Source organism: Phyllobates terribilis, unplaced genomic scaffold (genome assembly GCF_046119375.1).
Source record: "Phyllobates terribilis strain yellow unplaced genomic scaffold, ASM4611937v1 Scaffold_9__5_contigs__length_417890890, whole genome shotgun sequence".
NCBI lineage: Eukaryota > Metazoa > Chordata > Amphibia > Anura > Dendrobatidae > Phyllobates > Phyllobates terribilis.
The window spans coordinates 202,676,728-202,820,906 of record NW_027362769.1 but is presented as its reverse complement, the minus strand read 5'-3'; the positions used below and the strand labels follow the sequence as shown (position 1 = coordinate 202,820,906).

General features: G+C 49.3%; 1 protein-coding gene across 1 annotated transcript; it reads right to left on the bottom strand.

Annotated features, from left to right (window-relative positions):
• Nucleotides 1-23,314: 23,314 nt before the first annotated feature.
• On the bottom strand, nucleotides 23,315-109,334 carry LOC141161982 (uncharacterized). The gene is made up of 3 exons (XM_073647575.1): nucleotides 109,105-109,334; nucleotides 36,495-36,603; nucleotides 23,315-25,613 (listed from the first exon to the last, which is right to left on the bottom strand). Exons 2-3 carry the CDS (start codon nucleotides 36,553-36,555, stop codon nucleotides 24,721-24,723), a joined length of 954 nt encoding a protein of 317 aa, XP_073503676.1. The 5' UTR covers nucleotides 36,556-36,603; nucleotides 109,105-109,334; the 3' UTR covers nucleotides 23,315-24,720.
• Nucleotides 109,335-144,179: the final 34,845 nt, after the last annotated feature.

Here is a 144,179-nt window from a genome sequence, read left to right as displayed (position 1 = left end):
AAGGGATTGAACGTCACGGAGCGCCTGTCCTTCACACGGTGGGAATACAGGGTAATCCCATGACAGTGGAACGCAGGGAGCTCAACTTCTTCCAGATCTTCTGGATCTTCCCCTACGTCCGGTAAGTTCGGCATTCTAGACAGGGCATCCGCGTTGGCATTTGAGCGTCCTGCCCGGTATTTGATGGTGAATTCAAAGTTGGACAGGCGGGCCATCCATCTCTGTTCCAGGGAACCGAGCCTTGCAGTGTCCAGGTGTGTCAACGGGTTGTTATCCGTGTACACGGTGAATTTGGAGGAGGCAAGGTAATGCTTGAAACGTTCGGTCACTGCCCACACTACTGCCAGGAACTCCAGCTTGAATGAGCTATAATTCTCAAGGTTCCTCTCCGTGGGCCGTAGCTTTCGGCTGGCGTAAGCGATTACCCGTTCTTTCCCTTGCTGGATCTGGGACAGTACGGCTCCTAGCCCGATGTTGCTTGCGTCCGTGTGGAGGATAAAGGGCTGGCTGTAGTCTGGATATGCCCAGGATTTCATCCCCCGTGAGGGCCATCTTCAGCTGGCAGAAGGACTCCTCTTCCAGCTTTTCCCACCTAAAGGGCGGCTTCTGGTTTTTGGCTTTCCGAGATTGACCTATCAGGAGGTCCTGCATAGGGGCTGCCATTTTGGTGAAACCGGGAATGAATCTTCGGTAGTAGCCTACCAACCCGAGGAACTGCCGCACTTCCTTGATGCTGGAGGGTCTTGGCCAGTCCTTAATCACTGTGATCTTATCAGGGTCAGGAGCCACTCCGTCAGCACTCACCACGTGTCCCAGGTATTGCACCTTTGGTTTCAGGAGGTGACACTTGGAGGGTTTCACCTTTAGGCCGTAGTTTGCCAAAGCTTCGAACACTTCTGCCAGGTGTTTCAGGTGGTCCTCGTAGGTCTTGGAATAGACAATGACATCGTCCAGGTATAACAGGACCGTCTCGAAGTTCCGGTGTCCCAGACAGCATTCCATCAACCGTTGGAAGGTTCCTGGTGCGTTGCAGAGCCCGAACGGCATACAGTTAAATTCGCTGAGACCCATCGGGGTGGTGAATGCGGTCGTCTCCCGGTCCGCCTCTGCTGCAGGAACCTGCCAGTACCCGCTAGTGAGATCCAAAGTAGAGAAGAAGTTAGCAGATTTTAATGCAGCTAAGGACTCTTCTATCCTTGGTAACGGGTACGCATCTTTGTGTGTGATACGGTTGACCTTCCTGTAGTCTACACACATTCTCATGGTGTTGTCTTTCTTTTTCACTAAGACTAGTGGAGCTGCCCAGGGGCTACAGCTGTCCCTGATTACCCCAGCCTCCTTCATGTCTCTAAGCATCCCCTTGGCGTGTTGGTAGTGTGCCGGGGGTACGGGTCGGTATCTCTCCTTTATGGGAGGATGGTCTCCCGTGGGGATGTGGTGTTCTACCCCCTTTACTCGCCCGAAGTCTAGCGGGTGTTTACTAAACACTCTCTCGTACTCTCGAACCACCCGATAGACTCCCTGTTTCTGGTGTGAGGGAGTGGAGTCAGCACCCAAATGCAGTTGCTGACACCAGTCCTCCATTGGTTTCTTAGAGCCGTTACCTTCCTCTGGTTGAGATGGAGGCAAGGGTTCCACGGCCTGTACAGAATTCTGGTTTATGGTGAAAATTTGGCTAGCGTGGCATACTGGGGCAGGTATACTTCTCTCTCCCCGATATTTATGATGCGAACGGGCACCCTCCCATGGCGTACATCGACCACCCCCCGTGCTGTCAAAATGGTGGGCCTACTGTCTGAGTAGACGGGTTCTACCATTGCTTGGTAGTCTCTACCTCTTAGACCAATAGCTGCCCGGCACCAAATCATCATCTCACTTTTTGGGGGCATGGCAATAGGGAACGGGTCACACATTCTCACGCTACCTATCTCACCACCAGATAGTTCCACCTGTTGCCGCTTCACCAGTGCCCGGATCTCTTTTTGGAGCACACGCTGCTGGCCGGAACTGGCGTTCTTGGCAACCTGCTGTAAAATGAGAGTCACCTCTGCAAGACAATTTTCAATCACATTAGTTCCCAAGGTTATTCTAGGGTGACTCTCATGACGGTCTATGTCCACTATAATCAGTCCTTGTGCCGCCAGTTCGACTTTACCGATCTTAATGGTCACCTCTTTGAATCCCACCTGCGGCACGGTCTGACCATTGCTGGCGATGATACTCAGGTCGTCATCTTGGTAGCGGGTTATGTCCGAGTCATTCCAGTACTGTTTAAAGAGCACGTACGGGATGGTGGTCACCTGTGACCCAGTGTCTAGTAGGGCACTCATAGGAATGCCATCCAGTACCACAGGCAAGATTGGACGTCCCCCTACGTATTTATCACGCCAGTTTGATGGGCCTGATGGTCTTATGCCTGGGGGTTGGCCCTCTACCCCAGGTTGTGCCCGTTTAAATGACAGTACCTTGCCACATGTCCGGGTTGATTGCAGCGGCGGCAGATGGGTCGTCCGTTCTCGTTGTATCTGTCGCTGGGTCTTCCTCTGGCCGGTGGGGTCCTCCTCAGTCGGCACCACGGGACGTCCTCCGGTCCGGATGCCAGCTGGATCTTTCCTGGAGAAGAGACCTGTAAAGACTGCACAGTTCTGGTTAGCGCGGCAACGCTCTTAGTCAGCTCTTGGACCTGATGGTGCAGGTCTGTAGCCGGGTCACTGTTTAAAGCCTGCGCATCAGCTCCCACAGGCCCTGCAGACAAGGGCGCCGTCTCCTGGTGGTAAGTGATAGCAGGGGGCCTGTGGGTCACAGCGCCACCTGGTGCCGGTTCTCGGAGCACCCGGATGGCTCTGTCCTTGAACTGTGCAAAGTCCAGGTCAGGGTCCTGTAAGGCCATTGCCCGCAACTGGGTTCGGTGGGCATTGCACAGTAGACCCTCAATAAATTGTTCAGTCAACAGCTTATCTTCATTTCCCACACTGTCAGGGTCTGCCTGCTTAATGGCTCTCAGGGCCTCTTGTAGGTTTAGAGCATAGTCTCTTATACTCTCATGTGCCCTCTGTTTACACCCGTAAAATCTGAGCTTTATTTCGGCTGAGGTGCGGGTATCAAATGTGTCTTTCAGCCGGGCTAGTATTTCTCTGACAGTCCTCTTCCTCCCAGGTGGCCAGGACTTCACCTCCCTTTGGGCTGCCCCGATTAATTGGGCCACCAGGATGCTCACTTTTTGCTCTTCTGTGAGGGGGTACACCTGGAAGAGGCTATCCAGTCTTTCTCTAAAGTCATTTAGAGTATGTGACTCCCCTGAGTACTGGGGTAGCCAGGTTGCCCCCGGGATATAGGGCATGGTGAATGGCATGACTGCTGCAGCGGTTGCGCTGGCGGTGGCTGTGGCAGTGGAGCTCCCCTCGGTATCCGGCATCCTCCTCCCCCCTAGTGGACTGTGGCCTACCTTGCGATGCTCTTCTTCCGTAGGCCGCGGCTCCGCAGTCGATCGTCGGGGTTGATGACCTGGCGTCGCGCTCCGATGACGTCAGCGTCGCTCTTCCTCCCTTCCAGGACCTTGCGCAGCGTCAGAGCGTGGGGCGGAGCGTGGGGCAGAGCTTCGGATCTCGCGCGCTTTCGGCGTCCACGCCCCTCTTCTTCCCGTGCGGCGTCCCGAAGATGGCGACCGAAGGCGGGAAGCAGCTGCGGATGGCGGGAAGAAGGCAGAAGACGGCGGGAAACGGTCCAAGATGGCGTCTGATGGCGGGAATTGGCTCTGGATGGCGGGAAACGACTCTGGACGGCGGGAAACTTCACCACAGGTTAAGTATAAAAGTTTCTTTTTCAGGCACGCAGTACCCGGTGGTTACGGGCACGAAATCCTGCCGACTACGCCAAAGTTGACGCGCCCCCTGGGCCTGTGTTGTGCAGGGGAACCCGGAACCGGGCCTGTTGTAGAATGCTGGGGGTTGTAGTCTCCGTGTGGCGGTGACCCGGTCCGTGCCCAGGGTGGTCAAACCAGTGGCAGTCTTAATGTATAGCAAATGTCCGACTACGCCACCCGTGGATTGCGGTCAGTGGGGACCGCCGCTGCGCTGCCGACCGCTGAGGCTGATGTTGTTTGCGCAGCCGAGTATGGGATAACTCCCCACGGGAGAAGTATTGCCTCAGGGCAGCTAATGTGAGAGATGATGGGAGTGATGGTGTGAGGGTCCCAGTGCTAATGGTGCTGGTGCAGCAAGGAATCAGAGACGTAAGGTGCAGTTCAGGGTCTTTACTGATGGTACAAGGCAGACCCTCCCGGGAGTACTGGCTAGTATAAGGGGCCTGGTCAGTCTGCGAGCAAGCAGGAGTTCCCCTGGCCAGGTGGAGTTGTAGGCCTCCCCGTTTATCTGCACTCTTCCTGGCTACCTTGCTGTCAGCGGTTACAAGTAGCCCACGTCCCTGAGTATACCGTGTGGTGCTCACCCGTATGGCTGGTGACTTGGGGCCTTCTGTTAGCCTCCACTCCTGGATGGCGGCGCTGGTCCCTTCTTTGTGACTGAGCCTCCGGGCTTCTATGGCCAGAGGACCTGGAATCCCCTGCCGGCTGGTTTCTGCTGCTGGGTATATATCAGTCCCCACAGCCTCGGACTCCTGTGTCCGGTTTTAGTAACTTCAGCCAGGGCGAGCTATATCTCTGCTCACATCCCCTGGCCTTCTGCCTCTGCTCCTACAGAGCTCCTGATGTATCTTTTCCTGTGTCTGGAACTTTACTCCAGGCTCTGACTGCTCTGCTTGTTCTGCAGGCTCTGTCTGACTTAATCCCGCCCCAGACCCAGTTTATAAGGGCAGATTCCTCCCCTCCCAGGTCTGGGCGGGCAGTGTTGCATGCTTAGGGCTCCTGACCAGAGAAACCTCCCACTTGCTCTCAGACATAATATCTCTATTACTGTGGCAACCAGACCCCTGGGGTGTCACACATGGGCCTGGCAAGTTCGTGCGCTGCAATACGCTTCAGCTAGATGTGCGTCTGAGAACGCATATCTAGCTGAAGTAGGGGCTGGCATCGGCACTCGGTGGGCTCAGAGTCCTCACCTGCCGGGCCCGATTCAGTAGCGCTAGTGTTGAGGCTATGGTGCGCGTGCCCACCGGGAGGCTCTGCGTGCCCCCTCTGGCACGTGTGCCATAAGTTCGCCAGCACTGGCCTATACAGAAGCATCAACGATACTGATGGTTTGAATGCGGTCTGCCTCTTCTTGGTGGCCTCCAACCTTGGCGGCCCTATGTGTGAGCTTATTCTCAAGTTACTGGAGTTCATCCTCAGCCACAATTTTTTTGTGTTTACAGATTTTTTTTATTTTCAAAAGCATGTCACGGCCATGAGGGCGGCCTGTGTGCCCTCATATGCCAACCTCTTCCTTGGCGATGGGGGCATGCAGGCCGTCTGCTGTGCTGACTAAGATACATTGATGATATTTTGTTTTTGTGACGAGGACCGACCCAGCAGCTTGGGATGTTCATGGACGAGCTTAATGTGAATCGATTTAATATCAAATTAACGTATATATTTGATGCAAAAAAGGTAGATTTCCTTGACATTATCCTCAATGTAGACGAACATCTGAGTATTCAGACTGATGTTTATAGGAAGCCCACCTCGGTGAAATCCTTGATTCACGCTGAATCTGCCCACATTCCAGCCACCATTAGGGCTGTCCCGGTTGGACAGTTCCTAAGAATGAGGCGGATATGCTCTTCTGAGCATAGCTTTGAATGTCAAGCGCAGGATCTGAAATGCAGATTTGAGCAACGAGGCTATAGCCGGAGATGCATAAAACGTGACGATGGTGTCACGCAAATGTAGCACCCCGATGGTTCGGTTGCTACAGAGGTATTGCATCTCACCCAGATGTGCGATATCTCACTTCCAGGTAAGGATGGAGTGTGGCTCAGGATCCTAACACCCACATGCACTACACCACATTTCCGGGGGACAGCTCGACGGTGCTCCCATTAGTTATGCAGGCACGAGTGAGCATGTCCCTGGTTGGAGTGGGGGGAGGGAACACCTAGAGAAGGGAACCCGGTAGTGTGTGCGTGGGGGAAGTAGATCCTGGGTGCACTCTGTACAGGAGTATAAAGGGAGGCACCATCTTGGAAAGAGAGTGAGTTGAGAGAGGAGAAGACAGGGAGCAGAGCTGCTTTATGGGCTCTGCTCCACAGGCAGGCCCTGTCAGGAGGCCTGAGCCTGGAGGAGGAAGAGGAGCAGACTGGGCTCCAGGAAGGACAGAGGGGACCCCAGGGGTGTGGACTGGCTGGTAGCCACCACACGCCCGCCGCTACCTGAGTAGGGGGGTCAGCTCAAGAAGATGGGAACCGGATCCCAAATTAGTGGAGGAGAGAAACTACCCTCAACTAAGAACCGGAGGCTGCGACATTACATGTGGAGCAGCCCCTCACCACACCCGCTAGGAAGGCTCCACATAGGACCTGGGAAACGCAGGCCAACGTTTGCCCACCAAGAAGGTCCGAGGCAGCTGGACATAAGCGTGGTCACTAGTGGGGTTGAAGACCAGAGACAGGGGACATAAAGGGGGTCCTGCAAAGCACTCCAGAAAGACCTGGGAGTTAACCGAGCCCCTCACCTGGTGAGCACAGCGCGACACAGGCGGCCACCTCTGCAGCGGTGGCCTGGAGCAGTAACCGAGTAACCGTGAGTAAAGACCCTGAACTGCACCACCAAGACTCCGAGTTGTCTTTGTTGCGCTCGTGTACCACCATCACCCCCATCATCTATCCCTGCTGCCCTGAGGCCATACCCCTCCCGTTGGGGGTTATAACATCATCGCTGCACCCATACCACCGGCCTCAGCGGACTGTTCTGCAGCGGCGGCTGCAAAGCCGCACTCAACGGGTGGCGTAGTCGTACAACATCTACCGCTAATACAGCGCCACTTAGTCTGACTCCCTGGGCACGGACCGGGTCACCGCCACGAGACTACAACCCTCAACAGATCCGGCTCCGGGTAAGCTCCCGTGCGCGCGATGCCGCGCGACGAAGGCCCAGGGGTGCGTCAACTTTTGGCGTAGTCGGCAGGATCTCGTGCCCGCAACCACCGGGTACTGCGTGCCTGAAAAAGAGACTTTTAAAACTTACCATCCGTGAAGTTTTCCCGCCATCCGGCACCATCTTCAGCCTTCTTCCCGCCATCCGTGAAGATTCCCGCCATCCGGCGCCATCTTCAGCCTTCTTCCCGCCATCTGTGGAGTTTTCCCGCCATTGGGCGCCATCTTGAGGACGCCGCGCGGGAAGAAGAGGGGCGTGGACTCCGAAAGCGCGCGAGAACTGAAGCCCCGCCTCACATCCGGACGTTGCGTAAGGTCCTGGAAGGAGCCCAGCAGACGCCGACGTCACTGGAGCGCGACGGAAGGTCCTCGACCCTGATGATCAACTGCGGAGCCGCGGCCTACGGAAGAGGATCATCGCCAGGTAGGCCACGGTCCACCAGGGGGGAGGAGGACACCAGGAACGGACAGCAAGATGGCGGACCGGCAGCAGACTAAGCTGCCCAGCATCGGCAGCGCCCCAGCCGTCGCGGGCCCCGACCAGCACCAGGAGAAGACGCGTGACGCAGGAGCGGTCGCGGGAGCAGGTAAGAGGAGTCTCCCTGTCCCGGACGCTGCCAGCGTCAGCCTGCTCCCGGGCCGCCCGGTGGAGCCGCCGATCCCGGGCGCTGCAGACGCAGACCTGCTCCAGACCCCGCAACAAGCCCTGCAGCCGAGCCCTCCAGACCTGGGCACTGCCACCACTAGCCCGCGCCCAGGCCCAAAGTCGCACCCCCTGACCCCGGGCGTCATTAACAGTACCACTCAGACCCCGAGTACCAAGAGGGCCCGGACGGGTCTGAACCTGAGAAAGAGAAAGGAGCGTGTGGAGCACACCGTTAATCGTAAACGGTAAAAGAGGAGATGTAAATAGTTACCCGACCGGGTATAAGGACTGTTGTGGGACTGTTTCCACTAAGAGTGTGATCCCCGTTGGGACAGAAAGAGAACTGTTTCCCTTACCCCCTACCTGGCTGGGGACTGAGAACAGCCACCCCTTTTTCCCTCTAACTGGCTGGGGACTGAGAACAGCCACCCCTACCTGGCCGAGGACTGAGAGCGGCCATATCCTGTAAATAATTATGTGTTTCTAGTAATGTATAGGAGTCCTTGGTGGATTTACCGGGAATCCTTTGTACAGTTAGTGGAGCGTAACCCAGGATGGACTAAAAGACTGTTAAGGACTCGGGGCAGGACAGACCCCTACCTGGTTACGTCTCCCTGTTTTAGGAAAATGGACACCTGGTTGCAGAATAAACTGTGACCTGTTATAAAGAGACTTCTTCGTGGATCTGCTGCTAGAAATGTTTTATATGAAAAATTTATATGCTAGAATGTGTTACTATGAAAAAGAGTTCCAGAACAGTACATATGCACTTATACCGTTTAAGAGAGAGCCGTTCCCATAAAGGGAAACTGAATGTTGATACCTGTTATACTTGTTGTTTATGAAAAATTTGCATGTTCTAATGTATACCCTGTCTTTTGCTCAGTTCCAGCCCGCGGACGTGCTGGGTTTTGCCAGGGGGGAATGTAGCACCCCGAGGGTTCGGTTGCTACAGAGGTATTGCATCTCACCCAGATGTGCGATATCTCACTTCCAGGTAAGGATGGAGTGTGGCTCAGGACCCTAACACCCACATGCACTACACCACATTTCCGGGGGACAGCTCGACGGTGCTCCCATTAGTTATGCAGGCACGAGTGAGCATGTCCCTGGCTGGAGTGGGGGGAGGGAACACCTAGAGAAGGGAACCCGGTAGTGTGTGCGTGGGGGAAGTAGATCCTGGGTGCACTCTGTACAGGAGTATAAAGGGAGGCACCATCTTGGAAAGAGAGTGAGTTGAGAGAGGAGAAGACAGGGAGCAGAGCTGCTTTATGGGCTCTGCTCCACAGGCAGGCCCTGTCAGGAGGCCTGAGCCTGGAGGAGGAAGAGTAGCAGACTGGGCTCCAGGAAGGACAGAGGGGACCCCAAGGGTGTGGACTGGCTGGTAGCCACCACACGCCCGCCGCTACCTGAGTAGGGGGGTCAGGTCAAGAAGATGGGAACCGGATCCCAAATTAGTGGAGGAGAGAAACTACCCTCAACTAAGAACCGGAGGCTGCGACATTACATGTGGAGCAGCCCCTCACCACACCCGCTAGGAAGGCTCCACATAGGACCTGGGAAACGCAGGCCAACGTTTGCCCACCAAGAAGGTCCGAGGCAGCTGGACATAAGCGTGGTCACTAGTGGGGTTGAAGACCAGAGACAGGGGACATAAAGGGGGTCCTGCAAAGCACTCCAGAAAGACCTGGGAGTTAACCGAGCCCCTCACCTGGTGAGCACAGCGCGACACAGACGGCCACCTCTGCAGCGGTGGCCTGGAGCAGTAACCGAGTAACCGTGAGTAAAGACCCTGAACTGCACCACCAAGACTCCGAGTTGTCTTTGTTGCGCTCGTGTACCACCATCACCCCCATCATCTATCCCTGCTGCCCTGAGGCCATACCCCTCCCGTTGGGGGTTATAACATCATCGCTGCACCCATACCACCGGCCTCAGCGGACTGTTCTGCAGCGGCGGCTGCAAAGCCGCACTCAACGGGTGGCGTAGTCGTACAACATCTACCGCTAATACAGCGCCACTTAGTCTGACTCCCTGGGCACGGACCGGGTCACCGCCACGAGACTACAACCCTCAACAGATCCGGCTCCGGGTAAGCTCCCGTGCGCGCGATGCTGCGCGACGAAGGCCCAGGGGTGCGTCACAAGGTATGGGAAAGACTTAGTGCAACACAAAGGGAAGAGGGTATAGAAGCCCAGACTCTAGGGAAAGGGGGGAGTGGAGACCTCCTGGCTTATAGAGTATCACCCTGTCTCCCCTAACGTCCCTATATTGGCTCTTCATCAATCACCGCACGCGTTCCTCGCCCTGTCTTTCCCTGGCGTTTGGCCCTTGCTAGGGAAGGAAGGCGATGAGCACTAGTCGATCCCCACTGAACACTAAAGACAACAAGGAAGAACAAACAAGGGAAAATTGCTTAGTTTTAGATGACTCCAGACAAATGCGCACATGTCCTCAAGCACCAGAGAATAAGAAGTGCTGCTCTCGCTCAAGCCTTCTCAAGGAGTAATGAATATCGCCGGCACCTCCTTCTGACACACAGCGGGTATTTATACACCCAGGCCAGAGGAAGGTAGCCACTGGGTCCTAGAGACAGCCTCTTAGAAGGTGTCTTTAATGCCAAACATAGAGATCTCCTGCAACCAACTACAGGGTGACAGTCTGTTACTTCTGACACACACGTGACAGATGGGGGTGTGACGGCTGTCTGCCATGTGCTCTGCTGGCTAAAATATATTGATGATATTTTGTTTTTGTGACGAGGATCGACCCAGCAGCTCAGGATGTTCATGGACGAACTTAATGTGAATCGATTTAATATCAAATTAGCGTATATATTTGACGCAAAAAAGGTGGACTTCCTTGACATTATCCTCAATTTAGACAAACATCTGGGTATTCAGACTGATGTTTATAGGATGCCCACCTCGGTCAAATCCTTGATTCACGCTGAATCTGCCCACATTCCAGCCACTATTAGGGCTGTCCCGGTTGGACAGTTCCTAAGAATGAGGCGGATATGCTCTTCTGAGCATAGCTTTGAACATCAAGCACAGGATCTGAAATGCAGATTTGAGCAACGAGGCTATAGCCGGAGATGCATAAAACGTGGTTTTGACAGAACTAGAAAAACCTCTCGTAATACTCTGCTCCACGCCACAAAACCTAAGGATGGTGGTGTAAAGAGAATTAGATTCATCTCCACTTATAATTACGAGTGGTCGAGCATAGAGCAAATTTTGGTCAAGCACTGGGATATATTAATGACGGAGCCCTCCTTGAGAATGTCCCTTGGGGATTACCCTTCCATTACACCTAAGAGATCCAGAAATCTGAGTGACGTTCTGGTCAAGAGCCATTATATACCAGACAGACCTAATCCATTTGGCTCCAGAGGCCCCACCATGGGATGCTACAAGTACGGTCACTGCTTGGCCTGCCCCAATGTCCTTCGGTGCACAACGTTTGACTCCTTGGACGGCCTCAAAACCTTTCATATTAGACATCATATTTCATGTAGCATTTCAGATGTCATTCATTATGCCACCTACGGTTGCTCCTTAATATACATCGGAGAAACTTCAAGGGAGCTTCGGGTTTGAATACGTGAGCATGTGAGGCACACTTCCGGTCGCGTGTTCAAACGGCCACGTGATTTCATGGCGTATACATATATAATGGGTCCTGCCTTACTCCTCAACACATTTGGCCCTTGAAAAAGCAATCTATACTAACGCAAAATGCATGTTGGGCTTTTGCTACACACCTGCCTCCCTACGTCTCATCACCAGTGTATACAATTGGTAGGTATCTGCCTCTTTTCTCCTGTCCCCTTTCCCCTCTGGTCCAGTTTCCAGCACTTATTTGGTACGCCACTGGGCAAATGTTCTATGTTTACATTTTAGATAATACCGCTGGCAACTGGGACCATGAGGCTTTAGGGTATATTGCAATAATTATGACCACTGGACATATTGCAATACTTATTTTTGACAAATATACAGCTCTGGCAAAAATTAAGAGACCACTGAACAGTTTTCTATTGGAAAGCGTGGAAAAACTGGTGGAAAGCATGCCAAGACGAATGAAAGCTGTCATGGTTAGTCCACCAAATATTGCCAAATATTGAGTAATTTGAGGTCTGAAAGCACTGTTTCTTTTTTAGTATTTTGACTCTTTATCATTTGGGGCAAATACATACAAAACTTTTAGCTTTGAATTTCGGAGACATGTTGTCAGTAGTTTATAGACTAAAACAACAATGTACATTTTACTCAAAAATATACCTATAAAGAGACAAATCAGAGAAACTGAAAATTTTGCAGTGGTCTCTTAATTTTTGCCAGAGCTGTATGTCTGGAGCAGTTACCTATGAATTGTATCTTGATATGCTACTTTGTTACCTTATCATAAACTTTGTATACCTATACACCTTTTGGTGAATTTCCTCTTACCTGTACATATATTACTATGTGTTGTGATATCTCTTAATAAAAAGTTCTTATTTGTTATCACCAATTTTCTGCTTTTTCTCCGTTTATTCAGCTGTGATTTCAGCAGTTGGTGTCTCACTGTTACACTTTATATGGTGCTTCACCCCTATGGCTTACTATGTTATTGGCAACTCTTTTCTATTTACAGAAGTGCGTATACGCGAGAAGAGGGGGACTAAACTGAAGATTGGCCTGGACAACATTGTGTGTTTGGTCAAGACTCCCAAACTCATCTCTTACTTCATCAGGGTGCACTGATGCTTTTTTAACCCCCAAGCTCACTACACTCATTATATGGAACTGACCCATTATAATAATATGGGGCAGTAACACTAAGGTCTGGAACCAATAACAGAGCAAGAGCGTTATATGATGTGATGTCTATGGACGTTATATGCACAAAAAAGACAGCAGAACCAAGCTAGATGAGCCAATGTATCTAATCATACCATGTGTGATGCTGTCTGCTCAGCTGTGTATCTAATCATATCATGTGTGATGCGGTCTCCTCAGCCATGAATCTAATCGTATCGTGTGATACTGTCTCCTCAGCTGCAGAGGTGTAGCTAGGGGTTCAGCTCATGGGGAACATGCTGTTACTGAAAATGAATTTCTACACAAAGACCAACACTGATATTACCACAATATGGTGACCATATAGTGGTAGATACCAGACCTGCAGACCATACAAGTAATAACTGTATAGGTATATATAGTAACTTATAGGTGACGTTCTTTCTGGTGAAATAGTTCATTTTCCAGTCTTTTCCATCTGGCCCAGACAGACATTACTTCTTCCAGCAAGGACTCATCTGCATAGATTACAACGAAAACACATTTGACTTCTCACATTTCCAGCCCCGGCCCCATCTAATTCCCAACCTGCACAAACTCTGTAGTACAAAAACAGAGCTCCTCTTAATACCCACCACTGTGCTCCTTGCAAAGTAATAACGCATCCTTTGTGACCTCTAGATGGTAAAATTTTCTCCCTTTAAAAGATTAATGAACTGTGCAAATGCCCTAGAAAAGTGTCTACATTTTGCCCTTTTGATGATTACAATGCTCTGAGTGCCCCTATAATAATATTGCTTCTTAAGTGCCCACTTGACATTTAATAATGTCCACTGGATCCCCCTATATACAGCTCCTCTATATACAGTATAGTGGACACATAGCTTCCTTATTCAGAGTATGATGTCCCCACAGCTCCCGTATATAAAGTATGATGGGCCAACAGCTCCCATATACACGCAACCACCATCAGTAGATGACTACAGAACTAGAACCACACTTTTCCTCCTTTGCATACTGCCCTGAAGATACTGTGCTTTCACATTAACATCCCTCATATACAATAAAAGTCCATATAACCTTGGGCTCTATAAGGCGCTTACCTTTCCCACTTCGGCAACATGGTGATGTTGACAGCCACAGTAGGGAACCAGTGACAGAAAGGTGACTGCCTCAACTGGGTGACGACCTCTGATCAATTTTGGATTGGTACATTTTTACATGAAGAGGACCACGGTCAGCACATGAATCCATTACCAGATCCACTGAAAGTACATGAATCCAACTTCTTCATACTGTGCCCCCACTTCTCCATATTGTCCCCACAGCTCTCACCTCTCCATACTGTCTCCTATCGCTCCCATCTCTACATACTGTGCCCCCACTTCTCTAAATTGTCCCCAAAGCTCTCTCCTCTCCATACTGTCCTGCCACGTGCCCATCTCTACATACTGTGCCCCCACTTCTCCATATTGTCCCCCTCTCTCAGCTCTCCATACTGTCCCCCTATGCTCTCATCTCTACATACCGTTCCTCTTCTTCTCCATACAATCGCCTCACACTCCCATTTCTTCATATGGTCACCACATGCTCCCAATTCTCCATCCTGTACCCCTGTTTCTCCATATTTTCCCCTATGCTTCCACCTCTTTGTACTGTCCCCCCACTTCTTCATATTGTACACCCACTTCTCCATATGGTCCCCCCACACTCCCACTTCTCCATATGGTCCCCCCACTCCTCCATATTGTCTCCTACTTCTCCATACTGTGCCCCCATTTCTCCATACAATCCCACCACACTCCCACTTATCCATATGGTCCTCAGACGCTCCCAATTCTCCATCCTCTTCTCCCATATTGTCCCATATGCTCCCTCCTCTCCATACTTCCCCCCACTTCTTCATATTAAACACCCATTTCTCCATATAGTCCCCCAACGCTCCCATTCCTCTATACGGTCCCCCACCTCTCCATAATGTCCCCCACTCCTCCATATTATCCCCCATCCTCCCTCCTTACCATACTGTCCCAACACTCCTCCATCTGGTTCACCCACCTCCATGCTGCTCCCTCTCACAATTTTCCACACTGCCCCATAATGTCAGCAAGCACAGTGATTTGACAGCAGCAGAGTTATGAGGTCAGCAGTGTGCGACCTCTTCACTCCACTGCACGTAGAGTGATGTGATACCATGTGATCCGAGCATGTGTGATACCATCTGATCTACTGATATATTTCAACCCCTTCCCAACATACCAGCTCTCTGGCCAAGATGCAGGCTCATCTTTGCCGCCATATGATGACTGTGTTATTCAGCCGTCCTCTGCCTCTAACAGCCGCGGGTGGAGTGTAGCTCAGCCTAAGACTGTTAACCTTCTGAATGCCACTGTCATGATACTACAAAACCCTTTTTTTTTTATAAAAATCACAACAACACAGGTATGGATAAATAATGGCAGTGAAGTTTATTTTTGGTAACTTTTTTAAATAATTAGAATATTAATAACCAAACAATTAATTAAATAATTTTCCATATAAATAAATCCAATCCACCCAGCATTCACTGGGCGATTTTCCCACAAATCAACTATCACGACAAATTTAAAAAACTAAGAAAAAGGGGGAGGGAGGGCGGGATCTTCTTTTCTTCTGACAGCTGGAATGCCGCACAGCTGGCGAACAGCTGTCTTTTATATCATACATTCCTTCCCGCATTTTTCTTGACAGCCAATCAAAATCAAGGAAATTTGACCACCAAAAAATCCAGTTCAAACCAGATTAATCTGCTCGTGGCTACCCCAGCTGACCTGTATAACATAGTTAACCCTTTTGTAACCAAAAGAAAACAGAGTAATTGTACCATAAAAAATTGAATATAAGGGTCTGTATTATCATGAGACCCCCCTGATAATGGCCTACTGAGGGGGGAGGGCCTTCATGATACTACAAAACTCCTTTTTTTTTTAAATAAAAGATCACAACAACACAGGTATGGATAAATAATGGCCGTGAAGTTTATTTTGGGTAACTTTTTTAAATAATTAGTACATTAATAACCAAGCAATCAATTAAATTATTTTCCATATAAATAAATGCAATCCACCCAGCATTCACTGGACGATTTTCCCACTAGCCAGACCTTGAAAAGGAATGGCCCCCCAAAAAACAACACAGCCATTTTTCAATAATCGATTGTAAGTCTAAATTAAAGATGTCCAATCCAATATCCGATAAATGAACCAAATCTCTACGATATAAGCCTGGAATAAGGCCTTCCATGTCTATATGTCTGAAGGAAAAACCATTTAACAAAAACATAAATTTCTCCATGCTCTTGTTAACCCTCTTTCTGATCTTTTCAGTAAAACGACGGTTTTTTGAAGACCAAATTAATCTAGGAATAATCTCGGAAAAAACGAAATAAGAATGATACAATTCAGTTTTTAGAAATGACAGATATTTCCTCATAAATGATAATAAATCCAGAGTATTGATTTTTCCGAGATCATTACCACCAAGGTGAAAAATTATTAAGACAGGGTACGGCCATATTAATACTAACTTCCTCATTTCCTCCAACAACCTTTCCCATTTCTTCCCCTGATGCTATGCCACCATATTTCAAGTGATGAAGGGTTAAAAGATAAGTTCTTTGCATAAGACCTGAGTGCTGCTCTTTTTTCGGCCCAAAAAACGAACGAATGTCCCACAATCCAAACAACGATAGGACCTAAAAAATGAATTCAAACATTAATGACTATATAGATTCGAGCGAATATATAATTTAAACCTGTTCGAATCCCATCTGCTTAGTTTCATAATCTTTTCATCACAAATACCTCATCTTGATGCTTCTGTCGTGGCTCCTATACGAAATGAGTGAGAGGAGATCTTTAAATTATCCTTTCCAATTTTTATCAAGCACTTTTTTAGCACTGCATTGAATAGGAAAACTGTAGCAGGAGAACCATCCTCGTGAATGAACAAGGCACCAGAACCTTGTTTCCTTAATGCCAGCCATTTTTTGATATTTTTTGATATTCTGTACTGGACAGATAGAAGAATCTGATATACCGCTGAGTCTAATTGTCGAGCCCTTGCCTAATTGGTCCGTTTTTGATTGTCTAATAAAGACCATGATGTTGTCATCAAATGCTTTAACATCCTCAAAAAACAGACCAGAAGGCACAGATTTCTTACATGAAACTAATTCTCCAACTCGTAATGCTGCAAAAAATGCTATGGAAAATGCTGTATTAAACAAACTTGCTTCCAAAGCATTTGTACACACTAAATAAAGAGCAGAGCACAACTCTTTCAGTAATGAAAAGGAAATAGGACGCCTATCATCTGGAATCAAACTATGCTTTTTAAAACCCTTTAAAAATTGCCTGACTGGGAATAAGCCAGTCAAAGGAACTCTTCCGGCTAGTTTAAGAAAGAATGATACTCCTGCTAATGTTTTTGAGATTGCCGAATACGATAGGCCTCTTTCAAACAAATGTTCAGCGAATATCAAGGCCGAATCGGAGCGAGATTCACTGTAATTAAAATTATTAGGCTTACAAAAAATTATCCATTTTTTCCATGCTACCGAATAATTGGTCCATGTTCTAGCAGCTAAAGGCTTTTCAATGAAATGCGGTATTAAGCCCAAATCAAATCCCATAGGTGTGGAGGGCAACTCGTTCCTTGCAAGTCTGCATCCGGGACCTTTTGGATAAATTCCGACCACTGGCGACGACAAATAAATTGAGAGATTAATGGATCCTCAAAGCTGGAAAAAAATGCTTTTAGCCATACATTAAGTTCCAAGCATTTCAAAACCAAAGCTCTTAAAATCCTAGAAACCCATCTATTTTTTGAAGATAATGTATTTAAAGGAAAAACTAAACCTTGATTGTTAGAGGAAATTATGATCCTTGAATTCTGTATCAATGAACCCCAAAGATAAATGGTCACAAAGATTGAAAATAAATCTAATAAAGTTTGGTTTAAATTAACTCTATTAGAAATCCAAGTCTGAGGCCAAAATTCCGCTGACCAATGGGAGAAAAATAATATTCCAAAACCTTTATCTTTGTCTGCAAAAATTGAAAAGGGGATGCTATCAGCAGACAAAAAGGCACTCTGCCAACAGGATCGGCCGTTAAAATTAGAAAGGAAATTCAGCCAAATCTTTAGGTCTTCCTTTGCATCAGAAGAGAGCCTGATATGAGAGCCAGGGGAAGTAAGTCCCGCTGTGGCTTCATAAAGGCGCCTTGAAAAAACCCTCCTCATTGGGATAATTCTAAGAGCAAAGTTCAGCATTCCTACTAGGGACTGCAAATCCTTCAGAGTAACTTTATCTTTACTGATGTAGGACATTATTGCACCGCAAATCCTAGAAATTTTTTCCATAGGTAAGCAGCATTGCATGTTATCTGAATCTATAAGAATGTCTAAAAATTCAATAGACGTACAAGGATATACCGTCATCTCCATGGCTAACGGAATGCCAAAATCGCTGCATATAGAAAAAAATCTTTCAAGTAAGTTTAAACAACTTTTTGAATTATAAGGACCTAAAAATAAAAAATCGTCCAAATAATGTAAAATCCCAGCCCCTGAAATATCATATTGAACTACCCAATGCAAGAATGATGAAAAACTTTCAAAATAAAAACAAGAAAGCGAAAAACCCATAGGAAGACATTTATCAAAAAAATATTGGTTATCTAAACAAAAAACCTAAAGAATTAAAACCGTTAGGATCGACCGGAAGTAACCTAAATGCTGATTTGATGTCGGATTTTGCCATAAGGGCCCCTTTACCAAAATACCTAAGCATGTCAATAGCCTCATCAAAGGAGGCATATGTTACTGAACACAATTTTTTATCTATTGCATCATTTAGTGAAAAACCAACAGGATAGGAAAGATGGTGAATTTGTCTGTATGAATCCGGCTCTTTTTTGGGCACGACACCAAGAGGAGAATTCCTAAAATTAGCAAAAGGGGGAAAATTAAAATGATCCGCTACTCTACCAGCTTCAATTTCTTTAAATATTTTCTCTTTAGCAACATCATATAATTTTACTACCGAAGGTAAATTATTAACTATTTCACAACCTAAGCCTTGAAAATGAGGAACAAAAAAAACCTTTAGAAAAACCTGAAAAAATTTAATTACTGGTACATCAGTCTGGGTAAATTTCTAACCATGGTAGCATGTTTTGTAACCTCACTGGAGTCACCGCTTTTTGCATTATTTTCTCTGGAATTATTCTGTTGGCTCTGATATTGCTTTTTGAAGCATTTTGACATTGGATGGGAGCCTCCACAGAATGAACATTCATGGCAAAATCGGCAGTTATTGAGCCATTTACAAGATGTTTCATTAAAGGCAAAACACACACCTTTTTTTACGGAACTGTTGCTACCAGTCCTAACTAGTGTTGAGCGAGTATGTTCTGTTAACCCTATTTCCTACACATTCCTCACATGTAATAAAACTGTCAAACAGTTGCAAATCATGCACACGGGAGCGATTCAAATATAACACCGAGCAGCTGTAAATACTCGGAGCTCGGCCCGAGCATACTCGGAGCAGAACATACTCGCTCAACACTAGTCCTAACTGATGAAGTCCTCTTGGGGAGCATGAGATTAATCCATAGACCAATGTCTTTGTTCCCCCAGCATAAATTTGGATATACTGCCAGTTTCTGTCTAAAAGCTTCATCATAAGATAGCCAGGCCATGCCGCCAAAATTACGATATGCTTCTAAGATTATATCGATATGCTGAAATAAACCTGAACAAAAATTCGGGTATTTTTCTCCTAGTACGGCTGAATAAATAGCAAATGCCTGGAGCCAATTGTTAAAGGATCTATGCGCATTACGCCTTTTTTCATCCGCTTCAGGCTTATAATCTTTTTTATCGTATTTGTTCAGCTGTTCTTTTGTGTATGGTAGTAAAGAGAAAATGTCAATGTAGTCCCTATTCCAAATTTTATCTTTCAAAGAGGCACTTAAATGAAAACCTAATGGTGAAAGTTTACATGTAAGTGCCTCTTTCAAATGGATTTCTGCTAAGCCTGGCTTTAAATTAAAATTTAAACCATTATTAATACTACTATGGGAAGATTTATGGGGAACATCATAACCTGATGTGCCTAATACTTCGCTCAACATATTTAACAAAAGGCTCTTAATATCATTATGAGGGACATTCTGGGGGACAGACAGCGGGACATGGATTATCTCACCCCTTCCTTTGTCAGCTGGCACTTGGATGTTGTCCTGTTGCATACCAGCACTCAAGCCCTGTGATTGGGGCAAGTGCGGCATGTTAACTGCAGTGATGGCATCTTCTTCATCATCCTCTTCTGCCTCTTCTGCTGGGGCCCTCCAGGATCTAGCTGCAGCTCTATCAGCCTGCAGCCCTGATGCAGTCAGCAAGGGGGGTTCTGGCTGTTGGTATCCCTTGGCCGCCGCAGTGCTTTTTTGACTGCGGCAGCTAGATGTGCCCCTTGCCATTCCAGCTGATGCTGACAGTATCGGACTTATCAGCTGATTCGGTCTGGGAAGCGCCGGCAGCTCCGCTCCTCCCCGCTGGCTCAGCTCTCGCGACGGGCTGCGAGACTTCCTGTTTCCTCTCCGCTTCTTCGTACCGCTCGTTTCCTGCACTCGGCTGTTCTGAGGAGATGGCGGTGAGTAAATCAATCTGGGTCTGCGGCTCCTCTTTGCGCTCCTGCTTCTCCTGGGCAGCGGCGGTGATCTTGGTGCAGAAGGGAGGGAAGGCGGCGGTCCCGGCATCGAAGCTGCCAGATCTCCAGAGACCGGGGCAGGTTCCATAGCAGGTTTTATAGAGAGGCAGTTCTTCAGCCAGTCCACGCCACCCTCCTGTTCCGCTCTGTTAATCAGCAGTTGTAAAAGCGATTCCATCTTCTATCTTCTTTTCTTCTGACAGCTGTCTTTTATATCATACATTCCTTCCCGCATTTTTCTTGACAGTCAATCAAAATCAAGGAAATTTGACTGCCAAAAAATCCAGTTCAAACCAGATTAATCTGCTCGTGGCTACCACTGCTGACCAGCATAAAACAGTTAACCCTTTCGTAACCAAAAGAAAACAGAGTGATTGTACCACAAAAAATGTAATTTAAGGGTCTGTACTATCATGAGACCCCCCTCATAATGGCCTACTGGGGGGGGGGGGGGCTTCATTCTCTAACAGTGACATCTACAGTGAGTAGCCCAGGGATGTGCTGTTATAACCAGCCATCTCCCTCCCCTCCTGCTATACAATCACGGGGTGACGATAGTTTACCATAACAGCCAGTGGTTTGCTGAAGACCCCCGTGCCTGTCATGATGGTACTCCTAAGAAAGCCAGTCCATGGCTGGCATTTATAGAAGACTTTGATTTTTGCTATACACAATAATACTGTACAGTGTTTCCCAACTCCAGGACCCCCCAACAGATCAGGTTTTCAGGATCTCCTTAGTATTGCACAGGTGATGGAATTATTATCAAGGCATCAAAAAATGTCACAGGTTCTCTAACCTGTTCAATACTAAGGAAATCCTTCAAAAACCTGATCTGTTGGGGGTCCTGAGGATTGGAGTTGAGAAACATTGCTGTATTACAACTAATTGTCTGATGGTGGGTTCATTCCCCTGAGGGTACTAGAAAAAATAGTAAAAATGTTTTCAAAAATATATAGCAATTTGAAATACCTTTCTTTTCCAGCATTAGAAAGAGAAATAAAACAAATACACTTATATGGTAACTCCACATCCGTAATAGTCCGATCTAAGAAAATATAAAATCTCTGTAAATGGCATACAGAAAAAAACAACAAAATGCCAGAATTTTGCTTTTTCAGCTGCCACAACAAAGATTCAGTAAGCAAGCTCGGGTACAGAAACGCCTCAGTAACATTAAAATAAACAAATCACCAGGACCTGATGGCATACACCCACGGGTACTAAGGGAACTAAGTAATGTGATAGACAGACCGTTATATCTTATATTTAAGGACTCTGTTGAGACTGGGTCTGTGCCACTTGATTGGCGACAGGCGAATGTAGTGCCAATATTCAAAAAGGGAGCGAAAAGTGACGCCGGAAACTATCGGCCGGTGAGTCTGACGTCCGTTGTGGGCAAAATTTTTGAAAGCTTCATTAAAGAGGCAATTATGGAGCATCTTGATGCTAATAATCTTTTAATCCCGAACCAACATGGATTCATGAGGAATCGCTCCTGCCAAACAAACCTGATTGACTTCTACGAGGAGGTTAGCTCTCGAGTAGATCAGGGGGAACCAGTGGATGTCGTGTATCTCGACTTCTCAAAAGCGTTCGATAGCGTGCCACATAATACGTTGGTATACAAAATGAGAATGATGGGGCTGGGGGAAAATGTCTGCAAGTGGGTAGCTAACTGGCTAAAGGATAGAAGGCAGAGGGTGGTTATAAATGGAATATACTCAGATTGGGTAAGCGTCACTAGTGGGGTACCACAGGGGTCTGTACTAGGCCCAATGTTATTTAATATCTTTATTAACGACATAGTCAACGGGATAAATAGTAAAATATCAATATTTGCAGATGACACAAAGTTATGTAAACAATTAATACAAAAGAGGACAGTGCAGACCTACAGAGGGATTTGGATAAGCTGGGTATGTGGAGCATTAAATGGCAAATGAGGTTTAACGAGGAGAAATGTAAGGTCATACATATGGGAAGGAAAAATGGAAGTCACCAGTACTCACTGAATGGGAAATCATTGGGGAATTCAGAGATGGAGAAGGACTTGGGCATCTTGATTGATAGCAAACTAAATTGGAGTGCCCAAAGTCAGGCCGCTGCTGTAAGGGCAAACAGGGTAATGGGATGTATCAGAAGAGGTATAGCTGCAAAGGATGAGAACATTGTTCTTCCACTGTACAAAGCACTGGTCAGACCACACTTGGAATACTGTGCTCAGTTATGGGCCCCGATATATAGAAAGGATATAAATGAGCTTGAAAAGGTACAAAGAAGGGCAACAAAATTAATAAAGGGAATGGAGGGACTGCAATACCCAGAGAGGTTGACAAAACTAGAACTATTCAGCCTGGAAAAGAGAAGGTTGAGGGGGGACATAATAAATGTGTACAAATATGTTAGGGGACAGTATAGAGACCTTGCCAGGGATTTGTTCAAAAGGAGGAATATTACGGTAACAAGAGGGCATTCACTAAGACTGGAAGAGAAAAGGTTTCAGCACCAGCATAGGAAGGGGTTCTTTACGGTAAGAGCAGTGAGAATATGGAATTCACTGAGTGAGGAGACGGTAATGTCGGATTCACTACACCAGTTCAAGCGGGGACTGGATGCATTTCTAGATACCAGGCAGATTTCAGCGTATACTTAAAAATAAAATAAAATAGTAGGTTGATACAGGGATTTATTCTGACTGCTGGTTTCAGAGTCGGGAGGGAATTTTTCCTCAGGTGAAGATTGGCCAAATCATTTGGGGTTTTTGCCCTCCTCTGGATCAACTTTAGCAATTACAGAACTAACAGGTCGAACTTGATGGACGCAAGTCTTTATTCGGCTTTACAAACTATGTTACTATGTTACTATGTTACAATAAAAAGATAATATCTACCTCAACATGATATTAATACAAAAAATCCAGGTCAGGATATGAAGAACAAGTCCTCACACAGGTTCATGTCTTGGAAAATATAGATACCCCCTACACACAGTATGATGCCCTCACACAGGATAATAGTGGCAGTAGCCCCTACACAGTTGATAGGGGTCCTCACAGTCAATCCACATAATATAACTAAAGCCCCTACAGCTCCACCCCAAATAATGACTATAGCCACTACAGCCACACCCCACACAATATGACTATAGCCTGTCATGGGTGTGTCATAAGTGACAGACATCCTCCCTGCAGTTGGTTGCAGGGCATCTCTATGTTTGGCATTACAGACAACGTCTTAGAGGTTGTCTCTAGGACCCAGTGGTTACCTTCCTCTGGCTAATTAGCACCCTGGCCTGGGTGTATAAATACTTGCTGTGTTTAGAGGGAGGTGCCGGCGATATTCATTTACTCCTTTACAAGGCTTAGCAAAAGCAGTACTTCTTTCTCTCTGGAGCTTGAGGATGTGTGCGCATTTGTTTGGAGTCGTCTAAAGCTAAGCAATTTCCCCGTTTGTACTCTCTTGTTGTCTTTAGTGTTCAGTGGGGATCGACTAGTGTTCATCTCCTCCCTTCCCTAGCCTTAGCCATATGCCATGGAAATGCAGGGCTAGGCACGCGTGTGGCGATTGGTGAAGAACCAATATAGGGTCATTAGGGAAGACAGGGTGACACTAGACCAGCCTAGGAGGTCTCCACTCCCCCCTTTCCCTAGAGTTTGGGCTCCCTTTCCCTCTTCCCTTTGTGTTGCACTAAGTCTTTCCCACACCTTGCATGACATAGCCCCTATAGCTCCGTCCCACGCAATATGACTATAGACCCTACAGCTCCACCCCACACAATATGACTATAGCCCCTACAGCTCCGCCGCTCACAGTATGACTATTGCCCCTACAGCTCCACCCCACGCAATATGCTTGCCATTCCCACAGCATGATGGTTGCCCTGCACATAATGATGGTGTTCCCCACAGCCCCACATCATAGTATGATGGACCCCATAGTCCCTTCACATGATGATGGCACCACACAGCTGCTCCCCCACACAAACGGTATGAGATGCCCACAATTTTTCTTTCCATTAATTCCGTGTTGCATTATTTCTCATGAAGCTCCTGAAAGGTTAAACTACCTGACAGCAGTGTTGTATACTTCTGATGGTATACCTTTAGTGTAATCTCCAACATATAGACCCATAAATTCAATTCAAAACTGAATAGGTCCCAAAAAAAATAAGTTTTGTACATTGCACAAAAATAATGAAAAATTGCTGCTAAACGTTTAACCCTTCTAATACCATAAAAGAACATTTGAAAAATTATGCTGACATAGTAGACATAAGGTAATTGTTATTTATTAACTTCATTATGTAGTATAACTATATGGTTTGTAGGTTTAAACATTCAAAGTTTGAATATTGCACATTTTTAGTTATCACGTTCATTACTAACAAAGTACAGCATGTCAGAAAAAAAACATTCTCAGAATAACTGGAATATATGACATTCCATCATTATTACCACAAAATGAAACGTCAGATTTGAAAAATTGGGCTTGGTCACTAAAGGATTAAAATGGCTGCTTCCCAATGTGAGTTCTCTGATGTCTAACAAGTTGTGTTCTAGTTGAAAAATATTTCTCACATTCTGAACATGAAAATGGCTTCTCTCCTGTGTGAATTCTCTCATGTCTAACAAGATGAGATTTATTAGTAAAACATTTCCCACATTCTGAACAAGAAAATGGCTCCTCTCCTGTGTGAATTCTCTCATGTCTAACAAGGTGAGATTTCTGAGTAAAACATTTCTCACATTCTGAACATGAAAATGGCTTCTCTCCTGTGTGAATTTTCGCATGTCTAACAAGATGAGATTTTGTAGTAAAACATTTCTCACATTCTGAACATGAAAACGGCTTCTCTCCTGTGTGAGTTCTTTGATGATTAACAAGATTTGATTTAATAGGAAAAGATTTCTCACATTCTGAACATGAAAATGGATTCTCTCCTGTGTGACTTTTCTCATGAATAACAAGATTTGATTTATTAGTAAAACATTTGTGGCATGCTGAACATGAAAATGTCTTATCTCCTGTGTGAATTCTTTTATGATTAACCAGAACTGATTTATCTGTAAAACATTTCCCACATTCTGAACATGGAAATGGCTTCTCTCCTGTGTGATGTCTCTCATGTGTAAGAAGAGTTGACTTAGCTGCAAAACATTTTCCACATTCTGAGCATGAAAATGGCTTCTTCGTTGTGCGAGCTCTTTTATTTTCCACACTTCTCCTGTGAATTGTATTTTGTTTAACAGTCTGTGATGAATCAGGGCATTGTACTTTGAAAGGATCCATGTCTGTGATGTTGGCATGCTCTTCATATGGATCTTGTGCAAAGCTACAAGCAACTGCTTTAAAATGTGAAGATATGAGATGTCTTTCGGAGCTCCTGATACAGCCATCTGCCAAGAATAAAATTGATTTAATTTGTGAACAAAATAACCAAACTTTTTTATATTTAGATAAATATAAGGAAAAAAAGTGAAAATTAAAAAATTACATACAAATTACAAGGTGTGTAGCAAAGTTCTATTATTAACTGACTAAAGTGTCATTAACATTATTTGATGATTGCACAAATAATCAATTGTACTAATGTTTCTTACCGATCATTGGCCAGTGCAAACATCAAATGACAAAGAATAAAACATTTGTCATTGGTTGTATATATTTTAAATGAGCATAAAAATGATCATTGTCGATAGAGCATCATCCCCTTTGTGTAAATAGAGGATATTCTGTGTGGCGCCCTGCTGTGCATTGGTGCCACAGATCCTAGAGGGGTGCATGGACGGATTCCTCCACAAGAGGCCCTCGTAACATTCACACACCTCCACCTTCCACCTCAGACCACCAGAGGGAGCCCGGATAGGGATATAAAAAGGGAAGGTGGAGCTAGGCAGTTCAGTCTAGTCTGTGAGGAGGTCAGTCTGCTGCAGCCAGAGAAGTTGCCAGTCCAGCCTAGACTCAGGGAGCTCAGGTTAGTGAGCCTAAGGCGTGCCCACGCCATAAGAGCGGTGAAGAGTAGCGAGGCATACTGCCAGTGTGTAGCCTAGTGAGGGCCCCGAGAGGCCGAAGGCAAGTGGAGTAAGCGAGCTACATAGGGGCAGACGAGCTTAGCCAGCTCACCCCAAGATCATTTACCGGACACCGGGTCCGCGTCTGCAGGGACCTCTACGACCAGCAGAAACTACCGGAACCCCTGGCGAACTATATGTCCCAGGAACACCAAAAGCTGACTGATATACCTGGGTCAGGAGTCACTGAGGCCCAAGAGACCAGGGAGTGTGAACTCCATCAGAAGGCCCTACCACCAGGTCAGCCGATGCAAGACAGAGACCAAGTTAGGCCTAGCTCCAGGCAGGTCATAAACTTATCAGGAAAAGGCAAGAAACAGGAGGCCCCACACCCGCTCACTGGGGAGAGTCCTGAAATGCACCCTTCACCCTATAGTGCCCTGGATCGTGCCTGAAACACCACCAGTAAAGGTACTGAAGTGAACTGTCGTGTGTGTGCCTATTCTTCCTCCGACCCAGCTGGGTCCCCTCTGTCCTGCATCCCCTCTCCTACGCTGCCCTGCGGCCCTGCTCCACCTGTGGGGAGCTGCACCACCTAAGCTGCCTGATCACCAGCCTCAGAGGACTGTAGCAATGCTGGTGATCCTCACCAGACACCACGGGTGGCGTAACAAACCTTTTCCTATCCCATATACCTTTTCCCCATTCCTCCTTTGCTTTTAAGAGTGACCCCAGGGTACGGCCCCGGGAGCCGGCCACCACGGCATCCCCCAGCACCGTCAACTAGGCTCGGGCGCCGAGTCGCCCCCATCCCCTGGGCGCGTCATCTCTTCATGGTGTCACGAACAGGATTCCGTGCCCGCTGCAACGACGTAGTGTTGTGCCCGTTGCCACCGGGTACTGTGCGCCTTTACTTTATTCTGAACTATGTATTTAACTGTGGTGAAGATCGCCGCCATTGTTGTGCCGACGAGCGGGAAGAAGGGCGTAACCGCGGGAAACTGAGAGGCGTACCTGCTGAAGCGCGCGAAGCCCCGGACACGCCCCACGCCTCAACGTCAAAACCAGGAAGCGGCAGGTCCTGGAAGGAGCCTCGGTGAGCGCTCTGACGTAGGACGCAAGTGACGCAAGGTCCTGAAGAAGACCGTCACCTGCGGAGCTCCGGCCTACCGGAAGAAAAGAAAAGAAGGTAGGCCACGGTTCGCTAGGGGGGCGCCAGAATGTCCGAGGTTAACCACCCTGATGTTCAACCCGAGCTCGGCGCCGAGCAGGCCGAAGCAGCAGCTCCACCAGCAGGGCCTGTAACCCCTGTCATACCCATGGCCCTACCGTACATCCCTGGAGTGAAGTGGCTCCCCCAGTACAGCGGCAAACCAGATACCCTGTCTGGATTCAAAAGGAAAATATGCTGTATACTGGACATGTACTTTATGACAGGCAAGCTAAGAGCAGCTGTGGTATTAGGACAATTGACCGGTGCTGCGGAGCGAGAAGTGGAAACCTGGTTGGCAGCAGACCAGGAGTCAGTGTCCGCAATTTTTAAAAAGTTACAGACTGTCTTTGAGAATCGTACTGAGACAGACCTCCGGATGAGGTTCTACAACTGCTCTCAGCAACCGGAGGACAGTGTTCGGGACTATACCTGGCGTTTACAAGGGGCCCTGCAAGCTCTGAAACAGGTTAGTCCAACCAGCATCAGTGATGAAAATAAAATGCTGACGGAACAGTTTATCCGGGGACTGAGGTCCCAAGAGGAGAGCAGGACTGTACGTTGGTGGTCCCTGGATCATCCAGATGCCACCTTTGACACCCTTAAGGACATTGCTATAAAAGGACTGCAGCCCCTGGAAACAACTGCTATCCAATATTACCAGGGTGGGGCCACCCCAGTGCCTGCAGTGTCCACCTTTTCCCCGGTGGCTGCTGAAGCCAAGGTTCCAGCAACGTCCCCTAGTGAGCTGGACAGCCTGCGCTCTGAAGTGCGTCAGTTGAGCAAAACCCTGACCACTGTACTGAGTGCCCTGCAGCTGAGGACGGAGCCCAAGGCAGAAGGAAGGATCCTGCTAGCCGACAGCCCTGAGGATGTCCCCTGGATGAGAGGGAGGAGGAGGACAACGCCGCCCGCCGAGGGACCCTGTCTGCCACCGCTGCCACAAGACAGGTCACACCGTCCAGAGCTGTCCTTTAAATGAGAAAACCCTGGGGCCGAGGGCCGACACCCAGGAGTAGACCCCCCCAGGCCCATCAAACTGGTACCGCAGGTTCGTGGGAGGAAGACCTTTCCTGTCCATTGTGCGTGACGGCATCGCAACACCCGCTCTGCTGGACACAGGATCTCAGGTAACCATCATGCCTGATGTCCTCTACAAAAGGTTCTGGTCTATAGACGAACTTCACCCACCAGATCCAAACCTTTCCGTCTATGCCTCAAACGGCCTCCCCCTTAACCTAGTCGGGGTTAAGGATGTGGCAGTAAAGATCGGAAGGGTGGAACTGAAGGACCAGGGACTGATTGTAGTAGAGACTAATCCTGATGATACCAACTTGTATATGGTACTTTCCACTAATATTGTTAGTAACTGTTTGGGAGAAGTGTTGTTCTTGCTCCAACAGATAGCTGACACTGCCAGACCAGGGCAGAGAAGGGCGCTGCAGAAAGAAATCCGAGCCCTTATGTATCAGCAACAGGTAAAGCTAACAGGCGGTGAAATTGGTAATGTACGGGTGACAGACCCGGTATCCATTGTGATTACCCTGATGAGTGAAATGCTGATTTGGTGTAGAGCAGCAATAGGTCTCAAAGTACAGAGCTACCAGGCGGTAGTAGAGCCCCTTAGCTCGGAACATAGGCCTACACTCTTAACTGCCAGAGGGGTAGTGGATGTACGCAATGGGAGGGTGCCCGTACGCCTCCTAAACTATGGGGAGGACGAGGTTAGATTACCACGCTACGCCACTGTTGCCAAACTGTACACAGTAAATAACAACTCCATACACACGGCGGAGTCCTTTACCTCACCAGAAGAAGTGGAGGATAATGACCCGGCAACCCAGGTGGAGGATTGGTGTTAACAGCTCCATGTTGGGACAGACACCACTCCTGCCCATCAGAAGCAGGGTGTACACTGGGTGGTTCAGGAATACGAGCAGATATTCAGTAAGCACCCACTCAACTTTGGGAGGATTAAGGAGGTTCAACACCATATCCCCACAGGTGACCATCCACCCATCAAAGAAGATTACAGGCCTATACCACCAGCACACTACCAGAAGGCGAAGGAAATGTTGCACGACATGAAGAAGGCAGGGGTAGTAAGGGATAGTTGTAGTCCCTGGGCAGCTCCCCTAGTTCTAGTCAGGAAAAAGGATGGAAGCATGAGAATGTGTGTAGATTACAGACAAGTAAATCGCATTACACATAAAGATGCATACCCTTTACCACGTATAGAGGAATCCCTGGCTGCCTTGAAGTCTGCAAATTACTTCTCCACCCTTGACCTCACTAGTGGGTACTGGCAAGTAGCTGTTGCTGAGGAGGATCGGGAGAAGACGGCCTTCACCACCCCGATGGGACTCTGCGAGTTCAATAGTATGCCGTTTGGACTCTGCAACGCCCCCGGAACGTTCCAAAGATTGATGGAGTGCTGCCTGGGACACCGCAACTTCGAGACTGTACTACTATACCTGGACGATGTGATAGTGTACTCCAAAACGTACGAGGACCACTTGAAGCACCTGGCGGAGGTATTTGAGTCGCTGTCCCGGTATGGGATGAAGCTGAAGCCCTCAAAGTGCCACCTGCTCAAGCGAAAGGTACAGTACCTGGGGCACATTGTTAGTCCAGAGGGAGTAGCACCAGACCCGGAGAAGGTCACTGCCATCCTGAAATGGCCGGAGCCGAAGAGCCTCAAGGAGGTACGTTAGTTCCTGGGACTAGTGGGGTATTACCGGAGGTTTGTGAAGGACTATACTAAGAAAACGGCGCCTCTGCAAGACCTCCTGGTATGACAGTCCCCCAGAGGCAGAAATCCCCCGTTCCAGTGGGGTAAGGAGCAGGCTGAATCCTTTAATGTGATGAAGGAGATCCTGACCGGCGAAGAGATCCTAGCCTACCCTGACTACAGCCAACTGTTCCTGCTGTACACTGATGCTAGCAACGAAGGATTAGGAGCTGTACTGAGTCAGAAGCAGAATGGCCAAGAGAAGGTGATCGTCTATGCAAGCAGGAAGCTCTGCCCGACCAAGAGGAACCCGGAGAACTATAGCAGCTTCAAGTTAGAGTTCCTGGCCCTGGTCTGGGCCATCACCGAGCGGTTCAAGCACTACCTAGCCTCCAGTAAATTCACTGTCTTCACTGATAAGAATCCCTTGACTCATCTAGAAACAGCCAAGTTAGGATCCATGGAGCAACGGTCGATGGCTCGGCTGTCAAACTACCAATTCACTATTAAGTACCGGGCGGGCCGCAAGAACGCCAATGCCGATGCCCTGTCCAGGATGCCTCACCAGTCGGACACTGAAGAAGAAGTGGATGACCTGGAGGAGATTGAATTACCTGCCTTTCATCGGAATGGAATGGTCCACGAGCAACGAGCCTCCAGGAGGCCTCGCGGTAAGACGTTAAACCCCCTGCCTCACCACAGCTGGAAGGAGACCCAGGGCAGCGACTCGGTTGTCAGCCGTATCAAAGAGCTGATAACCCAGGAAGGTTCCTCCCTGGAGAAGGAAGCGTCTCTACAAGCCAAGCAGCTGTGGAATGAGAAGAGCCGGTAGTTCATCTATAGAGAGAAACTGTGCTGGAGGTACGTCAACCCCAAAACCCATGAGATGGTATGGCAGATAGTGGTGCCAAAGACAGACATCCAGATGGTGTTGGAGGCCTACCACGATCAGGCGGGCACTTTGACTGGAGGAAGCTAGAAACCCTGCTGAAGTGTCGGTTTTATTGGGTAGGAATGCGCAGTTCCATCGAGAGGTGGAGCCGGAATTGTGGACCCTGTAGCCTCAGAAGAAAAGACTACAGCAGCTTGAAGGCACCCCTGCAACCCATCAAGACGACTCGTCCCTTGGAGATCGTGGCCCTGGATCATGTCAAGCTGTCACCCAGCAGGTCAGGATATTCCTATGCCCTGACCATGGTGGATCACTATTCCCGGTTCCTGGGGGTCGCCCCCGTCAAGGATCTGAAGGTAGAAACTGCGGCGAAGACGTTTTAGGTGTATTTCTGCAGGCCCCACGGATACCCGGAGCAGGTGCTGGCAGATCAAGGCTGAGCCTTTGAAGCCAAATTGTTCAAGGAGTTCTGCCATCTGTACGGGTGTAAAAAGATCAGGACTTCACCGTACCACCCCCAAACCAACGGTCTCTGTGAAAAGATGAATAACATCGTCATCGACCTGCTGAAGACCTTACCACTAGAGGAGAGAAATTAGTGGCCAGACCTACTACCTGACCTGGTAGATCTGTACAACCACATACCTGTGAGTTCCACCAATTGTACTCCAGCATATCTCATGCGAGCCATACCCGGGAAGTTGCCCATGGCCCTGGAGCTTGGTGTAGTAGAACCAGAAGCAGATATGTCCACTGAGGACTGGGACACGACCAGACAGGAGCAGTACAGAAGAGTACAGGCCTGTGTCGAAGACAGTCTCACTCGGGTGAGGGACAAGCAGGAAGCCCACTAAAATAAAAGTGCGCCCGCAGAACCCTTCACACCAGGAGAAGTGGTGTTAAAAAGGAAAAGGAGAAACCACAAACTTGATGACCAGTGGGAGAGAGAACCCTACACTGTGTTAAATTCAAGATTTGATAACAAGAAGACCTGTTTGATTAGCAAAGACGGAGGAATAACGACTGCAACGGTATCTAGAGACCATCTGAAGTTGTGTCCAGACCTGCTAATGCCCCAAGAAAAAGTGCCTCTCACCGTACTGGAGGAGCCTAAAGAAGCAGTACTCCATGCTGACTTAGGAGATTTCCCGGCAGATTGGCCTCAACTAGGAGGAGCAGTAATAATACCTGTGATCCACTTCTTTCAACAGCCAGAAGACCCTCCACAGCAAGTATAGCCTGTAAGTGCTTCAGAAGAGCCTGCTCAAGAAGAATCCCCGGAAGAAGGATCCCTGGTTGGAGCAGAGCAAGAAGGCCAAGCCAATGGTACACTTCACTTGCCAGTCCCATAGAGCGGTTAAGGCAGTTTTACAATCTACCCACACGTAGAACTGACAGGGTAGCATACGGTGCAGACACAGATACCATCCACACTCCCGTACTACGCAGATCGACACGTAGCACACAAGGTCAGATCCCTGTCAGATACAGAGAGTAAAGAAGGAAACTCTGACAGTGTAAATAGTTGCCCCTGGGGTATCATATTGTGTATTTTTATGTATATGTATTTATGAACTTGTGTTTTGCCTTATAATGGACAATCTAAGTGAAATGGACACTTTCTCTTGTTTGCCTCTAACTACCCGTAAGGGTACATAAAGAACTTTGTGGCTGAGGACTATGTGCAGCCCAAAAACTATTTGCTGTAAATAATTGCACTCCCTGGAGTGCCCCTTTAGGTGACCTCAGAAGAAAAACCTGTCTGGTGTGGCACTAACGGAGGTCCAACTCAGGATCACCATGCCCCGCAGCCACCCCAGGGCCTACGTGGAGGGTTTGCTTTGGACAGGTCCCTCAAGCTACCAAGTACTCTAACCCATGAGATGGACATCCTGTCGGGGAACCTCACCGCAAGAGACTTGGATTCTGAGGCTGCTTATTGAACTGTATATATCTATTTATTATTTATAATGTTTCATATGTAATGTTCAAGTCAAGTGCCTCCCATAAAGGGAAGAGTTATTGTTTTGCTGTTATAAAAAGTACTTCAGTCCGGGAGTACTGAGCTTTGCTAGGGGGGAATGTGGCGCCCTGCTGTGCATTGGTGCCACAGATCCTAGAGGGGTGTATGGACGGATTCTTCCACAAGAGGCCCTCGTAACATTCACACACCTCCACCTTCCACCTCAGACCACCAGAGGGAGCCCGGATAGGGATATAAAAAGGGAAGGTGGAGCTAGGCAGTTCAGTCTAGTCTGTGAGGAGGTCAGTCTGCTGCAGCCAGAGAAGTTGCCAGTCCAGCCTAGACTCAGGGAGCTCAGGTTAGTGAGCCTAAGGCGTGCCGACGCCATAAGAGTGGTGAAGAGTAGCGAGGCCTACAGCCAGTGTGAAGCCTAGCAAGGGCCCCGAGAGGCCAAAGGCAAGTGGAGTAAGCGAGCTACATAGGGGGCAGAGGAGCTTAGCTAGCTCACCCCAAGATCACTTACCGGACACCGGGTCCGCGTCTGTAGGGATCTCTACAACCAGCAGAAACTACCGGAACCCCTGGCGAACTATATGTCCCAAGAACACCAAAAGCTGACTGATATACCTGGGTCAGGAGTCACTGAGGCCCAAGAGACCAGGGAGTGTGAACTCCATCAGAAGGCCCTACCACTAGGTCAGCCGGTGCAAGACAGAGACCAAGTTAGGCCTAGCTCCAGGCAGGTCATAAACTTTTCAGGAAAAGGCAAGAAACAGGAGGCCCCACACCCGCTCACTGGGGAGAGTCCTGAAATGCACCCTTCACCCTACAGTGCCCTGGATCGTGCCTGAAACACCACCAGTAAAGGTACTGAAGTGAACTGTCGTGTGTGTGCCTATTCTTCCTCCGACCCGGCTGGGTCCCCTCTGTCCTGCATCCCCTCTCCTACGTAGCCCTGAGGCTCTGCTCCACCTGTGGGGAGCCAAACCACCTAAGCTGCCTGATCACTGGCCTCAGAGGACTGTAGCAGCGCTGGTGATCCTCACCAGACACCACGGGTGGCGTCACAAACTTTTTCCTATCCCATATACATTTTCCCCATTCCTCCTTTGCTTTTAAGAGTGACCCCAGGGTACGGCCCCGGGAGCCGGCCACCGTGGCATCCCCCAGCACCGTCAACTAGGCCCGGGCGCCGAGTCGCCCCCATCCCCTGGGGGCGTCATCTGCAATAATAAAACAGGCATGAGATAAGGAAACAAATCATCATTGCTACATCAGAATGAAAGCTAATAATCCCCAATCACCTTCCTATATCATCAATCAGTACTCATTGATGAAGTTATATTGTCCTTGCAGCAGGGGCGGCCACTGACTGCTTGGGGCCCCTGTGCAAGAAATGTGTCTGGGCCCCCCACCTTTTATGGCAACAAAGCTGCAGATGTACATATAGCCACACACATATATACCTCTTAAATAGCCTCCTTTATTATGTATATTGCCGTCCCTTATTACACAGTGCCCTCTCTTGTTATATACAGCACCTTCCCTTACATATTGGATTATTTATAGCCCCTTGTCTATATTACATACTGTCCTCTCCTTTTAGATATATAATGCAATGACGGCTGATGGAGCATGGGAAAGCTTTTTTAATGGAGGAGCTGATGGACTGGCCTTCTGGGCACCGGCTGCTCCATCAGCAGTCATTTTATATCTAACAAGAGATGACTATGTAATAAAAGATTGCACTGTGACTGACAAAAATAACAAGAATACTCTATGTAAGGGACAGCCCTGTACATAACAGCAGAAGAAGCTATATGAGACGGCATCATATATAGCTAGAGAGGATGGTATGTAATAAAGGAGAGTGTTATACATAATAAAAGATGAAATTATATAACTAAGGATAGCGCTATACAGTTGTGCTCAAAAGTTTACATACCCCGGCAGAATTTTTGCTTTCTTGGCCTTGTTTCAGAGAATATGAATGATAACAAAAAAAACGTATTCTCCATTCATGGTTATTGGTTGGATGAAGCCATTTATTGTCAAACTACTGTGTTTTCTCTTTTTAAATCTTAATGACAACAAAAATCATCCAAATGACCCTGATCAAAAGTTCACAAATCCCCATTCTTAATACCGTGTATTGCCCCCTCTAACATTAATGACAGCTTGAAGTCTGTGTGGTAGTTGTGGATGAGATTTTTATTTTCTCAGATGGTAAAGCTGCCCATTCTTCTTGGCAAAAAGACTCCTGTTTCTGACCGTGTAGTAACCGTGTAGTAAATTGGTCGGCGCTTTTTAAATAAAGACACGGCCAGAATAAAGTATTTTAATGAAATAAACACATGGTTTTCATTTTTTTTTCATTATACTCTCAATCCTCGTATCCCTCATCTCCTGAAAAAAAACGTAAAATAAAAAACAACAATATCCCTCACCTGTCCAACGTCACGACGTAGTCCATTGGATTGTCCCTCGGCGATCTGGGTCACTTCTACAGCAGTGACATCAGCAATCACTGATGTCACTACTGTAGAAGACAGCAATGTATACTGACAAGAAGTGTAAAATCACTCCTGTCAGTGTACATGCTGCTGCAGGAGTGAGGTCACTGGGGTTCATCAGCTGAAGATCAGCTTATCAGCCCCGGTGACCTCAGCACAAGTACTGGTGGGAACATTCTTGAGAATGTTCCCATGCAGCACCGGTGCCATAAAGTAAGGTCACGTAAGCTCTCAGCTGATCTTCAGCTGAGAGCTCATGTGACCGTCACGTGACCGCAGGTTCAGGTAAAGCAGTACACTGCTGGGAGCAAGCGCGGTCCTGGAAATACCGCCGGGAGGACAACATCGCCAGGGGACATCGGGAGGACACCGGACAGGTGAGTATAGTGTTTTTCTTTTTTTACAGCGAGTAGTTCCCAGCTCGGCTGAGGGGACTACTGCTCCCCTCAGCCGCGCCACTCTCGCTGTTATCATGGCCATGGAGCAAACTTAAAGCTGGATAAGCCCAGGCAATTCTCTGCTTTCTCTTATAATCTACTCCTGGCTGTGACTATTAGACAATTACCTTAAAACAGAACCGTTTTTTAAGCTCCAGTATATCAAATAGTTAACTTAGATTATATATTAAAGAAGGAACCAGAGCCATGATGCATATGATACAAAACACTAAACTAGATACGTTACTCATGAGGTTTGTTACTTGTCTTTGATGATCTGTCATCCCAGTCTATTCTTCAATCCATATTATAGATGCACACGGAATTATTACATATTGCGCTATTACACTATCAGCCATATATAATCTATATTTTAGCTGAATGGGGGAATCTATGGCCAAAAAAGCTGAGAAAACACATAACATAAAACTTTAAGCCTAAAATTGTCTGGTCTGGTGAATGAGGAGAATGTGACTCTTCTCTGCTTTATTTAGTGGTGACTCCGCACTGGGGCAGTTACCTGTAGGAACGTCCTCTTTGCACCCCTCATCATCCCGCACATCGCTTCCTCCTTTCTCCATTTTGGCTTCAGAATTTATATTCTTCAGATATTTGCCTGGATGTTAAAGCTGTGAAAGAGATAATGTAAAATTCATAGACAGAAGGAAAACTCACGTGGAATATTCTAGTTGGACGCTTTTACTACAAGCTCACGTGGTACTTCAGCCTCAAAAACATGCCGACGTATCCACCTCCTATATCACTAGGGCTGCCCTCAGTCAGTACGGCGGCGTGTAGTGAGCAGGGTCCAGTAATTGTAACACATTACGACAAAGTGATTTCCTTCATTATTTTGTCTTCAGACTTTGGATACACTAGTGTGGCGCCCCTGAGGGTTCGGTCGCCACAGGGGTACTGCATCTCACCCAGTGGTGTGGTATCTCACTCTCGGGTAAGGAAGGAGTACAGCTCAGGACCCTAACACCTGCATCCAACACACCACTCCAGGCCAGTAGGAGGGGCAAGATGCCTCCCACGTACTTTCTCAGCCCCTTCCCTGGCTGGAGTGGGGGGGGGGGGGACTTAGTAAAGGGGAACCACATAGTGGGTGTGGGTGGAGGAAGCAGTTAAGGGGAGCACATAGAAGAAAGATATAAGTACAGACACCATCTTAGAAAGACAAGCCAGTCAATCAGTGTTCAGTCAGAGGAGGAAAGTGACAGGAGCAGAGGCTCTGTACGAGCTCTGCTCCAGAGGTGGGCCTGGACAGTGAGGCCCAAGTCTGAGAGGAGAAGGAGAGAAGAGAGGAGAGGGAGCAGGAAGGCTCCTGGAACCAAAGAAGGGACCCTAGGGGTACGGGCCGCGCAGAAGGCCACCCGTATGCCCGCATCTACCGGGAGGTGGAGGGGTCAGGCTGCATACAGGGTACCGGATCCCTCAACTAGCAAAAGATTGTAAATCTTAACTAGAAACCGGAGGCTGCAGTATTTCATGTCCTGTAGCCAACATTCCATGCCTGTCTCGCAAGGAAGGTAGCTATGTAGGACCCAGGGGACGGAACAGACGTCGCCCGCCAAGGCCCGCAGATGCTGGACTGGGACACTTGGTATGAGGTTCAGGGAGACAGCCAGAGAGAATACACAGAAGGGGGTCCTGCTATGTACTCCGGAGCTATCTGAGGGTGGACTGAAACCCTCACTGAGTAAACGCAGCACGACGTGGACAGTTACACTGAGCTCTGTAACTTGGACTGCAATAACCGTGAGTAAAGACCCTGGGGCTGCACCACCTTGTCTCTGTGTTTCTTGCTGCGCCATCACTCCCTGCACTACAACGCCCAGCACAACCTGCAACATCTTCTACACTGCCCTGGAGCTAGCTCTACCTGTGGAGAGCGACACCATCCCTGCTGCAGTAACATCAGCTTCAGAGGACTGCTCCGCAACGGCGGCCCCTTTAGCAGCATTCCACAGGTGGCGTAGTCGGACTCTTTAATAAAACCTATACATATAATTTTCCCTTGGATTGACCGCCCTGCGTCAGGGACCGGGTCACCGCCACTGTGACTACAACCCCCAGCATCTACCGGCCCGGCACCGGGTACCCCACGGCCCAGGGGGCGCCTCACTAGTATTTTTATTTTTCCATTGTTTTATCTGGAAATGTTGTATTTTGGGGGTACATGATATTTTTGTTAATGGGGTTGGAAGCAATTTAGCAGTTGTTTCTTTTCAATGCATTCACTTCTGATATAAATATCATATTAGAGGAGTCGTCCACCCCTTTTTTAATATTTACATGCAGCCCAGTATAGTTGTCTAAACGAAAGAAATAAAACATGCTCATCTACCGATCTCCAGTTTTCCTCTATAGCTCCAACGAGGGCGGTCATGACTGGGGGTATGCACTACAAGACCACCTTGTCTGTCTAAAATGATTACAACCTACCAATGTACATCTCAAGCTCATAAATAATCACGCAAAACTGTCACCACAAAAGTTTGGGTCAAGTGCTGGCACTCTTCAGGAAGCCTTAAAGGGGTTTTCCCACGAACAAAAGTTAATTTTAACCCGACGTGACATATACAGTGCCTACAAGTAGTATTCAACCCCCTGCAGATTTAGCTGGTTTGATAAGATGCAAATAAGTTAGAGCCTTCAAACTGCAAACGAGAGTAGGTTTTATGAACAGAAGCATAAATCTTACAAACCAAAAAGTTATGTTGCTCAGTTGAATTTTATTAAATTTTAAACATAAAAGTGTGGGTCAATTATTATTCAACCCCTATGTTTAATACTTTGTGGAATAACCCTTGTTTGCAATTACAGCTAAAAACCGTCTTTTATAAGACCTGATCAGGCCGGCACAGGTCTGTGGAGTTATCTTGGCCCACTCCTCCATGCAGATCTTCTCCAAGTTATCTAGGTTCTTTGGGTGTCTCATGTGGACTTTATTCTTGAGCTCCTTCCACAAGTTTTCAATTGGGTTAAGGTCAGGAGACTGACTAGGTCACTCCAACACCTTGACTTTTTCCCTCTTGAACCAGGCCTTGGTTTTCTTGGCTGTGTGCTTTGGGTCATTGTCTTGTTGGAAGATGAAATTACGACCCATCTTAAGATCCTTGATGGAGGAGCGGAGGTTCTTGGCCAAAATCTCCAGGTAGGCCGTGCTATCCATCTTCCCATGGATGCGGACCAGATGGCCAGGCCCCTTGGCAGAGAAACAGCCCCACAGCATGATGTTGCCACCACCATGCTTGACTGTAGGGATGGTATTCTTGGGGTCGTATGCAGTGCCATCCAGTCTCCAAACGTCACGTGTGTGGTTGGCACCAAAGATCTCGATCTTGGTCTCATCAGACCATAGAACCTTGAACTTGTCTGTCTCAGAGTCCTCCAAGTGATCATGAGCAAACTGTAGACGAGCCTTGACATGACGCTTTGAAAGTAAAGGTACCTTACGGGCTCGTCTGGAACGGAGACCATTGCGGTGGAGTACGTTACTTATGGTATAGACTGAAACCAATGTCCCCACTGCCATGAGATCTTCCCGGAGCTCCTTCCTTGTTGTCCTTGGGTTAGCCTTGACTCTTCGGACAAGCCTGGCCTCGGCACGGGAGGACACTTTCAAAGGCTGTCCAGGCCGTGGAAGGCTAACAGTAGTTCCATAAGCCTTCCACTTACGGATGATGCTCCCAACAGTGGAGACAGGTAGGCCCAACTCCTTGGAAAGGGTTTTGTACCCCTTGCCAGCCTTGTGACCCTCCACGATCTTGTCTCTGATGGCCTTGGAATGCTCCTTTGTCTTTCCCATGTTGACCATGTCTGAGTGCTGTTCACAAGTTTGGGGAGGGTCTTAAATAGTCAGAAAAGGCTGGCAAAAGAGATCTTTAATCCACACATGTGAAGCTCATTATTCTTGGTGCCTGAACTACTTCTTAATACTTTAGGGGGACCAAACAGAATTATTGTGGTTTGAGGGGTTGAATAATAAATGACACTCTGAATTAACTTTTAACGTTTTAAAAAAAAAAAAAAAAAAAAAACAAAAACAAAATTTGCTGCAGTGCATTCCCCACTTCCAGGCTGATCTACAGCACAAATGTCACAATGCCAAGTTAATTCCGCATGTGTCAACCAGCTAAATCTGCAGGGGGTTGAATACTACTTGTAGGCACTGTATGTCATAGATTGTCTCCCCTTCTTCGATGCGGACTCTGGCGCTAAGCCCGTATTGTTTCAGGCACATGACAGAATTGCGATCCACCCACGGTTGTTAAAATGTTAAATACCACTGTCTATCTCTGACAGCGACATTTAACATGGCCGTGCCAGAAGCGTGTCATAAAACCCGCCCATGACATGATTGTGGGTCATCGCCGATGGGTTGGCATAACAACCCGGGGTCTGCAGGAGACCCCTGTGGTTTTCATAGCCGATCTGCTATGAGCGTCGTACAGTGGCGGGTGTTTATAGCAAATGAACATTTCTGCTGCACATAGCAGGGCTTCAGCTATGGGTAACAGAAGCGATCAAAGATTGTGGCTTCAGGTCTCCCATGGAGACTACTGAAGAAAGTGAAAAGTAAAAAAAAATGTTTTTAAAAATATTAAAAAATTTAAAAGAACATAAAAATTTCAAAGCATCCCCCTTTTGCCCCATTCAAAATAAAATAATAAAAATTACATATATTTGGTATCACCGCATTCAGAAAAGCCAAAAATCAAAACGCCACAATAACGTTTGGTTGCCGCAACATTGCAGTAAAATGAAAAAACAGGCAATCAAGACAGTATTTAGCTCAAAATGGTATCAATAAAAATGTCAGCTCGGCGCTCAAAAAATAAGCCTTAACCCAACCCCAGATCCCGAAAAACGGAGATGCTACAAGCCTCGGAAAATAGCGCTTTTTTTTTTTTACAAACTTTTTGGGGATTTTTTTCCACCACTTAAATAAAAAAGCACCTATACAAGTTTGGTATCTACAAATTTGTAATGACCTGGAAAATCATGATATAACTCTGGGAAGAAAGGTAGCAAAAAGCAAAAATGGAAAATCTGAAGGTTGTGAAGGAATTCATCAATAGATATTAGAATAATAAGCTCCACAATTGGATGTGTTTAAATAATATGTTCCTGTGCTGATATAATCTCATCAATGTAAACTAGAGCAATATGGGATGGAAAATATGCGGCCAGGAATAAATATGCAGCTAATGAATTCTTTTGTGAACCCTGCTATTGGAAGTGGAAATAAAAAACAACAAATTCTGAATGAAAAAAGAGGAGCAAGAGAAACCAAATACAAACGACAATGTGTCTATGCAAATTCACAGGGCTTGGGAAACAAACAAGGATATTTGGAGCTGCTAACACAGGAAGAGAGCTATGATGTCATATGGATCACTGAAACATGGTGGATGATACACATGATTGGAATACAAACCTTGAAGGCTACAACTTATATATTAGAAACCGGATTAACAAGAGTGGAGGAGGTGTTGTATTGTATGTTTCAAAAATGTATATCTCCACAGAGATCCAAGCTTCAGAGAGTGGTAGCTTTTCAGAAACTGTTTGGGTAAGAATAGTAGGAGAGAACAGAAAGGACGCTATTGTAGGTGTTTACTATAGGCCACCTGGACAGACTGAAGATATGAACTCTTTTTACATCAGATGTCTCTGTTCTCAAAAAAGTACGACATAGTGATCATGGGAGATTATAACTATCCATATATTTGTTGGGAATTTCTTTCAGGCAAAAGTAATGGGTCCAGAAAATTCTTATCTTCTCTTGCTGGCAACTTTATCATTCAAAAAGTAGAAGAGAAAACAATCTTGGACCTACTTCTTACCAACAGAGAGGAAATGGTTGAGGAAGTAAAGGTGGCTGGGAATTTAGGAGGCCTCCGATCATGCCAGAGGCGTATCTAGGGAGAGGGGGGCAGCCAGCAGGGGGGGCGCTGTTGGGCCGCTTAATGCAGTGCTCCAATGTGTCTCCCCCAGCGGCAGCATTCTGCCGCCCCCTGGACCCGGATTCGGCAGTTCAGTGAGCCCGGTTGTCAAGCTGACATCCGACTCACAGAAGCTGCAGCGCACCAGCTCCCAGTGATTGCACTGATGTCTTTCAAATGCAAGTACAATTGAAGCTCTGACCTCCAGGTCAGAGCGATGCCAGCAGCGTGATCAGGTCATGTGATCACGCTGCTGACGTCACTCACCGGCGCTGAAGCTGCAGAGGCGCACATTGCTGGAAAGTGCTCTGTTCTTCAGAGCTGAAGACACCACAGATGTAATGGAGGGGAAGATTCATTGTGTGGGGGGGTGATTTATGGTAATGCTGGGGGAGATTTACTATGGAGGGTGATTTATGGTATGGCTGGGGGGGGGATTTACTCTGGGGGGTGATTTATGGTATGGCTGTTGGAATGATTTACCAAGGTGGGGGTGATTTATGGTATGGCTGGGGGGTAATTTATGGTATGGCTGGGGGGTGAATTACTGTGGGGGTGATTTAAGTTGTGGCTGGGGGGTAATTTATGGTATGGCTGGAGGGGCATTTACTGTGGGGGGTGATTTATGGTATGGCTTGTGGGTAATTTATGGTATGGCTGGGGTGTGTGATTTACTATGGAGGGTGATTTATGATATGGCTGGGGGGTGATTTATCGTATGGCTGGGGGAGATTTACTATGGGGGGGATTTATGGTATGGCTGGGGGGTGATTTACTGTAGGGGTGATTTACTATGGGTGTGATTTATGGTATGGCTGGGGGGGTGACTTACTATAGAGGGTTATTTATGGTATTGCTGGGAGGAGATTTATTGTATGGTTGGGGGGATTACTATGGGGGGATTTATTGTATGACTGGGGGGGAGATTTACTATGGGGGAAGATTTATGGTATGGCTGGGGGAGATTTACTGTGAGGGGAGAGCTGTGAAAGAGATTTTGTGTGTGGATGATTGGTGCAGACACAGAATGGGGAGGATGGGTACGTACGCAATATGGGGAGGGAAGGAGGGTATGCATGTGAACACAGTATGGGGAGCAAGGGTGATGTGTGCAGACAGTATGGGGAATTGGGGGGGATGTGTGAGGGTATATATATGAGGAGACAGTATGGTTAGCAAGGGGAATGTGAGAGAAGACAGGAGGGGAGGGGGAAATAATGGGGGGAGAAAAGTATGAGTGGGTACAGAATAGAGACTGAGTAGTGTTGGAGGGTAGCATGGGGGGAAACACTGTAAGGGCACAGCTAAGAGGGCACAGCAAGCCAAGGACGGTGAATGTGGTGAGGGATCACAGTATAGAGAATGGGCCCTAGAGGGCGGACACAGTGTGAGGAGGGGGACCAGTATGGAAAGGAGAGGGCAGTGTGGAGGTCATATTTTGTGCAGGGAATATAGTCAGGGGCAATTATTTATTCAGGTGCTCAGTGTAGGGCAGATATTTTATTCAGGAACATTATAATGACACTGCTATCTTTAAGGGCATCATGTTGCGATGTGCTGCAGGAGACCGGAGAAGTTGGAAGTCTGCAGAGTCGAGCTGTGGATGAGAAAGCTCATCATGGTGTCTGGACAAGATGAAGAAGAAAAGAAAGAGAACGACGCCAGAGACAACATCATCTATCAGGTACCTGGGTGTAAATGTTATTTGTGATATTAATTCTCATATTTTTATTTATGTTAGGAGCATTAAACGGGTTGTCCAAGTTAATAAAAACTCTGCAGTCATTCTATGATACCGCAGACTTCTGAATTCTCACAGTGCGCACTGCACGCAGTCAGGATTCTATTGTGCCGGTGATTTATATACTTGCGGTCACATGCTGACTAGACACGAGTGGCCCCACTCATTGAAAATGAATTGTGCAAGGCCGGACACGTCTAGTCGTAATGTGGCCAATGTGGTGCCACTGAGGGTTCGACCGCCACAGGGATGCTGCACTTCTCTAATGGAGTGTAGTGTTCCTCCTCTGAGGTAAGAACAGTGTGATGGTCAGGACTCCACCTCCACATCCAACACCACATTTCTCCACCAGAGGGGGCTAGAATGCACTAGGTGCTGCCCTCCTGGTTACAGGGAGACTGGGGAACCAAGAGATAGGAGAACCATTTAGTGGGTGAGGGTGGAGGACTCACATTTTAGTTACACTTTAAATTTCATATTTAATATGTAGCACCCCGAGGACTCGGCTGCTGCAGGGGTATTGCACCTCGAACCAGAGGTGTGATATTCCACTCCCGGGTAAGGATGGAATGTGGACCGGGGCTCAGTAGGCTGCATGCACCACACTCACCCCATTTCCGGGGGACAGATCAACGGTACTCCCACCAGATAGATGTGCAGGTACGACAGCGTCTGTCCCTGGCTGGAGTGGGAGGGGGGGAGGAATATCTCAGTGGTGTAGGAGCAGACAGGGGAGGGACTCTGGGCATAGGTAGGAGCCCATTGGGTGCTGGTCACCTGGGCTCGGGTGTCAGAAGGGAGTATAAAAGGTGGGCACCATCTTAGGTCAGTGTTCAGTTCAGAGAGGAGCTCAGCCAGAGAGAGCTGACAGGGAGCTGTGGCTCAGTCTGGGCCCAGCTCCAGAGGCAAGCCTGGAGTGGAGGCCTGAGACAGCAGAAAGAGAAAGGAGGCAAGAAACACCAGGAAAGGCCCAGAGACGCAAGAGAGGAGGGAACCCTAAGATCCCACGAGATAACGGGTGAAGGGTTGGCAGAACAGGGTACCGGATCCCAAACTGGTGGAGGCCAATTATCCTTAGCCAGGAACCGGAGGTCGTGGTCAAGTCTTGGCGCGACTCCTCACCATATCCACCAGGAAGGCATACCGGATAGGGTCAGGGAAACCGGGAAAGGTTTCGCCACCAAAAGGCCCGAGGGACCTGGACAATGGTGGGTCCCTGGTGGGGACGGCCAGAGAAAGGAAAGAGAGGGAAGCCCTGAACCACACTCCGGAATTGCCTGGGAGTTGACCGAGTCCTTCCCCTGGTGAACGCAGCACGGCTCGGGTGGTCACTCTTGGCCGAAGTGATCTGAACACCAACAGTGAGTAAAGCTTTGGAAACTGCACTTCAAGCCTCTGTGTTTCATCGCCGCACCTGCACCATCAGTACTGGGACAGCCACACCATCACTCCCATCATCATCTCCACTATAGCTGCCCTGAGGCAATACTCCTCCCGTGGGGAGTCATCCCACTCTCAGCTGCACAAACAACATCAGCCTCAGCGGTCTGCAGTGCAGCGGCGGTCCCCACTGATCGCAATCCACGGGTGGCGTAGTCGAACTCTATAACATCTTATTTTATTCTAAATTCCGCCACTTAGTTTGACACCCTGGGCACGGACCGGGTCACCGCCACGAGGACTACTACCCCTATCAGATCCGGCTCCGGGTATTCCCCGCATGCGCAATGCTGCCCAACATGGCCCAGGGGGCGCGTCAACTTTGGCGTAGTCGGCAGGATCTCGTGCCCGCAACCACCGGGTACTGCGTGCCTGAAGAAAAGTTCACATGTACCGTAAGAAGAAGCCTCCCGCCAATTCCAGAGGATTCCCGCCATCGGGCACCAGGTCGGGTCGTTTCCCGCCGTTTACCCGCCATCTGCAGCCTTTGCCCGCCATCCGCGGAGTTTCCCGCCATCAGGAGACGATTCCCGCCATCTGAGACGGTTTCCCGCCCTGGCAGAGCGGACGCCATTATGGGCATGCCAGAGGGTGGCAAGAGACCACCTCCCATCGTGGGCATGGCCCCAGAATGGCGCCAAAAGCGGAGACCGCCCCCATCAGCCGAGACTATAACAATGGAGATGTCCATCAGAGTGGGGGGTCTGCCCCTGAAACTGACTGTCACTAAGTTGCCCCGGGACCACTCCCAATGGGGGCGGATAGGGAACAAAACTGAGGGACTGGGTGCGGCCTGGAGGAGTCTGGACGGACCGCACCCGGGAATGAAGGAAGCGTCCAGCAGTGCCAACACCGTGGTCCGGAGCCTGCTGCAGGCCGCACCGCCAGCCGGCCTGGTGGAGATCCTGGCACAACTCCCCAGAGATCGGGAGCGCGCACAGGCTGCGCTGGAGGACTTGGCCCGGAAGATGGCCCGAGTACAGCAGGAAGCACTGGCCGAGTGGAGAAGGGAGATGGCCCGGCAGGCTGGGATCCGCCAGCAGGAGGCGCCACCTGCAACAAGGAGCATGTTCGCCTCTGAGGATGGTACAGGAAGGACGAAGGCCGGAGACGACGCCGCGGAGGGAGCTGCAAGGATGGAAGCAGGTAATGGGGACGTCATTACCCCGAGCCCAGTAGCCGTAAGCCTGCCCCAGCTCCCCGTCGCAGAGCCCGAAGTCCTACTCACCGCGCCCGTTGCCGCACCGCCACTGCTCCCAACTAGGTCTCAAGCGGCAGGAGCCGCGGTCACGCCCTCTTCCGCGCCACGCCCCTCGACCCTGAGCGCGGCAAAGCAGGAAGTGCCACCGGCCTGGTCGCAAGGCCTGGTGAACCCGGGCGCAGCTGTCCCTCCAGCGCCCTCTTCCCCAAAGGTGCCATTCCTAGACCCAAATAGGATGCCTCCGGCCTGGACGCAAGGCCGAGTACCCCCGGGCGCCGCGGTCCCCACCGCGTCCTCTGCCTCCACAGTGCCACCCCTGGGCGCAGATCTCTTCGCGTAGCATACTAGCCCGGACGGGCTGCCCTTCGAGTGGCCACCGGAGTACGTCAACCCCCGGCTCCGGAGGGAACGGCCCCTGTGTGAGCCCCTGATCCCGGCTCCGGCGCCCGCCAAAATTGTTCCGCTCCCGTTAGAGGACGCCCAATTTGAATGGGATCCGACCGGTGAGAACCTCATGGGGTTCACCCAGGAGACCCGGGCGGACGCAGCCCGGCGTGAGGAGTGCTGCCGTCAACAGCTGGAGGTCTTTGGAAGAGAACGGCGAGAGAGGCGGATCCGCGAGGAACAGCTGCAGGCCCGAAGCGCGGAACAGAAGCGCAGGGCCCGACAAAACCCCCGTAGGCCCACGGTCCCCGCGCCAACGGGACCGTAATAAAGTTCCAGCTAGAGAATGGCTGGGGCTTTATCCGGGACCACCGAACTCCCGGCGACGTCTTTGTTACCCGCAGGGATGTCGAGAGTCACCTACCTGAAGGACACCGTGGACGTGATCTCTACCCGGGTGACGTGGTCACCTTCACCCGGCATGAGTGTGCCAAAGGACCGTACGCCCTTCACGTACACCGGCTAACTGAGGAGGAGTTGCAGTATGAGGAAAGCCAAGAGGACCTGGACGGGTCTGAAGACTACCCTCAGGAGGGAGCACGGAGAGGACATAGCTATTGAAGGGAAGTAGCGTGAACAAAGAATTGTATATAGTTACCCGTCGGGGTACAAGAACTGTCGTGAAATTGTTGATTGTGTGAACTGTTACCTGTGTGCCCCTAATCCCTAACCAGGCTGAGGACTGTGAGCAGCCATTCCCCTATTCCCACTGGCCGAGGACTGAGAGCGGCCATCCTGTAAATAGTTGCGCTTCCTTAAGCGCCCCTTACTGGTTTTATAAGAACTGTTTTTCTACCTCGGAATTAGTGACTGTTGCACTTTACCTGGTCACAAGTTGCGCCGTGGCCAGAGATCAAGAATGTGTTTGTGAAGAACGTTTTATATGAGAATGTTTTACTTGAAAAAGTTTTATATTGAAAGTTTAAATGCTGCTAGTATAATAATGTAAAAGTTACCTGTGATGTTCTATAATGTGTCATATGCTAAAAGAGTTCCGGTAGTTTTGACCAGTAACGTTAAAGAGAAGAGTACCTCCCATAAAGGGATGAGTTGAAAGTTAATATCTTATATGCAAGTGTACACTTTAAAATTTTGTATGTCTAAATTGTTTTATTCTATTCCAGCCCGAGGACGTGCTGTGATTTACCAGGGGGGAATGTAGCACCCCGAGGACTCGGCTGCTGCAGGGGTATTGCACCTCGAACCAGAGGTGTGATATTCCACTCCCGGGTAAGGATGGAATGTGGACCGGGGCTCAGTAGGCTGCATGCACCACACTCACCCCATTTCCGGGGGACAGATCAACGGTACTCCCACCAGATAGATGTGCAGGTACGACAGCGTCTGTCCCTGGCTGGAGTGGGAGGGGGGGAGGAATATCTCAGTGGTGTAGGAGCAGACAGGGGAGGGACTCTGGGCATAGGTAGGAGCCCATTGGGTGCTGGTCACCTGGGCTCGGGTGTCAGAAGGGAGTATAAAAGGTGGGCACCATCTTAGGTCAGTGTTCAGTTCAGAGAGGAGCTCAGCCAGAGAGAGCTGACAGGGAGCTGTGGCTCAGTCTGGGCCCAGCTCCAGAGGCAAGCCTGGAGTGGAGGCCTGAGACAGCAGAAAGAGAAAGGAGGCAAGAAACACCAGGAAAGGCCCAGAGACGCAAGAGAGGAGGGAACCCTAAGATCCCACGAGATAACGGGTGAAGGGTTGGCAGAACAGGGTACCGGATCCCAAACTGGTGGAGGCCAATTATCCTTAGCCAGGAACCGGAGGTCGTGGTCAAGTCTTGGCGCGACTCCTCACCATATCCACCAGGAAGGCATACCGGATAGGGTCAGGGAAACCGGGAAAGGTTTCGCCACCAAAAGGCCCGAGGGACCTGGACAAAGGTGGGTCCCTGGTGGGGACGGCCAGAGAAAGGAAAGAGAGGGAAGCCCTGGACCACACTCCGGAATTGCCTGGGAGTTGACCGAGTCCTTCCCCTGGTGAACGCAGCACGGCTCGGGTGGTCACTCTTGGCCGAAGTGATCTGAACACCAACAGTGAGTAAAGCTTTGGAAACTGCACTTCAAGCCTCTGTGTTTCATCGCCGCACCTGCACCATCAGTACTGGGACAGCCACACCATCACTCCCATCATCATCTCCACTATAGCTGCCCTGAGGCAATACTCCTCCCGTGGGGAGTCATCCCACTCTCAGCTGCACAAACAACATCAGCCTCAGCGGTCTGCAGTGCAGCGGCGGTCCCCACTGATCGCAATCCACGGGTGGCGTAGTCGAACTCTATAACATCTTATTTTATTCTAAATTCCGCCACTTAGTTTGACACCCTGGGCACGGACCGGGTCACCGCCACGAGGACTACTACCCCTATCAGATCCGGCTCCGGGTATTCCCCGCATGCGCAACGCTGCCCAACATGGCCCAGGGGGCGCGTCAACTTTGGCGTAGTCGGCAGGATCTCGTGCCCGCAACCACCGGGTACTGCGTGCCTGAAGAAAAGTTCACATGTACCGTAAGAAGAAGCCTCCCGCCAATTCCAGAGGATTCCCGCCATCGGGCACCAGGTCGGGTCGTTTCCCGCCGTTTACCCGCCATCTGCAGCCTTTGCCCGCCATCCGCGGAGTTTCCCGCCATCAGGAGACGATTCCCGCCATCTGAGACGGTTTCCCGCCCTGGCAGAGCGGACGCCATTATGGGCATGCCAGAGGGTGGCAAGAGACCACCTCCCATCGTGGGCATGGCCCCAGAATGGCGCCAAAAGCGGAGACCGCCCCCATCAGCCGAGACTATAACAATGGAGATGTCCATCAGAGTGGGGGGTCTGCCCCTGAAACTGACTGTCACTAAGTTGCCCCGGGACCACTCCCAATGGGGGCGGATAGGGAACAAAACTGAGGGACTGGGTGCGGCCTGGAGGAGTCTGGACGGACCGCACCCGGGAATGAAGGAAGCGTCCAGCAGTGCCAACACCGTGGTCCGGAGCCTGCTGCAGGCCGCACCGCCAGCCGGCCTGGTGGAGATCCTGGCACAACTCCCCAGAGATCGGGAGCGCGCACAGGCTGCGCTGGAGGACTTAGCCCGGAAGATGGCCCGAGTACAGCAGGAAGCACTGGCCGAGTGGAGAAGGGAGATGGCCCGGCAGGCTGGGATCCGCCAGCAGGAGGCGCCACCTGCAACAAGGAGCATGTTCGCCTCTGAGGATGGTACAGGAAGGACGAAGGCCGGAGACGACGCCGCGGAGGGAGCTGCAAGGATGGAAGCAGGTAATGGGGACGTCATTACCCCGAGCCCAGTAGCCGTAAGCCTGCCCCAGCTCCCCGTCGCAGAGCCCGAAGTCCTACTCACCGCGCCCGTTGCCGCACCGCCACTGCTCCCAACTAGGCCTCAAGCGGCAGGAGCCGCGGTCACGCCCTCTTCCGCGCCACGCCCCTCGACCCTGAGCGCGGCAAAGCAGGAAGTGCCACCGGCCTGGTCGCAAGGCCTGGTGAACCCGGGCGCCGCTGTCCCTCCAGCGCCCTCTTCCCCAAAGGTGCCATTCCTAGACCCAAATAGGATGCCTCCGGCCTGGACGCAAGGCCGAGTACCCCCGGGCGCCGCGGTCCCCACCGCGTCCTCTGCCTCCACAGTGCCACCCCTGGGCGCAGATCTCTTCGCGCAGCATACTAGCCCGGACGGGCTGCCCTTCGAGTGGCCACCGGAGTACGTCAACCCCCGGCTCCGGAGGGAACGGCCCCTGTGTGAGCCCCTGATCCCGGCTCCGGCGCCCGCCAAAATTGTTCCGCTCCCGTTAGAGGACGCCCAATTTGAATGGGATCCGACCGGTGAGAACCTCATGGGGTTCACCCAGGAGACCCGGGCGGACGCAGCCCGGCGTGAGGAGTGCTGCCGTCAACAGCTGGAGGTCTTTGGAAGAGAACGGCGAGAGAGGCGGATCCGCGAGGAACAGCTGCAGGCCCGAAGCGCGGAACAGAAGCGCAGGGCCCGACAAAACCCCCGTAGGCCCACGGTCCCCGCGCCAACGGGACCGTAATAAAGTTCCAGCTAGAGAATGGCTGGGGCTTTATCCGGGACCACCGAACTCCCGGCGACGTCTTTGTTACCCGCAGGGATGTCGAGAGTCACCTACCTGAAGGACACCGTGGACGTGATCTCTACCCGGGTGACGTGGTCACCTTCACCCGGCATGAGTGTGCCAAAGGACCGTACGCCCTTCACGTACACCGGCTAACTGAGGAGGAGTTGCAGTATGAGGAAAGCCAAGAGGACCTGGACGGGTCTGAAGACTACCCTCAGGAGGGAGCACGGAGAGGACATAGCTATTGAAGGGAAGTAGCGTGAACAAAGAATTGTATATAGTTACCCGTCGGGGTACAAGAACTGTCGTGAAATTGTTGATTGTGTGAACTGTTACCTGTGTGCCCCTAATCCCTAACCAGGCTGAGGACTGTGAGCAGCCATTCCCCTATTCCCACTGGCCGAGGACTGAGAGCGGCCATCCTGTAAATAGTTGCGCTTCCTTAAGCGCCCCTTACTGGTTTTATAAGAACTGTTTTTCTACCTCGGAATTAGTGACTGTTGCACTTTACCTGGTCACAAGTTGCGCCGTGGCCAGAGATCAAGAATGTGTTTGTGAAGAACGTTTTATATGAGAATGTTTTACTTGAAAAAGTTTTATATTGAAAGTTTAAATGCTGCTAGTATAATAATGTAAAAGTTACCTGTGATGTTCTATAATGTGTCATATGCTAAAAGAGTTCCGGTAGTTTTGACCAGTAACGTTAAAGAGAAGAGTACCTCCCATAAAGGGATGAGTTGAAAGTTAATATCTTATATGCAAGTGTACACTTTAAAATTTTGTATGTCTAAATTGTTTTATTCTATTCCAGCCCGAGGACGTGCTGTGATTTACCAGGGGGGAATGTAGCACCCCGAGGACTCGGCTGCTGCAGGGGTATTGCACCTCGAACCAGAGGTGTGATATTCCACTCCCGGGTAAGGATGGAATGTGGACCGGGGCTCAGTAGGCTGCATGCACCACACTCACCCCATTTCCGGGGGACAGATCAACGGTACTCCCACCAGATAGATGTGCAGGTACGACAGCGTCTGTCCCTGGCTGGAGTGGGAGGGGGGGAGGAATATCTCAGTGGTGTAGGAGCAGACAGGGGAGGGACTCTGGGCATAGGTAGGAGCCCATTGGGTGCTGGTCACCTGGGCTCGGGTGTCAGAAGGGAGTATAAAAGGTGGGCACCATCTTAGGTCAGTGTTCAGTTCAGAGAGGAGCTCAGCCAGAGAGAGCTGACAGGGAGCTGTGGCTCAGTCTGGGCCCAGCTCCAGAGGCAAGCCTGGAGTGGAGGCCTGAGACAGCAGAAAGAGAAAGGAGGCAAGAAACACCAGGAAAGGCCCAGAGACGCAAGAGAGGAGGGAACCCTAAGATCCCACGAGATAACGGGTGAAGGGTTGGCAGAACAGGGTACCGGATCCCAAACTGGTGGAGGCCAATTATCCTTAGCCAGGAACCGGAGGTTGTGGTCAAGTCTTGGCGCGACCCCTCACCATATCCACCAGGAAGGCATACCGGATAGGGTCAGGGAAACCGGGAAAGGTTTCGCCACCAAAGGCCCGAGGGAGCTGGACAAAGGTGGGTCCCTGGTGGGGACGGCCAGAGAAAGGAAAGAGAGGGAAGCCCTGAACCACACTCCGGAATTGCCTGGGAGTTGACCGAGTCCTTCCCCTGGTGAACGCAGCACGGCTCGGGTGGTCACTCTTGGCCGAAGTGATCTGAACACCAACAGTGAGTAAAGCTTTGGAAACTGCACTTCAAGCCTCTGTGTTTCATCGCCGCACCTGCACCATCAGTACTGGGACACCCACACCATCACTCCCATCATCATCTCCACTATAGCTGCCCTGAGGCAATACTCCTCCCGTGGGGAGTCATCCCACTCTCAGCTGCACAAACAACATCAGCCTCAGCGGTCTGCAGTGCAGCGGCGGTCCCCACTGATCGCAATCCACGGGTGGCGTAGTCGAACTCTATAACATCTTATTTTATTCTAAATTCCGCCACTTAGTTTGACACCCTGGGCACGGACCGGGTCACCGCCACGAGGACTACTACCCCTATCAGATCCGGCTCCGGGTATTCCCCGCATGCGCAACGCTGCCCAACATGGCCCAGGGGGCGCGTCAAATACATAGCCATCTTGGTTATTGGTCTGTCGGTCGGCCGTTTTCTGTCCTAATGGTCCTTTCTGTCAGTCAGCCTGTGTGGCTGTCCTTCAGTCTGCTCCATAATGGCTCTTTGACTGTTCTACTGTGACCTCCTACCCTGTAAGTGGATCCTGTGTGGGCCTGCAACGGATGGAGACACAGCCCTCGTACCTTGGCCTTGGGTCGAGGGGCAGGTTGCAGATAATGAATGTCTCAGCCCAGTCAAGGACCATGACCAAGAAGGCCCGGAGCTTAAGAGTGTAGCTTCACAGCAAATGGATCCCAGGGAGGATGCAGACGGAGCGGTGTACGCCACCTGTCCTCACCAACCTGATATACTCAGAGGGAGTCCGGCTGTAAGAGGGGTACTGGCCCCTGACACCCGACCTTCCTACTTCATGTCCTGGTCAGGGAAGCCCGGTAGGCCCTGAGGATCCCACCGGGTAACAGAAAGAGCCCTTTTTCTGAGAGGAGTTCAGAGGGAGTCCCGGCCTATTTACACACACAGACAGGAAAGCACCCGGTCTGAAGTCTAGAAACACTCTGGTGCGGGGTCCTGATTTAACACTGGACTTACTCTGAGGTTGTTGGACCCCCTTCGTCTCTGGTGACCGCTGAACCCCGTGAGGAGCAGGGAGTCGCCTTCCTTCTGCCATCTCTTATGTGAGTAAAGCCTTGGAAGTTCACCCCTATGGCCTCCGGACTCTTTATTCTGCGCTACACCGCACTATGCAGACTTTCTAGACTACTACCCCCGTCATCCTGTCCCTCTGCCCTGAGGCCTTGCTCCGGCTGTGGGGAGTAGTAACAACAGCGGCTGCTATAACACCATGCCTCGGCGGACTGCAGCAGCGCTGGTGGCCTTCACCAGGTGCCACAGGTGGCTTAGTCGTAATCAGCCACTCAATCCGGATAAGCCCATACCATCCTTCTTTTTAATGTGACGGCCCTGGGCACGGAGCGGGTCCGGGCCACGGCTGCACCCCAACTCTCCATCACAGGACCCGACTCCGAGTCCCCCATCTCCCAGGGTAAAAAGGGGCTTTCGAGTAGAGGCGTCACACCAGAAGTATACAAATCGCATACTTGTGCAAGGCAGAATCCTAAAAGTGTGCAGTGCATGCGCTGTGAGAATTCAGAAACCAGAAGACACATAGAGTGACTGCAGACTATAATCTCAAACCTGGACAAGCCTTTTCATTGTAAAATGAAGCTCTGTAGCCAATCCTAACAGCGTGTAATATCCTCACTGTCAGGATTCAGCTCTGCTTGCAGGTTCCAGCAGTCATCACAAGGCCACTTCACTCATATGTGATTTTCATACTTACGGTCACGTGACAATGAGCTTTTCTTCCTGCTTCTCTCAGTTTTTCACTGAACATTGAGAGAATTAGGGAGAGCAGCTCATTGGCACGTGACTAAGTGTGCCCAGTGTGAATTCACAAGTGTGATTCATACAAGTGTGGCATATATTGAAGAATTAGACCTGAATTGAACCTGAAGGGAACCAAAGGAAACTGGATACCCAGGCAAAGTAAACAATGTTTCTGTTTGCTTTCACTCTCTCCCCTATAGTCCTCCAATTTCTACTAACCCCTCTAATCCCTGCACCTAGTATGGAACTCTTCATCTCTACCTCCATCCTACCCATCCATCTCACCTCCTCCTCAGAACTATTTCTCCCACATACAATCCTGTGTCTCCAAACCCAGACAGCCACGTCAGGCCCTCTCCTGCTCCCACCTGCTAACACTTTCCCTGCTCCCTCTGACTGCCGACGATATCTCTCCAAATTCTGGCTCTCCTCAGCGCATCCCACAGTCATTTTGATCTCCTATGCATGATCTGTCACAAACTCTCGCAACCTTTCAAATCTTATACACATCCGACCAGCCCCCGCTTCCCCAGTCCCACTAACAGGAGCTCTATGGAATGCTCACTCCGTCTGCAACAAACTTTCCTACATCCATGATCTTTTCATTACTTACACACTTTCCTTCCTCGCCAGCACATTTTCGTATGGTTCTCACACACACCGCTCCAATGGCAAGCATGGTGGAGGAGTAGGTTTATTCCTGTCAGATAACTACTCTTTCACTCATATCCCACTACCACCCTCCGCTGCTCTCCCCTTATTTGAGGTGCATTCTGTGAGCATCTATTCCCCCTCCAACTGCCCGTCATTTACCGCCCCCCCCCCCCCCCAAGGACCAGCCACCACTTTCTTCAACCACTTCACCACCTGGCTGCTTCATTTCCTTTCCGTTGACATCCCCACTATCCTCATGGGTGACTTCAGCATTCCCATTGACACTTCCTCTTCATCTGTCTCTAAGCTTTTATCCCTCACTTCCTCCTTCGGCCTTGCTCAATGGTCTTCTGCCGCCCACTCACAAAGATGGCCACACACCATTCACCCGCCTTTGTTCCCTATCTAACTTCTCTAACTCTCCTCTGCCCCTGTCTGACCACAACCTACTTACATTCTCTTCCCTCTCCTCTCCAGGTGCACAATCCCCGCTCCACAAACTTGCAACCCCCCACAGAAATATCAAACACCTTGACCTACACTCACTCTCTGAATCCCTCCTCCCTCTTACAGACATAAATTCCTTACATGATGCAGATGCTGCTGCTGCTTTATGTAATGCCACAACAGCTGCAGCTCTCAATTCGGTCGCCCCCCTCACACATACTACAGCTCGCACACTCAACAGGCAACTCTGGCACACCAACCTGACTAAAGAACTGCAAAGGGCCTCCAAGTTTGCTGAGCGGAGATGGAAAAGGTCCCACTCCAACGAGCACTTCATCGCATTCAAACAGTCACTCACTTCTTTCAAGTCCACACTTACTGCAGCAAAAGAAACCTACTTCTCATCTCTCATAACCTCCCTGTCTCACAACCCAAAACAGCAATTCAACACTTTCAATTCTCTTCTCCATCCGCCAGAGCCTCCTCCCTCTCCTCTCATCTCAGCAGAAAACTTGGCCTCATTCTTCAAGCAGAAGATTGACATCATCAGAAAAAGCTTTTGCCCAAAGTCCCCACAGCCCCTCCTCATATCTACTCAACCCTCCTCCTCCAAATCTAGCTCTCCACCATTACGGATGATCAGGTTTCCTCTTTACTCTCCAAATCACACCTCGCCACCTGCGAACTTGACCCAGACCCGTCCCACCTTATCTCTAACCTCACTACAGTCTTCATCCCAACCCTAACCCACCTCTTCAACTAACAACTGGTGTCTTCCCCTCATGGTTTAAACATGCTTCAATCACACCCATCCTCAAAAAGCCCTCCCTTGTCCCAACCTCTCTGACTAGCTATCGCCCCATATCACTCTTCCCCTATGCCTCAAAACTACTGGAACAACACGTCCATTTTGAACTGTCCTCCCACCTCTCCTCCTGCTCCCTCTTTGACCACTTGCAATCTGGCTTCCAACCGCACCACTCCACTGAAACTGCCAAATCTAAGCGACACTACTCTGTCCTCCGCCTCCTGGACCTGTCATCTGCCTTTGACATAGTAGACCATTCCCTCTTACTACAGACTCTCATTTCTTGGCATCACAGACTTAGCCCTATCCCGGATCTCTTCATACTTAACATTCAGTGTCTCCCACTCACACACCACCTCCTCATCTCACCCCCTATCTGTCGGTGTCCCCCAAGGTTCGGTCCTAGGGCCTCAGCTCTTCTCCAGCTACACCTTCGGCCTGGGACAGCTCATAGAGTCCCATGGCTTTCACCTCTATGCTGATGACACACTGATCTACCTCTCTGGACGTGATATCACCTCCTTACTAACCAGAATCCCACAATGTCTGTCCGCTATTTCATCTTTCTCTGACAGATTTCTAAAACTTAACATGGATAAAACTGAATTCATCACCTTTCCACCGTCTCACTCAAACCCCCATCTGACCTATCCATCATAGCCAATGGCTGCTCACTCGCCCCAGTGCCGCAACCTCGCTGCCTCGGGGTAACCCTGGACTCTGATCTCTCCCTCAAACCACATATCCAAGCCCTTTCCACTTCCTGACGATTCCAACTCAAAAATATCTCCCAGATCTGTGCATTCCTCAACCACGAATCTGCAAAAACACTAGTGCACGCCCTCATCATCTTCCGCCTCGACTACTGAAACCTCTTGCTCTGTGACCTCCCCTCTAACACTCTTGCATCTCTCCAATCTATCCTAAACTCTGCTGCCTGGCTAATCCACCTGTCCCCTGCTATTCCCTAGCCTCTCCTCTCTGTCAATCCCTTTACTGGCTCCCCATTACCCAGAGACTCCAGTTCAAAACCCTAACCATGGCATACAAAGCCATCCACAACCTGTCTCCTCCATACATCTGTGACCTAGTCTCCTGGTACTTACCTGCACTCAACCTCCGATCCTCACAAGATCTCCTTCTCTACTCCCCTCTTATCTCCTCTTCCCAAAATCGCATACAAGATTTCTCCCGTGCATTCCCCCTACTCTGGAAGTCTCTACCCCAACACATCAGACTCTCGCCTACCGTGGATACCTTCAAAGAGAACCTGAAGACCCACCTTTTCCTGCAAGCCTACAACCTACAGTAACCACCGCTCCACCATACTGCTGCACGGCCAGCTCTACCCTCACCTACTGTAGCCTCACCCATCCCTTGTAGACTGTGAGCCCTCGCAGGCAGGGTCCTCTCTCCTCCTGTACCAGTCGCCGACTTGTATTGTTCAAATTATTGAAATTGTTTGTGCTATTTATACCCTTTTCACATGTAAAGCGCCATGGAATGAATGGCGTAATAATAATAATAATAATAATAAAATTGCATATGTGCTGGGGGGGGGGGGGGGGGCAAACTCAATTCTTGCCCCGGGTGCCAGAAAGTCTAGATACACCTCTGGATCATGCTATTCTCAAATTTTGGATTACAAGAGGAGGAAGACCAGCGAGGACTTTAAGGTTAGATTTCAGAAAAGCAGATTTTAATGGACTGAGAAAGAGGTACGAAAAAGTCCAATGGCTGGATGTTCTAAAGGACAGAAATGTCCAAGAAGGTTGGGAGATTTTGCTAAATGAAATTCTCACTGCACAATCAGTAACAATCCCAAAAAGAAGGAAGAATCGGAAGCATTGAAAGAGACCAGGATGGATTTACACAAACCTTAAACACTTGTTAAAAGGGAAAAAAATAAATGTATATTAAATGGAAAGAGTGGGGCATAACTAAGGAAAAATATAATGCTAGATTGTGAGCCCTCACGGGCAGGGTCCTCTCTCAACCTGTACCAGTCAGCGACTTGTTTTTGTTCAAACTATTGTACTTGTTGTTTGCTATGTATACCCCCTTTTCACATGTAAAGCGCCATGGAATTAATGGCGCTATAATAATAAAATAATAATAAATAATAATAATAATAATACTGTCTGGAGGGAATGCAGGGCAAGCATTAGAAGACTTAAAGCCATTAATGAAGTCAGGCTTGCAAGGGAGACCAAAAGCAATTAAAAAGGGTTTTGGGGGTATACCAAAAGCAAAAGAAAAGTCAAAGATACTATAGGATTTTTACAGGATGAAACGGATGAAGTGGTCAAAAATGATGTTGAGAAGGCCTAATTTTCAAATTCCGATTTTGCATCTGTGTTCTCTAAGAAAGCAAATATAACAACTGATCTTCACGGTGCTATTGAAGGAATAAAATAATCCACACTAACTATAAACAGAGAGATGGTGAGGGAACACTTTGCTAATTTAAAATTAATTTAAAATCTCCTGGTCCAGATGAATTACATCCTAGGGTACTGAAAGAGATAACAGAGGAATTGCAGAATCACTAGCCAGAATCTTTGAAAGATCCTGGAGAACAGGAAAAGTCCCAGAAGATTGGAGAAGAGCAAATGTTGTCTCTATCTTCAAAAAAGGCAAGAAGATGGAGCCAGGAAATTACAGGCTAGTGAGTCTTACTTCTATACCAGAAAAGATCTTTGAACAAATTATTAAACAGCATGTATGTAATTACTTGGATAAGAATACAGTAATTAACTAGAGCCAACATGGGTTTGTAGCAAACAAGTCATGCCAGACTAATCAAATTTATTTCTATGATGGAATCACTGACTGGGTGGATCAGGGAAACATGGTAGATACTGTATATCTCGATTTCAGCAAAGCATTTGATAAAGTATCTCATACTATCCTTATTGAAAAAATAACCAAGTATGAGATCGACAAGGCCACTGTTAGGTGGATTCATAACTGGCTCAGTGATCGTACTCAAAAGAGTGGTAATAAATGGTTGCACATCCAATTGGAAGAGTATTTCAAGTGGGTGCGTGCCACAAGGCTCTGTCCTGGCCCCAGTGTTGTTCAACATTTTTATAAATGATCAAGATAAGTGAACTGACGGTAAGCTAATCAAATTTGCAGACGATGCAAAGATAGGAGGGATAGCTAACACTAGAGAAGACAGAGAAAGCATTCAGAAGGATCTAGATAAGCTTGAACAATGAGCAGCGACTGATAGAATGGTATTTAAAGGAGAAATGCAAGATTCTACGTCTGGGTAAGAAATACAAAAGTTAAATCTACAGAATGGGAGGAATAGAACTAAAGCCTCCGTCTCACATAGCGAGATCGCTAGCGATATCGCTGCTGTGTCACGGTTTTGGTGACGCAACAGCGACCTCACCAGTGATGTCGCTATGTATGACACTTTGCAACGATCAGGCCCCTGCTGTGAGGTCGCTGATCGCTGCAAATTGTCCTGGACCATTTTTTGGTCGTTGCTCTCCCGCTGGTCAGCACACATCGCTGTGTGTGACCAGCGGGAGCAGCGATCAGGCTGGTAACCATGATAAACATCGGGTTACTAGGGGCACACGCGCACCTAGTAACCCGCTGTTTATCATGGTTACGAGCCTGCTAAAGTGAGCGGTAACCTCCCGCTCACTGTAGCAGAGTGGTAACCATGATAAACAATGGGTTACTAGGTGCGCGTGTGCCCCTAGTAACCCGATGTTTACCATAGTTACCAGCCTGCTCCTGCTTCAGCAGGCTCGTACCCAGGAGCAGGACATCGTGGAAAGATTCTTTCCACGATGTCGCTGCTCCCCTGATCGTTGGTGAGCCTGCCTGTTTGACAGCTCACCAGCGACCACATAGCGACGCAGCAACGATCCCTGACAGGTCGCATCGTTGTCGGGATCGTTGCAGCGTCGCTAAGTGTGACGGGGCCTTAAGCAACAGAACGTGTAAAAAAAGACCTGGGTATACTAATACATCACAGACTGCACACGAGTCATCAGTGTGATGCAGCAACAAAAAAAGGCTAACACAGTTCTAGGATGTATTAAGAGAAGCATAGAGTCTAGATCATGTGAAGCAATTATCCCCCTCTACGCCTCCTTGGCCAGGCCTCATCTGGAATACTGTATCCAGTTCTGGGCACCACATTTTAAAAAAGAAATTGAAAAACTGGAGCAAGTTCAGAGAAAAGCTACCAGGATGGTGAGCGGACTGCAAACTATGTCCTACGAGGAACGGTTAAAGGACCTGGGAATGTTTAGCTGGCAAAACAGAAGGCTAAGAGAAGACTTAATAGCTGTTACAAATATCTGAAGGGCTGTCACATTGTAGAGAGATCATCTTTATTCTCATTTGCACATGGAAACACTAGAAGCAATGGAATGAAACTGAAAGGGAGAAGATACAGATTAGATATTAGTAAAAACTTTTTGACAGTGAGGGTGATTAATGAGTGGAACAGGCAGCCATGAGAGGTGGCGTGTTCTCCTTCAATGGATGTCTTCAAACAGAGGCTGAACAGATATCTGTCTTTGATAGTTTAGTGAACCCTGCATTGATCAGGGAGTGTGACACGATGACCCTGAAGGTGCCTTCCAACTCTAACATTCTATGTGCCCCTGCTATGTGCTGTGTAATGTGTGTATCTGACCGTGCTAGAACATGGTCTGATCATACCACAGCTCCTCGCCAGGAGAGGAAGGAAAAGAGTATAAAGATATTATAGCAGGTGATCACAACTGATTCTTTTTGTGAGATAAAACATTTCCCTGCCTGTTTTTAAACAATGTTTTACTTCAAAGAGAGGATGATTTGAAACAGATGCTGTAATGTCTGTATACTCCCCTCCCCCGCCCAGGAGATTTGGTATGATCAGACCATGTCCCTGTACAGTCAGACACAGCCAATACACTACACAACAGAGACACATAGATTATCTCAGCACAGGTACATTTAATTTCTACACATCCAATTGTAGAAGTTATTATTATTCCAAGATCTATTGATTAAAATTAACTTTTGTCAGTGGGAAAATCCCTTTAAGTTACCAACCTTCTTCTCCACATAATCAAGCTTACCATTAGGAATCATTTAAGAACACAAGACAGAACTTAGTACATGTAATTTAGTATGACAAAAACAATTATAATGCTTAACTCCTTACTGACGACATATGAAGTACTGGTACTTCTTATACCGGCTCCTTGATTTTGATACAAGCTCAAAAACTGAGCCTGCCTCTCTACCAGCAGATGATGAATGTGATATTCAAACATCATCTGCCTTTAAAATTGCAAAAATCGTACCAACCAGCTCACTTATCACCTGACTGTGATCCTCAACATGGGGAAAGCAACACCTGCTAGTCTCAGCGCTGCATTGACCCAATAGAGTGATAAGTAGGGATGAGCAGGCCTGTGAATGTTGGGGTTCATCGGGTTCAGCCGAGCTAGAGTTAAAAGTTTGGATCGGTATACGAACTTCACCCTGAACCCAATAGAAGTTAATGGTAACTGGAACTTCTGTGCTTTAAAATTGTCATAGTCAGGGCTAGGTGGCTGCAAAAAGAAGCTAATGGGGGTAAGAGCAGGACAATTGTCCTGAAAACAATTTTGGATAGGGAAATGACTTAAAATAACATAGAATTAAAAAAAAATAAAAAATTATAATCTTGAACCAGGAGGCAGAGGTCCAAGCGGAGGAGAAGGTTGTGGAGTGTAATAATCTCATGACTCTCTCTCTCTGCAAACAGGCCGTGTAATACTCTGCACAGTTTTTCAGTTGAAAACAATGAGGAGAGCATCAAATACAGGATCTGGCCATGTTGCTGGTGGTGGTGTAGGTGTTGCAGGGAGAGAGAGGCTGTGGTCAATCTGTGCCTGCTACGTGCTGTGGTACTGTAGATTACCTCTGAGACCAGCTGAGTGAGTAAGACACAGGCACAGTTCTTTTGCTGGTTTATTAAAATGCAGAATAAACCAGAGTGGTGGTTAACAAAATAAACACGGCCTTTCCGGCATAATGGCAAAACAAAAGATAACTTATACCACAGTACTTATATATGCGGGATTCGCCAGCTCAGGATGCAACAGGCTTCTGCTCTCACTGGATCTCAACACTGGAGACTTCCCTGTCTCCAAACACACCACAGAAAAAAAAGCTCAATAGCTGGACATTTAACTTCTTCAACCACACCCTTGAGGTGGAGATATGGTGAGTAGGCGTCTCCTGTGGGCGGAGTAGTCTAAATGGTCATTGGACCACTGCAGCACATCTCTGATGATGATGAAACAGGTGCCAACTGCTGCATCTTTCTGCTGTGTGTAGTCTGGCAAGGAGGGCAGGGGTGAGGAATGGGTGGAACATCATTGATTTCATGGTGCTGTACATGAGGAGGGGTTACATACAAAACACAAATACAAATCACAATGAACAAACTAATAGTGACAGACAGAGACAGGTACAAAGGGGAGAGGACCCTACCATTGCGGCCTTACATTCTACAGTATAATGGGGAAGGAGACAGTTGGTTTGGGGGTTGCAGCAGCTCTGGTATTGGTGAGATGGCAGCGGGGTCAGTGCAGGCTGTAAACTGTTCTCAAGACATGGGTTTTCAAGTTCCGCTTGAAAGTTCCGAATGTAGGGGATAATTGTACTTGTTGGGCCACAGAATTCTACAGGCTGGGGGATACTTGGGAGAAGTCTTGCAGGTGATTGTATGAGTAACGTAAGATTGTGGAGGAGAGAAGGAGGTTTTGGGAGGACTAGAGATTACGTGGTGGGAGATATTGGGAGATTAGTTCAGAGATATATGGGTGAGACAGATTATGGACAGATTTGTAGGTCTGTGTTAGTAGCTTGAAGTGGATATGTTGTGGATTTGGGAGACAATGAAGGGATTTGCAGAGGGGAGAAGCAAAGGAGTAGCGAGGACAAAAGTGGATTATTAGGGCAGCAGTTATGGACAGATTGGAGAGGTGTGATGATGCGGTGGGGGATGACGAGGTCCTAGACCCCGCATGGAGTCAAGGCCATACGAGTGATGTGGGCAGTTTGGAGGTAGAGGTTGTAGTCATGCAGTCGCAGCTGCATAGCAAATGAAAAAGCAGGGTGCAAAAGCGCAGAGGCTGGCCCCTAGCCAATAAATTGGCTACTGCTGCACACCACGGAGAGCCCATAGCCTTTTCCCTGTCCATGTTTTATCCTCCTCCTATTCCACTTCCTCCACTGGTCAGAAAGTGTGGGTTGTCTGTATGCGCTTTTGGCACTCAGCCTGTTGCTCGCCTGTTTGCAGTGCAGCGTCACTTCTGCCTTCACTCCCCACTTCAACAAGGTGGAACTCCACCTTACACATGTCGGAGAGACTGTGCGAGCAGCAGCAGGTGATACTGGAGTTTGAGCTGCAGCACACAAGGATGAGTCGCTCTGTGGAACACCACCACTTCACGACCAACAAGTGGGCCTTCATGCGAGACATTGGTCCCGTGTTCCGCTGTTTCAAGTACTCCACGAACATGGCCAGTGCTAATTATGCTATCATCAGCGTTATTATCCGACTTGTATGCCTCCTAGAAAAAAAAGCTTCAGGCGATGATGAATAAGGTGGTGGCACACGAGGAAGAGTAGGAGCAACAGGGAACATTCACACCATTATCAAGCCAGGCATCAACACGTCTTGGTTTGTTAGGTTCCTGTACCAACAGCGGCCAGGTGCACAAGTGTCCAGCCAGGGGACAGTTTTGGAGGATGAGGAGTATAAGGAGGAACAAATGTGTTCACAGCAGGGTGGCACTCAAAGCAGCTCACGGGCATCAGTGGAGCGTGGCTGGGGAATAAAGAGGATAAAAACGATACAGAGCACCCAGATGATACACCTTTCATTAAAGGTAGCTTGTTGTTGCCTCTGGGCAGCCTGGCACACGAGGCAATGCCTGCGCAGCAACCGCCAAGTTGCCCGGATTGTTACAAGTGCTATTTCTGTGTGGCCACCCTCCTGGATCCCTGCTACATGCAGAATGTGCCATCCTTACTTCCGTCACTAGTGAGATCGGAAAATACGGGAATACAAGCGCACGCTGGTAGACTCACTACTGGCAGCATTCTCACCTGGCACCGGGGGCTCAGTGGAAGCACAAGGCAGAGGAGGATGAAGTCCCTAATGCAGCTGGGGCACTGGCACCACCTTGGAAGGGATGGTTAACATGGCAGAAAAATCTTACTCAGCACGTGGCAGTATCCAGACCCACCATCTGATAAGGTCCCTATTTTGGTACAGTACAAAACAGATACTTTTTGGCATAGTACAAAGAGAGTTTTTTTGGCACAGCATTCACAAAGGCTTTTTGGTACAGTACAAAGAGAGGCTTTTCATACAGTAATTTCAGAGGTTTTTTGGTAAAGTATAAATAAAGACTTTTTGGCACAGTACACACAGAAGATTTTTCGCACAGTACCCCTGAGGCTTTTTGTTACAGTACAAACAGAGGCCTTTTGCCACAGTACTCCCAGGGGCTTTTTGGTATAGTACAAACAGAGGCTTTTTGGTACAGTACAAACAGAGCCTTTTTGGTACAGTACAAACATAGGCTTTTTGGCACAGTACTCCCAGAGGCTTTTTGGTAACGTAGAAACAAAGGCTTTTTGGCACAGTACACACAGAGGCTTTTTGGCACAGTAACAGAAAACAGAGTGTCACGATTCTGTTGTCTGACCGCCCAGGACTAGGGGCTCCTATCCTGTCCCTAAAGCTAGGGGCACCCTATTTATTGCTGTTCCCCAGGTTACTTCTGATGGCGAAGATACTGGGGCCACGTACCTTGCTGTCCTCCTGAATTAGCTGTTATCTGTCCCCCCCCCATCCAAGGAAGTGGGGAGGAATAGTGTATGTAAATACACAAACCAGACTGTCAGGAAATATTAAAAATCTCTCTCTCCCTCCAAACCCCTCTTCCAATTTCCCCTATACCATTTGTCAAAGGAGAGGAGCCAGCAATCTAAACAAACTGCTTCTATGCAAATGCCAGTGCACACAAGAACACAGGTAACCCTGGGTGTGTGCTGCTGTTGCTAGGAGGCTGACACTATGCTAGAAAAAAAAAGCGTTAGCTCCTCCTCAGCAGTATACACCCACTGACTGGCACTAAGCTTGTCAGTTTATGTAAAAGCAGTAGGAGAAGAATGCTAGAGTGACCTGGTGTAGGTGAGAAGGACCTGGTGTGTGCCATAGGCTGACACTGTTAAGGCACTTGGAAACATACATGGGATTAGGCGCAAAGGCACAAAGGGAGGGTGCTGTGTCCCCCAATGAAGGCTCCAAGAAAGAGATTTTAAGGTAAATACCAAAAATCCGTCTTTCTTTATCGCTTCATTGGGGGACACAGGTAACCATGGGATGTCCAAAAGCAGTGCCGAGAGGGGGGGTTTAAAACATGAATTCTGCGCCTATGAGATCGTGCGGTCGGCGATCGCCGCTTGCAGGACCTTTCTACCTAGCCCAGCGTCCGCTGAGGCGTAAGTATGAACGTTGTAGAATTTCGTGAACGTATGGGGGGACGACCAGGTGGCTGCCTTGCAAACCAGCGCAGCCGAGGCCTGGTGTCGGACAGCCCAGGATGATCCTACCGCCCAGGTAGAATGGGCTTTAACGCCAGGAGGGGGTGGATTGCTCTTTATTCAGTAAGCTTTCAGGATCGTTGAGTGGATCCATCAGGAAATCATGGATTTTGAAATGGGTAGCCCTTTGCGGCGGCCCTCAGGGACGATGAGCAGAGAGTCTGAGCATCTGAAAGGGGCTGACCTTGTGAGGTAGCAAAGTAAGGCCCTTACCAAGTCCAAGCTGTGGAGCGCCTTTTCCAGGGGATGTGTAGGCGACGGGTAAAAGGACTGTAGGACAATTTCCTTGTTTAGGTGGAAGGCGGAGACCACCTTGGGTAAGAAGGAAGGTACTGGTCTCAGGACCACTTTGTCCTGGTGGATGACGAGGAAAGGGGTGCGGCAGGAGAGAGCTGCCAGCTCAGAGACTCTCCTAATGGATGTTATGGCAATTAGGAATGCGACCTTCTAGGAGAGGAAGGATGTGGTGATTTGATGGATAGGTTCGAAGAGGGGGTGCTAGGAGGGCCCCTAGCACTAGATTGAGGTACCAAAGGTCCACTGGTTGGTGGTATCGTGGGGCTAGGTGGGTCACCCCTTGAAAAAATGTTTTAACCTGGGGTTTAGTTGCTAGGCTCCGTTGGAAGAGAATCGAGAAGGCGGAGACCTGATCCTTGAGGGTGCTGAGGGATAAATCGGCGCTGAGTCCTGATTGGAGGAAAGCTAGGATGTTAGGGAGTGAGAAAGACATGGGGGCAAGTTGTTTGTCTTTGCAGTATCTGAAGAAGGCCTTCCAGGTCCGATGGTAAATGCGAGATGAGGCGGGTTTTCTCGCGTTGATCATGGTTTGTATGACCTAAGGAGAGAAGCCTGCTTGTCTTAATACAGCAACTTCAACGGTCATACCGTTAAATTGAGGTACTGAGAATTCGGGTGGCAGATTGGTCCTTGAGAGAGAAAATCTGCGCATTCTGGGAGTTTCCAGGGAGTGCCTGAGAGTAAGTTGACGAGTTCTGGGTACCAGGCTCTCCTGGGCCAGGCTGGGGCCAGGAGTACTAGAACCTTTTCCAGCTTGATTTTCTTGATGATTCTGGGAATCAGCGGAAGGGGTGAGAAGAGGTAGGGTAGGCAGAATTGAGCCCATGGGATGACTAGGGCATTGTATGCGATTGCTTGAGGATCTCAGGACCTGGCTACGAAGTGAGGAACCTTGTGGTTAGGCCCTGATGCCATCAGGTCGACATCGGGGGTGTCCCACCTCTGGCAGATTTGGCTAAACACTTCTGGGTGAAGAGACCACTCGCCTGAGGACAGGTTCTGTCAGCTTAGGAAGTCTGTAGCCCAGTTTTCTACCCCCGGTATGTGAACAGCTGATATTGCTGGCACATGGCGTTCTGCCTAGGTGAGCATCCGTGACACTTCTGAGTGGACGGACCTGCTGTGGGTGCCACCATGATGATTTATGTACACCACGGACGTGTCGTTGTCGGACTGGATCCATATTGGTTGGCACGCGATAAGGTTCTGCCAGTGTAGGAGAGAGATAGATGGCTCTGATCTCGAGCAGGTTGATGGGAAGGGATGTTTTTTGGGCATTCCAGCGTCCCTGAACCGTGTGGTGATGATGGACTGCTCCCTATCCGAGGAGGCTGGCGTCCGTCGTGATCACTCGCCACCTGAGGCGGAGGAAGGATCTCCCCTGGCGGATGGAAGGAGAGTGGGTCTACCAGGTCAGGGATTGTCTGACGCGTGGGGATAGGAGAATGAGACAATCTAGGGAGGATGGTTTCTTGTCCGATGCTGAGAGGAGGGCTAACTGGAGTGGGCAGGTATGGAACTGGCCAAATGGAATGTCTTCCATGGCAGCGACCATCTTCCCCAGGGCTAATATGCAGCGTCGCAAAGGTAGGGAGGAGGGGCGTGTTAGGGCATGGATGTCTCGTTTGAGATCCGTGACCTTGTTCTCCGGGAGTATAATCCTGGCCTGGGAGGTATCGAACACCATGCGTAAGAAGGTTAGGTGATGTGAAGGTTTTAGGGAGGACTTGTTCCTGTTCACGATCCAGCAGAGTCTGGAGAGGGTATCGAGGGTGATCTGAAGCAGCCTTTTTATCACTAGGTTGTCCAGGTAGGGAATGATGATGATTCCCTTTGATCGTAGGAAGGCCATGATCGTGGCCAACACCTTCGTGAATACTCTGGGAGCCGAAGCTAAGCTGAACAGCAGAGCTGTGAACTGGTAGTGATTGTCCCTGATCGCAAAACTAAGGAATCTCTGATGTGCATGGCAGATGGGAATGTGGAGGTAGGCATTTTGGATGTCTACTGTCTACTTGGGTTCCATGGAAGAGATCACCGATCAGAGAGACTCCATTCTGAAGTGGCGGAGTTTCACCTGGCTGTTTAGGAGTTTGAGGTCCAGGATCTGGCGAAGGGATCTGGCCTTTTTTGGGACAACAAACAAGTTGGAATGGAAACCCTTGAAGTGTTGATCTGAGGGAACAGGGATAATGACCCCTGCTGTCAGGAGAGAATTGATGGCTTTGAAAAATTCTGAAACTTGGGCCGGGTCCCTTGGGAAACGGGACCGGAAGAAGCGGTTGTGTTATGGATCCGGGTGGTGGAACCTCTGTGCTGCGGTGCAAGGAGGGACCCAGAGGGGCATAACTAAGTATCAACTCGGACAGACCCTGGTCGTACGGCGGCTAACGACTCCGTGACCAGGGAGGGACCGAGCAGAGGGACCAGGTGCTACTCTGGGGACGACCTTGTAAGAGAGCAGGTGACTCCCACGGGTCAGATGGCTGAGACTCACCGATACTGCAGATGGGCACAGCAGGCAGGCAGACGAGAGGTCCGGGTAGACGAACTGGCAGAGACAGCAGGCGACAGGCGAAAGTCTCTAGGTAGGCTGTCAGGTGGTCACGGCAAGTGACGGGCAGGAGCCTCCGGGTAGGCAGACAGGTGGTCATGGCAAATGACAGGCGGGAGCCTCTAGGTAGGCTGTCAGGTGGTCACGGCAAGTGACAGGCAGGAGCCTCCGGGTAGGCAGACAGGTTGTCACGGCAAGTGACAGGCGGGAGACTCTAGGTAGGCTGTCAGGTGGCCACGGTAAGTGACGGCAGGAGCCTCCGGGTAGGCAGACAGGTGGTCATGGCAAGTGACAGGCGGGAGCCTCCAGGTAGGCTGACAGGTAACAGGCAGGTGCTCCCAGGTAAGCAGGTGGGCGAAGCCCATAGACAGACTGGCGGACTGAGTGGAGACAGACTGTCGGGCTGGAGCGTAGTCAGGCTGGCGGACTGGACTAGTAGTCAGGCTAGCAGCGGGACCTGAGGACTGAAGCAGAGGTAAGTACACTGTGCATCAACTATTGCTCGGGCACCTCCATTTTGGAGGAGGTGCCTTATATATGGGAGGACCTCCGGCAATTGGCCGGGGACTCCTTAGGGCGGCGTGCGTGGCCCCTTTAAGAGGAAGGGAGCACGCGCGTGCGCCCTAAGCACAAGGCCCGAGAAGCTGCGCGCGCCAGCAGCAGGAGCAGGAAGAGGAGCGCTGGAGGACGCTGGGCAGGGAGCGTGGCGGTGAGAGGGACGGCGTCTCTGCCTGGCAGAGGGCAGAGACGCTGATGCTACAGTGCCCCCCCCTTTTTTAGGCCAGAAAGAATTTTTTCAAGAAGAAGCGGGGCATGAATGTTCTCCCTGGGTTCCCAAGTTCTCTCCTCTGGGCCAAACCCCTTCCAATCCACCAGAAAAAAGGTTTTTCCTCTTACCCTCTTGGTGGCCAGAATGTTCTCTACCTCAAAAACGTCCTCAGCGGAAACCGGAGCAGGGCGAGTACCTGGATTGTTGGAAAAATAATTAAATATAACTGGTTTGAGGAGAGATAAGTGGAAGGAGTTGGGAATCCGTAAGGTGGCCGGGAGTTTTAACTTGTAGGCCACTGGGTTGATTTGTTTGAGGACTTTAAATGGACCGATGAACAGAGGACCCAACTTGTAGTAGGGTATTTTGAGCAAAACATGTTTGGAGGAGAGCCAAACCTTGTCTCCCGGATGGAATTGAGGCGGATCCAGACGTCTTTTGTCAGCATATCTCTTCATCCGCTCGGAGGACTGAAGAAGTGCGGACCTAGTATTCTCCCAAATGGTGGAAAATTCACTGACCAGAGACTCCGCAGCAGGGTTGTCCACAGAAAGGGAGACGGGAAACGGAATCCGGGGATGTTGACCATAGACTATAAAGAACGGGGACTTGGAAGTCGATTCGCTCTCATGGTTGTTGTAGGAGAATTCGGCCCATGGTAGGAGGTCCACCCAATCGGTATGGTGAGCATGAACAAAGTGCCAGAGGTAGCTGGTAAGGATCTGGTTGATACGCTCCACTTGGCCATTGGACTGTGGATGGTAAGCGGAGGAGAAATCCAGGGTGACATCCAGCAGCTTACACGTAGCTCTCCAGAAGCGTGAGGTGAACTGAACCCCTCGATCTGACACAATGTGGAGGGGTAGGCCATGGAGACGGAAAATGTGAAGGAAGAAGTCCTTAGCCAGCTCTGATGCAGACGGGAGACCAGGCAGAGGAATGAAGTGGGCCATTTTAGAAAAGCAGTCGGCAACCACCCAAATGACTGTACAGCCGGCAGAAACAGGGAGATCTGTAATAAAGTCCATAGCAATGCGTTGCCAAGGGGCGGCAGGTACGGGAAGAGGCAGGAGGTGACCGGCTGGAAGATGTCTGGGAACTTTGTTGCGGGCACAAGACGAACAGGCTGAGACGAAGTCAACTACATCCTTGCGCAGGGTGGGCCACCAGTAATGCCGGGTAATGAGCAGTATAGTCTTCTTCTGACCGGCATGACCGGCTAGTTTAGATGAATGACCCCAGTGAAGAATCTTCTCCTGATCTGGAACTGCTACAAACGTCTTACCGGGTGGGAGACGAGTCAGATCTAAGGAGGCCATGCTCATTACTTTGGAGGGGTCGATGATGTGCGTAGGTTCCTCCTCTAGATCGGAGGACAGGAAGGATTGGGACAAGGCGTCAGCTTTAACATTCTTGTACGCCGGGCAGAAATGTAGAATAAAGTCGAAGCGAGCAAATAACAAAGACCACCGGGCCTGACGCGGATTGAGTCTTTGGGCATTATGGAGATATGCAAGAATTTTGTGATCAGTATAGATGATCACTGGGTATAGAGCCCCTTCAAGCAGGTAACGCCACTCCTCCAGCGCCAATTTGATGACTAGCAATTCTCGGTCTCCTATGGAGTAGTTGCGCTCAGACGAGGAGAAGAGTTTGGAGAAGAAGCCGCAGGTTACCATTCCCCCGGATGAAGATTTTTGGGTGAGCACCGCTCCGGCTCCGGAGGAGGAAGCATCAACCTCCAGGAAGAACTGTTTGTTGCAGTCCGGACGGTGCAACACTGGGGCAGGGGAGAAGGCTTGCTTGAAGGAAAGGAAGGCCTCCTCGGCTTCGCGCGGCCATACCTTGGGATTTGCTCCCTTACGAGTGAGCGCAGAGATGGGAGCAGTCCGAGAAGAGATGTGCGGGATGAAGAGACGGTAGTAGTTGGCGAAGCTCGGGAATCGCTGAATCGCCTTCAACCCCTCCGGACGGGGCCATTTTAAGACGGCAGAGAGCTTCTCGGGGTCCATTCGTAGACCTGTCTGGGAGATAATATAACCCAGGAACGGAAGAGAGGTCTGCTCGATGAGGCACTTCTTAAATTTGGCATAGAGGTGATTCTGCCTGAGTCTAAGCAGGACCTGACGAACATCCCTCCGGTGTGTGGGAAGGTCCAGAGAGAAGACCAAGATGTCGTCCAGATACACCACCACGCAGGAATATAGAAGATCACGGAAGATGTCATTGACTAATTCTTGGAAGACGGCGGGAGCATTGCAGAGACCGAAGGGCATTACACGGTATTCATAGTGACCGTCCCGGGTATTGAATGCCGTCTTCCACTCGTCTCCTTGACGGATCCGGACCAGGTTATACGCCCCACGTAGATCCAGCTTGGAAAAGATCCTAGCGCCCTTAAGGAGGTCAAACAACTCGGAGATGAGTGGCAGGGGGTATTTGTTTTAGACCGTGATTTGGTTAAGTCCTCGATAGTCTATACAGGGGCGTAGTGAACCATCCTTCTTCTTGACGAAGCCGGGGAGGTAGATTTCCGGATGAATCCCCTAGCCAGATTCTCCTTAATGTATTCCGACATGGTCTGGGTTTCGGCCGACGACAACAGGTAAATACGCCCACAGGGTGGTGTGGCACTGGGTACCAGATAGATCGGGCAATCATATGGCCTATGAGGTGGCAGTGTCTCTGCTTCCTTTTGGTCGAAGACATCTGCATAGGACCAGTAAGGTGCCGGCAAACCGGGTAGATTAGCCGGGGTGAGGGGCGGACGAACCGGGTGGACCGGGAACAGGCAGGTCTCATGGCAATCCTGCCCCCAACTGAGTACTTCACCGGATTGCCAGTTCAGCACGGGTTCATGTCTCTGAAGCCAGGGTAGACCTAGCAATAGGGAGTGAGAGAGACCGGAAAGCACATGGAAAGAGATCCTCTTAGAGTGCAGCATTCCCACCTGCAGGGTTATAGGTTCTGTGACGAGCAGGATAGTCACCGGAAGGAGTCTTCCATCCACGGAGGTGACTGCCAATGGTTAAGCCAGAGGTTAGGTGGGAATGTGATATTTCTCTACCAGGGACTGGGAAATGAGGTTTCCAGCAGCTCCGGAATCTAGGTGTGCAATTTCAAAGTAGGCAGACAGGTGGTCACGGCAAGTGACAGGCGGGAGCCTCCAGGTAGGCTGACAGGTAACAGGCAGGTGCTCCCAGGTAAGCAGGTGGGCGAAGCCCATAGACAGACTGATGGACTAGCGGAAGACAGACTGTCGGGCTGGAGAGTAGTCAGGCTGGCGGACTGGACTGATAGTCAGGCTGGCGGGCAGGACTAGTAGTCAGGCTAGCAGCCGGACCTGAGGGCTGAAGCAGAGGTAAGTACACTGTGCATCAACTATTGCTCGGGCACCTCCATTTTGGAGGAGGTGCCTTATATATGGGAGGACTTCCGGCAATTGTCCGGGGACTCCTTAGGGTGGCGCGCGGCCCCTTTAAGAGGAAGGGAGCACGCGCGCGCGCGCCCTAAGCACAGTGCCCGGGAAGCTGCACACACCGGCAGCAGGAGCAGGAAGAGGAGCGCTGGAGGACGCTGGGCAGGGAGCGTGGCGGTGAGAGGGACGGCGTCTCTGCCTGGCAGAGGGCAGAGATACCGATGCTACAGGTTGCATGGGAGGGAGGAGAATTCTATCTCTCAGACCCAGGCATCGTCGACTGCCACTAGTCACGCATCCTGGAAAAGGATGAGGCGGCTGCCCACCCTGGGAGGAGCCCCATGTGGATTTGGCGAGTCATGCGGAGGAAAATTTGTTGGATCGATGGCCAGAAGACTTGTTAGTGGGACCCTGTCTGTGCCATGTTGGGGCGGGTTTGAAAGAAGGCTTTCTTCTTTCTCTTTGGGTCGGCTGACGGTCCTTTTGGGATAGGTCTCTTGCGGAACTGAAGGGGCGAAACTGAGGAGTCCGCCTGGGGTTAAATTGGGCGTTTGGGCTTCGGCTGGGAGAGGAAAGTTCTCTTTCCTCCCATTGCGTCAGAGATGATTTGATCGAGTTTAGCGCCGAACAGTCGAAAGCCTTGATATGGGAGATTGGTGAGGGATTTCTTGGTCAGCGTTCCAGGCCTTGAGCCACATAATTCTGTGTATGGCAATGGAGTTGCTGTTGGCCCGGGCTGAGCAACTGGCTGCGTCTAGGACAGCTGATAAGAGGTACTTCCCGGATTGAGCGATTTGGTCTGCTAGATCGGCCATATCCTCTGTGGGGGCAGAAGCATTAAGGCCCTGTCGTAGGGACTTTGCACAGGCGGAGATGAATTTGGCTACCCATGCAGAGGCGAAGAGGGGACAAAGAGAAGCACCTGAAGCCTCGTATATCGACTTGGTTAGTGTTTCTGTGACGTCTCTACTCAGAAAGCCCATGTTTTACCCTGGGTGTTGGGGGACTCGGTGTCGGGCCCTGTGTTGAAGAGATGGGATGCAGCCGTGGCCCGGGCCCGACCCTTGCTCAGGGCCGTCACATTAGAAAGAGATGGTGTGGGCTTGTCCGGGTTGAGTGGCTTATTAACGACTACGCCACCTGTGGTGTCTGGTGAAGGGCCACCAGCGCCGCCAGCAGTCCACCGAGGCCCGGTGTCGTGGCGGCTAAAGTTCTTACTGCTCCCCACAGGCGGAGCAAGGCCTCAGGGCAGACAAACAGGATGAAGGGGGGTAGCAGTAGCGCGGGGAGTACAGGCACCGCGTCGCGTGGTATGGCGCGTAATGAACAGTCCGGAGGCCATAGGGGTGAACTTCCAAGGCTTTACTCACTCAGAGATATTAGCGGGAAGGTGACTCCCTGCTCCTCGTGGAGTCCTGCGGCCACCAGGGACGGGGGTCCGACTACCTCCGAGGAAGTACAGTGTTCGGTAGCGACCCTACACCACAGTGTTCCTGCACTACAGACTTCACCCTTTCCCGTCTGTGCGTGTGTGGATAGGCCGGGTCTCCCTCTGAGCTCCTCTCAGGTGTAGGGGTCAGGTGGCAACTCCTCTCCATCCGACGCCCGGTGGGATCTTCAGGGCCTAACCGGGCTTTCCCGTCCTGGATGTAGAGTACAAGGTCGGGTATCGGGGGCCGGTACCCCTCTTGCAGCCGGAATCCCTCTGAATAGATCAGGTAGGCGAGGACAGGTGGCGTACTCCGCTCCGTCTGCATCCTCCCCGGGACCCATTTGCTAGGGAGCCACACTCTAAAGCTCCCGGGCCTTCTTGATCCTGGTCCTCGGCCGGGTTGAGACATTCCTTGTCTACAACCTACCACTCGTCCCATAGATCGGGGTACGAGGGCTGTGTCCCTTGCCGGTGCAGGCCCACACAGGATCTGCGCTCCCGGAGGGAAGTCACATTACACACAGTATTTTGACAGCACAGTGACAGCCGACAGACTAGCAAAGGCTAGACCAAAGGACCAGCGAAGAACTGACTAACAAGGACAGAAGGACCAACGAAGAACCAAGATCAAAGATGGCATTCTATTAAATTTGAAATCTAAAAGTGTCACTATCTAGTTGTTCCTCCACCCACACCCACTAACTGGTTCCTACCACTTTGTGTTCCCCAGTCTCCCTGTAACCAGGGGAGCAGCACCTAGTGCATAATAGCTCCCTCTGGTGGAAATGTGGTGTTGGATGCAAAAGGTTAGATCACTACCATCACACTGGCCTTACCTCAGAGGAGGAACACCACACTCCATTGGAGAAGTGCAGCATTCCTGTGGCGGCCGAACCCTCAGGGGCACCACATTTCCACCTGCCTATCTGTAGTATCCTTAAGGGATGACGCGTCAGGCAGAGATAGAGTGGTTTTGGAAGAGAGGGGAGATACTGGAGGTTCAACAGAGGGGACTCGGACCACTGACTAAAGAGTTCAGGGTTAAAGGGGTATAGAATGTCAAGCTGCTTCCTTCCCAGAAAGTGCTTGTCGGGGTGCTCCCATTGTCTTGCGAGAACCCCTTGAAATTCTTTATGGCTGGAGAATGTCCGTGGGGGGTGTTTTGTTTGTTTGAATGAGATGGCGTGATCTGGTGAAATGACCTCGTCCTCCTTAATATTGAGGCTGTGGCCCACGATGCGTTTTTTAAGCATTTCCGCAGCGGCAAAAACGCTGCAGAAACGCTTAAAAAATGCATGGTAGAAGGCCTGCCATGTTCCCCAATGATAATCCGCATGTGCTGTGCACATGCTGCGGAAATTTCCGTTGTGAATTATCATTGCGGAAAAATACGCAGCATGTCCATTAATTTTGCGGACACGCAGCGTAATTGCCGCCATTGACTTGCATTGAAACGCATAATATCCGTGTCAGCACATTTGCACACACGGATAATATGCATTTCAATGTGCGGATGGTACCACGCTACCTATAAGGCGTCCAATCAGGCCTGTATTATATTTTAAAACTGATTGGTGGTGGCAGCGAATAATCTTCTTGGGTTGTCGTGAAGCTAGCAGTGATCGTATGAGGGTGTATACATATATTCCATGTGTTGGAAGGAGATGCCAGGCGCTCACTGTTAGCTTGCTGATAACTACCTAGTCAGAACAGCCTGCAGCCCCGGTATTGATCGTTGGCCAATCGTACAATTGTCCAGACGATAGGGGGCAGCAAAGAGTTGTTCCCTCAAGAGGTCACAGTGGGTGGTCTCTGTGAGTAATCGGGATCATGTGCGAATCCCTGACAAATTGGTGGCAGTGGTGGGATATTGGATGATCTCCCTGGTGTCGCCCTGACACAGACAAACAAGGAAAGGACGTACAGAGATAAATGAAAATACCAAACATACAAAATATGCACTCACAGACAACAGAGGGAAACACCGAAGGAATTAGGAAGGTAAACAAAATTGGAAGAGGATGGGACTATGCATACAGCCAAAAGCAACAGTCACAAAACAACTCTCCTTTAAACGCCATTACCGAACACAGAATCCTCCACTCCTCCACCAGGCTGTACAAGACTTAACATGGGCAATCCTCATTGCCAGAACAGAGACTAATATAGGAAAGGGGAGTGGGTGATTCTGTACAGCTGAGAACAGAGACTCAAAGCTGAGCAGATTAACTCCTGCACTGCTGAAAGAAACAAGCACCATTTAATAAGAGGGAGAAGTGCTTGTATTCAATGAGGGAGTATGTGAACTCAGACGCTGTGGTCTTCTGGCTCCTCTCTGTTGCAGCAAACCTGTGACAGTACCCCCCCTTCTACGAAGGACCTCCGGAAACTCAGGGCTGGGTTTATCCGGGTGTGCTATATGAAAGGACCGGACCTACCTAACCGCATTGACGTCAGATGATAGCTGAATGCTACAGGACTGGCGACGGCCACAATCTTACAAGGACTGATGAACCTGGGACTCAGTTTCCAAGAGGGAACCTTCAACTTAATGTTCCTTGAGGACAACTACACTAAGTAACCAACACACAGGTCCGGACCCATCACACGTCCCCGATTAGCCACACTCTTATATTTGGACCTCATCTTCTTCAAATTAAGAACCCCTTGCCACACAGAAGTAATAGATTATGAAAATCGCTCCTCTTCAGGTATTCCTGAGGAGCAATTCCTATTAAATGAGCTGAACTGAGGATGAAAACCGTAGTCCCCGAAGAACGGGGACTTACCAGAAGACTCATGACATTGGTTATTTACCGCAAATTCAGCTAGAGGTAAATAAGTAATCCAATTCTCTTGATTCTCAGACACGAAACACCTAAGATAAGTCTCAAGATTTTGGTTAATGCGTTAAGTTTGCCCATTAGACTGTGGATGAAAAGCTGAGGAAAACGTCATATGGATCCCAAACCGGGTGCAAAACGCTTTCCAAAACGTAGAAATAAATTGCAGCCCTGGTCAGAAATAAGTAGGGATCCCATGTAATCTTACGATTTCTTTGATAAAAATTTGTGCCATGGTCATGGAGTGGGGTAAAGCGGATAGCGTAATAAAAGTAGACATCTTGCCGAACTTGTCCACCCCCACCAAAATGACTGTATTCAATATAATGACGCGCCCAGGGGATGGGGACGACTCGGCGCCCGGGCCTTGTTGTTGCCTGATCTCGGGGGATGTCGCGGTGGTTGGCTCCCGGGCCCGTACCCTGGGGTCACTCTTAAATGAAGGTGGAAGTTATATGGGATAGGGGAATGTTCGTGACGCCACCCGTGGTGTCTGGTGAGGATCACCAGCGCTGCAACAGTCCTCTGAGGCCGGTGTTTAGGCAGTTTAGTTGGTACGACTCCCCACAGGTGGAGCGGGGCTTCAGGGCAGTGTAGGTGAAGGATGCAGGACAGAGGGGACCCAGCCGGGTCAGAGGAGGAATAGGCACACACACGACAGTTCACTTCAGTACCTGTACTGGTGGTGTTTCTGGCACGGTCCAGGGTACTTTAGGGTGAGGGGTGTGTGGCACCCCAGGGGTCCGGTTACCACAGTAATAGAAATGTTACGTCTGAGAGCAAGTGGGAGGTTTCCTGGTCAGGAGACCTTAAGTATGCAACACCTCCTGCCCACTCCTGGGAGGGGAGGAATCTGCCCTTATAAACAGGGTTTGGGGCGGGATTAGTCAGACAGAGCCTGGAGTGAAGTTCCAGACAGAGGGCGAGAAACAGCTAGGAGCTCTGTAGGAGCAGGAGCTGAGTGCCAGGGACTGGAAGCAGATATATTGCTCGTCCTGGCTGAAGAGACTACTACCGGACAACGGAGTCCGAGGCTGGGGGGACTTTTAAGTCCAGCAGCAGAAACCAGCCGGCAGGGGATTCCAGGTCCTCTGGCCATAGAAGCCCGGAGGCTCAGTCACAAGGAAGGGACCAGCACCGCCATCGAGGAGCGGAGGCTATCAGAAGGCCCCAAGTCACCAGCCATACTGGTGAGCACCACACGGTATACTCAGGGACGTGGGCTACTTCCACTCGCTTACAGCAAGGTAGCCAGGAAGAGTGCAGATAGACGGGGAGGCCTACAACTCCACCTGGCCAGGGGAACCCCTGCTTGCTCGCAGACTGACCGGGCCCCTTATGCTAGCCAGTACTCCCGGGAGGGTCTGCCTTAATATCATCAGTAAAGACCCTGAACTGCACTGCAAAGACTCTGAGTCGTTCCTGCTTTCTCACCGCATACAGCACTACTAGTACTGGGACGCCCGCACACCATCACTCCCATCATCCACATTCCCTGCCCTGAGGCCATACTCTTCCCGTGGGGAGTTATCCCATCTTTAGCTGCGCACACCACACCAGCCTCAGTGGACTGCCTCGCATCAGCGGTACACCCTGACCGCAATCCACGGGTGGCGTAGTCGGACATTAAACCACAAAAAACCCTATAAAGACAGCCACTGGTTTGACCACCCTGAGCCACGGGATCGGGTCGCCGCCACGGAGACTACAACCCCCAGAGACCCGGCTCCGGGAAACCCACACGCGTGTACACTCGGCCCAGGGGGCGCGTCAACTTTGGCGTAGTCGGCAGGATTTCGTGCCCGCAACCACCGGGTACTGCGTGCCTTAAAAAGACTGTCATACCTGCCGTGGTGAAGGTTCCCGCCATCCGGAGCAGTTTCCCGCCATCTTCAGAAGTTTCCCCGCCATCGGACGCCATCTTCGGAACGCCGCGCGGGAAGAAGAGGGGCGTGGATGCCGAAAGCGTGCGAGACCTGAAGCTCCGCCCTACGCACCGACGCTGCGCAAGGTCCTGGAAGGGAGAGAGAGCGACGCTAACGTCACCAGGACGAGACGCAAGGTCCTCGTCCGGAGCGGCACCAGCGGAGCCGCTGCCTACAGAAGAGGATCGTCGGAAGGTAGGCCACACTTAACTAGGGGGGAGGAAGATGACGGACACGGAGGGACCTTCTACCACCAGCGCGGCCACTGCCGCAGTAATGCCATTTACAATGCCTTACATCCCCGGAGCGGCCTGGCTGCCCCAATACTCAGGGGAGTCGCATACCCTAACCGACTTTAAAGAGAGACTGTACAGCCTATTTAAGGTATACCCCCTGACGGAGGGCCAGAAAGTGAGCATATTGATAGGCCAGCTAACCGGCGCAGCCCAACGCGAAGTAAAGTCCTGGTCAGTCCGGGACAAGAAGACCGTAAAAGAGATCTTGGCCCGTCTGAAGGACACTTTTGACGCCTGCACCTCAGCCGAGATCAAAATGAGATTTTATGGGTGCAAGCAGCGGGCCCAAGACAGTATAAGAGACTATGCTTTGAGTTTGCAAGAGGCCCTGGGAGCCATTAAACAGGCAGACCCTGACAGTGTGCGGAATGCAGATGAACTGTTAACTGAGCAATTCATTGAGGGTCTGCTGTCCAACGCCCACCGAACCCAGTTACGTGCCATGGCCTTGCAGAACCCTGGTTTAGACTTTGCAAAGTTCAAAGACAGGGCCATCCGGGTGCTCCGAGAACCGGCACCGGGTAGCACTGTAACCCACCGGCGCCCTGCTATTACCTATCACCAGGAGGCGGCGCCCTTGTCTGCAGAGCCTATTGGAGCTGGTGCGCAGGCTTTGGACAACAACCAGGCTACAGACCTGCACCATCAGGTCCAAGAGCTAGCTAAAAGCGTAGCCGCGCTAACCCGAACTGTGCAGTCTTTACAGGTCTCTCCTCCAGGAAGGATCAAGCTGGCCACCAGTCCGGTGGACGTCCCGTGGCACCGACAGAGGAGGATCCCAACGTCCAGAGGAAGACCCAGCGACGGATACAACGAGGACGGACAACCCATCTGCCGCCGCTACAATCAACCCGGACATATGGCAAGGTACTGTCATTTAAAAGGGCACAACCTGGGGCAGAGGGCCAACCTCCAGGCATAAGATCATCAGGCCCATCGAACTGGCGTGATAAATACGTAGGGGGACGTCCGGTCTTGCCTGTGGTACTGGATGGCATTCCTATGAGTGCCCTACTAGACACTGGGTCACATCCCGTACGTGCTCTTTAAGCAGTACTGGAATGACTCGGACAAAACCCGTTACCCAGATGACGACCTGAGTATCATCGCCAGCAATGGTCAGCCCGTGCCGCAGGTGGGGTTCAAAGAGGTGACCATTAAAATCGGTAAAGTCGAACTGGCGGCACAAGGACTGATTATTGTGGACATTGACCGTCATGAGAGTCACCCTAGAATAACCTTGGGAACTAACGTGATTGAAAATTGTCTTGCAGAGGTGATTCTCATTTTACAGCAGGTTGCCAAGAAAACCAGTTCCAGCCAGCAGCGTGTCCTCCAAAAAGAAATCCGGGCACTGATGAAACGGCAACAGGTGGAATTATCTGGTGGTGAGATTGGTAGCGTGAGAATGTGTGACCCGTTCCCTATTGCCATGCCCCTGAAAAGTGAGATGATGATATGGTGCCGGGCAGCTATTGGTCTAAGAGGTAGAGACTACCAAGCAATGGTAGAACCCATCTACTCAGACAGTAGGCCCACCATTTTGACAGCACGGGGAGTGGTCGATGTACGCCATGGGAGGGTACCTGTCCGCATCGTAAATATCGGGGAGAGAGAAGTACACCTGCCCCGGTATGCCACGCTAGCCAAATTGTTCTCCATAAACCAAAATTCTGTAAAGGCCATAGAACCCTTGCCTCCATCTCAACCAGAGGAAGGTAACGGCTCTAAGAAACAAATGGAGGACTGGTGTCAGCAACTGCATTTGGGTACTGACTCCACTCCCTCACACCAAAAACAGGGAGTCTACCGGGTGGTTCAGGAGTATGAAAGAGTCTTTAGTAAACACCCGCTAGACTTCGGGCAAGTAAAGGGGGTAGAACATCCCATCCCCACAGGAGACCATCCACCCATAAAGGAAAGATACCGACCTGTACCCCCTGCACACTATCAGCATGCAAAGGGGATGTTGCGGGACATGAAGGAGGCTGGGGTAATCAGGGACAGCTGTAGCCCCTGGGCAGCTCCACTAGTTCTAGTGAAAAAGAAGGACAACACAATGAGAATGTGTGTGGACTACAGAAAGGTCAACCGTATCACACACAAAGACGCGTACCCGTTACCTAGAATAGAAGAATCTTTAGCTGCATTAAAATCTGCTAACTTCTTCTCCACTTTGGATCTTACTAGCGGGTACTGGCAGGTTCCTGTAGCAGAGGCAGACAAGGAGAAGACTGCATTCACCACCCCGATGGGTCTCAGCGAATTCAACTGTATGCCGTTCGGGCTCTGCAACGCACCAGGAACCTTCCAGCGGTTGATGGAATGCTGTCTGGGACACCGGAATTTCGAGACAGTCCTGTTAAACCTGGACGATGTCATCATTTATTCCAAAACCTACGAGGACCATCTGAAACACCTGGCAGAAGTGTTTGACGCCCTGGCAAGCTAAGGCCTAAAGGTGAAACCCTCCAAGTGTCTCCTGCTGAAACCAAAGGTTCAGTACCTGGGACACGTGGTGAGTGCTGACGGAGTGGCTCCCGACCCAGATAAAATCACCGTGATTAAAGACTGGCCAAGACCCTCCAGCATCAAGGAAGTGCGGCAGTTCCTCGGGTTGGTAGGCTACTACCGAAGATTCATTCCCGGTTTCACCAAAATGGCAGCTCCTATGCAGGACCTCCTGATAGGTCAATCCAGGAAGGCCAAAAACCAGAAGCCGCCCTTCAGGTGGGAAAAGCTGGAAGAGGAGTCCTTCCGCCAGCTGAAGATGGCCTTCACGGGGGATGAAATCCTGGCGTACCCTGACTACAGCCAGCCCTTTATCCTCCACACGGACGCGAGCAACATCGGGCTAGGAGCCGTACTGTCCCAGATCCAGCAGGGGAAAGAACGGGTAATCGCTTACGCCAGCTGAAAACTATGGCCCACAGAGAGAAACCCTGAGAATTATAGCTCATTCAAGCTAGAGTTCCTGGCAGTGGTGTGGGCAGTGACCGAACGTTTCAAGCATTACCTTGCCTCTTCCAAGTTCACCGTGTACACGGATAACAACCCGTTGACACACCTGGACACTGCAAGACTTGGTGCCCCGGAAGCAGAGATGGATGGCCCGCCTGTCCAACTATGAATTCACCATCAAATACCGGGCGGGACGCTTAAATGCCAACGCGGATGCCCTGTCCAGAATGCCAAACTTACTGGACGTAGGGGAAGATCCAGAAGAGCTGGAAGAAGTCGAACTCCCTGCGTTCCACCATCATGGGATTACCCTGTATTCCCACCGTGTAAGGGACAGGCGCTCTGCCACGTTCAATCCCTTACCACACTACAGCTGGGCGGAGACGCAAGACAGTGATCCCGCCGTCCGTCTGGTGAAGGAAATGCTGACACAGGCTGATGCCCGTCTTTACCCAGACGCTCCGGAGGAAACCAAGCAACTGTGGAAGGAGAAAAGTAAACTGTTTCTTTACAAGGAGAAGCTGTGCCGGAGAATGGTCAACTCTAGAACACATGAGCTGACCTGGCAGGTAGTGGTCCCAAGACGAGACGCGGCTATGGTTCTGGAGACATACCACGACGGAGCAGGACACTTCGGATGGAAGAAGCTGGAGTTCCTGTTGCGTGGACGGTTCTACTGGGTAGGCATGAGAGGAGCCATCGAGAGGTGGTGCAGAGACTGTGGCCCGTGCAACCTAAGAACGAAGGACCGTGCCAGCCAGAAGACTCCCCTGCAGCCCATCATCACCAGGCAGCCACTGGAACTGGTAGCCCTGGACCATGTGAAACTGGCTCCAAGCAGATCTGGGAACGTCTACGCCCTCACAATCGTAGATCACTACTCCCGGTTCCTGGTGGTGGTCCCTGTCAAGGACTTAACGGCTCAAACAGCAGCTAGAGCCTTCCAGCAGCACTTCTGCCGTCCACACGGGTATCCGGAGCAAGTACTGACGGACCAAGGACCAGCCTTCGTAGAGGAGGTCTTCCAAGAGTTCTGCAATCTGTATGGCTGCAGGAAGATAAGAACAACGCCCTATCACCCTCAGACCAACGGACTATGTGAGAAAATGAACCAGGTGGTGATGGACTTGCTAAAAACGTTGCCCCTGGAAGAACGCAGTCTGTGGCCTGAAAAACTGCCTGATCTGGTGGATTTATATAATCACATCCCTGTAGGTTCCACCAACTGTACCCCGGCTTACCTAATGAGAGCAAGACCTGGTAAGCTTCCTATTTACCTAGATATGGGAGTCCTGACACCTGAGGACACCTCGCCAGAGGCAGACTGGGATACAGAACGGCAGCAGCAGTATCGGAAAGTACAGGACAGCGTCGAGCGGAGTCTGTCTCAAGCAAGACAAAGGCAAGAGAAGACTTATAACCAGCATGCTCCCGCTGTTCCCCTGGTACCTGGAGAGCAGGTCTTGAAGAGAAAAAGGCGGCTCCACAAGTTGGACGACCAGTGGGAGAAGGACCCGTACACAGTACTGCCTTCAAGTCATGATAACCCAAAAGTCTGTGTAATCAGAAAGGATGGAGGAGAGACCACAGCCATTGTCTCCAGAGACCACCTGAAAAAGTGTCCCGAGCAGCTGCAAAGCCCAGACGAAGATCAAGAGAACCCTCAACCCACAGAGGAAAGGGAAGAAATGATCAGTACCGTACTCGGAGACTTTCCCCGATCCTGGACTCAAATCAACAACGCAGTCGTGGTACCCGTCCTCACCTTTCTCCAGCCAGCCCCTCAAGGGCCTACAGAAGAACAGGTAGTGTCAGAAGAGCAGAAGAATCCATACCAGCAGCCCAGGAGAATCATCCCTCTGCTAGTAGTGAGCCTGCCGTGCTCCTAGTAAGCCAAAGAGTGCGCAGAAAGCTGCCAGGCCTACCCGCAACACCTTCTACACCCTGTAGTGCAGAACCAGATAGTGGGTTATGTAGGTCCACCAGGAGCACTAGAGGACAGATGCCCGCTCGCTGGAGAATCTAAAATATAATGTGAATTTGCTTGTAAATTGCCAATGTTGAAAAAGGTTTATGTTTTTGTTACCTGGTTACTAATTATGTTTCTCTAGTTACCCTTCAGGTTTATTTGGACTGACAGGTTATGGACGTTGAGTAACCGTAACTATATTGTAGATAGTTGCACCTTGGTGCCTCTTGCGAAGATGGCCGCGGAAGAGAAAAACCTGTCTGGCGTGGCCTCCTTGCGGCCCAAAGTAGCTAGCCTCAGCCTTGCAGCCATGCCCAGGGCCAACGTTTGGGGTTTGCTTTGGACAGGTCCCCTACTCTGTTCCAAGACTTCACCTTGTTGGGTGACATGGACACCCGGTTACGGACACGCCATGACCTCTAAAGACTAAAACTTCTTGTACATATGTTATGCTATTGTTATACCCTGTATTTGTGTTTTCTTAAAAATGTGTTTAGTCCCGGAGTACTAAAATTGACTAGGGGGGAATGTGGCACCCCAGGGGTCTGGTTACCACAGTAATAGAAATATTACGTCTGAGAGCAAGTGGGAGGTTTCCTGGTCAGGAGCCCTTAAGCATGCAACACCTCCTGCCCAGTCCTGGGAGGGGAGGAATCTGCCCTTATAAACTTGGTCTGGGGCGGGATTAGTCAGACAGAGCCTGGAGTGAAGTTCCAGACAGAGGGCGAGAAACAGCTAGGAGCTCTGTAGGAGCAGGAGCTGAGTGCCAGGGACTGGAAGCAGATATATTGCTCGTCCTGGCTGAAGAGACTACTACCGGACAACGGAGTCCGAGGCTGGGGGGACCTTTAAGTCCAGCAGCAGAAACCAGCCGGCAGGGGATTCCAGGTCCTCTGGCCATAGAAGCCCGGAGGCTCAGTCACAAGGAAGGGACCAGCACTGCCATCGAGGAACGGAGCCTATCAGAAGGCCCCAAGTCACCAGCCATACGGGTGAGCACCACACGGTATACTCAGGGACGTGGGCTACTTCCATTCGCTTACAGCAAGGTAGCCAGGAAGAGTGCAGATAGACGGGGAGGCCTACAACTCCACCTGGCCAGGGGAACTCCTGCTTGCTCGCAGACTGACCGGGCCCCTTATGCTAGCCAGTACTCCCGGGAGGGTCTGCCTTAATATCATCAGTAAAGACCCTGAACTGCACTGCAAAGACTCTGAGTCGTTCCTGCTTTCTCACCGCATACAGCACTACTAGTACTGGGACGCCCGCACACCATCACTCCCATCATCCACATTCCCTGCCCTGAGGCCATACTCTTCCCGTGGGGAGTTATCCCATCTGTAGCTGCGCACACCACACCAGCCTCAGTGGACTGCCTCGCAGCGGCGGTACACCCTGACCGCAATCCACGGGTGGCGTAGTCGGACATTAAACCACAAAAAACCCTATAAAGACAGCCACTGGTTTGACCACCCTGAGCCACGTGATCGGGTCGCCGCCACAGAGACTACAACCCCCAGAGACCCGGCTCCGGGTAACCCACACGCGTGTACACTCGGCCCAGGGGGCGCGTCAGGTGCTTATCAGGACTCTCCCCAGTGAGCGGGTGTGGGGCCTCCTGTTTCTTGCCTTTCTTTGATAAGTTTTTGACCTGCCTGGAGCTAAGCCTAACTTGGTCTCTGTCTTGCACCTGCTGACCTGGTGGTAGGGCCTTCTGTTGGAGATCACACTCCCTGGTCTCTTGGATCTCCGTTACTCCTGACCCTGGTATAAAGTCAGCTTTTTGGTGTTCCTGGAACATATAGTTCGCCAGGGGTTCAGTTATTTTCTGCTGGATGTAAGGAATCCCTGCAGACGCGGACCCGGTGTTCGGTATATGGTTTTGGGGTGAGCGGGTAAAGCTCCTCTGCCCCCCTATGTAACTCTCTTTCCACTCGCCTTCGGCCACGCTCGGGGCCCTCACTAGGCTTCACACGGCAGCAGGCACACAGCGCTTCGCCGCTCTCTTGGTGTCGGCGCGCCCTAAACTCACTAATCTGAGCTCACTGAGTCTGAACTGACCTGACAACCTCTCTGGCTGCAGCAGACTGTAGTCTCTAGATTGCGACTCCAGACTTCAGACTGCACTGCCTAGCTCCACCTTCCCCTTTTATATCCCTATCCGGGCTCCCTCTGCTGGTCTGAGCTGGAAGGTGGAGGTGTGTGAATGCTATGAGGGCCTCTTGTGGAGGAATCCTTCCATGTAACCCTCTGGGATCTGTGGCATCAATGCGCAGCAGGGTGCCACAATAACATATAACAGTACCTGCAGATACTGGTAAATCAGTAATGAAAGCTACTGATAAATGAGTCCAATAAGTACTGGGAATCGCCAATGGTTGGAGAGATCCAGACGGACGAGTATTAGGGGTCTTAGAACATGCACACACACTACAGGCAGCTATGTCCTCCCAAACATCCTGATGCACCCCAGACCACTAAAAACGTCAGGTAATGAGAGCTTTACTACCAGGGTGTCTGGCTAAGACCGAATCATGATGTTCACTTATGATTTTAAGATGTAGATTTACAGGTATGAATAGTTTACCTTTAACACCTATGCCCTGTAATACCCCCTGAGCCTCTATAACTTCTTTCTCAAGATCAGAACTTATAGCAGCAATAACTACTCCTTTTTGTAGTATAGGTGCCGGTTCACAATTAGCTCCACCCCACGGAAAACTACAGGATATGGCATCCGCCTTAACATCCTTATCCCTCGGCCTATACGTCACAAAAAAAGCTGAATCTGGTTAAGAATAGAGACCACCTTGCCTGTCTAGGCATCAGACGCTTAGATTCTAAATACAATAGATTTTTATGATCAGTGATTACCATGGCTAGATATACTGCCCCTTCCAGAAAATGACGCCACTCTTCAAAAGCCCACTTAATTGCCAAAAGTTCCTTGTTGCCGATGTCAAAATTTTTCTCAGCAGATGATAGTTTCTTAGAAAAATATGCACACAGACGCCATTTACAGTGAGACGCACCCTGCGACAATACAGCCTCCACCCTCACTTCAGATGCGTCAACTTCAACAATAAATGGCTAAGTGACATCAGGCTGTATAAGGATTGGTGCAGACGCAAAACATTATTTCAAGGTATCAAAAGCCTCCCAGGCTGTCAGTGGAGTTTTCTCCCTTTCCAATTAGAAATCGTCCACACCTGAATTCGTAAGATAGCTAACTTGTTATTTATTGATCATGCTAGCATGGAGACAAAGTGACAGCTAAAAAAGTTATAAGCATAATCAAACTGTCTGCTCTAATTTCATTTCATCAAGTTTAAATAGATAAAGTTTAAGGTGTGTCTTAACAATAATTCTAGTTTTGTAAAGTTACAAAGCTATAAAAAAATAGAAATGTAACTACGATATGAAGGTCATATAGTCTGACTGCAGAAGCATCCTTTTATGTATGATACCAAGAAAAATTAAGCATAGACTCCTTTTCATTGTGAGGTAGAAAGGAAGTCAGCAATAAACCACAAAAGTTAACATAATCTTATTTCAACTAAATATCATATTAAATCTAAGAGATATAAATGCCTTTTAAAAGCTTAGATGTTAATGAATGTCAAAGTAAGAAAAGACTTTATTATAATTATTATAACACAGGCCAGACTGGACCAATTGGAAAAGTCCGCTCCTTTTCTGGTCATATCCATCAAAGGTTTGGCCACTATCAAAAAACCTTTGATGAACTTTTGGTAGTAGTTGGAGAAACTCAAGAGCCTTTGTAAGGCTTTTAGGTCCTCAGGACGATTCCAATCCAGTACCACCCGGACTTTTGCTGGATCCATGGTGAATCCATCTTTTTTCTTGACAAAGAAAAAACCCTGCAGCAACGGGAGATGAAGAAGGGCTATTATGACCCTTTGCCAGACTTTCAGCAATATATTCCTTCATGGCCTGCCTCTCTGGACCAGAGACATTGTATAGCCTGCTCTTCGCAGCTTAGCCCCAAGAATAAGGTTAATGGCGCAATCATAAGGACAATGTGGAGGCAGTTCCTGACACCCCTGTTCCGAAAACACATCACCAAAGTCAGACAGGTATTCAGGCAGAGATTGGGTACCCACCCTTGTTAGCCGGGTGCCCAAGCAGTTTTCCTAGTAAGACTCACTCCATTTAACCACCTCCTGAGTCTGCCAGTCTACCACAGGATTGAGTAGCTTAAGCCAGGGTAATCCCAGAACCACAGGAGAGGGTAGGCCCTCAAGCACATAACAGTCTATAAGTTCGGAGAGCATAGCTCCTACCGTATATGCAACATCCGAATGATCTGAGTAAAATACCCCTCGATCCAGGGTGCAGAGTCAATAGCGATAATGGGTATTGGTTTAGATAATACTTGTGGTTTGAGGCCCTCGGCCTGGACGAACCTGGCATTGATCAAATTTAACCCCGCCCCATTGTCCAGAAAAGCAGAAATGACCGCCTTATCTTTGCCGAGATGGATCTTGGCGGGTAGAAAAAATTGAGATCTACCAACAGAAGAAATAAGTACATCCAGATTGCCAACCTCCCTGCAACCCGGGCCCCTCAGTTTCTCTGGCAACTGTTCACTGGGGGGTATGAAAGGACACGTACCCACAAAATGACACTTTCCACCACAGAAAAAGCACACTCCCCTTTATGCGAAACTACCGTTGCACCCACAGAACGTGCCGCCCCACCCAACTGCATGGGTTCAATGTTAGCTTCAGACCCAGATTCCCTTGACTCCGGGCCCCCCACAAATAGGAGTATTTCGTTATTTCTCTGACGAAACTGGTGGTCCACCCGTATGGCCAGAGACAGGGCCGCCTCTAGGGGGACCGGAGACTCATGCAGGGAAAAAGCATCCTTTACCCTTACCGATAACCCTTGAATGAACTGGCTATGGAGTGCGGGGTCATTACATTTAGTATTGGTGGACCACCTCAGAAACTCAGAGCAATACTCCTCGGCCGGCTGATCTCCCTGCCGAAGCTGACGTAGTGTGGACTCGGCCAGGGAGACGCAGTTGGGGTCATCGTATATGTGACCTAGTGCCTGAAAAAATTAATTAACCGTCTGTAGTGACTGAGAGTCGTCCGGAAGAGAAAATGCCCAGGTTTGGGGGTCACCCTGCAGGAGCGAGATTCCGATCATACCTGTTGCTCCTCAGTACTAGATGAATGAGGCCGCAACTTAAAGTATAATTTACAAGCTTCCCTGAAGACAACAAACTTATCACGCCCCCTAGAGAAGCTGCCAGGCAAAGCGACCTTGGGCTCCACCAGGGGTTGTTTGGGTGTCACAGTCCCCAAAACGGATGTATTCGGTTGTTGAAAAACAACAGAGTGAATACCTGCTACCACCAGATTTAGCTGCTGCAGTTGCCCAGTCAAAGCAGAAATAGGGTCCATGATGGATCAAAAAATAGTATGGGCTAGTGTTACTGTCACGATTCTGTTGTCTGACAGCCTGGGACCATGGGCTCCTACCCTGTCCCTAACGTTAAGGGCGCCCTATCTATCCCTGTTCCCCAGATTACTTCTAATGGTGAAGATACTGGGGCAACGTACCTTGCTGTTCTCCTGAATTAGCCCTTATCTGTCCCCTCCCTACCCAGGAAAGTGAGGAGGAATACATACACAAACTAGACAAGCAAGTAAAGGATGTAATAAATGAAAATGCCAAACATACAAAATATGCACTCAGACAACAGAGGGAGACGAATTCGGAAGGTAAACAAAATTGGAAGACGATGGGACTATGCATACAGCCAAAACTCCAAGCAACAGTCACAGAACTCTCCTTTAGGGTATGTGCGCACAATGCGGTTTTTATGCATTTCCGCTGCATTTTTTCCGCTGTCACGTGAGCATCAGTTGATCGGTCACGTGACCGATCAGCTGATTGCTGACGTCACCACAGGTCCTGGCAGCTTAGTACACTGCGTGGAGCAAGCCCACTCCCCGCAGTATACTGGAGGAGGAGAGGACACCGGGGACCGCCGGACAGATGAGTGTACGTTTATTTTTTTACTTTATTTTTTCTTTTTTTTACACCGCGGGCACCCGGCTTGGCTGGGAAGACTACTGCTCCTCCCAGTCACGCCGCTCCCGCTGTTATCAGCGGTCGGATGAGAGGAGTTGTAGTCCTCTCCAACCCGGGTACCACCCGCACCGCGTTTCTGCCACGAATTCACGGCCATTGACCTTAATTGAAACGCAGAAAATCCATATATACCTGGAGGTTTGCAGCATTTCAATTCAAGTCAATGGGCACGAATTGGTGACGGAAGCGCCAGAACAATGGTCTTGCTGCGTTTTTTAACGCAATGCGAATCCGGAGCGGAAATTTCCACAGCACTAGCATTGCTATGCATAGCAAACTTATTAAAAAGTGTTTTCGGTGAAAATGCATCAAAAACGCAATGTGTGCACATAGCCTAAAGGCTGCACAGTTGGAAGATATATATTCGGTGTGGTCACAGAAGAGCATATATATTATATATATACACTGCTCAAGAAAATAAAGGGAACACTTAAACAACAGAATATAACTCCCAAGTAAATCAAATTTCTGTGAAATCAAACTGTCCACTTAGAAAGCAACACTGATTGACTATCAATTTCACATGCTGTTGTGCAAATGGAATAGACAATAGATGGAAATTATGGGCAATTATCAAGACACACTCAGTAAAGGAGTGGTTCTGCAGGTGGGGACCACAGACCACATCTCAGTACAAATGCTTTCTGGCTGATGTTTTGGTCACTTTTGAATGTTGGTTGTGCTTTCATACTCGTGGTAGCATGAGACGGACTCTACAACCCCCAGAAGTTGCTACAACCCCAGTCTGTGGACGTCGGGCCCTCATACCACCCTCATGGAGTCGGTTTCTAACCGTTTGTGCAGACACATGCACATTTGTGGCCTGCTGGAGGTCATTTTATAGGGCTCTGGCAGTGCTCCTCCTGTTCCTCCTTGCACAAAGTAGGAGGTAGCGGTCCTGCTGCTGGGTTGTTGCCCTCCTACGGCCCCCTCCACGTCTCCTGGTGTACTGGCCTGTCTCCTGGTAGCGCCTCTAGCCTCTGGACACTACGCTGACAGACACAGAAAACCTTCTTGCCACAGCTCGCATTGATGTGCCATCCTGCATGAGCTGCACTACCTGAGCAACTTCTGTGAAGAAGAAATGCTACCCACAGGCTTCCAATATCCATTGTTTCAGATGCTGCACATCTCGTATCTTCACAGCATAGACAATTGCCTTCAGATGACCCCAAAGATAAAAGTCTAAGGGGCTCAGATCGGGAGACCTTGGTGGCCATTCAACTGGCCCACGACGATCAATCCACTTTCCAGGAAACTGTTCATGTAGGAATGCTTAGACCTGACACCCATAATGTGGTGGTGCACCATCTTCGGTGCATAAAGAAGCCAACACATCATCGTGTAACAATTTCAGATATCCAGTGGCATTGAGGTTTCCATTGATGAAGAATGGCCCCACTATCTTTATACCCCATATACCACACCATACCATCAAGATACGAGATGTGCAGCATCTGAAACAACGGATACTGGAAGCCTGTGCTAGCATTTCTTCTGCAGTGTTGCTATCAGTGTGTCAAGAGTGGGAGAAGAGGGTTGCAATGACAATCCAACACAATGGGCAGCACTTTGAACACATTTTATAAGTGGTCATAAAGTTGTAAAAAACTCATGAAAGAATAAAGTTACGTTAAAACCAAGCACACCATTGTTTTTCTTATGAAATTCTCTAGTCGTTTGATGTGTCACATGACCCTCTTCCCATTGAAGAAAATAAAGTTGGATCCAAAATGGCTGACTTCAAAATGGCTGCCATGGTCACCACCCATCTGGAAAAGTTTTCCCCCTCCCATAAACTAATGTGCCACAAACAGGAAGTTGATAACACCAACCATTCCCATTTAATTTAGGTGTATCCATATAAATGGCCCAATATAATAATAATAATATAATAATAATAATATATATTATTTTTTTAGTGGGGGGCCCAATTACAACTTCTGCTATGGGGCCCCATGATTTCTATGTACGCTCTTGGGTAATGTATAATATCTGATGATCTGTAGTCATAGTATAATATATGACCTCACGTAATATCGTACACAAAATATCTGATGTCAATATTAGCGTTGAGCCACCCCCGTAGTGTTCGAGTTCGGTTCGGTTCGTCGAACACCTTCGAACACCATTAAAACCAATGGCAGGCAAACAAAAACACATAGAAAACACCTTCAAAGGTGTCCAAAAGCTGACAAACTTCTCAGAAGACACAACTAACACATGGAAAAGTGACAAGTACATATAGTCATGCGAAAAGAAAAGAGGTGGAGGAGTAAAAGGAGGGGGAGACACAGATAAAGGCATGTCATGCCCTTCTAAAACCAAAAAAGTGCGAAGCCGACACGGCCAGTCCGTTCCTGCTCGTGCGGCCTCCGTGTTGCCGGCTTTGTGCCAGAGCTGCGGTGGACCCTGACAGCCAGTCCCCCTCTCCCAATACTGGTGCCTGTCCGCTGGTGGGTCGAGCGAGCCCCGCTGTGGTGGAGGCAGGTCTAAGCTTTTTAATTTAAATTGTCCCTCTAATTTGAATGAATACACTTTAAATCCTTTTACAAGGATCTATTGGAGGGCAAGTCTCATGCCAGCAGCCGCATAATTCCAGCTCCAGTAGCGTCCACTAAAGCTGCTGCAGTTAAAAAGCTTTTATAAGGATAGAGCTCGGCGGTCCACCGCAAGGCGCCCTACCGCCAGTCCCAGCCCCTATGCCTTGGGGTGCCTCCTGATGCTCTTCACTGAGTATCCCGGGGTCCCGAAGCATTTCCTTTGAAAAAATTAAGTGTCCAAACTACAGGTGGTGTAGCTTGCTTAACAGCCGGGATAATCCGCTGACTCTGCTACTAGGCACAAAGTATTTCCTGGGCTAGATGCAGTTAAAAATTTGTAATTAGATACTCTCGTTGGATGCTGAGAAAGCATTCCATAGAGTCTCCTGGCACGCCATATATTATTCTCTTAAAAAGCTTGGGGTAGGGGTCTAGGGGAATCACGGCCCTGTATCGCAATACGTCACCTAGGCTGAAGATAAATGGAACTGTAGCACCCCGAGGGCTCGGTTGCTACAGTGGTATTGCACCTCACCCAGAGGTGTGATATCTCACTCTCAGGTAAGGATGGAGTGTGGATCAGGACCCCGACATCTGCATGCATTACATCACATTGCCGTGGGGCAGGGCGACCAATATGCCCCTGAGATGGGCACGACAGTCCCTGTCCCTGGCTGGAGTGGGGGGAGGGAACACCGAGGAAGGGGAACCCTGTAGTGCAGGAGCAGGGAGGAAGCAGTTCCTGGGTGCATTGAGAAGGGAGTATAAAAGGTGGGCACAATCTTAGTTCAGTTCAGAGAAGTCTGAGCAGAAGTGACAGGGAGCAGGGGCTCTGCATGAGCTCTGCTCCGGAGGCGGGCCTAGTAACAGAGGCCCAGGCCTGGAAGAGGGAGAAGGAAGGAAGAGGAGCGGAGAAGGCTCCAGGAACAAGGAACGAAGGGATCCCAGGGTTGCGGACGGGCGAGTCGCCACCGCACGCCCGAATCCACCTGCGTGGAGGGGTCAGGCCAAAGGGGGAGACCGGTCCCCGAAACTAGTGGAGGCGGGAAACGACCCTCAGCTAAAAACCGGAGGCTGTGACATTTTATGTGACGCAGCCCCTCGCTACACCCACTAGGAATGCACCACATAGGGTCAGGGAAACTGGCGCCAAGTTTACCAAGAGGAGGCCCGAGGCAGCCGGACAGAAGCGTTGGTAAGAAAGGCCAGACAAAGGACACACAAAGGGGGTCCTGTGAAGCGCTCCAAAGTTATCTGGGAGTTGTCTGAGCCCCTCACCTGGTGAGCACAGAACGACGTGGGCAGCCGTTACCTGCAGAAGTGGTCTGGATAATAAGAACTGTGAGTAAAGGCCCTGGACTGCATCACTGACTCCGTGTCGTTACTGCTGCTGCCCTGCACCATCACCCCCATCCTCCGCATACACTGCCCTGAGGCTATACTCCTCCCGTGGGGAGTTATACTATGCTCTGCTGCACCCACAACACCAGCCTCAGCGGTCTGCCCTGCAGGGGCGGTTCACTCTGACCGCAATCCACGGGTGACGTAGTCGGACATTTAAACATCAAAACCACATAAATAGTTCCGCCACTGGTTTGACCGCCCTGAGCCACAGAACCGGGTCGCCGCCACGGAGACTACAACCACCAGCATCCACCAAAAAGGGTCCGGCTCCGGGTGTCCCAAGGCCCAGGGGGCGCATCAGAACATTTTCATCACCTTTCATAATCACCAATGGGACAAGGCAGGGATGTCCTCTGTCCCCTCTCTTATACATTCTAGTGACGGAGCACCTGCTCTCATCAATTCGCCATAACCCCAATATTGAGGTGGGAGGCACCGAGTACAAGTGCTCTGCATTTGCTGATGATGTCCTAGTATATATCACTCAATCACATATATCCATCCCTGCTGTTATGGCTGAAATAGATCACTTTGTTACATGGTCAAATTTTAAAATCAATGCAGCGAAGTCTGAGGCCCTCGATGTCTCCTTCCCCAAATCCATACAGGATTCCATCCAGTCCAACTTTCCCTTTGCCTGGCCCTCACAGGCTATCAAATACTTAGGAATTCCTATTCATAGAGATCTCTCCCGTCTATGTTATCTTAATTTTGGGCCCTTTATTGAACAACTCCATACAGACCACGGTTGTCAAGTTAGAACTGTAAGATTCACTACGTGAACCACTGGTGTTTTGTGGAAAAGCACATGTACACTGTGTTCCAAATTATTATGCAAAAAGTGTTTAGGAGTGATAAGGGAAGAATTTGTTTGTTTGTCAGTTAAACTCATTGATGGTGATGTGTGTCAGGGCTCTTTATATCACTGTAAGCACTTGCAGACACCTGTGCTAATTAGTTTGGCAGGTGTGTCCAATGAAAGGCAAGACTACTTAAGAAGGCTGTCCCACATTATTAAGCAGCCTACATTTTCTGCCAAAATGGGAAAGAAAAAGGATGTGTCGGCTGCTGAGAAGCAACAAATTGTGGAGTGTTTAGGTCAAGGCATGACTACAATCAACATTGCCAAGACACTTCATCCTGATCATCGCACAATCAAGAAGTATGTATCTCATTCACAGTACACATGTGTGCGTGCTGATAAGGTAAAATTGAGGACTCTTTCCTACAGGCAATTACGTCCGGTAAAAAGAGCAGCTGCAAAAAAGCCTTGTCATAGCAGCAGACAAGTTTTTGAAGCGGCTGGTGCCTCCAACGTCCCCCAAACAACAAGATGCAGAGTCCTTCAGAGGTTTGCAGCTGTGCGTAAGCCATCCTGTCGACCTCCTCTATCCACTGCACACAAGCAGAAACGGCTCCAGTGGGCCAAACAATACATGAAGACTGACTTCAAAACTGTTTTGTTCACGGATGAGTGCCGTGCAACGCTCGATGGTCCAGATGGATGGAGTGGAGGATGGCTGGTTGATGGACAACCCACGCAAACACGGCTACAGCGCCAACAAGGAGGAGGTGGAGTAATGTTTTGGGCTGGAATCATGGGGAGAGAGATTATCGGCCCCTTTAGGATCCCTGAAGGGGTAAAGATGAACTCCATAATGTATGTGGAGTTTCTCAAACAGCACTTCCTGCCATGGTTCAAGAAGAAGAACCATGTATTCCACAGCAAGATCATTTTCGTGCATGATAATGCACCGTCTCATGCTGCACATAACACATCTGCATCTCTGGCTGATATGGGCATAAAAGGGGACAAACTTATGGTGTGACCCCCATGCTCCCCTGACCTCAACCCCATTCAGAACCTCTGGAGCATCATCAAAAGGAGTGTCTATGATGGCAGGAGGCAGTTCACATCTAAGCAACAGCTCTGGGAGGGTATTCTGTCCACATGCAAAACAATTGAAGCAGAAACCATCCAAAACCTGACAAATTCAATGGACGAGACAGTTCAGAAGCTCCTTTCGAACAAGGGGTCCTATGTGCAAATGTAACATCACCTAGAATAAAGTTTTGAGTTGAAAACTGTTTGATTTCAGTTTCTAATAACCTGCTAATGCTTATAATTTCAAAAATGACCATTTTTTTGTTCTTTATTAAAATGAAATGGTTGATCGAAGAGTGTGGGGGATCTAAGAGTGTGGCAACCCAGTAGTCAGGATTACTTCGAATTCTGACAATCTGAGGGTCATGTTGCAGGTAGTGCAGCAAGAAGGCACTCATGTGTCTTGCGCATCTAGGAGACCCAAAATTATTTTCCGGGCTAGATGCAGCTAAAAATTATTATTAATTTGAAAGCTGGTGGAGCTTAGTATAGATGGCCTAATAGAATCAGTACTGCACACTGCTGCAAAGCCCAAATTATTTTCCAGCCAAGATACAGATAAACATGATTAGTAATTTTAAATCTGGTGGAGCTTAGTATAGATGGCCTAATAGAATCAGTACTGCACGCTGCTACAAAGCCCAAATAATTTTCCAGCCAAGATACAGATAAACATGATTAGTAATTTTAAAGCTTAAAACGGTTGGTGAGGTGATTTTAACAAATCATCAAGCTTTTACTCTCCCCAGGATGACACAGGGGTAGAAAAGTCGTTTCGGATCCATGATTTGTTCATCTTTATGAACGTGACTCTGTCTACATTATCAGTGGAGAGCCGCGTGCGCTTATCTGTCAGCACACCACCAGCAGCGCTGAACACACATTCAGACAGAACGCTGGCTGTGGGACATGACAAGATCTCCAAGGCGTAAGTGGCGAGCTCCGGCCATTTATCCAGATTGGAAGCCCAAAAAGAGCAAGGGTCTAGTGACACAGTCATGGCTTCAATGTTTACTTGGAGATACTCCTGTACCATCGTCTCTAGGCGTTGACTATGTGTCAGACTTCTTGTCTCCTGTGGCCTTGCAAAGGATGGGCTAAAAAAGTGGTGAAATGATTCTGCAAAATTGATGTTACCAGCAGATACTGTGTTTCTGTTACGGTTTGAGTGCTGAACACTCGACGGTCCCACGGTTGGCAAGTTGGAACTGTGAGATTCACTACGTGCACCACTGGTGTTTTGTGGAAAAGCACATGTAAGATTCTGCAACAGTCTCTGCTGATACTCCTGCATGCGTGCATCCCTTTCTATGGCAGGAATAATTTCTGCAAATTTACTTTCGTACCGGGGATCTAACAGTGTGGCAACCCAGTAGTCAGGATTATTTCTAATTCTCACAATTCGAGGGTCATGTTGCAGGTAGTGCAGCAAGAAGGCACTCATGTGTCTTGCGCATCCAGGAGCACCAAGTCCCTGTTGTGTTGGTGGCGGGGTAACAATCATGCTTCCTTCCTCTGTCCTCTCCCCCCAACCTCGCACAACAGAAATGTGATCAAGGTCTCCCTCATCTGATGAGTCTTCCATCAGTTCGTCCTCCACTTCTTCCTGGGCTCCTGCACCTTCCTCACTAGTTTGGCTGCTACCATGCACCCTGGTAAAACCATCTCCCCCACCCTCACATGCCTGCCGCCTTGGTGCTGCCGACCATCTGGACCTTGCAGATGTTAGCCCTTCCGCATACAACTCCTCCTCTTCTACTTCCTCCACCTCCTCTTGTGCCAGCACCTGACTCCGAATTCTGTTTAACATGTGCTTCAGCATGTAAATCACCGGAATAGTCATGCTGATAATGGCATCGTCAGCACTAAACATCTTCGTCGCCATTTCAAAACTGGGCAGAAGGGTGCATAGGTCCCTGATTTGAGACCACTCCTCCAGCGTGATTTGCCCCACCTCTGGATCTCGTTGGCCCAGGCTATACGTCAGAACGTATTGCACCAGGGCTTGTCGGTGCTGCCACAGTCGCTGCAACATGTGCAGAGTTGAATTCCACCGGGTAGGCACATCGCATTTTAGCCGGTCAAGTGGCAGGCCCAACGACTTCTGTAGAGATGTAAGTCGCTGAGCTGCGGGATGCGAACGGCGGAAGTGAGCACACAGCGACCGTGCCCTCTGCAGAAGGCCATCTAGTCTGGGATAGTGGGCTAAAAATTGCTGGACAACCAGGTTCAACACGTGAGCCATGCAAGGCACGTGTGTGACATTGCCCCGGCGAAGGGCCGCACCCAGGTTTGCAGCATTGTCGCACACGGCCTTCCCTGGTTTCAGGTCCAGTGGAGACAACCATTCATGAAACTGGTTCTCCAGAGCTGACCACAATTCCTCAGCTGTGTGACTCACATTTCCCAGACATTTCAAAGTAAAAACCGCCTGATGACGTTGAGCCCTGCTGCCAGCTTAGTAAGGAGGTGTGCAGGATCCCTTCTGCGCAGTTAGAATGCTTGTGGCATGACCAGACAGGCTTTGGGTGCAGGTGGAGGACCGAGAGGAGGTTGAGGAGGCAGAAGCAGTGGAGGAACTTTGAGATAAAGAGGATAGACGCACAACTCGTGGGGACGGCAAGACTTGGACAGCAGCCCCTTGTCCTGCTGTCACCATAGTTACCCAGTGCCCAGTCAGCGACATGTAACGCCCCTGTCCATGCCTACTCGTCCAAGTGTCTGTGGTGAAATGCACCCTGTCACACACAGAGTTTCTCAAAGAAGCGGTGATGTTGTGTGCGACATGCTGGTGGAGCGCAGGCACACCTTTCTTTGAGAAGTAGTGCCGACTGGGCATCTGGTACTGGGGCACTGCGACAGACATAAGGTCTCGAAAATCCTCTGTGTCCACCAGGCGGAAAGGCAGCATTTCTGTAGCCAAGAGCTTGCAGATGGTGAAATTCAACCTCTTAGCTTTCTCATGGCTAGTAGGAAATGGTCTTTTACTTGTCCACATCTGAGGGACCGAGGGCTGGCTGTTGTGCTTAGACGGGGTTGAGAAGGGGGTCCCCGGCAAACTGCCAGTCTGTGAGGAAGATGCAGGCGGACATGTTAGGTTGCCTTGATCCAAAGGTGGTGTTATTGATGTCGGACAGCGCTCAACACCAGCTGGTGTTACCACCTCCAAAGAAAATGATGACCTGCCAATCACGCTGGCTGTTGCGGGTAAAGAGGTGGCAGGTCTGCGTCCCAAAACAGGTGTGACTGCTGTCCCCCCAGTCACAGAGGATGAAGAGGCCGCGGATGCACAAGATGTGGCAGACGGTGGTCGGCCCGGCCGGCTAGGCCGCATTGTAGCACACTGAGCTTCCCACTGCAACTTATGCTTCATGTCCATGTGCCGGTTCATGCATGAAGTACTCAAACTATGTATTTTTTGGCCTCTACTTAGGTTTGCTGACAAATGTTACAGATAACACGAGTTGGGTCATCTTTATCGATCTGAAAAAATGCCCAGGCTATGCAAGGCTTAGCACCCATGCGACCTGAAGAGCCACCATGACTTGTGGTCAGAGGCAGAGTTGTGTTTGTGGATGCAGTTGTTGACGTGCTTCCAGTACTACATCTCTGTCCAGGAAGGCGCAACCTGACCTCGTCGTCACTAGCATCCTCCTCCACCTCCTCTGCTGACCTCATCGACTGGCTGACTGTGGGTTGACAGTAAGTGGGATCTCCAACCTCATCATCATCACCCTGTGTGTTATCACACCCGTCGTCCTCAGAGCCAACCTGTTCCTGCCCTGACAAAAAACTTAAGTTGTCACTCCAATCAGGTATTTGGGTCTCATCATCGTCTTCCTCATTGTCTCCACCAACAGGAGTTACAGTTTGGGAATGAGGGTCTACATTATGGTCAGGACCTTCTGCGTCTGGTCCTGGATCCGACTCATAAAGATTCTGGGCATCAGGGCAGATCATTTCCTCGTCTGGATACACAGAAGCGCTGGAGTCGACCTCTGATTCCCAGGCTATAGTATGAGTAAACAGTTCTGCAGACTCAACCATCTATTCTACCCCATACTCAGACGGGCAGCTGGAGACTTGGGAGCTGTGACGAAGCAAGTGCGATTGGGGTGACACCTCTGAGGACTGGAGTATTTGTGATGTTGAAGTTGAGGTGGAGGAGAGCCCACTTAAAGAAGCACTTGACATCCGTTGAAGCACCTGCTGTTTTTGTGCCTCATCTGGAATTTGTAGCGATTCGCGTGGCCGTAAGAAAGGGATCTTATCACATTGTCCGCTAAAAGTAGTAGACATTTTAGTTTGGCTGGAAGATGGTCTTTCTTCTGCAGATGTTACTGTTGCTTTAACACCTACCCCACGGACACAACCTTTTTTCCCCTTCCCAACACGCCTATTCCCCTTTCCACCAGCAGCAGGCCTTTTTCCACTCATTTTGGTGGTTAACTACTTCACAACTCTGGAGTTGTTTGCGCAAAAAAACAATGGATGGGAACTGAGCAGAGCTGAGTGGCCAAACTGTGGTATTAGGCCAAAAGTATTGGCTGGGTTAGATGCAGATAAAAATTATATTGAATTTTCAACCTGATGGAGGTCAGTATAGATGGACTAATAGAACAAGTCCCACACACTGCTAGAAGCTGAAATATTTTTTCAGAGCTAGATGCAGAAAAAAATTATATTGAATTTGCAACTTGATGGAGGTCAGTATAGATGGACTAATAGAACAAGTCCCACACAATACTACTAGCTGAAATATTTTTTCAAAGCTACATGCAGAAAAACATTATATTGAATTTGCAACCTGATGGAGGTTAGTATAGATGGACTAATAGAAGAAGTGCCACACACTGCTACAAGCTGAAATATTTTTTCAGAGCTCGATGCAGAAAAAAATTATATTGACTTTGCAACCTGATGGAGGTCAGTATAGATGGACTAATAGAACAAGTCCCACACCCTGCTAGAAGCCTAAATATTTTTTCAGAGCTAGATGCAGAAAAAAATGATATTGAATTTGCAACCTGATGGAGGTTAGTATAGATGGACTAATAGAACAAGTCCCACACACTGCTAGAAGCCTAAATATTTTTTCAGAGCTCGATGCAGAAAAAAATTATATTGAATTTGCAACCTGGTGGAGGTTAGTATAGATGGACTAATAGAATGATGCTATGCCCAAAAGGTTTTACTTCACTAGGTGCAGTAAAAAAATTGTATTCTATACACAGGTGGTGTAGCTTGCAACACAGATAGGCTACTCCACTGACTAACACACTCTGCAATAGGCCAAAAAGGATTAGCTTTGCTAGATTTAGCCAAATGCTGTGAAAAAAACTTGCACAGCACTGGCACAGACCTGCCTGGCAAAAAGTGATAGGACCTGATGTAACCTAGCCCTCAAAAGGACTGCAATTACAATTAGTCTTTACTCCCAACCTATCTATTTAAGAGCACAGACCTGCCTGATAAAAGTCGTAGGAAATGATGTAACTTAGTCCTGAAAAGGACTGCAATTACAATTAGTCTTTACTCCCAACCTATCTATTTAAGAGCACAGACCTGCCTGATAAAAGTCGTAGGAAATGCTGTAACCTAGTCCTTAAAAGGACTGCAATCACAACTATTCCCTACTCCCAAGCTATCTGTAGATTTGTGCGAAAATTAACAAAGTATAGCGCACACAGCAACAGCGGTGCCGTCTAACACGCAGCTGCAGCAGTGAGAAAATGGTGGCGACGGGAAAATGGCTGGGTCTTATAGGGCAAGGACATGTGACATACACTGCCAATGACACATGCCCTTGCTTGTGTGAAAAAAAGCACTTCGCTCCGTGTGTGCGCTGCTGATAGGCTGACAGATTGCACCTCCCCACTGTAAATGCGGGAAAGAGAAAAAAAAATGGAGATCTTCATTATTCCTGCAGAGATCCATCCCCTGCCCCTCCCCCCGCCCCGCTGTACACTCAAACTGCGTATTAACATTAATTTTCATCATTACTGAGAAAAAATCCAGTTATGATTTTGGTGCACGAACAGTTATCGAACATAACCTCGAACAGCCGAATTTTTCTCAAATCGTTCGTGTTCGCCGAACGGCTCGAACACCGCCCAAAACAGCTCGAATTTGAGATTGGCGAACAGTTCGAGTAGAACAACGCTCATCTCTAGTCAATATCACAATATACTGTATATACCATTCCTTCATCTGTATACTTGATGTAATTTACTACATGCACATACATTCAATGTTACATACAGGATAATATGTGACTGCTGTAATATCTGATGTAGTCATAGTGTATTATATACCAGTCATATACTATACTGTATGCTGGATGTAATATCCTCTGTGTACAGACATCAGATGTTGTATACAGGATCATATGTTACTGCTGTAATATATACTAGTTACATATGATCCCGTATACTGGATATAATCTACTATATGAATAGACATCCCATATTATATACAGGATAATCTGTGACTGGTATATCACATACTATGTGCACAGACATCAGATATTATACAAAGGATAATATGTGACTGCTGTAGTATCTGATGTCAGTCATCCTAGTGTATTATATAATTGTCACATACTATCCTGTGTATAATATCTGATGTGTGTAGTCATGATATATCATATACCAGTAGAGATGAGCACATTGATTGGCAGGACATATATTCTCCTGTATAGTGTATGTGGTATACGACGTACACACAGGATAATAAGTGACTGGTACATCATATACTATAACTTTATTCCTTTGCTGTGGAGCTGAAGTTTCCATTGGTGACTTGGTTGAGCGACTATGAAAAAAAACCACTAAAAATATTCATATTAAAGAAAAGACAAGACACGGCTGGTAGGTCGTGCGCCAGTAGGATCCAATCCCATAAAAGTGTATGAAGAACTTGGCACCTCAGATGTGATAAATTGTGATGACATTTTATTTTAGCAATATCCAGAAATAGAGGATATGTCTGGATATCGCTATATTAAAATTTCATCACAATTAATCACATCTGAGTGCCAAGTTCTTCATACATAAAAATATTCATAGACGCAACGGTCTAGTAGACCTACTCTTACACGTGACCCCCTTTACTCCTGGGATATGTTTCTTTAGGAGTGTAGAAAAACGCAGCGTACCTTGCTTTACTACACCTGTATATGTATATGTATGTTCGGCTTAGAGATATTGATACGTAAGCATAAGTGTACTACACCTGACCAGTACAAACGCTCATCTGCACTAGTCCAAGTGCTGCCATTTTTTTTTTGACGGGCAGCACTCAAGAAAACAGTAAGGTTGTGTGAACATAGCCTACGAAGCAGCTGGAAGTAAACGTGTTAAGGATGGGCTGTTACTCTTGGGCCACTGCTGTGATTGCCCCCCAGGCTAATATTTGCCCGCTCCTGGCCTCACATATCAGAAGGGAGCCAAGGTCCGGACAGACAGGAGTCGTCAGACAGATGTGCGGATTCTCCAAGCGGAGGGGACAGGGGCCCTTTAGTGAGGGCTCGTCAGCACCTTCATGACAGCAGCCAGGAGATGTTACACCAGGCAGTTTAGGAGACAAGTAATGGCTGACACAGATATTCCAGCTGCTGCAGCTGTTGGGTTAAAAAAGTTCCTCTTCTTTAGAGCCTTGGTCTTCAAATGAGCAGCCTCGCCCCCCAGCTGTACAGTAAGTAGTGGCAGGAGTGAGGTTGCAGCGCCATCTGCTGTTCTATTTGAGTGTCGGGCTGGCAGGAGATGTGCAGGATGCTGTTTTGTCGCCACCTGCTGGTAGAGATGAGCAGTATACTGGTGTTCTGTTTTCTTTCCTTTACCTTTGCCTGGTTCCAGAGGTTCCAGAGCTGCGCAGCCAAAAGAGGATTTACAGCAGACACTAGTATGGCCAGGAGACACTTTCAATCAAGTTGTTGGTGGTGGACTCGGTGCGGTGGTCCCACCTTTACAAATCAAATTCGTTGTTTCTTCAGGGGATTCTGTACAAGCAGCTCTGGCATTGGTGTTCAGCGGGGCCCTTTGCTAAGTCATCAGCTTGCAGACACACATGCACATTTAGCAATATCTGGTAGAAGTGATGAGGTTGCTGGAGTTCAGCCTGTTTTAATACAGGATAACATGTTTGGAGTTTCTCTTGTTGGTCTTAGGCAGTTTTTGGGTTCATTTGATTGTGTTTCAGGTCACAGCTTACGGGGCCCACGAGTGCTGGGTGGCTAGCAGTCAGTAGCGGTGTGGCTTTCAGTCACAGTAGCAGGATGGGGCTAATAAAATGTTACCTGTTTCAGATCTAGTAAAAGATAGTATGGATGGGTCTTTTGAAGGATCTTTAGGAGCACATTTAACCCTTTCAAGACCAATAACCAGTGGCGTAGCGCCAATGGTGGCAGGCCACACCACTGCTATGGGGCACGTGACCGGAGGGGGACCCGTGAGCCAGGAGGGCCCCAAGCAGCGTGGGAACCAGGATAGGTGAGTATTGGGGGAGGGAAGTTGTGGCGGCGGAGGAGCGGGTTGCGGAAGTGGAGGAGCGGACACACATGGTAGCCGATGCTGCAGCTACCACGTGTGCCCACTGCTAAAGGGGCATGCGCGTGGAGAAGAGGGAATATTCATTCTCTTTAGTAGCGGGCATGGAGGAGCGCTGAGCCTCGGCTCCTGCTGTCAGTGCCCGCTGCTAAAGAGAATGCATATTCATGCTTTTCCACGCCCATAGTCCTGGCGTGGAGAAGAGTGAATGTGCCAGCAGCAGCTCACATCAGTGTCTGAGAGCGCGCGCTGCTCAGACACCAACATGAGCTGCAGCAGACAGGATGCAGCGCTGGAGCAGAGATGAGGAAGGAAGGTGAATATAAATTTTATGTATGCAGTGATTGGGGCCATACATACTAGGATTGGGGGACGAGGAGGCCACACAGACCAGGATTGGGGGATTGAGGAGGCCACACATACCAAAATTGGGGGATTGAGGAGGCCACACATACCAAAATTGGGGGATTGAGGAGGCCACACATACCAGGATTGGGGGATTGAGGAGGGCACACAAACCAGGATTGGGGGATTGAGGAGGGCACACATACAAGGATTGGGGGATTGAGGAGGCTACACATACCAGGATTGGGGGATTGAGGAGGCCACACATACCAGGATTGGGGGATTGAGGAGGCGACACATACCAGGATTGGGGGATTGAGGAGGTCACACATACCAGGACTGGGGGATTGAGGAGGCCACACATACCAGGATTGGGGGGGCACACATACCAGGATTGGAGGATTGGGGAGGCCACACATACCAGGATTGGAGGATTGGGGAGGCCACACATACCAGGATTGGGGGATTGGGGAGGCCATACATACCAGGATTGGGGATTGGAGAGCCCACACATACCAGGATTGGTGGATGGGGAGGCCATACATACCAGGATTGGGGGATTGGGGAGGCCACACATACCAGGATTGGGGGATTCAGGAGGCCACACATACCAGGATTGGGGGATTGGGGAGGCCACACATACCAGGATTGGAGGATTGGTGAGGCCACACATACCAGGATTGGAGGATTGGGGAGGCCACACATACCAGGATTGGGGGATTGGGGAGGCCACACATACCAGGATTGGGGATTGGAGAGGCCACACATACCAGGATTGGGGAGGCCACACATACCAGGATTGGGGGACTGGGGAGGTCACACATACCAGGATTGGGGTATTGAGGAGGCCACACATACCAGATTTGGAGAGGCCACACATACCAGGATTGGGGATTGGGGAGGCCACACATACTAGGATTGGGGATTGGAGAGGCCACACATACCAGGATTGGGGAGGCCACACATACCAGGATTGGGGGGATTGGGGAAGCCACACATACCAGGATTGGGGGATGGGGAGGCCATACATACCAGGATTAGGGAGGCCACACATACCAGGATTGGGGGATTGAGGAGGCCACACATACCAAAATTGGGGGATGAGGAGGCCACACATACCAGGATTGGGGGATTGAGGGGGCCACATATACCAGGACTGGGGGATTGAGGAGGCCACACATACCAGGATTGGGGGATTGAGGAGGCCACACATACCAGGATTGGGGGATTGAGGAGGCCACACATACCAGGATTGGGGCATTGAGGAGGCCACACATACCAGGATTGGGGGATTAGGGAGGCCACACATACCAGGATTGGAGGATTGGGGAGGCCACACATACCAGGATTGGAGGATTGGGGAGGCCACACATACCAGGATTGGGGAGGCCACACATACCAGGATTGGGGATTGGAGAGGCCACACATACCAGGATTGGGGAGGCCACACATACCAGGATTGGGGGATTGGTGAGGCCACACATACCAGGATTGGGGTATTGAGGAGGCCACACATACCAGATTTGGAGAGGCCACACATACCAGGATTGGGGGATTGGGGAAGCCACAGATACCAGGATTGGGGGATGGGGAGGCCATACATACCAGGATTGGGGGATTGGGGAGGCCTCACATACCAGGATTGGAGGATTGAGGAGGCCACACATACCAGGATTGGGGGATTGAGGAGGCCACACATACCAGGATTGGGGGATTAGGGAGGCCACACATACCAGGATTGGAGGATTGGGGAGGCCACACATATCAGGATTGGAGGATTGGGGAGGCCACACATACCAGGATTGGGGGATTGGGGAGGCCACACATACCAGGATTGGGGATTGGAGAGGCCACACATACCAGGATTGGGGAGGCCGCACATACCAGGATTGGGGGATTGGTGAGGCCACACATACCAGGATTGGGGCATTGAGGAGGCCACACATACCAGATTTGGAAAGGCCACACATACCAGGATTGGGGGATTGGGGAGGCCTCACATACCAGGATTGGAGGATTGAGGAGGCCACACATACCAGGATTGGGGGATTGAGGAGGCAACACATTCCAGGATTGGGGAATTGAGAAGGCCACACATTCCAGGATTGGGGGATTGAGGAGGCCACACATACCAGGATTCGGGGATGAGGTGGTGCAATATATACCAGGATGGGGAAATTTACCAGTAGCTGCTGCATTTCCCACCCTAGGCTTATTCTCAAGTCAATACGTGTCCCCAGTTTTTTGTGGTAAAATTAGGGGCCTCGGCCTATACTCGGGTCGACTTATTTAAAATATACGGTATTTTAAAATCAGTAAGAACGTGGTGCCCATAATACTGCAGGACTGTGGGGTGCATTTAACTATATGGGAGTTGCATTTTACCCTATGGGCTGTGTAATATACTGTATGGAGGACTATGGGGAGTGCATTATATTTTATGGAGGACTATGGAAAGTTCATTATACTATATGTAGGATTATGAGGGGCGAATTATACTATATAGAGGATTATGGAGGGTGAATTATGCTATATGGAAGATTATGGGGGCGCATTATACTATATGGAGGATTATGGGGGCGCATTATACTCTATGGAGGATTATCAGTGGCGTATTATACTATATGGAAGGCTATGTGGAGCCATTATAATATTTTGAGGGCTATGTGGGGGGCCATTATAGTGTATGAAATCAATTATACAGTGTGAAGGGTTGTGTGGGGTCCATTATACTGTTTGGAGGGCTAGTGCTGATCATTATACTGTATGCAGGCACATTATAGTGTATGGAGGGCTCTGCGGGGGTCGCAGTTGGGGGATCACACTGTGTTAGGGTCACCATACTTTGCCTTGGGAGTTGAAGTGGGGTACAATAGGGTCATTATACTGTGCATGTGGAGGAATTCACCATGGGGGGTATCATTCTGTGTTTGGGGGCACTTTTGTTGTCATCACACTTTATGGGGCAATGAAAGAGGAATCTAGGACGTCAGCAGGAGGAAAATTACTATGTAAATGATGGAAAGTTGTGAGATCTGCTCCTCTGTGACACAGACAAATATTTATTTTTTGTTGGGGTGGCAATTAGACTTTCTGCAATGAGACCCCATGATTTCTATGTATGCCCCTACCAATGACGTACATATACGTCATCAGCAGTGTCCCCGTCTTTGATGCGAGCTCACATGCAGAACCGGCATCTTTCCTCGCACTTGATAGCTGATATTCAGACATCATCTGCCTCTAACAGCCATGCATAGATTGAAGTTCTGCCCTTGTCTGGTAACCTGATCAATAGCGCTGTCAATCTGGCTCCAGGATATATATACAATATTATGATATTGCTGTATATAATAAAAGTGATCAGACAATTGCAGGTTCAAGTCCCCTAAGGCGATTAACAAATACAATAAATTGTAAAGAAATAAATGTTTTTGTTTTTTTAAAAAAGAAAATATAAAAATTCAAATCACCCTTTTTCTCCATTAAAATTAAGAAATAAAAAAAAAATACAGATATTTAGTATCGCTATATTCTTAAAAGTCTGATCTATCATAATATACAATGAATTAACCTGATCAGTAAATGGCATAATGAAGAATAAAATCAAAACACCTTAATTGCGTTTCTTTTGCAACAGCACACAAGAATGTAATAAGAGATGATCAAAATATCCTATCTACTGAAAAATTATTTATAGAAAGATTGGCTTAGGGAGCAAAAGTCCTGACACAGCTACTGTATATAAGACAGGAAAATAAAAAAGGAAAAGCAAAAGTGCAAACAACAGTTAATTAAGCAGTCAGAAAGGTATTAATGAATATAATAGGACGATAATAAATGACACATAGTAAAAATGTGCATACAAATTTCTTAAAAGAAAAGGAAATAAACCAGAAACCTATCACTTACATTTTGTGTTTAGGATCCAGGGGAGGAAGAAACCGGGTCAAGTTTTCAATTCGATTGACTCCAAGAAATGACCAACATCCAAAAGTCTTACACACATTTTTAAGACCTGGTCTGTTGGTGCTCATCCCCCCATCCTGTGATGTCACCTCCAGGCAGAGGAGGGGGGCTCTGTATGCTGCTGTTATCCCCCCACCTGTTGGTTGTGAAGTGATGTGTAAGGTCAAAGAAGAGCAATTCCCAGACCAAATGTGAAAATAACAACCAGTCCACACAGGAATCCTCCACAGTAAACCATAGTCCTATAATTAGATGACATTTTCCATGAAACTTCCTTCTATCTTTATTGCATAAACAGAGCATGACACAGGAATGGCATAGTAAATGTTCACAGACCAAAGTCAAATGAGAGAGCTGAGGTCCAGTATTGTATATTACACTTACAATAGGGACTGTTACATATTAAGCCTTTTGTTTTCGTTCGATTAACATATCAAAAGTCTATGGACTATCCCCCACAGGGGTCCCATATGTATAAGTACTAGTCAGGTCTGTGGTGTTCATCTCATTAACATGTCAAAAGCACATGGAATATCCCCCAAACTGGTCCCACAGGTATAAGTACTATTGTCAGGTCTGTGCTGGACACCCTGGTGAGTCTATGGCTTTGTGCTGCAGGAGGTCTAGAACCAGTGTCTTCTCCCCACTTACAATAGGGACTGCTACACATTAACTCTTATGTGTTCATCTCATTAACATGTCAAAAGCCCATGGAATATCCCCCAGACCTGTCCCACAGGTATAAGTACTATTATCAGGTCTGTGCTGGACACCCTGGTGAGTCTATGGCTTTGTGCTGCAGGAGGTCTAGATTCAGTGTCTTCTCCCCACTTACAATAGGGACTGCTACACATTAACTCTTATGTGTTCATACAATTAACATGTCAAAAGCCCATGGAATATCCCCCAGACCTGTCCCACAGGTATAAGTACTATTGTCAGGTCTGTGCTGGACACCCTGGTGAGTCTATGGCTTTGTGCTGCAGGAGGTCTAGAACCAGTGTCTTTTCCCCACTTACAATAGGGACTGCTACACATTAACTCTTATGTGTTCATCTCATTAACATGTCAAAAGCCCATGGAATATCCCCCAGACCTGTCCCACAGGTATAAGTACTATTATCAGGTCTGTGCTGGACACCCTGGTGAGTCTATGGCTTTGTGCTGCAGGAGGTCTAGATTCAGTGTCTTCTCCCCACTTACAATAGGGACTGCTACACATTAACTCTTATGTGTTCATACAATTAACATGTCAAAAGCCCATGGAATATCCCCCAGACCTGTCCCACAGGTATAAGTACTATTGTCAGGTCTGTGCTGGACACCCTGGTGAGTCTATGGCTTTGTGCTGCAGGAGGTCTAGAACCAGTGTCTTCTCCCCACTTACAATAGGGACTGCTACACATTAACTCTTATGTGTTCATCTCATTAACATGTCAAAAGCCCATGGAATATCCCCCAGACCTGTCCCACAGGTATAAGTGACGCGCCCCCTGGGCCATATTCTTTAGGGGAATACCCGGAGCCGGATCAGATGGGGGTTGTAGTCTCCGAGTGGCTGTGACCCGGTCCGTGCCCAGGGTGTCAAACTCAGTTGTATGTGGCAGTCCTACAGATGTTATTAAGTTCTTTATTGTCGACTACGCCACCCGTTGTATTGCGGTCACAATGGCCGCCGCTGCAGCAGGGTCCGCTGAGGCTGATGGTGTTGGTGCAGCTTTTGGTAGTATAACCCCCAACGGGTGGGGTATAGCCTCAGGGGGTCAGGTGCAGAGGATGGGGGTTGTGGTGGTGCAGCATAGATGGTAATTAAAGACAGAGTCGGGTTGTGCAGTTTAGGGTATTTACTCACTGCTGATGTTCCGGTCACTCCAGCTTCAAGTGACCACCCGAGCCGTGCTGCGTCCACCAGGTCCTGGATTCAGCAAACCCCCAAACAAGTCCGGAGCGTGGCCCTGAGCTCTCCTTCTGTCCTTTCCTCTGGCCGTCCCCACTAGTGATCCACCTAGGTCCAGCTCCCTCGGGCCTTCTGTTGGGAGACCCTTGGCCTTGGGTTCCCTGACCCTCCACGTGGTTTGCCTTCGGGGTGGATGTGGTGGGTGGCCGTGGCAGATCCTGCCCACGGCCTCCGGTCTCTGGCTGAGGTGTGCTTTAGCCCCCACCAGTTTGGGATCCGGTTCCCTTTTGCCAACTCTTCACCCTGTGTTTGTATGTGGGTTCTTAGAGTTCCTTTTCGTTTCCCCCTCTGGGTCTCTCTTTCTTCTCCTCTCTCACTCTCTCTGGGCCTGGGGCTGCTCTGCTCCTCTTCCTCTGACTTCTCTGCAAAGACTCGCTGACTGCCTCCACTCTGACAGACTGACCCTGATCTTAGATGGTGCCCACCTTATATACTCCCTCTATGTGTGAGCTCAGGTGACCAGCACCCAATGAGCTCCTATCTTTACCCAGGCTGCTCCCCCTATCTGCCCCTACACTACTGGGATGTACCACCCCCCTCCCACTCCAGCCAGGAACAGACTCGGTCGTACCTGCACATTTCTAAGTGGGAGTACCGTTGGTCTGTTCCCCGGAAATGGGATGTGTGTAGTGCATGCAGCTACCGAGCTCAGTCCCACTCTCCATCCTTATCCGGGAGTGGAATATCACACCTCTGGGTTGAGGTGCAATACCCCTGTAGCAGCCGAATCCTCAGGGTGCTACATTCCCCCCTGGTAAATCACAGCACGTCCTCGGGCTGTAAGAACAAAACACCACAAAACATACAAATTTTTGCATAAACATATAAAACATCATACAAAACATTATATATATATATATCAATAAAACTTTTCATATAAAACATTCTTGTAGACTTTTCCTCACTTCTTGCTCCTCCTCCGGTCACTGTGCAACGCGTGACCGGGTAAAGTGCGACAGTCTTTTCTTGAAAAATGATTTTCCTATAAAACCGGTAGGGGGCGCTTTAGGACGCGCAACTATATACAAAAGGGAAGGTGGCCGCTCTCAGTCCTCGGCCAGGTATTAGGGAGGAATGACCGCTCTCAGTCCTCGGTCAGTGGGATTTAAGGGTTAAACGGGTAAACAGTTCACACTTGCTGGTCCCAACGGGGACTATGATAGCAGCAGTAACAGTTCACGGTGCCCCGACGGGCAACTATATACAGCTTCTGCTTCGCTGTACTTAACGACGACGTCCTCCTGCTCTTTCTTTATGGTTACCTCTAACTTCAGACCCGTCCGGGTCCTCTTGTTCTTCCTCACACCGCAGCTCCTCCTCCGTCAGGCGATGCACATGGAGGGCGTAAGGTCCTTTGGCACACTTGTGCCGGGTAAAGGTGACCTCGTCCCCGATGTAAAGGTCACGACCTCTGTGTCCCTCCGGTAGGTGGGACTCAACGTCTCTCCTGGTTACAAAGACGTCGCCTGGGGTGCGGTGGTCTCGGATGAAGCCCCACCCATGCTGCATGTTAAACTTGATCACAGTCCCGGTGGTGCGGGGACTATGCGCTGCACGGGGGTCTCTCCTGGCCCGGCTCTTCTGCTCCGCGCTCCTTATTTGAGCTTGCTGTTCCCGGACCCGCCTCTCTCTCCGCTCCCTCTCGAAGACCTCGAGCTGTTGGCGGCAGCACTCAGCACGCTCCGCTGCAGCTGCCCGAGTCTCCTGAGTGAACCCCATGAGGTCTTCTCCGGTGGGGTCCCACTCAAACTGGGTCTCTTCTAGCGGGGGCGAGATCCTCTTTATGGGCTTTGGAGCCGGGATCAGGGGTGCACACATGGCCCCAGCCTTCCTCTGCCGTTCCAGTTCATGATATTCCTGGGGCCAGATGAAAGGCTGCCCATCCGGGCACGTGTGTTGGCTAAACAGGTCCTCTCCCAGATGCGGCACTCTTGGTCTTATGGGCGCGGTGGTGTTAGCGCCCGGGTTGCCCGGGCCTTGCGGCCAGGCCTGGGGTATCTGGAAGGTGAAGGGCACCGTAAGGACGGCGGCACCCTGGGCTACTTGGCCCTGCGACCAGGCCGGTGGCTCTGCGGAGGTAGGGGGCGCTGTTGGTATTGCGGCGCCCGGGGGTACTAGGCCTTGCGACCAGGCTGGTGGTACTTCCTGCTTGGTCACGCTCGGGGTCGAGGCGTATGACGTCACAGGGGTCGCGGCTCCCGTTTGAGGCCTAGTCTGCGGCGGTGACGTTGCAGCGACGGGCACGGCAGGATAGACTTCGGGCTCTGCGACGGGGAGCTGGGGCAGGTACGCGGTTTCCCGGTTTGGGGTATAGACGTCCCCTTTACCTGCCTCCACTCGTTCGGCTCCCTTCTCGGCGCCGTCTCCGGCCTTCAGTCCTCCCGCGCCATCCTCAGAGGCGGTCTGTCTCCTCGTCTTGGGTGGCGTGCTCCGCTGACAGGTCTCGGTCTGCTGGGCCATCTCACGGCTCCACTCCGCCAACGTCTCTCGCTGCACCCGGGCCATCCTCCTTGCGAGGCCCTCCAGAGCGGTCTGTGCACACTCCCGGTCTCGGGGGAGCTGTGCTAGGACCTCCACTAGGCCTAGTGGGGTCGTTGTTTCCAGCAGGCTCCTGACCAACGGGTCGGTGCTGCTCTGCTCTCCTTCCGTTGTCTCCAGCAGGCTCCTGGCCAGCGGGCCGGTGCTGCTCTGCTTTCTCGCCATCTCCGGGTAAACTCCTCCGATACTCTTCTCCAGGCTTCTTGCCTCCGGGTGCGCTCGCTCCAGACTGCTCCAAGCGGCACCCATCTTTGCTCTCTTCTTCTCAGTCCTCCCACTTCGAGGGCGGTCCCGGGGCCACTTGGTGATTGTCAGCTCCAGGGGCAGTTCTTTCACGCTGACAGACACCTCTAGCATCACAGTCTCTGTTGGTGGGGGCGGTTTCCACTTTTGGCGCCATTTTCGGTCCTGGCCCACGATGGGAGGTGGCCTCTTGCCACCCTCTGGCACGTCCATAATGGCGTCCGCTCTTCCAAGGCGGGAAACCTTTGGAAATGGCGGGAACCGCTTCCCAGTGGCGGGAAACTCTGCAGATGGCGGGAAAAAGCTGTTAATGGCGGACAACCGGCGGGAATCGACCTGTGATGGAGTCCGATGGCGGGGACCCTCCGGAACCGGCAGGAGACTTCTTTTTGAGGTAAACTCGTTCTTTTCTTCAGGCACGCAGTACCCGGGTGTTGCGGGCACGGTATCCTGCCGACTACGCCAAAGTTGACGCGCCCCCTGGGCCATATTCTTTAGGGGAATACCCGGAGCCGGATCAGATGGGGGTTGTAGTCTCCGAGTGGCTGTGACCCGGTCCGTGCCCAGGGTGTCAAACTCAGTTGTATGTGGCAGTCCTACAGATGTTATTAAGTTCTTTATTGTCGACTACGCCACCCGTTGTATTGCGGTCACAATGGCCGCCGCTGCAGCAGGGTCCGCTGAGGCTGATGGTGTTGGTGCAGCTTTTGGTAGTATAACCCCCAACGGGTGGGGTATAGCCTCAGGGGGTCAGGTGCAGAGGATGGGGGTTGTGGTGGTGCAGCATAGATGGTAATTAAAGACAGAGTCGGGTTGTGCAGTTTAGGGTATTTACTCACTGCTGATGTTCCGGTCACTCCAGCTTCAAGTGACCACCCGAGCCGTGCTGCGTCCACCAGGTCCTGGATTCAGCAAACCCCCAAACAAGTCCGGAGCGTGGCCCTGAGCTCTCCTTCTGTCCTTTCCTCTGGCCGTCCCCACTAGTGATCCACCTAGGTCCAGCTCCCTCGGGCCTTCTGTTGGGAGACCCTTGGCCTTGGGTTCCCTGACCCTCCACGTGGTTTGCCTTCGGGGTGGATGTGGTGGGTGGCCGTGGCAGATCCTGCCCACGGCCTCCGGTCTCTGGCTGAGGTGTGCTTTAGCCCCCACCAGTTTGGGATCCAGTTCCCTTTTGCCAACTCTTCACCCTGTGTTTGTATGTGGGTTCTTAGAGTTCCTTTTCGTTTCCCCCTCTGGGTCTCTCTTTCTTCTCCTCTCTCACTCTCTCTGGGCCTGGGGCTGCTCTGCTCCTCTTCCTCTGACTTCTCTGCAAAGACTCGCTGACTGCCTCCACTCTGACAGACTGACCCTGATCTTAGATGGTGCCCACCTTATATACTCCCTCTATGTGTGAGCTCAGGTGACCAGCACCCAATGAGCTCCTATCTTTACCCAGGCTGCTCCCCCTATCTGCCCCTACACTACTGGGATGTACCACCCCCCTCCCACTCCAGCCAGGAACAGACTCGGTCGTACCTGCACATTTCTAAGTGGGAGTACCGTTGGTCTGTTCCCCGGAAATGGGATGTGTGTAGTGCATGCAGCTACCGAGCTCAGTCCCACTCTCCATCCTTATCCGGGAGTGGAATATCACACCTCTGGGTTGAGGTGCAATACCCCTGTAGCAGCCGAATCCTCAGGGTGCTACATAAGTACTATTATCAGGTCTGTGCTGGACACCCTGGTGAGTCTATGGCTTTGTGCTGCAGGAGGTCTAGATTCAGTGTCTTCTCCCCACTTACAATAGGGACTGCTACACATTAACTCTTATGTGTTCATCTCATTAACATGTCAAAAGCCCATGGAATATCCCCCAGACCTGTCCCACAGGTATAAGTACTATTATCAGGTCTGTGCTGGACACCCTGGTGAGTCTATGGCTTTGTGCTGCAGGAGGTCTAGATTCAGTGTCTTCTCCCCACTTACAATAGGGACTGCTACACATTAACTCTTATGTGTTCATACAATTAACATGTCAAAAGCCCATGGAATATCCCCCAGACCTGTCCCACAGGTATAAGTACTATTGTCAGGTCTGTGCTGGACACCCTGGTGAGTCTATGGCTTTGTGCTGCAGGAGGTCTAGAACCAGTGTCTTCTCCCCACTTACAATAGGGACTGCTACACATTAACTCTTATGTGTTCATACAATTAACATGTCAAAAGCCCATGGAATATCCCCCAGACCTGTCCCACAGGTATAAGTACTATTATCAGGTCTGTGCTGGACACCCTGGTGAGTCTATGGCTTTGTGCTGCAGGAGGTCTAGATTCAGTGTCTTCTCCCCACTTACAATAGGGACTGCTACACATTAACTCTTATGTGTTCATACAATTAACATGTCAAAAGCCCATGGAATATCCCCCAGACTGGTCCCACAGGTATAAGTACTATTGTCAGGTCTGTGCTGGACACCCTGGTGAGTCTATGGCTTTGTGCTGCAGGAGGTCTAGAACCAGTGTCTTCTCCCCACTTACAATAGGGACTGCTACACATTAACTCTTATGTGTTCATACAATTAACATGTCAAAAGCCCATGGAATATCCCCCAGACCTGTCCCACAGGTATAAGTACTATTATCAGGTCTGTGCTGGACACCCTGGTGAGTCTATGGCTTTGTGCTGCAGGAGGTCTAGAACCAGTGTCTTCTCCCCACTTACAATAGGGACTGCTACACATTAACTCTTATGTGTTCATACAATTAACATGTCAAAAGCCCATGGAATATCCCCCAGACCTGTCCCACAGGTATAAGTACTATTATCAGGTCTGTGCTGGACACCCTGGTGAGTCTATGGCTTTGTGCTGCAGGAGGCCTAGAACCAGAGTCTTCTCCCCATTTACTGGAAGAAGGTGTGAAAGGTTTAACTGTTACTGTTCAACCATTCAGTGTAGGACTACTGCACCCAGCCACTGACATCTCTTGATCTGATGTACATACTAGCTAGAGAATGTGTAGAAGTCAAAATATGAGCATTGACCCCAGGCATCTCCTTCACAAGGGTCCATACTAGATTCTTGGTATGATTTTTTTTAGTTATATAGTTAAGGTTATAAATGATTACGTGTTGCATTTACCTCAGACTAACAGTCAGTTTTCCTATTTATTCACGTAGTCTGATAAAGAAAAATCTTTTCTCCTACTTGTCAGGAAGGAGAAAGATTGAGGGACTGAAGAGGGAGGTAACAAGGCCCCTAGTTGTTTTTAATTGATGTTTGTCCTATGTGGTTATATCTTTAACAACATTTAGTAAAAGTTATGTTTTAAATATCTCTATTAAGTACTCTATTCTACGGTGAACGTGTCAATCTCTGTTAGTGGCATTTTCAGTGCATAGCCCAGGGGTGCCCTATTCTAACCAGCTATACCCCCCTCCCTCTACGCAATCATGGGGCGCCTATGGTCTACCATACCAGCCGGGGGTCTGACGAGAAATCCAATAGAAAGCTAGCCCATGGCTAGCATTTATAGGAGACCCTGATGTTTGCTATACACAATAATACTGTAGTACAAGCAATTGTCTGATGGTGGGTTCATTCCCCTAAGGGGACTACAAAATACAGTAAAAATTAGAAAAATGTTTTTAAAACAAATAAACATTTGAATCATCCTTCATTTCCACCATTAAAAATAGAGAAATAAAAAAATACACATGTGGCAATTCCACATCCGTTAAAGTCCGATCAATCAAAATATAAAATTGATTAATCTGATCTGTAAAGTGCCATACAGACAAAAAAATCACAACGCCAGAACTTTGATTTTTTTGGCTGCTGCAACATAAATGTGAGTTAAGCAATCAAAACATTGTATCTAGCCCAAAATGGTATTAATAAAAAGGTCAGCTCAAGGAGTAAAAACAAGCGCTCACACAACTCCATGACTTGGAAAATACAGATAATAGCCCCAAAGCCATCTACACAATTGGCAACCACAGCCCCCTCACACAGTATGATAGTGGTAGCTAGTGGCCCCCACATAGTTGATGGCGGCTCTCACATTTCCTCCACACAGTACGATTGTAGCCCCTATGCAATATGGTGGCCCCTCCCACAGCATGTTTGCCCCCACAGCCCCACATTATAATGGTGTTCCCCCCCAGCACAGTATGATGGCCCTACACAGCGCCCCCCACCCCCCCTACACACAAACACAAACACAAACAGTGTGAGGCCACCACAGTTTTTCTTTCTATTAATTCAGTTTTGCATAATTTCTCATGAAGTTCTTGAAGGGCTCACAAACGTAGTGACAGCAGTGTTGTACACTTTGAGGGTTGCTATTTTTAAAATGGCATCCTTTAGGAGAATCTCCAATATATAGGCCCCTCAAAGTCACTTCAAGTAAGTTTTGTACATTGCACTAAAATAATGAAACATTGCTGCTAAACTTTTAACCCTTCTACCTAACAAAGTACAAGGATGTTTGGAAATAATGATGACATAGAAGACATAAGGTAAATGTATTGTTTACTTTCATGTAGTATAACTATATGGTTTACACTTATAAACATACAAACTTTGAATATTGCAAATTTTTATTTATTACTAAAATAAAATACAACATGTTAGGAAAAAATATTCTCAGAATAACTGGGATATGGGACATTCCATCGTTAGTAACACAAAGTGACATATGTCAGATTTAAAAAATTGGTCTTCGTCACTAAAAGGTTAAAATGCCTTTTTCTCCACGCGAGTTCTCTGATGTCTAACAAGCTTAGATTTAGATAAAAAAAATCCTAAATTCTGAACATCCATACTCTATGGATGATGATGGGCTGTGCATTATACTCTATGGTTGACTATGGACTGTGTATTATACTGTATGGATGACAATGGAGTGGGCATTATACTCTATGCATGACTATCGGTTGTGCATTATACTGAATAGAGGACTATGGGCTGTGCATTTTACTCTATGGATAACTATGTGATATGCATTATATTCTATGGATAACTATGGGTTGTGCATTATACTGTATGGGGATGTCTATGGGCTGTGCATTTTACTCTATGAATAACTATGTGCTATGCATTATATTCTATGGATAACTATGGGTTGTGCATTATACTGTATGGGGATGACTATGGGCTGTGCATTATACTATATGGATCACAATGGGCTATGCATTATACTGTATGGGTGACTATGGGGTGCATTATACTCTATGGATAAGTAACTATTGGATTTTTTTCTATACAATAAAGAACAGAGTCAGAACGGGGGACATATACCAGAATGGGTGGGGTCCAGGATAAGGGACATATACAAAGATGGGGGATATATATGCCAAGATGGGGCCAGGATGAGGGACATATATATCAGATGGAGGGCTTATATACTCTGGTTACTGCTGACAAGAGTTGATTTCAGAGTAAAACATTTCTCACTTGATTTCTCTGCAAAACATTTCCCACATTATAAACATGAAAATGGCTTCTCTCCTGTGTGAATTCTCTCATGTTTAATGATACTTTATTTATGTGTAAAACGTGTCTCAGATTCTGAACATGAAAATGGCTTCTCCCTTCTGGGAGCTTTTTTATTTTGCACACTTATTTTGTGACTTTTATTTTGCTTAACATTCTGTAATGAATTATTACATTCTACGTTAAAAGGATCCATGTCTGAGATGTTGGCATGCTCTTCATATGGATCTTGTGCAATGTTTACAATCATCTGCTTTAACATCTGAAGATATGAGATGTCTTTCGGAGCTCTGCCAAGAATAAAACCAATTTGATTTTTGAACAAAATAATCTTAATACTTATATTTATCTAAATATAAAAAAATAAGAAAAGTGAAAATAAAAAATTACATACAAATTGCAAAGTGTGTTGCAAAATTCTATTATTAACTGACTAAAGTGAAATTTACATGATGTGATTTGATGACTGCACAAAAAATCCATTGCACTAATGTTCATTCCCGATCATTGGCCAGTGCAAACATCAAATGTCAAAGAATAAAACATTTGTCATTTGTCGCATATTTTATATGAGAATAAAAATAATCTTTGATAGAGCATCATCTCTTTTATGTAAATAGAGGATATTCTGCAATAATAAAAAGGGCATGAGATAAGGAAACAAATCGTCATTGCTACATTAAAATAAAAGCTAATAAGCCCCAATCAACTTGTTATATCATGAAATCAGTGCTCATCGATTAAATTATATTCTCCTTGCTGCTATGATCTGCAACATGTACTAAGGAAAGAAAGGGGAAAGCTGTCCCTACAGTAAGACTAAGCTGAATCCCTACAATGTAGCGGGCTGCCTGTTCCTAGCGAACAGACCCGTCTTAGTCCTCGGCTAGTCTGAACGAAGACCTATAGCATAAAGGAAGGAGTCCCTAAAAGAACTAAGGACTGGAACAAAAATGGGACACCTCCTAAACAGAGAAAGTTGTTGCAGAGCACAAAAAGACAAACTGACAAAAAGGTACTAGAGGTCCCAGAAGGACCAAGCGAACTGACAGAGATAGGCACCGAACCACCTGGCTAGAAAAACAGTCAAACAACACTGAAGTCCAGTACAGCCAAAAGGGCGGAGCTGGAATATAAAGGCAGGAAATTAATTTCCTGTAATAATTGGCAAAACCCCAAAATCTCTGTATAGATTTCAAACCAATAGGCCTAGGCCATTCCTGCACAGCCTGAACCTTCACAGGGTCCATCTCAAAGCCCTCGCTGGAGACAATGTAGCCCAAAAAATGCTTTAAATACTATTTACCTGCAGATTACCACTTTATCTGCAGGTAAATAGCATTTTTGTAGCTGACAGGTTATATTTAAAGTGGTTTTCCCACAAACAAAGTTAATTTTAATCAACATTTTAATCAATAGATATTTGAATAATAATAAATTCCACAATTGGATGTGTTTAAAAAATATTCCTGTGCTGACAAAATCAGATACATGTGTCCCTGCTATTTACTGTGTAGTGGCTTTGTCTGACCACACAGGGACATTGTCTGATCATTCCACATATCCTGGGCAAGAGAGGAAGCAAAAGAGAGTACACAGACAGCACAGCACAGGATCACAGCTGATTCTTTCTGTGCGGTAAAACATTGCTTAAAAACAGGCAGGGAAATGTTTTGCCTCACAAAACAAATCACCGGTGATCCCCTGCTGTCCTGTCTGTATGCTCTCTTTTGTGTCCTCCCCTGCCGAGGAGATGCGGTATGATCAGACCATGTGTCAGACCCATCCATTACACAGTACATAGCAAGGAAACATTTATAAGATTATCTCAGCACAGGAACATTTTATTTAAACACATCAAATTGTGGAAATTATTATTATTCCCAGATCTATTGATTAAAATTAACTTTGTTTGTGGTACAACCCCTTTAAGGGTTCATTTACACAGGCAGATATTGGCCTGTAACAAGCACTGATTGATGATATGGGAGCATCTTTCTTCTCTCTCCTCTTAGAAAACAGTTGAATGCTTGGCTGAACATTCATGTCTATGGAGGGTTTCAGAGAGACAGCGGTCAACAGACTCAGGTATAATTAATGTCTATACTAACATCTCTGATTACATGTCTGTCTGAACTATTGTTGATTATAAGGAATAATTGGATTCCATATTGCATTCTATGGTATGTGCTCTGGAAATTATGTCTATTCTTAAGTGCAGGGCTGTGGAGTCGGAGTCGTGGAGTCGGAGCCCATTTTGGTGAAGTTGGAGTCGGTATAAAATGGACCGACTCCTAAAATATATAATAAATTGGGTACAGTAGTTCAATGCAGTTTGTGGGGAATATTTTTTCATAAGAATTTGGGAAAGTTATGAAATGTCCTATAAATGCCAGTCCTTTTCCTGATCTAAGGGTCAAGACTTTTAGCTGAGATTTATCTGTGCTACAGTAAATTTATCACTTAAAAATGAGCCATGTATGAGGGAGTCGGAGTCGTGGAGTCGGAGTCGGAGCCATGGAAATTGAGGAGTAGGAGTCGGAGGTTTGGCTTACTGACTCCACAGCCCAGCTTCAGTGAACACTTCAAATCGACCCCTAACACCCCATCTTCCACTGGACAGAGTGCAGGACTTGCTCTTATTGTCACTCGTGTGTAGAGAAATGCTCAGGCGTCAGTGCTACTAGGTGGTGTCCATGTTACACAATCGCTGACCGCTACATGCAGAACAGAGGAGCCGTATGGTCGTGTATTAAGAAGTCATGGCCATGGAGCAAATATAACGATGGATAAGCCCAGGTAGTTTTCTGTTTTCTCTTATTATCTACTCACGACTGTGACTATTAGACAATTGACTTAAAAAATATATTTTTAAGCTTTGCTTGTTCAGTATATCAAATAGATTACTTATGTTATATACTGTATTAATCCTGGCACCAGAGCCACGATGCATATGATATAAAAACACTGAACTACATACTTTGCCTATGAAGTTTGTTACTTGTCTTTGATGATCTATTATCCCAGTCTATTCTTAAATCCATATTATAGATGCACAACCGGTCTTATTACATATTGTGCTATTACATTGTCAGCCATATATAATCAATATTTTAGCTGAATGGGGGAATCTATGGCCAAAAAAGCTGAGAAAACACATAACATAAAACTTCAAGCCTAAAATTGTCCGGTCTGGTGAATGAGGAGAATGTGACTCTTCTCTGCTTTATTTAGTGGTGACTCCTCACTGGGGCAGTTACCTGTAGGAACGTCCTCTTTGCACCCCTCATCATCCCGCACATCGCTTCCTCCTTTCTCCATTATGGCTCCAGAATTGATATTCTTCAGGTATTTGCCTGAATGTCAAAGATGTGAAAGTAATAATGTAAAAGTCATAGACAGAAGGAAAATTCATGTGGTATATTCTAGATGGAGGCTTGTACTACAAGCTCATGTGGCACCTGAGCCCCCAAAAGATGCTGATGTCTCCCCCTCCTATATAACTAGGGCTGCTGTTATGTTCTGCTACCAGAGCTAAGGAAAGAGAGGAGATCTGTCCCTACGATAGAACTCAGCTTAATCCCTACGATGTAACAGGGGACCTGATCCTGCGATCAGACCTGCTAAAGTCCTAAGCTAGTCTGTACGGAGACCTATAGATGTGTGGAAGGAATCCCTACAAGTACTAAGGACTGGGAGGAATATGGGACACCTCCTAACAGAAATAGTAGCAGACAGACGAACAAACAAAATATATAGAACATAGAGGTCAGTAGACCAAGCAAACTAACAGAGCAAGACACAGAGCACAGGCTAGCTAGAAAGTAGATATACAATGAAGTCCAGCAAAGCCAGAAGGGCGGAGCAGGATTAAATAGGCCAACAAGGTCATGTGACCAGCAAAGGAAAAAAGACCTAAGAGCAAGGTTCTAACAGTACCCCCCCCTTCTAAGAGGATCCTCCGGATCCCCTAGGACCAGGCTTATCAGGAAATCTCCTGTGAAACGCTCTGATAAGTCTGGACGCGGAAACATCATCCGACCTCACCCAAGAGTTATCCTCGGGACCGAAACCTTTCCAGGCCACAAGATACTGCAAACTACCTCTATACCGTCTAGAGTTAAGGATGCGAGAAATTTCATATTCCCCGTCCTCCACCACCGGAGGAACAGAGGCAGAGGCGTCACAATCCGATACAACAGCTTTTTTCAACAGAGAGACATGAAATACCGGATTAATTCTCCAGGAGGTAGGAACCTCCAACCTAACAGCAGATTGGTTGACAACCTGAAGCACCTTAAAGGGCCCTACAAACTTGGGACCCAATTTCTTTGAAGGAATCCTCAACCGCAGATTCCTAGAGGACAACCAAACCATGTCACCAACAGCGAACAAAACCTCCTGTCGTTTCCTATCAAAGTAGTCTTTAGATTTTCTGTTGGCCTCCTGAAGATTACCACGCACATCCGTCCAAACTCTCTCCAAATCACCGGAAAAATTCTCCTCCTCAGGCACGGCAGATCCCAACTTGGAGAACGACCCAAACGACGGATGTCTCCCAGAACAACAAAAAAAAGGCGAACAACCAGCAGAAGAAGATGTATGATTGTTCAGAGCAAATTCAGCAAGTGGCAGAAACTCAGACCACCCCTCTTGATTGTCTGCCACAAAACAACGCAAGAACTGCTCAACATCCTGGTTTTTCCTTTCTGTCTGGCCATTAGATTCAGGATGATATCCGGACGAGAACGACAAATGAACTCCCAACCTATCACAAAAGGCACGCCAAAAACGAGCCACGAACTGAGGACCCCTATCAGAAACAATGTCAGTAGGAACGCCATGAAGTCTGACAATTTCCTTGACAAAGGCCTTAGCGAGAGTTTTAGCGCAGGGCAGTTTGACGAAAGGAACCAAGTGACACATCTTGCTAAAACGGTCCACGACCACCCAGATGACAGTAAAACCCTCAGAGGGGGGAAGGTCAGTTATAAAGTCCATAGCCAAATGTGTCCAAGGAGCACTGGGAACCTCCAAAGGACAAAGCAACCCCGCAGCAGGAGTATGTGAGGACTTAGATCTAGCACATATAGTACATTGACGCACCCACTTAATGACTTCCTTCTGCCATCCAGGCCACCAAAAACTGCGACCCACCAGTCTCTTGGTCTCAGAGATTCCGGGATGACCTGCCAACCGAGATTCGTGACACTCAACAAACAAATCTCTCCTAAAGGTCCCAGGCACAAACAACCTCCCATGGGGAGTGTTAGATGGGGCATTCTCCTGTGCTTTAAGAATCTCATCTTCCAAAACGGAGTCCAAAGCAGCTATCACAACACCTTCTTGTAAAATGTTCTCCTCTTTCTCAGCACCGACTATGGGAGAAAAACTGCGAGACAAGGCATCCGCCTTAACATTCTTAGTACCAGGGATGTAAGTAACGGAGAAATTAAACCGCGAGAAAAACAGTGCCCACCTAGCCTGACGGGCATTCAGGCGCTTGGCAGCATCAAGATATATCAGATTTTTATGATCCGTAAGAACCTGAACGGGAAATTCCGCACCTTCCAAGAAGTGGCGCCAGTGTTCAAATGCGAGTTTAATAGCCAATAATTCCCGATTACCAATATCGTAATTCAGTTCAGTCTCCGAAAATTTTTTTGAAAAAAAGGCACAGGGATGTAATCCATCCCCATTATCCTGAGACAATACTGCGCCAACCCCCACAGAGGAAGCATCAACCTCAACCAAAAACGGCCTAGTAACATCAGGCTGCATAAGGATGGGAGCAGAGGTGAACCTCTCCTTGAGATACACAAAAGCTTCAATGGCCTCAGAAGACCACTGAACCGCATCAGCACCTTTCCTGGTGAGATCAGTCAGAGGTTTGACAATACTAGAAAAATTTTTTATGAATTTTCTGTAGTAATTGGCGAAACCCAAAAACCTCTGTATCGATTTCAAACCAATAGGCCTAGGCCATTCCTGCACAGCCTGAACCTTAACCGGATCCATCTCAAAACCTTTGCTGGAGATAATGTAGCCCAAAAAACTAATTCTCTGTACAGCGAACTCACATTTCTCCAGCTTAGCAAAAAGCGAATTGTCCATTAATAACTGTAATACCTCACGCACGCTCCGCCAATGAGACTCCAGATCTGGAGAATAAATCAAAATGTCATCCAAATACACAACCACATTTTTACCGATCAAAGGTCTAAGGATGTCATTAATCAGATTCTGAAAAAATGCAGGAGCATTAGTAAGACCAAAAGGCATAACCAGATTCTCAAAATGACCCACAGGAGTGTTAAAAGCAGTCTTCCATTCATCACCCTCCTTCATGCGCAACAGATTGTATGCCCCCTTAAGGTCAATTTTAGAGAACCACTTGGCCCCCATTAACTGGTTAAACAGATCAGGAATCAATGGCAGTGGGTAAGGATTGCGTACAGTAATTTTGTTAATCTCACGAAAATCCAGACAAGGACGTAAACCGCCGTCCTTTTTTTTTACAAAAAAAAATCCAACCGCCACAGGAGACTTAGAGGGCCTAATGTGACCGGCGGCCAAACTTGTCTGTATGTATTCCTCCAAAGCCTTCCTCTCAGGAATAGTAAGGTTAAATAAACGACTTTTAGGAAGAGTCGCTCCAGGGACAAATTCAATAGAACAATCATAGTCTCTATGGGGAGGCAAAACCTGCGATTCCTTCTCAGAAAAAACTCTCCAAAAATCCTGAATAGGAACAGGCAATTCTCCCCTATCCAAAGCTGCAATACGCCCGTTACAACACTTGTCATAACATTTATGGCTCCAGGATTTAATTTCACTGGTAGACCAATCCAGTACAGGATTGTGAAATTTTAACCAGGGCAATCCCAATATTACTGGAGAAGGCAAGTTATTCAACACTACCAAATCCAATTTCTCATGGTGAACACCATTAATAGTGAGAGGAAATTCACAGACCTTGAGAGTAATATTCTTCAAAGGGGAACCATCCACAGAAACCACAGCAATGGGGGATGATAAAGGTTCAGGTTTTAAATTGAGTCTTTCCACGAATCCCCCATCAATTACATTCAGAGTAGACCCGCAATCAACAAACACCCGAAATTCCATTAATTTTTTCTGAGCAATCGTGGAAGCAGCTAAAAATATACCCTTGGAATTTAAACAGGCAATACGGGCGTGACTGACCATTTTTTTTTCTTTCTTCATACGAAGCTCACAGCCTTTAATCAAATGACCAGATTTTCCGCAATAGAAACACAAGCCTTCAGAAAATCGACGATCTTTTTCTTGAGAGCGAGGTGCCACCGATCCAATCTCCATCGGTTCACCACAGTTAGTACACACATTCTCATAACCAGAAACTGACATAGCAGAGGATTTGCTCTCATTAACCCTTGCACGCAGTCTTCTATCCACCCGTATAGCTAATTGCATAGCCTGTTGCAAATCTTCAGGTGTAGGATAAGCAATTAGCAGGTCTTTAACCCATTCACTGAGCCCAGCAAGAAATAGACTTTTCAGAGCAGAATCGTTCCACCCTGTTTGAGTAAAGCAACGACGGAAATGAGTACAATATTTTTCCACATTACCTGATCCTTGTTTTAAACGTCTCAACTCAGTCTCAGCTGATGCGACACGGTCAGGATCATCATATAATAGTCCCAAAGCAGAAAAAAAACTATCCACTGATCTGAAGCATGAATCACTAGGTTGCAAAGAAAAGGCCCACTCCTGAGGCTCTTTGCGCAAAAGTGACATTATGAACCCTACGCGCTGGGATTCATCCCCAGAGGACTTAGGTCTCAAACGAAAATACAATAAGCAAGCATTTTTAAATGAAAAAAATTCTCGGTGTTCACCAAAAAATAAATCCGGCAAACATACCTTAGGCTCCAAGAAATGTGCTCCAGGACAGTTACTCACGTGCTGACGGAGCTCGGCCACCTCCAGAGAGAGTCCCTGCAGGCGATGAACCAAATCCTGAACCGACACCATGATGGAACAGAAAAATTTTTCCTTAGAGAATTTGCTGGCTGGACTTACTGTTATGTTCTGCTACCAGAGTTAAGGAAAGAGAGGAGATCTGTCCCTATGATAGAACTCAGCTTAATCCCTACGATGTAACAGGGGACCTGATCCTGCGATCAGACCTGCTAAAGTCCTAAGCTAGTCTGTACGGAGACCTATAGATGTGGGGAAGGAATCCCTACAAGTACTAAGGACTGGGAGGAATATGGGACACCTCCTAACAGAAATAGTAGCAGACAGACGAACAAACAAAATATATAGAACATAGAGGTCAGTAGACCAAGCAAACTAACAGAGCAAGACACAGAGCACAGGCTAGCTAGAAAGTAGATATACAATGAAGTCCAGCAAAGCCAGAAGGGCGGAGCAGTATTAAATAGGCCAACAAGGTCATGTGACCAGCAAAGGAAAAAAGACCTAAGAGCAAGGTTCTAACAGCTGCCCTCAGTACGGCGGTGTGTAGTGATAGAAGCAGGCATCACTGTAAGTGTACGGCATTGTGGCAGTGTTTTTTTCACTATTTTGTCTTTACTCTTTGGATGCACTAGCATTTTTATTTTCCATCGTTTTAAGGAATGTTTTGTGTGGAAATGTTGTATTTTTGGGATATAAGTTATTTTTTAGTGGGGCTGGAAACAGTTTAGCAGTTTTCTGTTTTCTTTTTATAGCATGCACTTCTGCTATTAATGTCATGTTAGTGGAGTCGTCCACCCCTTTTTAATATTGACATGCAGCCCAGTATGGTCTACACCAGGGGTCTCAAACTCGGCTGGGTATATGGGCTGCACAAGGAAAAAATTTGAATTTGGGGGGCCGCATTGTTTGTTCAAAGTGACATTTTTAGTGATACAATTTTTTTTTGTATACACCTTTTGAACATTTTTGCCGTGTTTATTTTTTTTATACAGTTAGGTCCATATATATTTGGACAGAGACAACATTTTTCTAATTTTGGTTCTAGACATTACCACAATGAATTTTAAACAAAACAATTCAGATGCAGTTGAAGTTCAGACTTTCAGCTTTCATTTGAGGGTATCCACATTAAAATTGCATGAAGGGTTTAGGAGTTTCAGCTCCTTAACATGTGCCACCCTGTTTTTAAAGGGACCAAAAGTAATTGGACAATTGACTCCAAGGCTATTTCATGGACAGGTGTGGGCAATCCCTTTGTTATGTCATTATGTTATTCTCAATTAAGCAGATAAAAGGCCTGGAGTTGATTTGAAGTGTGGTGCTTGCATTTGGAAGGTTTTGCTGTGGAGTAAACATGCAGTCAAAGGAGCTCTCCATGCAGGTGAAACAAGCCATCCTTAAGCTGCAAAAACAGAAAAAACCCATCCGAGAAATTGCTACAATATTAGGAGTGGCAAAATCTACAGTTTGGTACATCCTGAGAAAGAAAGAAAGCAAGCACTGGTGAACTCATCAATGCAAAAAGACCTGGGCGCCCACGGAAGACAACAGTGGTGGATGATCACAGAATAATCTCCATGGTGAAGAGAAATCCCTTCACAAAAGCCAACCAAGAGAACAACACTCTCCAGGAGGTAGGCGTATCAATATCCAAATCTACCATAAAGACAAGACTGCATGAAAGTAAATACAGAGGGTTCACTGCACGGTGCAAGCCACTCATAAGCATCAAGAATAAAAAGCCTAGACTGGACTTAGCTAAAAAACATCTAAAAAAGCCAGCACAGTTCTGGAAGAACATTCTTTGGACAGATGAAACCAAGATCAACCTCTACCAGAATGATGGAAAGAGAAAAGCATGGCGAAGGCGTGGTACAGCCTGATCCAAAGCATACCACATCATCTGTAAAACACGACGGAGGCAGTGTGATGGCTTGGGCATGCATGGCTGCCAGTGGCACTGGGTCAGTAGTGTTTATTGATGATGTGACACAGGACAGAAGCAGCCGAATGAATTCTGATGCATTCAGAGCCATACTGTGTGCTCAGATCCAGCCAAATGCAGCCAAACTGATTGGTCGTCGTTTCATACTACAGATGGACAATGACCCAAAACATAAAGCCAAAGCAACCGAGGTGTTTATTAAAGCAAAGAAGTGGAATATTCTTGAATGGCCAAGTCAGTTACCTGATCTCAACCCAATTGAGCATGCATTTCACTTGTTAAAGACTAAACTTCAGACAGAAAGGCCCACAATCAAACAGCAACTGAAAACCACCGCAGTGAAGGCCTGGCAGAGCATCAAAAAGGAGGAAACACAGCGTCTGGTGATGTCCATGAGTTCAAGACTTCAGGCAGTCATTGCCAACAAAGGGTTTTCAACCAAGTACTAGAAATGAACATTTTATTTACAATTATTTAATCTGTCCAATTACTTTTGGTCTCTTTAAAAACAGGGTGGCAGATGTTAAGGAGCTGAAACTCCTAAACCCTTCATCCAATTTTAATGTGGATACCCTCAAATGAAACCTGAAAGTCTGAACTTCAACTGCATCTGTATTGTTTTGTTTAAAATTCATTGTGGTAATGTCTAGAACCAAAATTAGAAAAATGTTGTCTCTGTCCAAATATATATGGACCTAACTGTAGCTTGGGTCGTTATGGATGTGGCAATAATCAATGGCCACTTTTTTGTGTTTACTTTAGTTTATATATAAAACTGCATTTTTAGTGCCAAAATATTGTTTTATGCTTTATTTATTTTTTTTTTTTTAATTTTTACAATTTTGTTTGCCCCAATTGGCCACATGCAGTAATATTGTCTTACAATTAGCACCATATAGTAATTATGGCAAACATCTTGTAGTAATGTTCCCCATCTTATACTAATGTGCCCATCCTGTGGCAAATGTGCCCATCCAGGTGCCCATCCTGTGGCTAATGTGCCCCATCTAGGTCCCCATCCTGTGGCTATTGTGACCCATCCTGGTGACTATACTGTCGCAAATGTGCCCCATCCAGGTGCCCATCCTGTCGCTAATGTGCCACATCCAGGTGCCCATCCTGTGGCTATGTGACCCATCCAGGTACCCTTCCTGTGGCAAATGTGCCGCATCCAGGTGCCCATCCTGTGGCAATGTGCCCCATCCAGGTGCCCATCCTGTGGCTATGTGCCCCATCCAGGAGCACATCCTGTGGCTATGTGTCCCATCCAGGTACCCTTCCTGTGGCTAATGTGCCCCATCCAGGTGCCCATCCTGTGGCTATGTGCCCCATCCAGGTGCACATCCTGTGGCTAATGTGCCCCATCTAGGTCCCCATCCTGTGGCTATTGTGACCCATCCAGGTTCCCATCCTGTGGCTAATGTGCTCCGTCCAGGTTCCCATCCTTTGGCTAATGTGCCCATCCTGTGGCTAATGTGCTTCATCCAGGTGCCCATCCTGTGGCTATGTGTCCCATCCAGGTACCCTTCCTGTGGCAAATGTGCCCCATCTAGGTGCTCATCCTTTGGCTAATGTGCCCATCCTGTGGCTAATGTGCCTCACCCAGGTGCCCATCCTGTGCCTATGTGTCCCATCCAGGTACCCTTCCTGTGGCAAATGTGCCCCATCTAGGTGCCCATCCTTCGGCTAATGAGCCTATCCTGTGGCTAATGTGCCTGTGCCCCATCTAGATACACATCCTGTGGCTAATGTACCCCATCCAGGTGCCCATTCTTTGGCTAATGTGCCTCATCCAGGTGCCTAGCTATGGCTGTGTCCCATTCAGGTACCCTTCCTGTGGCAAATGTGCCCCATCCAGTTACCCATCCTGTGGCTATGTGCCCCATCCAGATGCCCATCCTGTGGCAAATGTACCCCATCCAGGTGCCCATCCTGTGGCTAATATGCTCATCCTGTGGCTAATGTGCCCCATCCCGGTGCCCATCTTGTGGCAAATGTGCCCCATCCAGGTACCCAGCCAGTGGCTAATGTGTCCCATCCAGCTCCCCATCCTTTGGCTAATGTGCCCATCCTGTGGCTAATGTGCCTCATCCAGGTGCCCATACTGTGGTTATGTGTTCCATCCAGGTACCCTTCCTGTGGCAAATGTGCCCCATCCAGGTGCCCATCTAGTTGGTATGTGCCCCATCCCGGTGCCCATCCTGTGGCAAATGTGCCCCATCCAGGTGCCCATCCTGTGGCTAATGTGCCCATCCTGTGGCTAATGTTCCCCATCCAGGTGCCCATACTGGGCTATTGTGCCCCATCTAGGTCCCCATCCAGTGGCTATTGTGACCCATCCAGGTTCCCATCCTGTGGCTAATGTGCCCCATCTTGGTGCCCATCCTTTGGCTAATGTGCTCATCCTGTGGGTAATGTGTCTCAACCAAGTGCCCATCCTGTGGCTATGTGTCCCATCCAGGTACCCTTCCTGTGGCAAATGTGCCCCATCAAGGTGCCCATCTTTTGGCTAATGTGCCCATCCCGTGGCTAATGTGCCTCATCCAGGTGCCCATCCTTTGGTTATTGTGCCCCATCAAGGTCCCCATCCTGTGGGTATTGTGACCCATCCAAGTACCCATCCTGAGGCTAATGTGCCCCATCCAGGTGCCCATCCTTTGGCTAATGTGCCCATCCTGTGGCTTATGTGCCTCATCCAGGTGCCCATCCAGCGGCTAATGTGCCCCATCCAGGTTCCCATCCTGTGGCTAATGTGCCTCATCCTGGTGCCAATCCTGTGGCTAATGTACCCCATCCAGGTGCCCATCCTGTGGCTAATGTGCCCCATCTAGGTCCCCATCCTGTGGCTATTGTGACCCATCCAGGTTCCCATCCTGTGGCTAATGTGCCCCATCCAGGTTCCCATGCTTTGGCTAATGTGCCCATCCTGTGGCTAATGTGCCTCATCCAGGTGCCCATCCTGTGGCTATGTCTCCCATCCAGGTACCCTTCCTGTGGCAAATGTGCCCCATATAGGTGCACATCTTTTGGCTAATGTGCCCATCCTGTGGCTAATGTGCCTCATCCAGGTGCCCATCATGTGGCTATTGTGCCCCATCTAGGTCCCCATCCTGTGGCTTTTGTGACCCATCCAGGTTCCCATCCTGTGGCTAATGTGCCCCATCCAGATGCCCATCCTTTGGCTAATATGCCCATCCTGTGGCTAATGTGCCTCATCCAGGTGCCCATCCTGTGGCTTTGTGTCTCATCCAGGTACCTATCCTGTGGCTAATGTGCCAATCCTGTGGCAAATTTGTCTCATCCAGGTGCCAATCCTGTGGCTGTGTCCCATCCAGGTACCTTTTCTGTGGCAAATGTGACCCATCCAGGTACCCATCCTGTGGCTATGTGCCCCATCCAGGTGCCCATCCTGTGGCAAATGTACCCCATCCAGGTGCCCATCCTGTGGCTAGTATGCCCATCCTGTGGCTAATGTGCCCCATCCAGGTGCCCATCCTGTGGCAAATGTGGCCCATCCATGTACCCATCCTGTGGCTAATGTGTCCCATCCAGCTGCCCATCCTTTGGCTAATGTGCCAATCCTGTGCCTAATGTGCCTCATCCAGGTGCCCATCCTGTGGTTATTTGTCCCATCCAGGTACCCTTCCTGTGGCTATGTGCACATCCTGAGGCAAATGTGCCCCATCCAGATGCCCATTATGTGGCTAATGTGCCCATCCTGTGGCTATTGTGCCCCATCTAGGTCCCCATCCTGTGGCTATTGTGACCCATCCATGTGCCCATCCTGTGGCTAATGCACCCCTTCTAGGTCCCCATCCAGTGGCTATTGTGACCCATCTTGTTGCCCACCCTTTGGCTAATGTGCTCATCCTGTGGCTAATGTGCCTCATCCAGGTGCCCATCCTGTGGCTATTTGTCCCATCCAGGTACGCTTCCTGTGGCATATGTGCCCCATCCAGGTGCCCATCCTATGGCTAATGTGCCCATCCTGTGGCTAATGTGCCTCATCTAGGTGCCCATCCTGTGGCTATTGTGCCCCATCTAGGTCCCCATTCTGTGGCCATTGTGACCCATCCAGGTACCCATCCTGAGGCTAATGTGCCCCATCCAGGTGCCCATCCTTTGGCTAGTGTGCCCATCCTGAGGCTAATGTGCCTCTTCCAGGTGCCCATCCAGTGGCTAATGTGCCCATCCAGGTGCCCATCCTGTGGCTAATGTGCCCCATCTAGGTCCCCATCCTGTGGCTATTGTGACCCATCAAGGATCCCATCCTGTGGCTAATGTGCCCCGTCCAGGTACCCATCCTTTGGCTAATGTGCCCATGCTGTGGCTAATGTGCGTCATCCAGGTGCCCATCCTCTGGCTATGAATCCCATCCAGGTTCCCTTCCTGTGGCAAATGTGTCCCATCTAGGTGCTCATCCCTTGGCTAATGTGCCCATCCTGTGGCTTATGTGCCTCACCCAGGTGCCCTTCCTGTGGCTATGTGTCCCATCCAGGTACCCTTCCTGTGGCAAATGTGCCCCATCCAGGTGCCCATCCTGTGGCTATTGTGCCCCATCTAGGTCCCCATCCTGTGGATATTGTGACCCATCCACGTGCCCATCCTGTGGCTAATGTGCCCCATCTAGGTCCCCATCCAGTGGCTATTGTAACCCATCCAGGTTCCCATCCTGTGGCTAATGTGCCCCATCTTGGTGCCCACCCTTTGGCTAATGTGCTCATCCTGTGGCTAATGTGCCTCATCCAGGTGCCCATCCTGTGGCTATGTGTCCCATCCAGGTACCCTTCCTGTGGCAAATGTGCCCCATCCAGGTGCCCATCCTATGGCTAATGTGCCCATCCCGTGGCTAATGTGCCTGATCTAGGTGCCCATCCTGTGGCTATTGTGCCCCATCTAGGTCCCCATCCTGTGGCTATTGTGACCCATCCAGGTTCCCATCCTGAGGCTAATGTGCCCCATCCAGGTGCCCATCCTTTGGCTAGTGTGCCCATCCTGAGGCTACTGTGCCTCATCCAGGTGCCCATCCAGTGGCTAATGTGCCCATCCAGGTGCCCATCCTGTGGCTAATGTGCCCCATCTAGGTCCCCATCCTGTGGCTAATGTGCCCCGTCCAGGTACTCATCCTTCGGCTAATGTGCCCATGCTGTGGCTAATGTGCGTCATCCAGGTGCCCATCCTCTGGCTATGTGTCCCATCCAGGTACCCTTCCTGTCGCAAATGTGTCCCATCTAGGTGCTCATCCTTTGGCTAATGTGCCCATCCTGTGGCTTATGTGCCTCACCCAGGTGCCCATCCTGTGGCTATGTGTCCCATCCAGGTACCTTTCCTGTGGCAAATATGCCCCATTTAGGTGCTCATCCTTCGGCTAATGTGCCCATCCTGTGGCTAATGTGCCTCATCCTGGTGCCCATCATGTGGCTATTGTGCCCCATCTAGGTCCACATCCTGTGGCTAATGTGCCCCATCCAGGTGCCCATTCTTTGGCTAATGTGCTCATCCCGTGGCTAATGTGCCTCATCCAGGTGCCCATCCTGTGGCTGTGTCCCATTCAGGTACCCTTCCTGTGGAAAATATGCCCCATCCAGTTACCCATCCTGTGGCTATGTGACCCATCCAGATGCCCATCCTGTGGCAAATGTACCCCATCCAAGTGCCCATCCTGTGGCTAATGTGTCCATCCTGTGGTTAATGTTCCCCATCCAGGTGCCCATCCTGTGGCTAATAGGCTCATCTTGTGGCTAATGTGCCCCATCCCGGTGCCCATCCTGTGGCAAATGTGCCCCATCCAGGTACCCATCCTGTGGCTAATGTGTCCCATCCAGCTACCCATTCTTTGGCTAATGTGCCTCATCCAGGTGCCCATCCTGTGGTTATGTGTCCCATCCAGGTACCCTTCCTGTGGCTAATGTGCCCCATCCAGGTGCCCATCCAGTTGGTATGTGCCCCATCCCGGTGCCCATCCTGTGGCAAATGTGCCCAATCCAAGTGCCCATCCTATGGCTAATGTGCCCATCCTGTGGTTAATGTTCCCCATCCAGGTGCCCATCCTGTTGCTATTGTGCCCCATCTAGGTCCCCATCCTGTGGCTATTGTGACCCATCCATGTGCCCATCCTGTGGTTATTGTGCCCCATCTAGGTCCCCATCCAGTGGCTATTGTGACCCATCCAGGTTCCCATCCTGTGGCTAATGTGCCCCATCTTGGTGCCCATCCTTTGGCTAATGTGCTCATCCTGTGGGTAATGTGCCTCAACCAAGTGCCCATCCTTGTGCCCATCCTGTGGTTATTGTGCCCCATCTAGGTCCCCATCCAGTGGCTATTGTGTCCCATCCAGGTACCCTTGCTGTGGCAAATGTGCCCCATCCAGGTGCCCATCCTTTGGCTAATGTGCCCATCCCGTGGCTAATGTGCCTCATCCAGGTGCCCATCTTGTGGCTATTGTGCCCCATCTAGGTCCCCATCCTGTGGCTATTGTGACCCATCCAAGTACCCATTCTGAGGCTAATGTGCCTCATCCAGGTGCGCATCCTTTGGCTAATGTGCCCATCCTGTGGCTAATGTTTCTCATCCAGGTGCCCATCCAGCGGCTAATGTGCCCCATCCAGGTTCCCATCCTGTGGCTAATGTGCCCCATCCAGGTGCCCATCCTGTGGCTAATGTACCCCATCCAGGTGCCCATCCTGTGGCTAATGTGCCCCATCTAGGTCCCCATCCTGTGGCTATTGTGACCCATCCAGGTTCCCATCCTGTGGCTAATGTGCCCCATCCAGGTTCCCATCCTTTGGTTAATGTGCCCATCCTGTGGCTAATGTGCCTCATCCAGGTGCCCATCCTGTGGCTATGTCTCCCATCCAGGTACCCTTCCTGTGGCAAATGTGCCCCATATAGGTGCACATCCTTTGGCTAATGTGCCCATCCTGTGGCTAATGTGCCTCATCCAGGTGCCCATCATGTGGCTATTGTGCCCCATCTAGGTCCCCATCCTGTTGCATTTGTGACCCATCCAGGTTCCCATCCTGTGGCTAATGTGCCCCATCCAGATGCCCATCCTTTGGCTAATATGCCCATCCTGTGTCTAATGTGCCTCATCCAGGTGCCCATCCTCTGGCTTTGTGTCTCATCCAGGTACCTATCCTGTGGCTAATGTGCCAATCCTGTGGCTAATTTGTCTCATCCAGGTGCCAATCCTGTGGCTGTGTCCCATCCAGGTACCCTTTCTGTGGCAAATGTGCCCCATCCAGGTACCCATCCTGTGGTTATGTGCCCCATCCAGGTGCCCATCCTGTAGCAAATGTACCCCATCCACGAGCCCATCCTGTGGCTAACATGCCCATCCTGTGACTAATGTGCCCCATCCAGGTGCCCATCCTGTGGCAAATGTGCCCCATCCAGGAACCCATCCTATGGCTAATGTGCCCCATCCAGGTGCCCACCCTTTGGCTAATGTGCCCATCCTGTGGCTAATGGGCCTCATTCAGGTGCCCATCCTGTGGCTATGTGTCCCATCCAGGTACCCTTCCTGTGGCAAATGTGCCCCATCCAGGTACCCATTCTGTGGCTATGTGCCCCATCTTGGTGCCCATCCTTTGGCTAATGTGCCCATCCTGTGGCTAATGTGCCTCATCCAGGTGCCCAACTCGTGGCTATGTGTCCCATCCAGGTACCCTTCCTGTGGCAAATGTGCCCCATCCCGGTGCCCATCCTGTGGCAAATGTGCCCCATCCAGGTACCCATCCTGTGGCTAATGTGCCCCATCCAGCTACCCATTCTTTGGCTAATGTGCCTCATCCAGGTGCCCATCCTGTGGTTATGTGTCCCATCCAGGTACCCTTCCTGTGGCTAATGTGCCCCATCCAGGTGCCCATCCAGTTGGTATGTGCCCCATCCCGGTGCCCATCCTGTGGCAAATGTGCCCAATCCAAGTGCCCATCCTGTGGCTAATGTGCCCATCCTGTGGTTAATGTTCCCCATCCAGTTGCCCATCCTGTGGCTATTGTGCCGCATCTAGGTCCCCATCCTGTGGCTATTGTGACCCATCCATGTGCCCATCCTGTGGTTATTGTGCCCCATCTAGGTCCCCATCCAGTGGCTATTGTGACCCATCCAGGTTCCCATCCTGTGGCTAATGTGCCCCATCTTGGTGCCCATCCTTTGGCTAATGTGCTCATCCTGTGGGTAATGTGCCTCAACCAAGTGCCCATCCTGTGGCTATGTGTCCCATCCAGGTACCCTTGCTGTGGCAAATGTGCCCCATCCAGGTGCCCATCCTTTGGCTAATGTGCCCATCCCGTGGCTAATGTGCCTCATCCAGGTGCCCAGCTTGTGGCTATTGTGCCCCATCTAGGTCCCCATCCTGTGGCTATTGTGACCCATCCAAATACCCATTCTGAGGCTAATGTGCCTCATCCAGGTGCGCATCCTTTGGCTAATGTGCCCATCCTGTGGCTAATGTGCCTCATCCAGGTGCCCATCCAGCGGCTAATGTGCCCCATCCAGGTTCCCATCCTGTGGCTAATGTGCCCCATCCAGGTGCCCATCCTGTGGCTAATGTACCCCATCCAGGTGCCCATCCTTTGGTTAATGTGCCCATCCTGTGGCTAATGTTCCTCATCCAGGTGCCCATCCTGTGGCTATGTTTCCCATCCAGGTACCCTTCCTGTGGCAAATGTGCCCCATATAGGTGCACATCCTTTGGCTAATGTGCCCATCGTGTGGCTAATGTGCCTCATCCAGGTGCCCATCATGTGGCTATTGTGCCCCATCTAGGTCCCCAATCTGTTGCTTTTGTGACCCATCCAGGTTCCCATCCTGTGGCTAATGTGCCCCATCCAGATGCCCATCCTTTGGCTAATATGCCCATCCTGTGTCTAATGTGCCTCATCCAGGTGCCCATCCTCTGGCTTTGTGTCTCATCCAGGTACCTATCCTGTGGCTAATGTGCCAATCCTGTGGCTAATTTGTCTCATCCAGGTGCCAATCCTGTGGCTGTGTCCAATCCAGGTACCCTTTCTGTGGCAAATGTGCCCCATCCAGGTACCCATCCTGTGGTTATGTGCCCCATCCAGTTGCCCATCCTGTAGCAAATGTACCCCATCCACGTACCCATCCTGTGGCTCACATGCCCATCCTGTGGCTAATGTGCCCCATCCAGGTGCCCATCCTGTGGCAAATGTGCCCCATCCAGGAACCCATCCTATGGCTAATGTGCCCCAACCAGGTGCCCACCCTTTGGCTAATGTGCCCATCCTGTGGCTAATGGGCCTCATTCAGGTGCCCATCCTGTGGCTATGTGTCCCATCCAGGTACCCTTCCTGTGGCAAATGTGCCCCATCCAGGTACCCATTCTGTGGCTATGTGCCCCATCTTGGTGCCCATCCTTTGGCTAATGTGCCCATCCTGTGGCTAATGCAACTCATCCAGGTGCCCAACTCGTGGCTATGTGTCCCATCCAGGTACCCTTCCTGTGGCAAATGTGCCCCATCCAGGTGCCCATCCTTTGGCTAATGTGCCCATCCTGTGGCTAATGTGCCTCATCCAGGTGCCCATCCTGTGGCTAATGTGCCCCATCCAGGTGCACATCCTATGGCTATGTGTCCCATCCAGGTACCCTTTCTGTGGCAAATGTACCCCATCCAGGTACCCATCCTGTGGCTATGTGCCCAATCCAGGTGCCCATCCTGTGGCAAATGTGCCCCATCCAGGTGCCCTTCCTGTGGATAATGTGCCCATCCTGTGGCTAATGTGCTCCATCCAGGTGCCCATCCTGTGGCTATTGTGCCCCATCTAGGTCCCCATCCTGTGGCTATTGTGACCCATTCATGTGCCCATCCTGTGGCCATTGTGCCCCATCTAGGTCCACATCCTGTGGCAAATGTGCCCAATCCAGGAAAACATCCTGTGGCTAATGTGCCTCATCCAGGTGCCCATCCTTTTGCTAATGTGCCCATCCTGTGGCTAATGTGTCTCATCCAGGTGCCCATCGTGTGGCTATATGTCCCATCCAGGTAGCTTTCCTGTGGCAAATGTGCCCAATCCAGGTACCCATCCTGTGGCTATGTGCCCCATCTGGGTGCCTATCCTGTGGCTAATGTGCCCATCCTGTGGCTAATGTGCCCAATCCACGTGCCCATCCTGTGGCTAATGTGCCCATCCTGTGGCTAATGTGCCCCATCCAGGTGCCCATCCTGTTGCTAATGTGCCCCATCCATGTGCTCATCCTGTGGCTATTGTGCCCCACCTAGGTCCCCATCCTGTGGCTATTGTGACCCATCCATGTGCCCATCCAGTGGCTTTTGTTCTCCATCTAGGTCCCCATTCTGTGGCTATTGTGACCCATCCAGGTTCCCATCCTGTTGCTAATGTGCCCCATCTTGGCGCCCATCCTCTGGCTAATGTGCTCATCCTGTGGCTAATGTGCCTCATCCAGGTGCCCATCCCGTGGATGTGTCCCATCCAGGTACCCTTCCTGTGGCAAATGTGCCCCATCCAGGTGCCCATCCTTTGGCTAATGTGCCTCATCCACGTGCCCATCCTGTAGCTATTGTGCCCCATCCAGGTCCCCATCCTGAGGCTCTTGTGACCCATCCAAGTTCCCATCGTGAGGCTAATGTGCCCCATCCAGTTTCCCATCCTTTGGCTAATGTGCCCATCCTGTGGCTAATGTGCCTCATCCAGGTGCCCATCCTGTGTCTAATGTGCCCCATTCAGGTGCCCATCCTGTGGCATTGTGCCACATCCAGGTGCCCATCCTGTGTCTAATGTGCCCCATCCAGGTGGCCATCCTGTGGCTAATGTGCCCTAACCAGGTGCCCATCCTGTGGCTTTTTGTCCCATCCAGGTACCCTTCCTGTGGCAAATGTGACCCATCTAGGTGCCCATCCAGTGGCTATGTGCCCCATCCTGGTGCCAATCCTGTGGCAAATGTTCCCCATCCAGTTACACTTCCTGTGGCTAATGTGCCCCATCCAGGTGCCCATTCTGTGGCTAATGTGCCCCATCCAGGTGCCCATCCTGTGGCTAATGTGCTCCATCCAGGTGCCCATCCTGTGGCTATTGTGCCGCATTTAGGTCACCATCCTGTGGCTATTGTGACCCATCCAGGTTCCTTTTCTGTGGCTAATGTGCCCCATCCAGGTTCACATCCTTTGGCTAATGTGACCATCCTGTGACTAATGTGCCTCATCCAGGTTCCCATTCTGTGGCTATGTGTCCCATTCAGGTACCCTTCCTGTGGCAAATGTGCCCCATCTATGTGCCCATCCTGTGGCTAATGTGCCTCTTCTAGGTGCCCATCAATTGGCTATTGTGCCCCATCCAGGTGCCCATCCTGTGGCTAATGTGCCCATCCTGTGGCTAATGTGCCCCATCCAGGTGCCCATCCTGTGGCTATTGTGCCCCATCTAGGTCCCCATCCTGTGGCTATTGTGACCCATCCATGTGCCCATCCTGTGGCTATTGTGCCCCATCTAGAACCCCATTCTGTGGCTATTGTGACCCATAAAGGTTCCCATCCTATTGCTAATGTGCCCCATTTAGTACCCATCCTTTGACTAATGTGCCCATCCTGTGGCTAATGTGCCTCATCCAGGTGCCCATTCCGTGGCTATGTGTCCCATCCAGGTACCCTTCCTGTGGCAAATGAGCCCCATCCAGGTGCCCATCCTTTGGCTAATGTGCCCAATCTAGGTCCCCATCCTGAGGCTATTGTGACCCATCTAGGTTCCCATCCTGAGGCTAATGTGCCCCATCCAGTTGCCCATCCTTTGGCTAATGTGCCCATCCTGTGGCTAATGAGCCTCATCCAGGTACCCATCCTGTGGCTAATGTGCCCCATCCAGGTGCCCATCCTGTAGCTATGTGTCCCATCCAGGTACCCTTCCTGTGGCAAGCGTATCCCATCCAGGTGCCCATCCTGTGGTAATGTGCCCCATCCAGGTGCCCATCCTGTGGCTAATGTGCCCCATCCAGGTGCCCACCTTGTGGCTACCGTGCCCTATCCAGGTTCCCATCCTGTGGCTATTTGTCCCATCCAGGTACCCTTCCTTTGGCAAATGTGCCCCATCTAGGTGCCCATCCAGTGGCTATGTACCCCATCCAGGTGCCCATCCTGTGGCAAATGTTCCCCTTCCAGGTTTCCATCCTGTGGCTAATGTGCCCCACCCAGATGCCCATCCTGTGGCTAATGTGCCCCATCCAGGTGCCAATCCTGTGGCTAATGTGCTCCATCCAGGTGCCCATCCTGTGGCTATTGTGCCCCATTTAGGTCCCCATCCTGTGGCTATTGTGACCCATCCAGGTTCCCATCGTGTTGCTAATGTGCCCCATCTTGGTGCCCATCCTCTGGCTAATGTGCCCATCCTGTGGCTAATGTGCCTCATCCAGGTGCCCATCCCGTGGCTATGTTTCCAATCCAGGTACCCTTCCTGTGGCAAATGTCCCCCATCCAGGTGCCCATCCTTTGGCTAATGTGCCCATCCCGTGGCTAATGTGCCTCATCCAGGTGCCCATCCTGTAGCTATTGTGCCCCATCTAGGTCCCCATCCTGATGCTATTGTGACTCATCCAGGTTCCCATCCTGAGGCTAATGTGTGCCATCCAGATTCCCATCCTTTGGCTAATTTTCCCATCCTGTGGCTAATGTGCCTCATCCAGGTGCCCATCCTGTGACTAATGTGCCCCATCCAGGCGCCCATCCTGTGGCTATTGTGCCCCATCTAGGTCCCCATCCTGTGGCTATTGTGACCCATCCATGTGCCCATCCTGTGGCTATTGTGCCCCATCTAGAACCCCATTCTGTGGCTATTGTGACCCATCCAGGTTCCCATCCTGTTGCTAATGTGCCCCATTTAGTACCCATCCTTTGACTAATGTGCCCATCCTGTGGCTAATGTGCCTCATCCAGGTGCCCATCCCGTGGCTATGTGTCCCATCCAGGTACCCTTCCTGTGGCAAATGAGCCCCATCCAGGTGCCCATCCTTTGGCTAATGTGCCCATCCCGTGGCTAATGTGCTTCATCCAGGTGCCCATCCTGTAGCTATTGTGCCCAATCTAGGTCCCCATCCTGAGGCTATTGTGACCCATCTAGGTTCCCATCCTGAGGCTAATGTGCCCCATCCAGTTGCCCATCCTTTGGCTAATGTGCCCATCCTGTGGCTAATGAGCCTCATCCAGGTACCCATCCTGTGGCTAATGTGTCCCATCCAGGTGCCCATCCTGTAGCTATGTGTCCCATCCAGGTACCCTTCCTGTGGCAAGCGTATCCCATCCAGGTGCCCATCCTGTGGTAATGTGCCCCATCCAGGTGCCCATCCTGTGGCTAATGTGCCCTATCCAGGTGCCCATCCTGTGGCTACCGTGCCCTATCCAGGTTCCCGTCCTGTGGCTATTTGTCCCATCCAGGTACCCTTCCTTTGGCAAATGTGCCCCATCTAGGTGCCCATCCAGTGGCTATGTACCCCATCCAGGTGCCCATCCTGTGGCAAATGTTCCCCTTCCAGGTTTCTATCCTGTGGCTAATGTGCCCCACCCAGATGCCCATCCTGTGGCTAATGTGCCCCATCCAGGTGCCAATCCTGTGGCTAATGTGCTCCATCCAGGTGCCCATCCTGTGGCTATTGTGCCCCATTTAGGTCCCCATCCTGTGGCTATTGTGACCCATCCAGGTTCCCATCGTGTTGCTAATGTGCCCCATCTTGGTGCCCATCCTTTGGCTAATGTGCCCATCCTGTGGCTAATTTGCCTCATCCAGGTGCCCATCCCGTGGCTATGTGTCCCATCCAGGTACCCTTCCTGAGGCAAATGTGCCCCATCCAGGTGCCCATCCTTTGGCTAATGTGCCCATCCCGTGGCTAATGTGCCTCATCCAGGTGCCCATCCTGTAGCTATTGTGCCCCATCTAGGTCCCCATCCTGATGCTATTGTGACTCATCCAGGTTCCCATCCTGAGGCTAATGTGTGCCATCCAGGTTCCCATCCTTTGGCTAATTTTCCCATCCTGTGGCTAATGTGCCTCATCCAGGTGCCCATCCTGTGACTAATGTGCCCCATCCAGGCGCCCATCCTGTGGCTATTGTGCCCCATCTAGGTCCCCATCCTGTGGCTATTGTGACCCATCCATGTGCCCATCCTGTGGCTATTGTGCCCCATCTAGAACCCCATTCTGTGGCTATTGTGACCCATCCAGGTTCCCATCCTGTTGCTAATGTGCCCCATTTAGTACCCATCCTTTGACTAATGTGCCCATCCTGTGGCTAATGTGCCTCATCCAGGTGCCCATCCCGTGGCTATGTGTCCCATCCAGGTACCCTTCCTGTGGCAAATGAGCCCCATCCAGGTGCCCATCCTTTGGCTAATGTGCCCATCCCGTGGCTAATGTGCTTCATCCAGGTGCCCATCCTGTAGCTATTGTGCCCAATCTAGGTCCCCATCCTGAGGCTATTGTGACCCATCTAGGTTCCCATCCTGAGGCTAATGTGCCCCATCCAGTTGCCCATCCTTTGGCTAATGTGCCCATCCTGTGGCTAATGAGCCTCATCCAGGTACCCATCCTGTGGCTAATGTGTCCCATCCAGGTGCCCATCCTGTAGCTATGTGTCCCATCCAGGTACCCTTCCTGTGGCAAGCGTATCCCATCCAGGTGCCCATCCTGTGGTAATGTGCCCCATCCAGGTGCCCATCCTGTGGCTAATGTGCCCTATCCAGGTGCCCATCCTGTGGCTACCGTGCCCTATCCAGGTTCCCGTCCTGTGGCTATTTGTCCCATCCAGGTACCCTTCCTTTGGCAAATGTGCCCCATCTAGGTGCCCATCCAGTGGCTATGTACCCCATCCAGGTGCCCATCCTGTGGCAAATGTTCCCCTTCCAGGTTTCTATCCTGTGGCTAATGTGCCCCAC

Excerpts from the sequence above, each read along its gene's own strand:
- LOC141161982 (XM_073647575.1), bottom strand. The coding sequence starts at position 36,555 with ATGGAGAAAGGAGGAAGCGATGTGCGGGATGATGAGGGGTGCAAAGAG. Across the intron at positions 25,614-36,494 it reads CAAAGAGGACGTTCCTACAG|ATGGCTGTATCAGGAGCTCC; the intron begins GTAACTGCCCCA and ends TATTCTTGGCAG.